A 144,179-nucleotide genomic window follows, 5' to 3' on the forward strand; every position below is an offset into this window, starting at 1 on the left:
GGTAAAGATGGTAGAAGAATCTGAATCAGAGCTTATGGCAGCATATGTCAATCTGCGGTCGTTTACGACACCTTCCCAGGATATTGTAAGGAATATGGACACGTACTGCAGTCACTAAAGATTTAGCAAAGCTCATGAGAGAACTAACTATGATGAAGGTAAAGCAAGAAGTAGAATGAACAAGCTTTTTATGAGAGACTATGCTAGGTCTTTAAGACTTGCTGTTCTGGAACCTACTGTATTTTTGGGAGACGTATTGAAGTTCATAGAATGGAAGGCAGGTTTTGAGATGATCATTGAGCATCATTGCTTCAGTCCAGTTGACAAGTTATTCTACCTTCAGAGATATGTTGGTGGAGAAGCCAAGGAAGTTCTTGAAGGTAACTTCTATAGAAAAGATGAAGAAGCGTACAAGCAAGTTTGGGAAAAATTGAATGCAAGATATGGTCCTTTCTTAGTACAAAAAGCCTTTAGAGAGAAACTGAATAACTGGCCTAGAATAGGTCCTAAAGAACACTTCAAACTCCAAAAGTATGGTGACTTCCTGCAAGCATGCAGCAATGCCATCCCACATGTATGAGAACTAGAAGTACTGAACGATCTAGGAAACCACAGGATGCTAAGTAAGCTACCTGAAGAAGTGGTTTCTAGATGGAATCGCTATGTCACTGAACAGTTAGATCTAGGTGAGGACTTCCCAAGTTTTAAAGAGTTCTCTGAGTTCATCAATAAGGAAGCACGGATAGCATGTAATCCAGCAACATCATCTTATATCTTAAAATCCTTAGAAGAAAGGCCTGCAAGAGAGATAAGACGTGCAAGAGCAACTAGCTTTGCAACCAACACAGCAGCTAAAGGTCCAGATACCTACGAGAGCAAGTTCAAAGTCACTACTGGGATCAGTAGAGAGACAGAACCATCAAATCAGACTACCTTCAAATGTATGTTCTGTGGGGAAAACCACTCCATACACAAGTGCCAACAATTGAAGGAGAAGTCCCCAGATGAAAAGAAAAGGTTTGTACTTGAGAACCAACTGTGTTTCAGATGTCTAAGAAAAGGCCATGTTACTAAGGAGTATAAGAAAAAGGCCACATGCAGCATTTGCAAAGGACGCCATCCTACACCACTACATGAAGAACATCCAAAAAAAGATAAATCCTTAATACCTAAAGATACTGAGGAAGGAAAGAAAGTATCGGTATTCTCTTGCAGAGTGAGGGAAGGAGAAAGCAACGGCACATCAATGGTTGTACCAGTGTGGATTTCAAATCCTAAAAGGAGTAACAAGAAGGTATACGCCTATGCGCTACTGGATGTCCAGAGTGACGTCACCTTCATTGATCAAGAAATCTGCAAGAAATTACAGAACCAGTAAAGCTCAAACTCACCACGATAACGGGAAGAGACACATTAGTGAACAGTCAAAGGACAGAGTTAGAGGACTTCATTCAAACTTCACATTAGATCTACCTCCAGCTTATACAAAAGACGACATACCTCTAGATCGAGATCGCATAACTACCTGTGAAACAGCCAATAAATGGGAGCACCTATCTGTCATATCTCATGAAATGTCCCCGCTGAAGGAGTTTGGTGTTGGACTGTTGATAGGTTATGATTGTCCCGAAGCCTTGGTACCACGAAAAGTAATCACAGAAGGAAAGGGTGTACCCTACGCTGTTGAAACTGATCTAGGATGGGGTGTTGTTGGAGGAAAATAGCAGATCGCAAACTCAAAACAGGTGACAGGATTGTGTCATCGAATAGCTGTCCAAGAGTTATCAACTGTAAGTCCAGCAAAAGTAATCAAGATCCTTGAATCCAACTTTGCAGACATAAGTTCTAAAGAAAAGAGTGTATCCCAAGAAGACATAAAGTTCGTACAGCAGAATCAACAAGGTCATTTTAAAATGCCCTTACCTTTTAGAGAATGACCTAGTCTGCCAAATAACAGAAATCTTGCCCTAGCAAGATTGAAATGTTTGAAGAAAAGGATGGGAAAAGATCCCAAACTCAAAAATGATTATTTGAAATTCATGGAAGGTATCCTCGAAGAAGGACATGCAGAGAAAGTTAATAACCAACCTAAAGAAGGAGAAGTGTGGTACATCCCACATCAAGGTGTTTACCACTCAAAGAAACCAGATAAGATTAGAGTAGTATTCGATTGCTCAGCAAAGTACAATGGTGTTGCATTGAATGATCATCTACTAAAAGCACCAGACCTAACAAACTCTGCCTGGAGTACTCTGTAGATTCAGAAAGTATCCCATAGCAGTCCTGTGTGACGTTGAAAAGATGTTCCACCAGTTTTATGTGAAGAATGAAGAGACTTCCGGAGGTTTCTATGGTGGGAGAACAGAGATATAGAAACAGAGCCAGCAGAATACAGAATGAAAGTACACTTGTTTGGAGCAGTATCGTCTTCAGGTTGCGCCAATTATGGTATGAAGTACCTGGCCAATCAGAATGAAAAGGATTGCCCATCAGCAGCAATTTTTCTGAAGAAAAACTTTTATGTAGATGATGGTCTCATAAGTCTAGATTCCACAGAATCTGCAATCAAACTAGTGAAAGAAAGCCAAGAGTTATGCGCAAGAGGAAACCTACACCTTCATAAATTTATCTCAAACAACAGAGATGTACTGGAATCCATCAGTTACTCTGAATGTGCATCAACAATAAAGAATGTAGATCTTAATTATGATCATCTTCCAGTCCAGAACATACTTGGATTGGGATGGAATGTAGAGAATGACAAGTTCTTCTTTGAAGTATCTATTGAAGAGAAAATTGCAACTAGACGTACCATTCTTTCCACAGTGGCTTCTATATTTGATCCATTAGGATCCTTGGCCCCAGTGATCTTCAAAGCGGGAGAAACACTGCAAGAATTATGCAGACAGAAGTTAGGATGGAATGAACCCATACCTGAAAATTTGAGGCCAAGGTGGTAGAGACAAATAGGAGACTCGAAACTTGACAAAAAAGGAAAACGTCTCACTACTACACTTAAGTTGGAACGTCCTTTACAGAAGTTAATTGTTCTACTTAAGAGTGATAAAAGATACTTGAGAGTTAAGAATATGATGGAAAATTCCTCAAATTCATGTTTAAGTCCTACTACTGAGAACATAGAATTATAGGTAATTTTGGTGGGAGTGTAACTGGCCAACTAAGACCTAGGTTGCTAATATAGCTTATAAGTTTATACAGCTAGACCTGCCAATAACCTTAATACAGTTCCTATGTTTATGTGTTAAAGACAAAAGCAGAGTTATTTACAGTGACTTCATGTTTGGATATCATATAATAGTTATATTTTGTGTCCACAGAAGCAGAAAAAGATAATGTGCCTTTAAGATTAATTATCTAATGTAAGGTGAGCTCAATGACACAGCAAACACAACAGAAAGCATAGAGTTAAACTGTTGTTGCTTAGCAGGAGTCTTGACCAATCCTAGCTAGCCTCACACAGCCCAGGAGCTTTGACCAATTACAGCCAGCCTCACACACTGCTAACTGCAAATTGTGACCAAATGCAGCAAGTAGAACTATTAGTTAAACCTCAGATATACCTCTCAGAGAGATCATAAAGTGCTTAAATAACTTAAAGTGAGAGTACAGATACTGAAGAGAGAAATATATCCACCATTTTATGTTGAATGACAAGATTGAACAGTTGAACCACCATCTTATCCATACCGCCATTTTATGAATCTTTATGCAACACGTGTTTTGTACATGGACTGTCTGCTGCAGAGGCGACAATGTTATATGAAGAAAAGTTGACGTTAATAAAGAAGTTATTTCAAGAATTTGGTGTGCTCTTTAAACCTACTGTTACGCTAGAGGAATTACAGCGTAACAGACAGTCAGAGATATCAGAATTCTTCTAATGCCACAGCGCTTCATAGTGCTGCGCCTGTCACACACCCTGGCCGTGCTGCGGGCCGCAATGCACAAACACCCACCGTGGGGCAGCTGTAGCAGATCACGGACCCATTCACTTTAATGGGTCCACGATCCGCCTGTTCCACAAAAAGATAGCACTTGTTCTATCTTATTGTGGAACGGAAGTATGGGACGAAACCCGACGGAAGCACTCCGTAGTGCTTCCTTAGGGTTCCGTGCTTCCGTTCTGCACCATTCCGCATTTCCATATTTGTGGACCCATTGAAGTGAATTGGTCCGCATCTATAATGCGAAATGCCCACGGAATGGCGCCCGTGTATTGCGGATCCACAAATGCGGTCCGCAATACGGCCACGGAGCGCACAAGTTTGTGTGAAAGAGGCCTTAGGATAGTGTTTCCTGGCTGATTTCACTTCATACTGCAAAGCAGCTTAGCTGTTGACCCAGACAGGAGGGGTGGAAGGATGCAGATACTGCAGAGAGGAGAGGAAAATAGGAGATGAGTTTCAGTCCTGTCCTGTCCTTACTCCTCTACTGCTGTTCTGGGCACTGTTCACTCTACAGGGAAGGTAGGTAGTGTGTAATGAGTGTGTATATGTGTATAAATATGCATGTGCAATATATGTTTACATGTGTATGTAATATACATGCACATAAATGTGTGCAATGTATATGTGTATAAATATACAGGTGTAATATGCATGTATTGTATATGTGTATGTGTGTGGGCAATTTGACTTATCATTTATCTAGAAAGACTTGAATTCCTTTTTTTTTTTTAAACGGAGGACAATTTTTTCTATATTTCGTGGGATATCACCACAGTCTGTGTATTTTGGTTAAGACTATTGGAACATGATTAATTTTGTGTATTTTTCACCATTAGCACTGTCACGGGGAACAGCGGGATTGAAGATGTGTGCCATGCAGGGCGTATGGGTCAGCCCTTTCTGACGCAGCGCAGACAAAATGTTCTTCCCGTTATCAGTAACCATGTTTTCTATCTGCAGTTGGTGAGGAGACAGCCAGTATTGTATTTCTTTATTGATGATGTGGAGCAGTTCCTCCCCGTTGTGGGTCTGTTCTCCATGACGGATGAGGTGCAGAACCACGTGACAATGCCTAGCTTTGTATAGGTGATATGATAGAGTACCACTGTGAACTGTGCCTAGAAGGGAGGGTGAGAACAAGGTGGAGGAGGCAGAGGATTACATTGATGCAGAAATCCCATGATTACAACACAGAGGCAGCATTGCCTTCACCTGGTCAAGTTGCTGGTGTGCGTGAACGACATATATTGTCCTTGACCATAGTTACAACTCTATATGTCAGCACTGGCATGAACTCTACCAGACACAGAGAGGCCCAAGGACTGGCCCACCTTCTGCTCAACATATGTGTGCAGGGCAGGTACACCTTTTTTGGATAAGTAATATCTGCTTGGGACTCTCCACCTTAGGTGGGCCCAAGGCATCAATTCTCTGAAATGTGCAGAGTACACTACATGGAAAGGGAGGGACTGGAGTACCAGCAACTTGGCCAGGTGCACGTTCAGCTTTCTGCGCCACTGGATGAGTGCATTTATACTGTTGTCTTTTTGCTATTGCCTTGGTGATAGATTGTTGGTAAAATAAGTGACGAAGAGAAGGAGCATGAGGAGCAATAGATGACATTGAAGTCGATGGAAAGGAACGACAGCTTCCTTTTGCTGACATTGTCGAGCACGGACTGCTGGACATGGGGTGCGGGCTGGTGGGAGTGCAGTGGTTGCTGCATCAGGCTGTAACTCTAAATGAGTGGCACAGTTTTCCCACTGAACTTTACAGTGACGCTCCATGTGTTGATGCAGGGCCGTCGTGCCAACATTAGCAGTCTGGCTGAGCCTCACCTTCTGCCCACAGATCCTGCATACCGCCACGCTAACGTCCCCTATTGACTTTGTGAAAAATTTCCACACTGATGAATATGACGTTTGCTCTCCATCACTGCGTGATGTGTGTCGCTGCTTTTATGAACCTGTGCACTGTCAGTGTGTTCCTCACAGGTAGTCTCCTGAGTAGCCTGTAATACTGAGGAACATTAGCTGTATCATAACAGAATGGAGTAACTATGAATGTTGGTGCACTTGACAGTAAAGCACACAGCAATATATTATGCCTGCCTTTTATACTGAAGTACAATAACCGTATCACTAACAGAACAGATTAACTATGAATGTTGGTGCACTAAACAGTGATGTACACAGCGATATATTACACCTGACTTTAATACTGAGGCACGGTAACTATCACTATCAGAACGGATTTGGGGGGTACTATCTTCTCTGAAATTCTGTAAAGAAAGGGATATAAATGAGCTCTTAACAAGCTCTGCCTCTAATGCCACCAAATGTAAGTCAGAACGGATTAGCTATGAATGTTGGCGCACTTGACAGTCATGCACATGGCGATATACAGATGTAGCAGGGTTAACACTCAAACTCTTAACTCAAATTTCTTAACTCATCGTGTTATCTTGAAACAAAAGCCATTGAAAAGCATTTGAAGGTGTTTGCTTAATGCATTTAGTTTAGATAACACGTCTCATAAAGCATGAGTGTTAACTCTACTACACCTGCCTTAAATACTGAGGCACAGTAACTTTATCACGAACAGAATGGATTAACTATGAATGTCGGTGCACCGCACAGTGATGCACACAGCGATACACTCTTCCTCTTCAATACTGTTCTTTAAAACAGTTTGTAGCAACACTGTCCCTAGTGCATACCAAGTCTCTTAGTCGACATTCACACGAGCGTATGTGTTTTGCAGTCCGCCAAACACTGATCCACAAAAAGTACGGATGATGTCCTTTTGGCATCCGTATTGTATTATTTTTTTTTTTGCGGATCCATTGTAACAATGCCTATCCTTGTCCACAAAACAGACAAGAATAGGACATTTTCTATTTTTTGGCGGGGCTACGGAACGGCCATAAGGATGCAGATAGCACGTAGTGTGCGCATTTTTTGCGGACCCATTGAAATGAATGGGTCTGCATCCTATCCGGAAAAAAATTTGAACGGTCACGGAAACAAAATACAGTCAAGTCCATAAATATTGGGACATCGACACAATTCTAACATTTTTGGCTCTATACACCACCACAATGGATGTTAAATGAAATGAACAAGATGTGCTTTAACTGCAGACTGTCAGCTTTAATTTGAGGGTATTTACATCCAAATCAGGTGAACGGTGTAGGAATTACAACAGTTTGCATATGTGCCTCCCACTTGTTAAGGGACCAAAAGTAATGGGACAGAATAATAATCATGAATCAAACTTTCCATTTTTAATGCTTGGTTGCAAATCCTTTGCAGTCAATTACAGCCTGAAGTCTGGAACGCATAGACATCACCAGATGCTGGGTTTCATCCCTGGTGATGCTCTGCCAGGCCTCTACTGCAACTATCTTCAGTTCCTGCTTGTTCTTGGGCATTTTCCCTTCAGTTTTGTCTTCAGCAAGTGAAATGCATGCTCAATCGGATTCAGGTCAGGTGATTGACTTGGCCATTGCATAACATTCCACTTCTTTCCCTTAAAAAAAACTCTTTGGTTGCTTTTGCAGTATGCTTTGGGTCATTGTCCATCTGCACTGTGAAGCGCCATCCAATGAGTTCTGAAGCATTTGGCTAAATATGAGCAGATAATATTGCCCGAAACACTTCAGAATTCATCCTGCTGCTTTTGTCAACAGTCACATAATCAATAAATACAAGAGAACCAGTTCCATTGGCAGCCATACATGCCCACGCCATGACACTACCACCACCATGCTTCACTGATGAGGTGGTATGCTTAGGATCATGAGCAGTTCCTTTCCTTCTCCATACTCTTCTCTTCCCATCACTCTGGTACAAGTTGATCTTGGTCTCATCTGTCCATAGGATGTTGTTCCAGAACTGTGAAGGCTTTTTTAGATGTAGTTTGGCAAACTCTAATCTGGCCTTCCTGTTTTTGAGGCTCACCAATGGTTTACAGCTTGTGGTGAACCCTCTGTATTCACTCTGGTGAAGTCTTCTCTTGATTGTTGACTTTGACACACATACACCTAGCTCCTGGAGAGTGTTCTTGATCTGGCGAACTGTCGTGAAGGGTGTTTTCTTCAACAGGGAAATAATTCTTTGGTCATCCACCACAGTTGTTTTCCTTGGTCTTCCGGGTCTTTTGGTGTTGCTGAGCTCACCAATGCCTTCCTTCTTTTTAAGAATGTTCAAAACAAATGTTTAATGTTTTTGCTATCTCTCTGATGTGTTTGTTTTGTTTTTTTTCAGCCTAATGATGGCTTGCTTCACTGATAGTGACATCTCTTTGGATCTCATCTTGAGAGTTGACAGCAACAGATTCCAAATGCAAATAGCACGCTTGAAATTAACTCTGGACCTTTTACCTGCTCATTGTAATTGGGATAATGAGGGAATAACACACACCTGGCCATGGAACAGCTGAGAAGCCAATTGTCCCATTACTTTTTGTCCCTTAACAAGTGGGAGGCACATATGCAAACTGTTGTAATTCCTACACCGTTCACCTGATTTGGATGTAAATACCCTCAAATTAAAGCTGACAGTCTGCAGTTAAAGCACATCTTGTTCATTTCATTTCAAATCCATTGTGGTTGTGTATAGAGACAAAAATGTTAGAATTGTGATGATGTCTGATTATTTATGGACCTGACTGTACATTTGACCGTATGTAGCCTTATGGAGGAGGGTTTTATAGGGCTGTGACATCACAGGGATGGCTACCTGCGGATTGGCTGGCTGCATGGCATTATGGATGATGTTGCGTTCCCTGGCTTGTCTCCTCTATACTTTTACTTTGTAACACGTGCAGCCACCATTCTAGTTAAACATGAAGCGTGAGGAAATTCGGATTTGTTTAGACTTTGAACCAAATTCTCCTTCAAATGCTTCACTTCACTCAAGACTAGTGACTACCTGACTGTGCTTTCTGTGAAAATTTCCCAGCTGTTCCCTTTGAAAACAGTGTAATCCATGTGAATTTTTTTGCTTGTGAATATGCCCTGAGGTATCCTGTTGTATGGGGGAATAGGGAGGCATAATTTCATTGTTCACATCAGGCAGCAGTGAGAATAGGTGCACCCCTAGTCTGAAATGCTATTATCACCATGCACAAGTGGTCTAAAGGGTGTAAGACTGTTTCCAAAGACCTTGACGTCCTGGCTTCAACAGTTTGAAATTTTATCAAGCAGTTTGCTACTCCTGAAACAATCAAGAACCTTACAGTACATGGTGAAAAGAGGAACACTGATGGCAGAATCCTATGAAATACAAGTAGTTAATGTGGCGCACAGGAGTAACTAATAACCAGTACAGGTGCACTCAGTAAAGCGGACTCACCCTGTCCCCTCCGAAATAGAAACTGAGTATATAAAAAAGGAACTGGGCACTCACAGGATATCTGAACCATACGGAAATGTATTAACACATATTAAAATAGTACAATGGCGCAATAAATAAATCAATAACAATTAATCATTAAATAGTGGCATATATACAACCTAAGATGTAAAATGGCGCACCTAATGTATAGACTAATAGTTGTACCGTGAAGCAGTAATCAATCAAATAAATACAATAATCAGCATAAAATGGACTAATGTACGTAAAATAATAAATTAAAGGTCGATAACACAGTCTGTTGGACTGGCATCAATTATAGTGGATCATGTTAATAAATTCCAATGTGAAATAGTTTCGAAGATAAACAGTAGCAGCAATATTGGCAATGTCTAGAAATATGCCCAATACAATATATTGGTAAATATAAAATCGAATGTTCCTATGTCCCACAATAATATAGTATGCACCAGCAAGAAGTAGCAGCGTCCCGCTATATACAAATACCAGCGACGTCCCACTGGAATATTTTCCACTGCAAGTTTTATGAAAATTCTGCCGGAAAAAGTTTGAATGGTCTTACCGCATCACTTTTTCGCATCACAAAGTCGCTCTGCAAGGTGGTCCTGTGTGTGTGTGTAGAGACCAATATTCTACGAGTGGTGTTCGTCCTGACTTCCCACGCTGGCAAATGTTTGGCACGTGCAGCCAGACCTTCACTACGATTTCAGGTCTTGCACAGTATTTTTCAAAACTACCATTCGCGCGGCGGACGATATCTCTGTGTGAATCCGGCAAGATATTCAAGCTTCTCAAGTGGTCACAGACTTGGGGGTTCTGTCCTAGCTAGACGCGTTTCGGGGTATCCGGTCACTCCTTCCTCAGTAGCGAGATATATATTGCGCCATTTTACTTTATATTTTAATATGTGTTAATAAATGTCCGTATGGTTCAGATATCCTGAGAGTGCCCAGTTCCTTTTTGATATACTCAGAATCCTATGAAAGTTGGTTCGAAATGCACCAAAGAAACCACATGCAACACCCAAAACAATTTGAGCAGAGCTGGAGACGTCTGGAGTGATGGTTCCAACCCATACCATATGCTGCACACATGCTGAGCAAAATAGGACTCTATGGTTGAAGACAGAGGACCCCACTGCTTGAAGAAAGGCATAAAAAGAGTGATTGAACCTTAGCAAATGTTGCATAGACAAAACACAATTCTGGGAAAATGTTGGATGGACAGATGAAACCAATCTAGAGCTCTTTGGCTATGTAGTCCAGTGTTATGTTTATAGATGACAAAATAAAACCTATAAAGAAAAGTATACCCTACATACAGTGAAATATGGTAGAGGATCCATAATGTTATGGGACTGCTTTGCTGCCTCTAGGACTGGTGGGCTGTTACAGGAACAATGAAATCAAAGGATTATCAAAATTAAAGTGAATGTGCTCCCAAGTGTAAGAAAACTAGGTTTGAGTCAAAATAAGTCTTAGGGTACTTTCACACTAGCGTTTTTCTTTTCCGGCATAGAGTTCCGTCACATGGGCTCTATACCGGAAAAGAACTGATCAGGCATATCCCCATGCATTCTGAACGGAGAGTAATCCATTCAGGATGTCTTCAGTTCAGTCGTTTTGACTGATCAGGCAAAAGATAAAACTGTAGCATGCTACGGTTTTATCTCTGGTCAAAAAAACTGAAGACTTGCCTGAATGCTGGATCCGGCATTTTTCCCCATAGGAATGTATTAGATCCAGAATACCGGATCCGTCCTTCCGGCCTGCGCATGCGCAGACCGGTAAAGATGTGAAAAAAATACAAGACGGTGGATGGATCTGTTCTTGCAATGCAATTGTGAGATGGATCCGCATCTGGATCCGTCTCACAAATGCTTTCAGTCACATCCAAATCAGTGGATCCGGCGGGCAGTTCCGATGACGGAACTGCCTGCCGGATCACACTGCCGCAAGTGTGAAAGTAGCCTTACAGAAGGGTAATGATGCAAAGCAGACATCCAAAAATACACAAGAATGATTAAGAAGATAAAGTGGACTGTTATATACTGACCAGGAATGACTCCTAAAAATCTTTGGATCTGAAATATGCTGGATAAGAAACCAAGTCAGATACCATGTTTATGCTTTATTTCTTTTTAATGACTGCATGTATGTTGACAGGTCAACTTTTTGTTAAATGTATTTTGAGATACTATTAAAATATTTTAATGATACAAAATTAGTACATTCTGAATTATTATTTCTGAAGATATTGGTGCCAATAATGTTGACCACAACTGAGTATCAAGTGATTACTTACTACAATGACAAACATGTGGACAACATAAGACAGTGTTCCTCAACTCCAGTCCTCAGGGACCACCTGCCGGTCATTTTTTTAGGATTTCCTTATCAATGAGCAGGTGATATAATTAGTGTCCATGCATCAGGCCTTACCACAGGTAGTTATTCTATGGGATATTCTCAAATCATGACCGGTGGATGGGCCCTGAGGACTGGAGTTGAGGAACACTGACATAATATATATCTACAGAAGATAAAGAAATAAAGTAATTCCCTGAATAGGGTCAGTTACTGATTGTTAAAGGTGTTGTCTCACCACAGGCAACCCCTGTAAGTGGGACAGGTTTGTGCTAGACATTTTCCTGTAGTGGCCACTTTCCGCTCTCCAGCACAAGAGCTGCTGATATTAGCAGCTCTCTGCTCTGGTTCACATGGGTGAGAGGGGCCCAAGCATGATCTACCATATGGACAGTGGATACCTTCATGAGACGTACCGGCCCCTCTTTCCCTTGTCCAATCTATGAAACCCATTTTCATATATTATGTTAAGGAATTCTGAGTTAATGGGAGTGGTTCACTGTTCAGGATCCATATCTCTTGCCCAGAGTTGAGTTTGGTTACAAAGAGCACTTCTTTCTGTGAAGGCCTGTCATGTCCTACATTACCTAGACAGTCCATTGATTTAAGTGGTTGCTATGTAATGCTTCCTTTCTCCTGTGGTGGCACTGCAGGGAAGTTGAACACTGACTCCCCACAGATTACAGCTGACTGCTGGGGGATACAATATATGTGATCAGTTTAAAGCCAAAAGGCCCTTCTAACAAGTAGGGATTATTTAGAGCAAATAACTTCTTTAAAGGGGGTGACCTGAATAGGCACACAAGTCCATGCTGTGCCACAGTAATCAGTCATACTTTTCAACTCACATGAGCTGCTTGTCACAATGTGATTAATTCATGTGATTAATCATTTTCCATGGATGCACCAGGTGTGATGAGCAGCTGTAGGGCTTGTGATAAGCAGCTTGTTACATCGGCAGCTCCTGCACTCTGCTGCCCTGCTATTTCAGGTGGGCATGGACACCACTCCACTAACCCTGTCTCTTCATTGAATCTCACCTCACGTCAGCAATGCTGCAAGGGTAAATCCCCTCCTTGGCTCTGTGTGTTGATGTTATACTGTTACCAATATGCTAATAACCTCCTGATTGTATGATATATATGTTGTGCTGCTTTTCAGACTCCTTGTCGGAGCAATTAGGTTTCTAGTAGGCTGGTTCCTTGCTAAGATCCTCTGCTGCCTGACTCAACCTGTGCCTGTTTACTGTTGTGATTCTTCTGCCAGCCCTGACCTCGGACCTGTTCCACGTTTTCACATGATTTCTGCCTGTCTTAATCTCGGGTTGTTATTGACTACAAGTTTTGCCTGATCCTTCAGTGCTCCTCACTGGTGTCTCTGGTCCCCATGGGTCAGCTGTCAAGCACACTGGCACTACTTGGGTGGTTCCCCTGCATATAAGTCCTGTTCCCTGTACTGGGATTAGAGCGAAAACCAGGGAGCTGCCAGGATAACACCCTTAGGTTCAGCCCAAAGTCAAACCGGTTGGTTGACACAGTAGTTTCACACCCACTGCCATAACACAGCTCATGTACATGGACTTGCATGGCCATTCAGCCTGGATTCTTTTAAAGTGGCAACCCCTTGAAATTACATACAATAGGGCAGGGATCATCAACCTTTGGCACTCTAGCTGCTGTGAAACTACAACTTCCAGCATGCATACTTACTCAGCTATTCTTGTAACTCCCCTAGAAGTGAAAGGAGGATTCTGGGAGATGTAGTTTCAGAACAACTGAAGTGCTGGAGATTACCTGCAATAGGCCATTAAGTACTAAGTCTCCTTGTGGAGAGTGTCTAGAAGGTATAAGGAGGGAGATTGATCAAAACTGGTGTAAAGGAAAACTGGCTTAGTTGCACAAAGCAACCAATCAGATTCCATCTTTCTAGGTGAACTCTGGTTGCTATAGGCAATGAAACCAGTTTTCCTTTACACCAGTTTTCATAAATCCCCCCAAGAAGTCTTATAGGCCATGCAGTGCTCTCTGGGGAGAAAAGTGCTCAAATTAGCTTGCGGATTTCCAAAAAGAAAGCTGAACCTCTGATGTCACCAGATGGAAGATAACTATCCTATGAGTCAGTGTTCGACTTGTAAGACAGCTACTGTACCTTCTGGTGGCATCAGATTTCTTCTCTTTTTGGAAAGCAACAAACTAATTTACATACAGTAGGTCAATAATGTCAGTTATATAAGGTTGTTTTTGTATGCGACAGACAGAACAAGCGGGTACAGAAAATCATCATACATTTGGCAAGGTTATTGTAAAACTATACTGAAAAATTTAATATTTTAAATCTTATAAAATCATTAATCCTAGAAAAAAAATTACTAAATCCATTGTGCTACAAGTGTGAAGAGAATGGAGATCACTGGGATTGAGTCCAGGATACCAGGATGTGCTCCACTTCTTAACATGCATTCCACCCTGGACCATGATCCATTGTTAGGCTGGGGCTCCATACCAAGAACGTTGCACATTATGTTGTAAACGTCGACTGATCGGATTGGTGCAGCTCTGAAGTTCTCTTTAAAATCTAAAAGAAAGATTAAATGGTTAACCACTTTAGTAATGTCTAATGTAATAGGCCCACGTCTCCCACATGTCTAACATGTGTTTTCACCTACCAAGTATACACTAAAGATTAATGAACTTGTATAATGAACATATGATCTCTGCTTGCAGTCATTTGAATGTGAAACAAAAGAAAAATCATTGTGTTTGAAGGCGGAAACCCTGCCCTAAAATGTTCACAGGTGCAAGTATTGCAAATCTCAGTTGAATTGACTTGGATGAAGTCCCAGTGCCTTAGACATGGCTTTGTAGTCCTTTATACAGTGATATATTTTGACATGTACTCAAATCTCTCTCTGTGGTATTATTACTAATGCCATGCTCAGGACAAATTTCTGGCAAACAGATCATGAATCATTTCTTTTTCCACACCCAGATCTACAATTGAGATAATACAGGTTATATTTAGCACCCAACTGTAATTAGCTACCTGGCAGGATCACAGGAAGTTTCCTAATTCATGTGTGGGCAACATTTGGTATGGGTCATGGCCTCTGAGCTTATATGCAGGGGTGTAACGATCGCGGTCGCAGAGGGTGCGGGTGTGACTGTGATTGCGACTGGGCCTGGCAGGGGAAGGGGTCCCGCTGCACTTCCATGTAATGGGAGCGCACTGACGGGTCCCGGCATGAAGTACAGTGAGAATGCCGGGCCCCGTCAGAGCGCTCTTCAAACATGAGGGGGTGCAGGAGGCAGGGGGAGCGCAGAGGCAAGGAAGGGGGGGGCGCACTCACCCAGCAGTTCTTGTCACTGTCGGCCTGTTCGTTTTCAGAGTGAATCAGGGAGACCTCTCCGCTCCCTGCTTCACTGTTCTTCTGAGCTCAGGTGCTCCCCCTGCTGGCCGCACATCCGCACATCGTGCTGCTAGCTGTAGGAGGAGAGCTGAAAGCCCAGGAATCAGCCTTCAGCACAGCCAGCAGCCCAATGTGAGTGTGGGAGCGCGTCATCAGGGAAGAGGGTAAGTATTGTTTTGTTTTTTTTCCATTTTTTCCAAGCTGCAGACTGGAGGCAAAAGGGGGGCAACAACTAGAGTGAGGGGGCACAAAAGTGTGCTTTTTTACTGAGGGGGCAGCCTAATCTGGAATAACTACTGTAAGGGGGCACATATGTGGGCATAACTACTGTGAGGGGGGCACATTTGTGGGCATAACTACTGTAAGGGGGCACATATCTGGCATACTGTGAGGGGGCACATATCTGGCATAACTACTGTGAGGGGAACATATCCGGCATAACTACTGTGAGGGGGCACATCTCTGGCATAACTACTGTGAGGGAGGCATATAGCTGGCCATAACCACTGTGAGGGGGCACATATCTGGCATAACCACTGTGAGGGGCGCATATCTGGCATAACCACTGTGAGGGACGCATATCCGGCATTACTGCTGTGAGGGGGAACATATCCGGCATAACTACTGTGAGGGGGCACATGTCTGGCATAACTACTGTGAGGGAGGCATATAGCTGGCCATAACCACTGTGAGGGGGCACATTTCTGGCATAACCACTGTGAGGGGCGCATATCTGGCATAACCACTGTGAGGGGCGCATATCTGGCATAACTGCTGTGAGGGGGCGCATATCTGGCATAACTGCTGTGAGGAGGCACATATCTGGCATAACTGCTGTGAGGGGACACATATCTGGCATAACTGCTGTGAGGGGACACATATCTGTCATAACTACTGTAAGGGGGCACATATCTGGCCATAACCACTGTGAGGGGACACATATATGGCATAACTACTGTAAGGGGGCACATATCTGGCTATAACCACTGTGAGGGGGCACATAAGTGGCATAAATACTGTGAGGGGGCACATATATGGCTATAACTACTGTGAGGGGCACATAATCTGGCATAACTACTGTGAGGAGGTACATATCTGGGCATAACTACAGTGAGAGGGCACAAAAGTAGGCATAACTACTGTGACAGGAACAAAGGTGGGCATAACTGCTGTGAGGGGCCACAAGGAGGACATAACTATTTTGAAGGGACCACAAAGTGGGCTTAATTACTGTGAGGGGCCACAAGGTGGGCATTAGTACTGTGTAGTGGCACTTATGGGAAATGTCCTAGATTACCCTGCTATACATTGGCATGGCTCAGTCTTACAGGCCAGCACAGAGCCCCCTGCTGGTGATTTCACAGGGGCAGTCACCATCCCTTCCTTATCTGATTATTCTTTTTTTCTCTATGACCACAGGGACCTTGTTCTGGATCCAGTGGACATCACGCCGACGCCAGCGACACCCTGGATGAGGTAGGGCCAGATTTTATTAGGACTGGGTGAGTGTAGCCATGCATTGGGCTTAGGGTTCTTCAACATGAGCGTATCCTGTGCGGGTAATCCGCTGCATGAAAGAGTGTCAAGTCCTGTTCCGGACAGCAGAGAAGCGGAGTATTAACATGATAGATAATGGTCTTTGCCTCTCTGTGATCTTTTTACTACAAAATCACGGTGACAACTTTATCTCACTGTGATTTTGTAGTAAAAAGATCACAGAGAGGCAAAGACCATTATCAATCATGTTAATGCTCCGTCTCTCAGCTGTCCGGAACGGAGCTTGGCTCTCTTTCACGCAGCGGATTACCTGCCCGGCATCCGCTAGTGTGAAAGAGCCCTTAGTGTAAAGAAAATCTGCCACCTCTTTGTAAAAATTGGTGGGGGGGTCCTGATCAAAGTTTGCACTGGGGCCCATAACACTCTAGTTACACCACTGCTTGTATGCCCACATTTCCTCCATTCATTTCTACAGCTCTGTTCTTGAAATTGATGACAAACAGTTATTTAGCATTAGCCACTGTGAAACACGCAAAGGCTCCACTAGAATGGTAAGTAGGCTTTCTTTCACTAGGGGTAAGGATTTAGTTTGCTGCACCAGTCTGATATCTAAATACCCGCACCAAGGCTCTGTGTCTTGTTGGTATCCCCTGCAACCCAACACCCAGGGCATACAGTATGGTTGTCCAGCCCTCACCCCAAGCTACATCTCTGGCCCACTTCAACCCTAATGACAGGCTGCTGAATGAAGAAGAAGTGCTTAAAGGGGTTGGCCAATGAAAAACCTTTATCATCAAGCCACAGAACAGGTGATAACTCTACAATTGCTGGATTCCAAGCTGATTATGGGAGCTGAAAATGGGGCCCCGTGTTCTTGTTGCCACATGTGCGCCGTGCCACTCTATTCAAGTCTATAAGACTGACAGAGATAACCAAGAACTTTATTTGGCTATCTTTGTCATTCCCATAGACTTTGAAGACTTTAAAGGTGCAATCAGCACTGAATTTAAACAGGGGGACAAGGGACCCCATTTCCATGATCTATGGTGGCCTACGGTGTATCCCATGGTACAGTAATGTTTTTTGTGGGACTGCAATAAATTCATAAAATTCAAAAAAGGTATTTATCAAAATGTAAAGCAAAAGAAAAAAAATGTGGCACTATTGAAAGAGAGCTATGCAAAAGTACCATCTGTAGATTTCCATGTGTACAACACATTTATGTTGTGTAATCAGATAATTGGAAGTATCATCATAAAAAAATATCATCTATTTAATTTTTACTGTACCTGGGCCAGATGCCAAAAAGAATCCCCTCATGTCCATCAACTCATTGTCATATCCATGCCACCCATGCTGCCAACCTTGATTAGGCACGGAGCCGTTATTCCAAAAGGGAAGTTTCTCTTTACTCTAAATAAACCAAAACTGGTTAGTACCTACAAAACATACCACTGAAAACTCGAATCGCATGATACATGCCTACCTGAGCTATGAACCAGCCCTGTTCAGCTACCAGAGTTAGCGGAGGCACAAATTTTCCATTCTTGTAATGAAATCGATCTGGAATTTGGTCCTTCTCATAGACAGTCATATGTTGTACATCTTTCAACTGGTTGTACACCTGTCAAACGTCACAAGAGATTGGTGGAAGACACTGCATCGTGTCATATGAAATAATTGGGCAATATAACAAACTACAAACAGTTAAATCTGGGGGGGTTGCCCTACTTTAGAATCAATAATGTAAAGGGATTGTCCCAATAAGACACTTATCCTCTATGCACAAAGTAGGGGATACGTGTATTATTGAAAGAGGTCCCCACTGATCATATGTGTTATTGGCGGAGGTCCCCACTGATTACATGTGTTATTGGCGGAGGTCCCCACTGATTACTTGTGTTATTGGAAGAGGTCCCCACTGATCATATGTGTTATTGGCAGAGGTCCCCACTGATTACATGTGTTATTGGCGGAGGTCCCCACTGATCATATGTGTTATTGGCAGAGGTCCCCACTGATTACATGTGTTATTGGCGGAGGTCCCCACTGATCATATGTGTTATTGGCAGAGGTCCCCACTGATTACATGTGTTATTGGCGGAGGTCCCCACTGATCATATGTGTTATTGGCAGAGGTCCCCACTGATCATATGTGTTATTGGCGGAGGTCCCCACTGATTACTTGTGTTATTGGAAGAGGTCCCCACTGATCATATGTGTTATTGGCAGAGGTCCCCACTGATTACATGTGTTATTGGCGGAGGTCCCCACTGATCATATGTGTTATTGGCAGAGGTCCCCACTGATTACTTGTGTTATTGGAAGAGGTCCCCACTGATCATATGTGTTATTGGCAGAGGTCCCCACTGATTACATGTGTTATTGGCGGAGGTCCCCACTGATCATATGTGTTATTGGCAGAGGTCCCCACTGATCATATGTGTTATTGGCGGAGGTCCCCACTGATTACTTGTGTTATTGGAAGAGGTCCCCACTGATCATATGTGTTATTGGCAGAGGTCCCCACTGATTACATGTGTTATTGGCGGAGGTCCCCACTGATCATATGTGTTATTGGCAGAGGTCCCCACTGATTACATGTGTTATTGGCGGAGGTCCCCACCGATCATATGTGTTATTGGCAGAGGTCCCCACTGATTACATGTGTTATTGGCGGAGGTCCCCACTGATCATATGTGTTATTGGCAGAGGTCCCCACTGATCATATGTGTTATTGGCGGAGGTCCCCACTGATCATATGTGTTATTGGCAGAGGTCCCCACTGATTACATGTGTTATTGGCAGAGGTCCCCACTGATTACATGTGTTATTGGCAGAGGTGCCCACTGATTACATGTGTTATTGGCGGAGGTCCCCACTGATTACATGTGTTATTGGCAGAGGTGCCCACTGATTACATGGGTTATTGGCGGAGGTCCCCACTGATCACATGTGTTATTGGCAGATGTCCCCACTGATTACATGTGTTATTGGCGGAGGTCCCCACTGATTACATGTGTTATTGGCGGAGGTCCCCACTGATTACATGTGTTATTGGCGGAGGTCCCCACTGATCATATGTGTTATTGGCAGAGGTCCCCACTGATTACATGTGTTATTGGCGGAGGTCCCCACTGATTACATGTGTTATTGGCGGAGGTCCCCACTGATCATATGTGTTATTGGCAGAGGTCCCCACTGATTACATGTGTTATTGGCAGAGGTCCCCACTGATTACATGTGTTATTGGCAGAGGTGCCCACTGATTACATGTGTTATTGGCGGAGGTCCCCACTGATTACATGTGTTATTGGCAGAGGTGCCCACTGATTACATGGGTTATTGGCGGAGGTCCCCACTGATTACATGTGTTATTGGCAGAGGTGCCCACTGATTACATGGGTTATTGGCGGAGGTCCCCACTGATCACATGTGTTATTGGCAGATGTCCCCACTGATTACATGTGTTATTGGCGGAGGTCCCCACTGATTACATGTGTTATTGGCGGAGGTCCCCACTGATCATATGTGTTATTGGCAGAGGTCCCCACTGATCATATGTGTTATTGGCAGAGGTGCCCACTGATCACATGCGTGATTAGCGGATGCTCCTACTGATCACGGGCCTGTGCTCGCTAACTTGAATGGAGCGACAGTCATGCATACGTGCTGCTACATTCAGCTCTATGGGGCTACCGGAAATAGCCAAGCGCCTGTGTTCGGCTATACCTAAAATGAGGAAAACTGGCTTCTACCTCATGGGGTCTTCTGCCTCTGGATCAACTTTGCATGATAATATGGTGAACTGGATGGACATACTGGTCATTTATCTAACTGGTGTAAAGTAGAACTGGCTTAGTAGCCCATAGAAACCAATCAGATACCACCTATCATTTTCCAAAGGAGCTGTCCAAAATAAAAGATGGAATCTGATTGGTTGCTATGGGCTACTAAGGCAGTTCTACTTTACACCAGCTTGATAAATGACCCCATATGTTACTATGCTACTTATCGCCTATTCCAGTGATTGCTAACGTTGGCACTCCAGCTGCGGTGAAACTACGACTCCCAGCATGCTCCATTTATTTCTACAGAGTTCTGAGAGTAGCCAAGCAAGGGGGGCATCTTGGGAATTGTAGTTCTACCACAGCTGGAGTGCCAAGGCTAGCCATCACTGGCCTATTCTATGGAGTCCAAAACATGTTGGGTGCTGTTTGCTTTTGTACAAGATGTATAATCATAACTGAAGAAACAAGATATGTTTTATGGAAATGCTGGAGAAGTGGAAGTATTTTTCTACAAGTCCATGGATTACACGGATAACCCATCGCGTTCATCAGGAAGTATGCAATGCATCATGTCACCTCTTGTTGCCAGGCTCCCAGACAAGTTCTAGATGATTGATATGGATCCCTGCAGCGGCACCCCCTGTGACCAGCTTAATGTTGGGGAACTTTCTGACAAAAAGGAATTGACTAAAGCCAACAATCACTTTAACTAGTTATTTGCACAAACAGGCTTCTGCTGTGCTTGATATATGTGGTGATTTTATTTGTAGAATCCAATAAAAAGGAGGTTTTTTTTCTATCAAGCGACAAATGGGCCAATGAAATAAACGGATACAATAAAATATATTGGGCCTCTGCTTGTCTTTATTTGGTTTGTGGTTATAGATTCTATTACACCTTATCTCCGAGATACAGTGGCGTCTCTAGCTTTCAAATTTTGGGGGGGGCATACTGGGGGCCAGGACAAAAGTAGGGGGGGCAGCTATAACAACGATACATTTCACACTTGCGTTGTCCGGATCCGGCATAGAGTTCCGTCGTCGGGGCTCTATGCCGGAAGAATCCTGATCAGTTTTATCCTAATGCATTCTGAATGGAGTGAAATCCGTTCAGGATGCATCAGGATGTCTTCAGTTCCGGAACGGAACGTTTTTTTGGCCGGAGAAAATACCGCAGCATGCTGTACTTTTTGCTCCGGCCAAAAATCCTGAACACTTGCCGCAAGGCCGGATCCGGAATTAATGCCCATTGAAAGGCATTGATCCGGATCCGGCCTTAAGCTAAACGTCATTTCGGCGCATTACCGGATACGACGTTTAGCTTTTTCTCAATGGTTACCATGGCTGCCGGGACGCTAAAGTCCTGGCAGCCATGGTAAAGTGTAGCGGGGAGCGGGGGAGCGGCATACTTACCGTCCGTGCGGCTCCCGGGGCACTCCAGAGTGACGTCAGGGCGCCCCAGGCGCATGGATGACGTGATCGCATGTACACGTCATCCATGCGCCTGGGGCGCTCTGACGTCACTCTGGAGCGCCCCGGGAGCCGCACGGACGGTAAGTATACTGCTCCCCCGCTCCCCACTACTACTATGGCAACCAGGACTTTAATAGCGTCCTGGGTGCCATAGTAACACTGAAAGCATTTTGAAGACGGATCCGTCTTCAAATGCTTTCAGTACACTTGCGTTTTTCCGGATCCGGCGTGTACCTCCGGCAAGTGGAGTACACGCCGGATCCGGACAATGCAAGTGTGAAAGGGCCCTTAGTTATATAGCTACTGAATGAGATGCCTTTAACATATATATCTCCTGAGAAGCCAATTTGATTCTAAGGGGTTAATTTAATTCAACCTGTAATCTAAACTCTTGTGTCATCTGTCACTTCTCCTATCTGTTGCAACAAAAGCAGCCTCAGCCTCAGTGTAATGTAACCTGCTCTACAGCCTGACTCACGGCTCTTTTAACTCAATGAATCGAATGAGTCACAAACTAAGTCGGATCTTTAGATTCTTTTAACTTGTGACTCATTCGATTCATTTCTATTCTTAAAGGGACTCTGTCACCAGTTTCTAACCCCCCCTTTTAAAACTATTGTTCTCTCCATGGTGCCCTTGTCATTACAAAGCTGTTGTTATAAGATAAATCTGCCGTCTAGTTTTGATAAAAATCGCTTTTATCTAACCTGTCAATCTTCTGGATAAGGTGCCCAGGGCGTTTCTGAGGGTCTGAATCTGCCGCTCTCCGCCGCCGCCGTTGGTGCCCAGCTCCTCCCATGATCCTTTCAGCGCCACATCGATGTAATGAAATCCGCCTCCGGCTCTCCTCAGTGCCCCCTCCTCCTTTTCAAAGATCCCGCGCGTGCGCACAGGCCTGTGCCTGCTGCGCCCGTGCGGACTTTTAGATTCTGCCTCGTGGAGCGAAGTGCGCATTCGCGCGCGTTCGCGCATGTTCGCGCGCGTGCGCGCGCATGCGCACTTCGCTCAACGAGGCAGAATCTAAAAGTCCGCACGGGCGCATCAGGCACAGGCCTGTGCGCACGCGCGGGATCTTTGAAAAAGGAGGAGGGGGCACTGAGGAGAGCCGGAGGCGGATTTCATTACATCGAGGTGGCGCTGAAAGGATCATGGGAGGAGCTGGGCACCAACGGCGGCGGCGGAGAGCGGCAGATTCAGACCCTCAGAAACGCCCTGGGCACCTTATCCAGAAGATTGACAGGTTAGATAAAAGCGATTTTTATCAAAACTACACGGCGGATTTATCTTATAACAACAGCTTTGTAATGACAAGGGCACCATGGAGAGAACAATAGTTTTAAAAGGGGGGGTTAGAAACTGGTGACAGAGTCCCTTTAAACTCCCTGCACTTGTGTGACTGGAGTCAGAGCTGCTGGTGTGCTGTGCTTGCCTTGTCCCCTCAGCTCTGGTCAGTGATTGGTTGGTGGGCGGGGAGGGGAGGGGCTGGCAGAAGCCAGCTTCCACTCTGAGATCATATTACGCTCCTCCCCGTCCCTCCCTCAGGCTCCGGCTCCCTGAGTCCCTGCTGCCAGCAGCGTGAGGTGAGAGACTCTCTGTGACTGAGCTGAGCTGAACTCGGATCAGTCAAGTGAATGCCGCTGGCACAGGCAGTAGTAAGGAGATGAGCGCAATGGAAGCGCTCATCTCCCTGTGCCTGGGGGCGCATTTTAGTTTGGGGGGGCACATGGGGGGGCCCAGCATGATGTAGGGGGGGGCCGTGGCTCCCTCTGGCCCCCCCCCTGGCGACGCCACTGCCGAGATATCTAGAACGTCCCTGCAGCAGAATATGAATAAGGCCATGGTAATGTAAAGTATAGAACGGCATATACCTTGGTGTGCTGACCCACCGCCGGCCACAGACTCACAACAGGACCTCTGTCTTTCATTTGTAAAATGTCATTAAAGTTTATATATTTTTCAAGCTCTATCACTTTGTCCATCCAGTATATATCGGTCATTCCGTGGTCCGAGAAGAGAACAACATTCACTTTGTCCTTTAGTCCGCTTTCCTAAATTAAAAAAACAAACAAAAACAAAACGCAAGCATTACTGGGCAATGAATAATATAAAGGTAATGTCCACCCTTGAATATGACTTTTTTGCGTCAATTCATTTTTTAAATTTATTTTTATTGATGGTCAGTTTTTCTGATACAGAGCACCAAGTCAACAGCAACAGCATAAAATTAAAGGGAATGTATTATCGAAAATGTTTTCAAGAGTTAAAACCAAACAACACATATTTCTTCTTTTAATCAGTTTTTATTTTCAGAATACAGATTTTTTTTAAATTCTATTTCCTGAACATGATAATAGGGATGGCCATCTTGCCTGAGCTGTTCTTAACGGCATTTAGAAATATGCTTTACAGTAGCCACCATAGACACAATACACAGAAGGGGACTTCTTTTGTAGGCATGCTCTATGATCTGTTCAGAGGTCAGGAGGGAGTAGATAAGCTGTGATATCAGTTATTGTGAACAGTGGATCCTGTGTTATCTATATATATAGGTGATAGCTGGGATTCTAATACAGCCTGTAATAATGAGATAAGTGCAGTAAAGTGATCTGTACAGACCAAGAAGTTGCACCTAATATTAGGCATAGTGGCCAGTGCTAAAACTGCAGGATTTATTTTTATTTACACATATATATATTTATGGTCAGGGCTAGGAAGACGTCGGCGTACGCAGAGACTCCTGCCCTGAGCAAGGTGGCTGAATTATGCCGGGAGCCACGACGAGGGTACACCAAGAAAAGGGGGCAAAAGCAACCATTAGTAACAACAATTTATTACATGATTTACAAAGCCAATGAACAAAAGGCACGAGAGATCTCTAATTGAGGATCAGGAATATACCTGGTGTAGCAAGAGGACCGCCACCGCCCCATGCTCCGAATGACGTGAGCAGGCACCTGATGTCGTGAAGCGGCTGAAGCTGCCCCTATGCGGAAGGAATGCCCTGATATAACTTTGGGGTCGTATCCTAAGCCTTGGGCAAGAGCACGGATGCATGAAATGAACCGTGTGGCGGTAAGGGGTTTGCCGGCGTGCGGCAGGAGAGGACTGTCTGGCAAACCGACCCGGGTGTGTAATAATAATTGGTGCAGCACCTGAACTGGGCACCATATGTTGGAGGACGGATAAAACCTGATAGCGGTAGGGGGACCCGTCTGACTGGTTTTGGTAGAGGGTAGGAGGAGAGTGTAGCAACCTCGGCCCCAAGACAGATGCTGTTTCAACGGGTGACCCTGACGGTTCGGCCCGGCTAAAACTTCCCCAGGCCTAAGGAACCCATAAAAAATGAGGTACATGGCTGCTTTCAAGACCAAACTAGTGGAGGGCCCAAAAGGACAACTGTCCAAAGACGAGGAGAGAGCCCTAAACAACTCGCTAGACACGGGTTGCCTACGGCAACGGGACCCCTTACCCTCCTTCTGAATACCCCGAAGGGTGGCCTTAATGACCTGAACCGAGAAAAAGGACCCGCGGTGTGGATCAACCAGCATGAAGTGGTGTTGAAGCCCGGCTAAATAGAGTTTAATGGTATTGTGTGACCGCCCCAGTTGGTAGTGACAATGGGCTAAAAAGGCCATGATGTGAGCAGTTTCGGTATGATGACCCCTTGGATGAGTTCTGGAGAAGTCATCATACGCCCTCAAACCGGCCTGGTAGTTCCTCGCCGTATTACGTGACAGAGACTTTCTGACCAGACCCTTGGCTTCGTCAATGAGGACATCTAGCCCAGGGTGAGGGTGCTGAAATGGGGCACGGGCGCTCCTGACCGATCCGCGTCGGGCACTTCCTGAAAAAAAACCGGAAAATTAAAGCGGGAAAGAGCGTCCGCGGCCTTATTCTGCTCGCCTGATATGTGTATACACCGGAAATGAAAATTGTGGCGGAGGGACAGCCAGACTAGCTTGCGCAAAAATGCCATGATCTTGAACGACTGGGCCCTGCCTTTGTTAACGATGTCCACCAAGGTCTGACTATCCGTAACAAAGGACACGGAAGAATTAGACCAAAGGTGGCCCCAAACCTGGGCTGCCGCCACGATGGGATATAGCTCCAGGAGGGGAGAGGATTTAAGAGCAGCTGGATCTGAGGCCAATTCTGGCGGCCATCCGGCGGCCAACCAATGGGACCTGAAAATGGCAGCGAACCCGAACGACCCCGCGGCATCAGAAAAGACGAGAGGGGAAGCTGAACCCCACTGTGGCACGAACAGCGAAATGCCATTCCAATTGGACAGGAAACTGTCCCACATGCACAGGTCCGCGATGGCATGACCGTCGAGATGGACGACAGAATCCTGCTCTGGAGCAGAGGGCAACAGGCATAATAATCTGGCGAGAAAGGTCCTGCCTTGGGGCATGATTCTGGTGGCGAAATTAAGCATCCCCAGCAAGGATTGCAACTCGACCTTGGTCAAAGAGTGGGACCGGACCGCTTGAGAGATGGCTGAACGAATCCGGTGCAATTTCTCGCTGGGGAGGCTGGCCTCCATCTTAACTGTATCCAGAATTATGCCCAAAAAGGTGACCCTGGTGGCCGGACCCTCCGTCTTGGCGGCAGCGACAGGGACCTGAAGACGGGCAAAAATATCCAAAAGAGTGTGAGGAATGGATGGGACCTGACTAGGACTTTCTACCATAAGGAAGTCATCCAGGTAGTGCACGACCATGGATAACCCGCCATGATGGATGAGGATCCAGTGAAGTGCTTTGGCCAGTTGGTCGAAAAGCCACGGGCTACTTTTAGACCCGAACGTGAGGCGGTTGGCGAAATAGTAATTATCTGCCCACTTGAAGCCGTAATACTTCCAAAGCTGTGGATGGATAGGAAGTTGCTTGAAAGCATCAGCTATATCTACTTTAGCCAACCAAGCCCCGGCCCCTGCCAGCAAAATGTACTGAATAGCCTCGTCGACCGAGGAATATTGCATTGAATATTCCTCGGATGGGATGAGAGAATTGAGACTCGGGATGGCCGACATATGAGGCGCAGAGAGGTCGTAAATGAGACGCTTTTTATTAGATGAAAGTTTAGTCACAAGACCAATGGGACTGATGCGCCAAGACTGGAAAGGAATGTCTGAGAAGGGACCGATGACAAACCCCTTGTCGACCTCCAGTTGGATGAGAGAGGAGACTGCCTCAGGATCGCTGGCCGCGGATAACAGGTTAGGGCCCGTCCAACAGCCCTGCGGGAGAGTAATGAGGCCCGTATGGAAACCCTCTCGGAACCCATCCAACAAGAAGGAGACAAAAAGCCGATCAGGGTGGTCCCGCAGAAGAGCAGCCAGTAACCCCAAATTAATGTCGGCTAGTCATGAATCCTTGGCTGCCCTCCTGGGACAGGAGGAGCGAGGATGGGCCCGAAAACAAAGGGAACAAATATGGAGCGCCCGGCAGGAATTGAAGGCACATCCCTTGGCGTTAAAGTTATTGCAAACCTGGTTGCCCCCGAGGAACACGATGGGTCTGCCCAGCTTATCAAAGACGGGGAAGACCTAGATGACCCAGAAGGACCTGCCGAGGGGGCTGACTGTGGGGCTTGCACCGGATTGGGACACCAGTCGGTAGAATGAAAAATGGACTGGCAGGTAGCACAGAGGGGGGCCTTGAGACCCGCAAAATGCCGGCAAAACAATTCCATATCCAGCTCCGCCCAGCTAGACACGAACTGAAACTGACTCAGAGCGGCCGCGGCTTTAGCTGAAAAAGAACGATGATAATCGTAAAATGCTGTGCCACCGTATTTGTGCCCCAAGTCCGTAATCCGGTACAAGTAAGTGTCCAGCTCTTCCCTGCGATCTGGCTGAGCAGAACACACCACGTCCCTGTAAAGGCTGAAAGCCAGGACAAACTCGGAAATAGAAAGTTTTCTATTAAGCCGAGCATCCTTAGCTCTCAACACCACAGAAACCTCTCCGCAGTTGACGACCCGATTCTCAGAAATATCCTGGGAGGCAATAAGGATGGATGCGAGGTTCACATCCTTGCCCGCCAGGATATCCTTTTTAATATGCTCGGGAACAAAGTGGGAAGGGGCGATCTGAGGTGTGACAGAAGGCCTACCTGCAACGTCCAGCGGAATGGCAGGGGTGACTGCCGACCCTGGAAATTGCGGTGAAACCGTGGGCCTGGATTCCAAAACCGCTACCCTAGCCTGAATGTCCGAAACTGAGCCGGCCAGCCCAGTGATGGACGACTGAATCTGAGCTAGGGCCAGCTGTATAGCATCCAGGTTGGAAGGGCCCGCCATCGGGGCCGGGGCCGTCATCAGCAGGCGATACAATTCGGCCTTGCGGGCCGACGCCGGATGCCGTATCCCCCTGCGGTTGAGTTCGGCGACCAATCTAGGCACCGTCCAGCTTCTTAAAGATGCACCGCTGTCGCGCCCAGAGACGGGAGTTCCAGGCATGGAGACGTTATCGTCCATATCGGAGGAGACGTGGGACATGTTTGACCTGAGAAAAAAGACGAGTAAAGTACACCTAGAAAAAGCAACGAAACAGACGTATGCGAAGAGGCCGGACGGAAGAATTGTGAGAAACAATAAAAGTGAAAAATGCCCATCGGACGAACCACCTACCTGGTAGGACACGAATGAATTTGGAAGCACGGCTCCAAAACCCCAAATGCTAAAGATGGAGCAGAGAGCGCTCCGGAATTGCCTGGCCGAAAACGTAGAACGCGTACAACTAAAGTCCGAACTAAAGGGAGGAACAATACAACGACAGAATTAAAAAACATATACAAACCCCCTGAATAAACCGGAGACACAGACAGCCTGGGCGATCCAGGGACATTGACAACCTGGGCGATCCAGGGACATTGACAACCTGGGCGATCCAGGGACATTGACAACCTGGGCGATCCAGGGACATTGACAACCTGGGCGATCCAGGGACATTGACAACCTGGGCGATCCAGGGACATTGACAACCTGGGCGATCCAGGGACATTGACAACCTGGGCGATCCAGGGACATTGACAACCTGGGCGATCCAGGGACATTGACAACCTGGGCGATCCAGGGACATTGACAACCTGGGCGATCCAGGGACATTGACAACCTGGGCGATCCAGGGACATTGACAACCTGGGCGATCCAGGGACATTGACAACCTGGGCGATCCAGGGACATTGACAACCTGGGCGATCCAGGGACATTGACAACCTGGGCGATCCAGGGACATTGACAACCTGGGCGATCCAGGGACATTGACAACCTGGGCGATCCAGGGACATTGACAACCTGGGCGATCCAGGGACATTGACAACCTGGGCGATCCAGGGACACTGACGACCTGGGCGATCCAGGGACACTGACGACCTGGGCGATCCAGGGACATTGACAACCTGGGCGATCCAGGGACATTGACAACCTGGGCGATCCCAGGACCCCGCAAAAAGGGGGAACCGGGAGCCAGCAGCCAAATACAACAGAAAATGCTGAGTTAAAACAATAACGTGAAAAACCCCCTCGACTAGACCGCAAATTCTGGCACTATGATGCTGAAGGATTTTAACCCTGAAATATAAGCGTAAATTTATCATTATTGTATTTTTTTTTTTTTTTCCTTTTTTTTTTTTTTTTTACAACACCCCCCCTTTTTTTTTTTTTTTTTTATACCAGCCAGCATTGCTGCTCTGAAAATGGGCCCACAAATAGTATAATAAACCCGCTGGTGACCTGCTGGAGGGGTTTAGGAGGCATGAATGTAGCGAAGCCCCCCTGGACACAGGAGTACCCCTGCAACATAACCTCAGAATTTGTGAATACTTTCAGTGCTGACAGCGTAGTTTCAAAAGCATACAAACATAGCCTCGCCTTGACACAGGAGTACCCCTGCACCATGACAACAGAATTTTGTGAATAGTTTCAGTGCAGACAGCGCTGTTACAAAGGCAAACAAACAAAGCCTGGCCGTGACTCTGCCACTGGCCCTTTAACACTTTTATGAACCTTATGCAGAGCGGCATAAAACGGAAGCGTGCTAAACTAGGACACCGCTCCCCCGACCCAGCCGCCTGTGCCTGCGTGGGCGGAACATGCTGGGGGAGAGCGGCATCCCCACCGGGCAACCCCCCCAACGCCAGGGACCAGACCGAACGTAAACTGGCTGGAGCGGGGACGCTACACCCCGATTACCTGGCAGGCTGGCGGCGGAGCTGGCGACAGAGGCACGTGACCGCGATACCCGGAAGTGACGACACTGAAGGAGGGAGCGTAGCCGCAGTGATGCGTGAAGCTCGGGCGCCTGGCTGGACGGAAGCGAGAGGTATATATGGCCAGACGCCCCTCCCACAAATACAGGCTGGAACCAGCCTTACCTATATATATATATATATATTAACATGGAAACTTAAAAGTAGCATCACCAAAGTTCGACATAAAACATCATTTAAACATTTTCTGATGACACATTCCCTTTACAAGGATTGTCCAATTAGGACAACCCCTGACTACACGCCATTTTAGGACATATGTATGCCATAGCAAGGGGATCAGCTCTCAGGAACCCCCTCTATGAGCCAGAGAGCCACTATCAAAAGTAGTACATCTTACTCTAGCAGACCTGGACCATCCAGCATTAGATGGACTTGGAGTTAATCTGAATGGCCACCAAGGTATACTACATTTCTCCTGCAATGGCTGCTGCTGAAATTTTGTTCACGCATTTGGACGTAACTGTATGTCCAAATTGCAAGTAACAATCGGACCGCTTCAGTGACAAAATGACGGTTTCAGGCTGTAATCTACATGCTGGAGATGACAGCCCGAAATCAGGCAAGACCACCTGCGTGCCCCCGTGTCACTGATAATTTCACTGCCCCCCCCCCCCCATATGCTGCCATTGTCCCCCATCAACCCCAGATGCCCCCTGCAGCTTGATCATCTGTGCCGGCTCTGATGGCTGTGCCGCCGCCATCAGCAGAGAATGTCAGCGGTAACTTACAGCTGACACTCTACTGCTATAGCCGAAATTGGTTCTGGCACCGATCTTGGCCGTTTAACCACATAGATGCCGCGGTCAGTAGCCTCCAGCGGCATCCATAGGGATGAGAGAGAGGCAGGGAGCTTTTGCCGTGTGCCCATGCAGCAAGTTACGACCACATATGGGGTGTTTCTGTAAACTTCAGAATCAGGGTAGTAAATATTGAGAAAACCAAATAATGAAAACCACTACACAAGTAAAAATATATGGATATTTGAGTCTCCCACCAATCAATACCACAAAACCTCCAGGGGACTTGGACCTAATTATAAAACACAACTTTTACTAATTTAGAATAAACGTAAACAAAGTAATCATGCCATGCTCAAATCATATGGTGAGAAAAATATATTAAAATATGCAACAAACTCACTTGTACACCTGAATAGTAGCTGCCTGGAAAATAATTGGAAAAGTCTTACCCAACCCGGGAATTAGGTTCTGCAGGTGCCCATCTCTCAGTTTGATGACGGTAGAGTCTAGGTAGCCGGAGCTTGTGATGTTGCTGGCAAAATAAGGACAAAAACTAGCAGACCCTAATACTATAGCTCTACTTGCAAAGGGGGCATGGGGCTAGCGGTCCCTGACTAACATACACAGAGCACCCGCCCTGATAGGGGCGACTCCGTCAGGAACCTGTCCCCGCTTGGGGCCTATTCCCTAAAAATGTCCTTCACTTAAATCCCTACATGCCATGTTTCAACCCAGTACAGGGGTTACTGTAGAAAGCTAGAAGTGATAGGAGCAAGAAATAAAAAAAAAAACCAGATCTCTTTTAGGGTATATACAGTTAGGTCCATATATATTTGGACACTGACACAAATATAGTTTTTATTACCTGTTTACTAAAACATATTCAAGTTATAGTTATATCATGGACATGAAGTCCAGACTTTTAGCTTCCATTTGAGGGTATCCATATTCAAATTGGATGAAGGGTTTAGGAATTTCAGCTCCTTTACATGTGGCACCCTGTTTTAAAGGGACTAAAAGTAATTGGACAATTGGCTCAAAGGCTGTTTTGTGGGCAATTTCTTCATTATTTCATTCTTAATTAAGCACATAAAAGGCCTGGAGTTAATTTGAGGTGTGGTGCTTGCATTTTGAAGATTTTGCCAAGAAGTAAACATGCGGTCAAAGGAGCTCTCCATGCAGGTGAAACAAGCCATCTTTCATCTGCGAAAAAACAGAAAAAAAACATCCGAGAAATTGCTACACTATTAGGAGTGAAAAAATCTATAGTTTGCTACATCCTAAGAAAGAAAGAAAGCACTGGTGACCTCAACAATGCAAAAAGACCTGGACGCCCACGGAAGAAAACAGTGGTGGATGATCACAGAATAATTACCATGGTGAAGACAAACCACTTCACAACGGCCACTCTCCAGGATATAGGCATATCAATATCCAAATCTACCATAAAGAGAAGACTGCATGAAAGTAAATACAGAGGGTTCACTGCATGGTGCAAGCCACCCAAAGGCCTCAAGAATAAGAAGGGTAGATTGGACTTTGCTAAAAAAAAAAAAAAAAAAATATCTTAAAAACCAGCACACTTCTAGAAGAACATTCTTTGGACAGATGAAACCAAGATCAACCTCTACCAGGATGATGGAAAGAAAAAAGTATGGTGAAGGCATAAACTGCAAAGAAAAAAGCGGGTCAGTCAGCACATCCCAATGCACAGGGGCACGTTGCTATGGCTGAAAACACAACAATGTAGAATGAAACATGCAATGGAACAGCTCTCTGAAAACCAAATAAAGTACAAAAATTCATAATAATTGCTAATGCTATGCCTATAAATTAGAGATGCTATACTTATAAATTAAAGCAGGCCCAGCATGCATGTGGAACCCACACTAGAATTTAGGGTTAGGTTCCAGTCTTACAGAGATCGCCTTGACGTGCGGCAGACGGGCTCAAATAATTTTGTACAAAATGTATTTGCTGAGCATCTCTAATTTATAAGCACAGCATTAGCAATTATTATGCATTTTTGTACTTTATTTGGTTTGCAGAGAGCTGTTGCATTGCATGTTTCGTTCTACATTATGGTGAAGGCATGGTACAGCTCATGATCCAAAGCATTCCACATCATCTGTAAAACACGGCGGAGGCAGTGTGATGGCATGGGCATGCATGGCTGCCAGTGGCACTTGGTCCCTAGTATTCATTGATGATGTGACACAGATCAGAAGCAGCCGGATGAATTCTGGGGTTTTCAGAGACATAGTGTCTGCTCAAATCCAGCCAGATGCAGCCAAACTGATTGGTCGGCTTTTCATAATACAGATTGACAATGACCCAAAACATAAAGCCAAAGTAACCCAGGAGTTTATTAAAGCAAAGAAGTGTAATATTCTTGAATGGCCGAGTCAGTCACCTGATCTGAACCCAATAGAGCATTTCACTTGTTAAAGACTAAACTTCAGACAGAAAGGCCACAAACAGACAGCAACAGAAAACCGCCGCAGTAAAGGCCTGGCAGAGCATTAACTAGGAGGATACACAGCATCCGGTGATGTCCATGAGTTCAAGACTTCAGGCAGTCATTGCCAACAAAGGGTTTTCAACCAAGTATTAGAAATTAACATTTTATTTACAATTATTTAATTTGTCCAATTACTTTTGAGCCCCTGAAATGAAGGGATTGAGTTTAAAAAATGCTTTAGGTCCTCACATTTTTATGCAATCATTTTGTTCAACCCACTGAATTAAAGCTGAAAGTCTGAACTTCACCTGCATCTGAATTGTTTTGTTCAAAATCCATTGTGATAATGTACAAAACAAAAATTAGAAAAATGTTGTCTCTGTCCAAATATATATGGACCTAACTGTATATAAGGCACGAGCTGGACAGTGGTCCGTGCCAGATTGAGCATAGGGAAGTGTCCCCACCGAGCCCTTGTTTCACCGCCGTTAATTATATCAAGGGAGGTACCGTGGCCACCTTGAGTTAAGATACCGTGCAAAATCTTGGTTAGAGTGATGAATTCATCACGTCACCACACATTTTTATTTTACCGGATTAACCCCTGAAAGCCCTCAATGTTAATCTCACATGCCGCAATCAGCGCTAAACGCAGCATCTGAGGGGTTCAATGATGGGGGTGGCACGATCACTGTTTCCTGTCATTGTGCCCACTTTTCTTCTGCCAGTTAAGTAGGAAAATTACTTTACGGCAGCCCCATAGTCCATAGACACAATGGTCAGGAGCAGACTTTATTGACTTCTATGAGAGAGTTTTCTGGGCATGCTCTGTAATCTGTGCAGAGGTCTTTGTACAAGGAAAGTAGAGATAAGCTTTGACAATCAGCTATTGTGAATGGTGGATCCTGTCTTATCTGTCATTCTAATCCTGCTTGTAATGATATCACCTGTGTATAGATAAGCAGGTAGCTGCAGTAACGTGATCTGTACAGACCAAGAAGTGGCTCCCATTATTAGGCTTAGTGGCCAGTAAGAAAACAGCAGGATTTTATGGTTTTTGATGGCAGGTTTCCATTAAATGAGCACAATACCTTGCTCTCTGAAGCCTGCATAGTTTTGTGAGTTTTAGACCTTAGAGGTAATTTAAAAGTAGGGTTACTTCCACAGCAGTTGTAGGCTCAAAGATTAGTTGTTTTTTTAACTTGGACCTAGTTGCGCAGGAGTTTCACTCCAGATTTATCATTGCGACATTTTTTTAATCGCAAATAAGTGGCAGTGTCACTCCAGGAGGAGGCTGGAGTAGGAAAAGTGGAGGAGCTTCTCTAGGCAAAAGTGTGTTAAGGGAGGCTTACGTATGAGACAAATTTATCAAACAACCTGTGACACCTGAGAAAAGTGGCACAAAGTACTCCAACACAGACTCCGGCAAAACTTAGTTCACATATTCTCTTCATGATAAATTCCCCCCTAGGTGTTTTGTTAATCGTGGAATGTGCTTTGAATGCATTTTACTCTCAAAATATTTAACAGACATGTAAAGGGTGTTAGGCTAAATGCACACGATCAGGATTGCGTGCGGATTTGCCGCACGGATTTACATGCGGAAAATCCGCACCGTAGGTCATGTACATTGCATTCTATGAGAATTTGAAATTCTCAATGCACACAATGCAGATTTTTTCCGAGCAGATTTTGACCTGCATGTCAATTTATTTTATTTTTCCTGACCGGATTTTCTTCAGTCATTTAGTAAAATCTGCACCAAATCCGCATGCAAATCCAAACCAATTGATGCGGATTGACTGCACAGATTTGCCTGCGAACACCTGCGGATTTCAGTGCGGTTCCTCCGCACATGAATCCAGAACGTGTGCATGTACCCATACAGGTTAATTTCTAGCAAGACACAAAACTTTGACAAAAGATGGTTTGTATTTGGTTCTTTGGTAATTTAGGAAAATTTAAGATCAATTTGAAAAAAGAATCTTACAAAAATTAAGCATCTTGAATTATTTTGCAAAGGGGATATAAAGGGGGTTTTCAGGTTGAAAGTTAATGAAAGCCAGTGACTGGCCTCAGCAGTGACATGCTCTTGGCTGCGAAGTGGGTACACTTGTATCCAATCTAGCTAAGGCTAATTCTACACCTGCTGTAAAGCTATCCATCTGTTCTGGCAGTTTTCATCTGGCTGAAACCTGATGCTCATGTAGGAAACCGGATGGATCCCATTATAGTAAATAAGGTCTGACGTAAACGGCAGTATCCGGCTAGGCCAAATACAGTGAACTCCGGCAGGCTGTTCCTCTGCCAGAGGGCTCTACCATGGGTTTGAAAATAGCCTAAGGGGTGATCTTTTGAAGAGGATTCAGCAGGAGGTGTACAGTCGTGGCCAAAAGTTTTGAGAATTACATAAATATTGGAAATTGGAAAAGTTGCTGCTTAAGTTTTTATAATAGCAATTTGCATATACTCCAGAATGTTATGAAGAGTGATCAGATGAATTGCATAGTCCTTCTTTGCCATGAAAATTAACTTGGTGACCTGCAAAGAAACGCGTGCAGCCAGCATTGCGTTGCATAAAAATGGCTTCACAGGCAAGGATATTGTGGCTACTAAGATTGCACCTCAATCAACAATTTATAGGATCATCAAGAACTTCAAGGAAAGAGGTTCAAGTCTTGTTAAGAAGGCTTCAGGGCGTCCAAGAAAGTCCAGCAAGCGCCAGGATTGTCTCCTAAAGAGGATTCAGCTGCGGGATCGGAGTGCCACCAGTGCAGAGCTTGCTCAGGAATGGCAGCAGGCAGGTGTGAGCGCATCTGCACACACAGTGAGGTGAAGACTTTTGGAAGATGGCCTGGTGTCAAGAAGTCAGCAAAGAAGCCACTTCTCTCCAAAAAAAACATCAGGGACAGATTGATCTTCTGCAGAAAATGTGGTGAATGGACTGCTGAGGACTGGGGCAAAGTCATAGTCTCCGATGAAGCCTCTTTCTGATTGTTTGGGGCATCAGGAAAAAGGCTTGTCTGGAGAAGAAAAGGTGAGCGCTACCATCAGTCCTGTGTCATGCCAACAGTAAGGCATCCTGAGACCATTCATGTGTGGGGTTGCTTCTTATCCAAGGGAGTGGGCTCACTCACAATTTTGCCCAAAAACACAGCCATGAATAAAGAATGGTACCAAAACACCCTCCAACAGCAACTTCTTCCAACAATCCAACAACAGTTTGGTGAAGAACAATGCATTTTACAGCACGATGGAGCACCGTGCCATAAGGCAAAAGTGATAACTAAGTGGCTCGGGGACCAAAACATTGACATTTTGGGTCCATGGCCTGGAAACTCCCCAGATCTTAATCCCATTGAGAACTTGTGGTCAATCCTCAAGAGGCGGGTAGACAAACAAAAATCCACTAATTCTGACAAACTCCAAGAAGTGATTATGAAAGAATGGGAGAGGTCCTGAAAAAGAAGGGCCAACACTGCAAATACTGACTCTTTGCATAAATGTCATGTAATTGTCGATAAAAGCCTTTGAAACCTATGAAGTGCGTGTAATTATATTTCACTACATCACAGAAACAACTGAAACAAAGATCTAAAAGCAGTTTAGCAGCAAACTTTGTGAAAACTAATATTTGTGTCATTCTCAAAACTTTTGGCCACGACTGTACATGTCTCTCTGGTATATTGCTTCCAGTTTTATTCTGCAGGTCAGGAAGTTTAGGCTGGGTTCTCACCAGCATTGTTGTTTCAGTTTTTCTGCTCTGCTGTAGGAGTAGAACAATAGAAATACCTGCAGTGCTGAATCCTTCACATAACTAACACGAACATCACCTGACAGAGACCACTGTTTCTAATGGAGTCTGTCAGGTTTCTACAGAAAATCTGACATTTTACTGTACAAAATACCGCGGCATGCTCCACTATTTGGGCAAGTATTTTTTTGGGGGGAATCTGCAAAGGAGGTCCCTAACAGAGCTTTTAATGCATTTTCTAGGTGCAATTGTATCTACTTCCCAGCCCACTGCAGGACTAGATATAGACAAGTTTGCTACTTCTGAATGTACAGCCTCTGATAGTAAACTAATATCTCCTCAAAAAGATAATAAATTATATTAGAATGTTTTAGATTTTTTCATTTAAATCATTATTTATAGTATATAAAACAAACAAAAAAAAAACACTTTAAAATAAAGCAATATTATTTACTCTTAGGACACTGGTAAGTTCTTACTTATTCTCTGAAAGTGGCTGTTATTATAAATTGAAAGCCCTGATCAAAATGTAATATTGTACATACAGTCGTTAAATCAGGAAGCAATTAACAAAATCAGAAAGATAAATCTGTGGAACAATTGTGAATAGTAAATAACTTAAAGGTGTATCCCAAGGTGAATATCGGGATAAATTGTAATATACCGTATTTTTCGCCCTATAAGACGCACCGGCCCATAAGACGCACCTAGGTTTTTGGGGAGGAAAATAAGAAAAAATATATTTTTAACCAAAAGGTGTGCTTTTGGTGGGTTTGTAACTAATGGTGGTCTGTGGATGACGGACACTGTTATGGGGGATCTGTGGATGACGGACACTGTTATGGGGGCATTCTGTGGATGACGGACACTGTTATGGGGGATCTGTGGATGACGGACACTGTTATGGGGGGATCTGTGGATGACGGACACTTATGGGGGGATCTGTGGATGACGGACACTGTTATGGGGGGATCTGTGGATGACGGACACTGTTATGGGGGGATCTGTGGATGACGGACACTTATGGGGGGATCTGTGGATGACGGACACTGTTATGGGGGGATCTGTGGATGACGGACACTGTTATGGGGGGATCTGTGGATGACGGACACTGTTACAGGGGGGATCTGTGGCTGGCACTGTTACAGGGGGGGATCTGTGGATGGTACTGTTATATATGTGCCATCCACAGACCCCCCACCCCATAACCATGCCATCCACAGACCCCCTAGCCCATAACAGTGCCATCCACAGACACCCCCCCACCCCTTAACTGTGCCATCCACGAAAATACGGTACTTGCTGTACCAAAGCTCCCTTAATTCAGCATCTCAGCCTGCTTCTAACTCACGTTCAGTACTTTGTTTACAGTTTCTTTTAGTGATGTAAAAGTAAATTCCCCATTAAATGTGACCTGACTGACTGTCACGGAAGGTGTACAGGAAACAAGACAACACAAAATGAATATATGACTCACTGGATCCAAAACTAAGGAACAAAAAGAGAGATCCCTGCATCAGACCTGGCACTCTCCCTGACTGCTCAGCCTATGCAAAAATCCCAATGGTAGATGATCGCATATCCTCGTACCTCGACTGTATAACACCTGAACACCCTATAATAGTGAGGGGACATGACCACCGGCTCCCTACACTAGACACGGAGGGGGTCAGGGTCACCTGGGATCCAGCAAACAGAAAATCACAAATGAATGTACAACACTTATCTTGTAGAAGACTGGGAAATAGGATCAGCATGCACACACACTCCAGGAAGTTGTATAAACCGCACACTAATGCATTATGGGGAGGAATTTAAAGGGATGCAATCAGTCCAACTACATGACAGCTGAGAGAGGCTAACGAGATGAGGAACTGAAAACCAAAACAAAGGAAGCTCAAGGAGGAGGTTCTGAAAGGCATCTGTCAGAGCTTTTCAGATGTCTGGTGGTGACACTGACCCAGGAAGAAGTGCAAAGGCGTCTTAAAAAGATTAAAATAGACAAATAACCGGGTCCAGATGACATACACCGCTGTATCCTAATAGAATTAAGTAATATCATAGCCAGACCCTTATTTCTGATATTTAAGGACTCTATATTGACAGGAAGTGTTCCACAGGATTGGTGCTTAGTAAATAGTGCCAATATTCCAAAAGGGGTCAAAAACAGAGCCTAAGAACTCTAGACCTGTAAGTCTAACATATGTTGTGGGTAAACGGTTCGAAAGTTTTCTAAAAGATGTTATACTGGAGTATCTCAATGAAAATAAGCAAATAAAGCCGTTTTAGCATGGCTTCATGAGGGATCATTCATGTCAAACTAATATAATCTGTTTTTATGAGGAGTTAAGTTCTAGACTGGACCAGGGTGAGTAAATGGATGTCATATATCTTGACTTCTCCAAAGCATTTGATACTATACCACATAAAAGGATAGTATATAAAATGCTGTGAAAGGGCTGTGTACTAGCTTGTACACACTGTGATACCTTTTGGCGCAAAACCACAATAGCGAATGTTGTCTTTTTGGAAATATTTATTAAATAAATAAATAAATATTTCTAAAAAGACGACATTCGCTATTGTGGTTTTGCGCCAAAAGGTATCACAGTGTGTACAAGCTAGTACACAGCCTTTCACAGCATTCTACATCACTCCTCTGGAGTACTGGCGACTCCAAGGATTGAGAAAGATACCGGCAGCAAACCTCATCTGGATCGAATTTTTACTCCCCCCGCCTTACACAAGCACAAACACCAGAAGGTGAGTGCAATTACTGATACAGTACTCTATCTAACACTATCTACCAAAAATTACTACCCTATGAGCACCTTGTTTCCCGTTTATCAAATTTGCAGTATATAAAATGAGAATGCTTGGACTGGGGCAAAAATGTCTATGGGTAAGTAACTGGCTCAGGGTGGTAATTAATGGTACACACTCAGATTGGGTCACCATCACTAGTGGGGTACCAAATAGGTCAGTATTGGGCCCTATTCTCTTCAATATTTTTATTAATGATCTTGTAGAAGGCTTAAAACAGTAAAATATCAATTTCTGCAGATGACACTAAACTGTGTAAAGTAATTAACCGATATTATCGGCCGATATTCAGGATTTTGACCGTTATCGGTATCGGCATCTATTTTGCCAATATTCCGATAACGTATGGGGAACACAGATCGCTGCTGCTCTCAGCTCTCTCCATGTTCCCTCAGCAGCACAGGGGAGAAGGAAGCAGTGTCTCCCTCCCCCCTGTGCTGCTGCTGCCGCTGCCGCCAATGAGAGGAGGGGGGACAAGAGGAGGGGAGGGGCTGTGGCCGCTGCGCCACCAATGATGTTAACTTACTCATTCATTCAAATTGAACAGGAGGCGGGAGCTGGCTGCACAATCACATAGCCGGCTCCCGACCTCTATGAGCGGTAGCTGCGATCCGCAGTAGTTAACCCCTCAGGTGCCGCGGATCGCAGCTACAGCTCACAGAGGTCAGGAGCCGGCTATGTGATTCTGCAGCCAGCTCCCGCCTCCTGTATATGAATAAATGAGAGATTTATCTTCATTGGTGGTGCTGTCCCCCCCCCAAGCCCCCCAGTATTAATCATTGGTGGCGCAGTGCACCCCCCACCCCCACCCCCGTATTAAAAACATTGGTGGTGCAGTGCGCCCCCCACCCCCAACCCAGTATAAAAATATTAGTGGCGCAGTCTGTCCCCCCACCCAAGCCCCCCCAGTATTAATCATTGGTGGCAGTGGCAACAGGGTCCCCTCGCCCCTCCTCCTCCGATCAGAGCCCCAGCAGGGTAAGCCTGTGGCTCTGATCAGTTACCATGGCAGCCAGGACGCTATTGAAGCCCTGGCTGCCATGGCAAGAGCACAGAGCAGCAGGGACAGTGTAAGGTCCTATTCACCCTGATAGAGCTCTATCAGGGTCAATAGGACAAGGGTTCTAGTCCCTAAGTTAGTTAGAAAAAACAAAACACCAAAATGTTAAGTATAAATGAAAATGAAAAATTTACAAAAAAAAATACACATTAACAATAAACATATTCATTTTGAGCAGATTTGTGTAGGATTATTTTTTTCAAAAATGAAAATTCAGAGAATATCGGTATAAATTATCGGCTATCGGCCTGAAAGTTCACAAATTATCGGTATCGATATCGGCCCTAAAAAATCTATATCGGTCGATCCCTAATTAACACAGAAGAGGACAGTATACTGCTACAGAGGGATCTAGATAGATTGGAGGCTTGGGCAGATATGTGGCAGATGAGGTTCAACACTGAAAAATGTAAGGTTATGCACATGGGAAGGAATAATGCAAGTCACCCGTACATACTAAATGATAAGACACTGGGTAACACTGACATGGAAAAGGACTCAGGAATTTTAGTGGACAGCAAACTTAAAGGGGTTTTCCCATCTCAGACATTGGGGGCATATCATGTGCCTCTTCTTTGCTTAGGATTTTTACTTTATGCAGTGGCATAACTATAAGGAATGCAAAAGTTACACCTGGGCCCTGGTGTCTTATGGGGCCCAATTACTTCTCCACCACTCCATGAGAGGACACCCGCACGGCCACTGACATATCATAGTTTGCAGCCCCATTACAGATATTCCACTGGGTATCTGAAAAGGTTTTGTCCTAGTTAATTATAAATTCGGCTTTTATGTCATGTAATGCTGTAAAATAAAAGATGATTATATACTCACCTCCTTCTCCTGCAATTCTCTACGCCATAGCTCTGATCCTCCTGCTGCTGTTTGTATACAAGACTGCAGCAATAATAGCATAGGTCTGCTGTAGCAATTCAGTATTCTTAGAAAAAAGAGGGGGCGGTCAGCACACCTATTTTGATGGGCGGTGGGGGCACGTCACCAGGGAAAAGTGGTAAGCTGTTTGCATAATCCACATATAAAAGAAGAACGACGGAGACAGCACGTACTTTTGTAGGAATTTATTCCGGATGCAACGTTTCATAAAGAAAACCTTTATCAACAATGCATATACCAAGTGATTAGGGGTTTAAATACCCCAGTAGTGACTGTAATATACTGTCACTACTGGGGTATTTAAACCCCTAATCACTGGGTGAATGCATGCTTGACAAAGGTTTTCTTGCCGAAACGTTGCATCCGGAATAAATTCCAGCAAAAGGCAATGCTGTCTCCATCTTTCTTCTTATATATTCACTATTCTTAGGTGGTATATAGTTTGAGAAGCAGGAGAAGGACCGCACTGGTGGTGCAGAAAACAGTGCAGGAGAACGAGGTGAGTATATAATATTTTTTACAGCATTAGGTGGCATAGGCCAAATTTATATTTAATTTAGACAAGTCCTTTAAAGGCTACGGACAACTTTGAGGCAATTTTTTTATTATTGCATTCTAGTTATTGTATCTGTTGCCAAAAATAATTACTATTGCTGAAAACAATTTTTCAGTTTGTCTTCTACAGCCTCCACTTTGACTGCATTTGCAGGCCGTTTCTTCTCCTTCTTAGTGAATTTGACAAAGAGCTATTCTGACAGTGCGATCTATAGCCCTTGTCTCTTTACTCCTGACAGGTAAGTTTATATGAGTGTTTATGAGATGTCAGGATTGAAGAGATTAAGCACTAGGAAGAAGCTGCACTCTGCATATGGAATGAAACTGAAAACTGTAGTAGACAAACATTTTAATAAAGACAAATTGGAAAAAAAAGAATTGGGCCCAAGATCAGTAAAATGTAATAATAATAAATGCCATCAAATGTGTCAATAGCCTTTAGTTGCTTTATCTCTGTATATATAAAACTTCTCTCTCTCTCTCTCTCTCTATATATATATATATATATATATGAATTTCTGTCTGTCTGTCTTTCTATTTTTTATGCACAGCCACATGACTGGACCAATTTGCACCAAATTTGGCACAAAGGTACATCAAGCGTCCGGGAAGGTTTTAGACCGGGCTCTCTATGATGTACCATTCCTGAGATATTCCCAAAAATGCAAACATGGCACCATCACATGACCTGCATTAGCCAATAGAAGCCCACAGGTCTTTCACTCATATGCTAACTGCCATACATACTGTCACAAGACCCTTATCGGTCAATAGAAGCTAAAAGTCCTCCATTCTCGACATACACACAGTTTTACACCATGTTTCCATAAGAACCCAGCCATTTTTCTTCACTGCTGTAGGTCGCCTTTAAAGGGGCAGGGCGCTGTGGATGACACTATTAAGGCCTCTTGCACACGACCGTATGCCCTCCGTGACATACAGTCCGTGAGCGGGCCATATGTTCCGGAGTGGCATTGATCGTGCGCACGGGAGCGCACAGCATCATAGATTACAAAGAGTGCGGGACAATAGCCCCGCTGGCGGCCCGAAGTGCGCAGCATCATTATAATCTATGATGCTCCCGTGTACACGATCAATGCCGCTCCGGAACATATGGCCAGCTCACGGACCATATGTCACGGAGGAAATACGGTTATGTGCAAGAGGCCTAAAGGAGCAGAGTGCTGTGGAGGTAACAGTTAAGGGGGGAGGCTGCTGTGGAGGTCACAGTTAAGGGGACGGTCAGCTATGGAGGTCAGTGTTAAGAGGCGGGGTGCAGTAGAGGTCACTGTTATGGGGAACACTGTGGATATATTTTAACCTCACACACAAACATTAAATGAGATAGTGGAAATATACCTGTGCGAATCCGGGTCATCCTGCTAGTGCCTTATAAGAAGCATAGTAAAATAAGCGTCTTTCAGCATCTTTTCTTACATAAAACATTGCATGCTCTCAGAATTCTGAGCGGAATTACAGATTTTCAATAAATATGTAAATAAATAATTACTTTAATTTGTTGGTCAAGATTTTGTAGCATTTGATCTACTACTCTGGTAGCATTTTTCCTTTGCTCAGACCAAGGTCCAAAGTGATGACCTTCTATATCAATGCGTTCATAGTAAACAGCAACCATTTCAGCATCGCCATTCCTGTAATATAATTAAAAAATTACATGATCTTTACAAGATTAAGAAAACGTATTAATACATTATACAAAAATGGCTTCTAGGCAATATTCAGTATGCACATAGTTCTTAAAATAAATATTTTTGGTCTCGTTGGCAACATAATGGTAATAATTAATGGTATACAATTTATATAATTTATATACAGCACATACATTTGAACTGCTCCCTATAAAATCATATATCATGTCCCATATTTGAGCCAACTGGTGCATAAAAGGTATATCGCAGGGAATTTATTAATTCTGGCATTTCTTAAACCAGTCTTAATTTTAAAAATATGCTGGCATACGATTCACCAATGCACAGCCTTCTTAATAATTTTGGTGTATCTAAGGGAGGTCCATGCACCAGAAATCTAAATCTGCAGCAGTAAAGATTTTCTGGTGTAATGTGTGCCAGTTTTGTGGTGCACATGTTGGCAGAAGTGTTGAGGCTGCTTATGGTCATCTCTCTCCCATCCATTATTTATTTTTTACTGCAAAATGGGACTTGCGCCAAACGTTGCTAATTTTCTACACGCGAAAACTGCCTTAGAACTGTCATCAACAGCAACTGTAATAAACCAAGGCCATGTCCAAATATGGTTTTATCACCTGAACCCAACTCTTTATATATTTTAAAATTCCATTCTGTTGTGCAGAATTTTGACTCTCTTAATATATGCAAATTAGATGTTTCCTGCACCGAGGTCACTACACGGCCTCTGAAGTTTGATTGACAGGAACAGACAGGGGCTCATCACTAATTAGGCAATGTGTACTAGGAGAGCAGCGGACAGCAATTTAGCCTCCAGCCCTGCAGACATCTTTGTGACTGTGTATTTGGGGAATATTGTGAATCGTGGTTTTACTGTGTTTTTTGCCACAATTCATGGCCCAAAAATTTTTACCACTAGGCATAGATCAACCCAACAGAGTATAAAGGACCTTTGATGACGTTATCATGTTAGGGTACTTTCACACTTGCGTTGTTTGATTCCGGCAGGCAGTTCCGTTGCCTGAACTGCCTGCCTGATCAGGCAAACTGTAAGCAAAGTCTGAAAAATGCCTGATCAGTCAGAAAAATGCATTGCAATACCGGATCCGTTTTTCTGGTGTTATCAGGCAAAACGGATCCAGTATTTATTTTTTTCTCATTTTTAAAGGTCTGCACATGCGCAGACCGGAAGGACGGATCCGGCATTCCGGTATTTTGAATGCCAGATCCGGCACTAATACATTCCTATGGAAAAAAATGCCGGAACCGGCATTCAGCCAAGTCTTCAGTTTTCTTCGCCGGAGATAAAACCGTAGCATGCTGCGGTTTTCTCTTTTGCCTGATCAGTCAAAATGACTGAACTGAAGACATCCTGATGCATCCTGAACGGATTACTCTCCATTCAGAATGCATGGGAATATGACGGATCAGTTCTTTTCCGGTATAAAGCCCCTAGGACGGACCTCTATGCCGGAAAAGAAAAACGCTAATGTTAATATACCCTTACATGATGACAAGTTTTTTATCTATATCAGTATCTCCGTATTAGTGTCCTAAATATCTGAATATGAATAGTACTGCTCTTATTCTCTAGAATAGATAGAATCGCACATACACACTACTACTCATAATAGGACACTGGTACTATCTCCTATATACAGAAAAGGCAGATGTTGACACAGATACACACACACATACACAGACACACTCACAGATAAACACAGGCCTACAGGGGGGGGGGGGGGAGAGTATTTTTACAACCCTGGGGGCATAATAAGTGGGGGACTACAAGGAGGAGAGCATTATATATAAAATCCCTAGGGGTGCATTTTATTACAAGAGGTACAGTATACCACAGAGGAACTACAGGGCACATTATACTACAGGGGTGCATTATATTACAAGGAGCATTATACTACAGTAGTGCATTATATTGCAGAGGGGCATTACACTACAGGGGGATTATACTACATGGGGCATTATTCTACATTATTCTACAGAGGGCACTGGCGGGGGTATGGTGAGAGCATTATACATATTAGCACTATGAAGGGTATTACATTACGGGGCAGGTTGAAAGCACTATACATACTAGCACTACAGGGGGCATTTTAATAATGGAGGCACTACAGGGTAGAAAATTATACATACTGGCATTAAACAGAGACATTATAATACAGGGGGAGCACCACATGGGGCATTATAATACAGGGGGCACTGCAGCAGTGCTTTATAAATACTGGGGCTGCTAAAGGTGACCTTATTACTACTGGGAGCTCTTTAGGGGGATTTTTTAATTAGCTTTATTACTACTGTGGGCTGTAAAGGGGTGCCTTATGGAGGGGACTTTTTACTATAGGAGCACTATATGTGGACCTTATTTCTATTGGGGGCACTATGGGGGCATTATTACTACTAGGATTACTGTGTGGGCATTTTTATTATAGGGCACAATATTGAGGGCATTACTACTAAAGGGGGCAGCATTCTTACTATTGGGGTACTAATTGGGGCACTATTACTAATGAGGGCACTTTGGGAGAAACTGACTACCATTGGTGGGACAGTCAGAAAAATGCGGGTACTATCTGTATGGCAATATTTTTGAAATATAGTATTTGGGGGCATTGGGGAGCACAGTGGGCACAGTATTCTTGTTAGCAGCAGGATAACAGCTTTGGGGCACAAGGAGGGGGAGGATGAAAGAAAAGTGATGAATCTAAGATGTCTGTGTGGTAAACTCTGCAAATACGAGATGTCGGTAAAAGACGGCGTCAAGGTGGTCTGGTCCAAAGGGAGGAGAAGAGAACATCAGAGGAGACATTACTGAATGTATAACAGTAGGGGGGGGGGGGGGGGGTAGAAGTTGAATTAAGAATTTAACACAGGTGGGGCACCATTTTAGTTTTCACCTTAGACAGCAGAAAGGCTAGGTGCAGCCCCTGCTTACAGGCATCAACTACATCATCTTGCCTGGCCCTGTCTGCGCAGTAGAGCCTGGAGTCTCTGCCGATGTCTAGTCACACGGCACTTGTGAGAGAAGATTGGCAAGATGATGCCTGCCTTGTCAATCAAACTTCACAGGGAGTGGCTGGGAGGCTGAAGGAGGGGATCATTCATACACTGAGGCCAGTAGTAATGCCCTCAGGGTAGGGAGCAGTTAATTTGCATATTTTAAGAAAATCAAAGTTCAGCATAACAGAAACAAGGAATTTGAAGGTTTTATTCAGGTGAGCAAAAGCCTATTTCAACATGGCATTGCTTTATTACAGTTGTTGCTGATGAGAGACTCCCTTTAAATTCCCCCATAATCTCGATATTAATGTGTCCATTTTTAATAACCAGTTTATGATATATTTAACTATAACTATACAAAATGCTTGAACATTAAATGCTTGAGCACCTCCTGTTGAAAATAAATCGTATGTTATACGGTACCTCAGAGTTTGAACAGCGTCATTGACTGCCTTTGTAAAATTAGCATCTGACGGGAAATTGTAATATTCACGGCAATAATTGGCTCTAACACCAAGAATTTCAACTTCACAGCCTGTAAAAGGATTAAATAGTAGGTCTTTTTCAACTAACATTGTAATATAAAGGTTATAGAACTATACATAAATAAAAAAATGACACATGGATGGGGAGATATAAAATATAATAATAGAAGAATGTATTATAATATTAATATTATGCTTCTACGCCCTTTTTAAGGTGGGACAAATCTTCTTTAAGGTCTGCTCACAATCACTGCTCACAACTGGTATAAAAGTTACAAGAGTTCTCTTTAATAAATCACTCATTTTCTATGCATCTATAACAAGAGTTGGTCTGGGACTGACATTTTAAAACAGATAGGTCCACTTATTGTGTGGTTAATGTTAAATATATTTGTGCTAACTGTCCCCCGACTACGGCTCCCTCCGTCCAACTGTCCCTGCCCCAGTGCTAATGGAAAATTTGGATGGACATTATGTTCAGCACTACCAAAGAAACAGGAGTATACAACATACAACACTACATATCTTTCCTCTTCTTCTCCATTGGGGACAGACCACCATGATGACATCTTTTCAGCCACGTGTCATTTGCAGAGTTTGCCACACAGACATCTGAGATTCCTCACTTTTCTATTATCTTCCTCCTTCTGATGTCCCAAAAATGTTATCCCGCTGCTACCCCCAGTACTGTGCCTTTTGTGCCTCTCAATTCCTCAAATACTATTCTGAAGAAGTAACAGTACCATACAGATAGTCCACCACATACTAAAATTGTTCCCAAAAGTAAAGGAACGGCACAGCATTGAATTGTAAGAGCAGATGCTTCAGAACTGTTATTACATGGTGAAGGCAGATAGTTACTAAAAGAGTCATTTCAGGAGAGGTTACAGGTCTTCTTTAAAATGCCCACTCGTTTTATCAGCTTAGATATTGTTTAAAAGGAAAGGAACAGTGTGCTTATGGGATCCTGAAATAACCACAGGATAAAAGAGGGAATTGCTGAGGGCACAATCAGCTCCAGATTCTCTATGGCATGCACTGCAAGCTTGCTTGATAACAAAACGTATCTAAGCTTAGAGCATTATCTACATAAGAGGGCACAAGGTGAGTCGCGGCCTTTCAGTTAAATGGAGGTAACAAAAACTGTAATACTGTTACTGGCTTTTGTATCAGCAATTTAAAACCATGTGAGAAGTGGACAGCTCATTTTTACAAGTTTGGCTGAACAATTTGCTTTCCTTTTTCTTCTAGTCTAGACAGACAACTGCAGGAGACTTTGCAAGATCCTTTGTTCGAGTTACAATGTATCAACACAAATTTAACGTAATATTTAGAAAAACAAGACCACAGAAAAGTAAAATCTTGGTCAGTGCTCTGGGCAAAAAGTGAAATAGTTCCACCAAAAAAATGATAATATGAACATGCACCAATAGACTGTATAACTGTCAAAATTCTGCCCCCAGCGGCCAGGCAAATTTGCTATTCAGGAATGTATGTGTAACTACAGAGGTAGCAGTCACACCTGGGCCCTGCTGCACGAGAGGGCCCCTCTGCCACATGTTGTGCAAATTTTATTAGGATGTGTTTTTAATATATTAGATATTGTCATCATGTCTCTCAGTGTCAGGGTAAGCCATTGGAGTGGATATCTTCCTGTGGATGTGGAGATGCAGCCACCGGGCGCAGAGGTCTCCGATGGCGAACGGTCCATGTGCTATCTGCTGGGCTGTGGGCCAGGGGAGACTGATGTGTGGCGGAGCAGTGTTTTTTTGGCGAATGTATGGACGCCGGCTAGGGCCCCCGCGCAAGACGTGGATTTATTGGTTTGGCGTGGATGCATTTGTTAAGAGAACAATATATGAAAGGAACGTTCATTTGTTGTCTCTAGTGCGCCTGATCAACCACTGGAGATAATGACGTTGTCCCTGTGAATAAGCACGCATGAAAATCATTGATCACTGAGCAAGGCTGGATAAAGTTCCCTCCAGTGGTAATGGGAGATTATTGTATACATGTGTTTTGTTAGCTGGCTATGTTATTTTATTGTATTGAAGAAGTGATGGTGGTTTCTCATCTTCCAGTATATCATCACTTCCAGGATGTTTGTTACTGTACATGAAGGAAGTGGTTGGGTGACCGGCCTGCCCCACTTCTATTGTTACCCCTTGTGTGGCTATAAAAGAGACTGGGCAGGGGAAGTGCTCAACAGAAGCTCTACGACGAAACACCATGTCTGACTCTGGATGAGTGTTACCTTTCCTTACACAAAAGAGCTTGATACACGTGCTTGTAAGCACGGTAGAAATTCTTTGTGGTTAGAGTACTTTGGCGCACTTTTAGCGCAGCTTGGATATATGCGTCTGACGAAAGCGAATTTCTACAACAAAGTGGTGAGCCAGGTAGGAGAGAAAGTAAACAGTAATTTTGTCTGCTGAGTCAGAGGAAATTTCTGCTTGGTAAAAGAACGTTTTTACTCTCTTTGTGTAAGGACGAGGTAAATGCTTTTCCGTTGTGTAGTTTTTGGTGGATCTGAGTTGATTGTACAGAGATTGTATGGTGAAATTGTGATGTGTGTGCTGACCAATACAGAGCATCGTGTTTTTCTTGTAACTTCTCTGTTTTTGTGTAACTTTTATGTTACTGTGATTTTGTAAGCAGTGATTTTGGTTTGTAGAGGCAGCATTTTGTTTTAGTGTTTGTACATTCGAGACAGCATTTAGAGAGGATTTTTATACTGTTAGCCTGTAAATCACCCCCAGAGTGGAGGTTTGCTCTGGTTTCGGGGGTGGAGCACGGGGAATAGGGAAACTGTTTTGTTTAATTTGGTTTTTCTATTGCTGGATTTTGGAGACACCATGTTGTCTTCTTTTGTGTGTCAAGCCATGTGGTTTTGTCGACCATCTTTCAGTTCCTTTGTGTGAAGATCATGTGGCTTTGGCAGACATCTTGGTTAGTTTGGTGCTGCAGATTTTAACAAGGAATTCATTTTAGCTTGAGCTGGTTCACTTTTAGCTTTTAGTTTTGGTGTCTATGGAAAGCGATTTGTTTGTTTTTGCCTCAAATGTCAGTTTTGTCCAGAATAGTTATCTTGTCTTTTTGTAACCTTTCTATGTACAGTTTGATTTGTTTTGATAAGTTTTGTGCTGAATATCGGTTGAGTGTTCGGTTATGGTATAGCCAGTGGCGTAGGGATAGCCATAGCAACCATAGCAGTGGCTATGGGGCCCTACGCCACTGGGGGCCCATCCCGGACTGCATTCATTTTTTTTTTTTTTTTTTACACAGCCGGGCAGCCAGGCGGGCGGGGCTTGGGCGGGCCGCGGCTGTAGTGGGCGGGGCTTGGGCGGTCCGCGGCTCGGGCCTGGCTGGGGGGGAAGCCAAGGAAGCAGAGGAGTAGTCAGGTCAGGACTGGAGTAGGCGGGCCCGAGGCGCACTGCTGCACGAGCAGAAGATGAGGTAGGCCAGTGAAGGGGGGATCTGTGGAGGACACTGGGGGGGGATCTGTGGAGGACACTGAAAGGGGGGGGATCTGTGGAGGACACTGAAAGGGGGGATCTGTGGAGGACACTGGGGGGGGATCTGTGGAGGACACTGAAAGGGGGGGGATCTGTGGAGGACACTGAAGGAGGGATCTGTGGAGGACACTGAAGGGGGGGGATCTGTGGAGGACACTGAAGGGGGGATCTGTGGAGGACACTGAAGGAGGGATCTGTGGAGGACACTGAAGGGGGGATCTGTGGAGGACACTAAAGGGGGGATCTGTGGACGACACTAAAGGGGGATCTGTGGACGACACTAAAGGGGGGATCTGTGGACGACACTAAAGGGGGGATCTGTGGACGACACTAAAGGGGGGATCTGTGGACGACACTAAAGGGGGGATCTGTGGACGACACTAAAGGGGGGATCTGTGGACGACACTAAAGGGGGGATCTGTGGACCACACTAAAGGGGGGATCTGTGGACGACACTAAAGGGGGGATCTGTGGACGACACTAAAGGGGGGATCTGTGGACCACACTAAAGGGGGGATCTGTGGACGACACTAAAGGGGGGATCTGTGGACGACACTAAAGGGGGGGGAATCTGTGGACGACACTAAAGGGGGGGGAATCTGTGGACGACACTGAAGGGGGGGGGAATCTGTGGACGACACTTAAGGTGGGGATCTGTGGACGACACTTGGGGGGGATGTTGGGGTGGGAGGTCCTGGAGGGGTGTTTGGGTGGGAGCTCTGGAAGGGGTGGGAGGTCCAATAGGTATGTGGGGGTGGGAGATCCGGGAGGGGGGGCCCATAATTTTTTTTGCTATGGGGCCCAGTCATTTCTAGCTACGCCCCTGGGTATAGCGCAGTGACCAGTCTGATACAGGAATCATTGTGTGAACATTAGTGGCAGTTTAGAGGTGAAATCGTCCTATAGTTGATGATTCTGCTTAATGTTTGTATATCTGTGGCTGTTACACTGAATTGTAGAATTGCTTGGCATAGTTAATACGGGCACTACAGTGTAGAAAGGAGGTGCTTGTAGTTCTGTGCCAAAAGTATTGGGACAACTCCTAGAGATCAATAGCAGTGTCTTTTTTTTTTGTAGCAACCATTGTGGTGTTTGTATTCCTGTACAATGGAAAGCATTTTTAAAGAAGTTGCAAAGTTGAAGGACACGGCGGCCATTCTTCAAGCTATGCAGGGATCTACTGATCCATGGCTGCAGGCTCAGAATTGTGTAGCAAACCTGATCGGTACCAGAAAATGTCGCAAATGGAAAGGCAAGTATGCTCTGATTTTTGCTGCTGGGTGGATAGCGGATAAATATCAGGAGTCTTGTAGGCTGAAGCTGAGTTTGGAAGGAGAAGTTGAAGATTTAAAAGTGGAAATTGGTAAATTGAGAACTCTTGTCCAGCAGGCAGCTGAAGCTAGCACTGAGTATGAATGTACTGTGAGGTGTAATACTGAGCTGAGCAAGGAGAATGAATGGTTGTCTGAAAGCCTGACGCACGCACAGTGTGCTGTAAGGAAATAGTCTGCTCTCTACAGGACAGAAGTCATTGAAACAACCGTTATGTGTAATGTGTCTGGGGTTAGAGGCAATGTATGGTCTGTAAGTATGGAGAAGTCTGAGGACTTTGGGTCAGATACTAAAACCGACTCAGGGATGGAGATGGACAATTTGTCTGACCCTGGAGTTGAAAGTATTAATACAATGGCAGAAGATTCCTCAGATGAGTCCGTGATAAGAGGACTCAATACAGATGGTAGTGTGGGATCTAGTCATGCTAGGATGGTTAATGTGCAGCAAGGCAGATCACCATGTGCCCAGAGAAGGTTTTGTGCAGGGAGACAAGCTATTATGTTGAATGACAAGATTGAACAGTTGAACCACCATCTTATGCATACCGCCATTTTATGATACTTTATTCAACACGTGTTTTGTACATGGACTATCTGCTGCGGAGGCGGCATTGTTATATATCAAGAAAAGTTGACGTTAATAAAGAAGTTATTTCAACCATTTGGTGTGCTTTTTAAACCTAATGCTTCCATAGAACGGCACTAGAGGAATTACAGAGTAATAGACAGTCTGGTTAGACTAAAAGCGCAAAGGGCACTTCCTAGTGCTGAGCCTGCCACACTTAGCTATCCACTCCAGCACACCATATCCTTGTCAGTATCTTAAAAAATGTAGTGGTGGGTATAAAGCTTGGCTGCCACATGCGCATATGTTGTAGCATTGCACCACATAGGTGGGTCCAGGTCAAAATTAAGATGCTCTATAGCGCCTCAGGTCAGTGTGCTGCTGAGCCAAGGTGTACCTGGTGCTAGTTAGTTAACAGTGAGGATGGGTTTTGGGGTTGAGCACGTTGAGAGAGGAAGAGAACTGGAGATCCCACACAGTGTTTACGGATCACTGTCTATGCCATAGTTCTTCTCGGGACTGTTGTCACCAATTGAGCCACTGGAGTGAGCTTTTCTACAATAATATATCAGGACATTTAACTCTGCAAACATTGATTTACACTATTTAACACTTTTCAGTGCCCCACTGGGGTTCTGCAATATGTCATGTCTCTTTTTTCTTACACAATGTGGATTTCAAATCTTCAGCTTTAAAGTAGGCACTGTATGACTTATGGCATATTTCCCAATGTCTGTGAAGCTATTTCATGTGCATTTTGGCATATGTGTGTACTTCATGCCAAAATACGTCATGTGAGCATACCCTAAGATCATTTCCTCTAACAATAAAAATACCTAGTAAATCTATGGTATGTCTATAATATATCCATAAAAAGACAATTACCTGGCCAGTAGTACATAAAAACGTTCCGTTTAGCTTTTTCCATGGTGACCCAGAGAGGCTCTGATCCATTCCACCACATTGGCAGAAGACTGTCTTCATTAGTACCGATATCAAATGACTTGTTAGTCTTCTGATCCCACATATAGTTTCCAGTCATCTGATGCACCTCACAGTGCCGCCCTGCAAGAACACAATTTGTAGTGCAGTTAATCATGCAGTAATTCATTATTGTCCCCTACATATATTCATATTCATTATACAGCACACAACAGATCCAGTCTTATAACACACAAAAGTCTTCATTACTGGTTTATTTTAGATAAATGTGAAGGAAATATGTGCTTTTAAATAAAAGTAAATAGTTTTACCTTTAGCATATTAGTTAGGTATCTCACTGATGTCTTCAGTGACTACTATATAAACTATAAAACAAGATAAAGTAGTCAGCTCACCCTTCACTGCTCAGGGATTGGCGGGCTTGGAACTCCTGGAGTAAAGTAGTATTGAGTTGCAACAAACTTCCGGCACCGGCCACCATTCAGTTAAAAGCTTTCTTTTATTGCCATTTTTTTTTAAACATTCACATGTATAGCCACACGTCTGATAAGCAGTGCAGTAAATTCAGTTTACGTGTTTGGCTGAGTATCTTTAATGGGTTCTCCAGGAATTAAGAAAATGAAAATACTTAAATATTATTTTAGTATAAATATATTCCCAAATACCTTTCATTAGCTATAATGGTTCATTTTGTCTAGGGAGCAATCATTAGGAGAAATAAAATGGCTGCTGTCCTATTAGTACACACAAAACCTGTCCTGATCACAGCAGGACAAGTTACTTTACAACACTGAGCTGAAGAGCTGCCTCATCCTCCTCTCTGCTCTACGTGTCAAGGGTTATAACCCGGAATATAGCTGATAAGATCTTCAGCTGAATCTCTGCAGGAATGGAGTTCATGAGGAGACATGAAGTATAGAGAGGACGGACAGGACAGACCGTGGTAATGGAGACTGCATGTAAGTGTTGCTGCTCATTATCTACACCCCTACTATCCTCTCTGAACTTCATGTCTCCTAATGAACTCCATTCCTACAGAGATTCATCTGAAGATCATATTAAACTGTATTAAGGATCATAATCCCTGACAAGTAAGAGAGGAAGATGGCGTAGCTCTTTAACTTTCCTCCTGTGTAATTAGGACAGGTTTTGTGTGTGCTAGTAGGATGGCGGCAATTTTATTTTACCTAATAATTGCTCCCCGGACAAAACGAGCTATTATAACTAATGAAAGGTATTTGGTAATATATTTATAATGAGGTAATATTTAAGTATTTTCATTTTCTTAATTCCCAGAGAACCCATTTAATCATAACTTGACAGGATTCCTAGCTATAACTCTAGTTTAAATCACCTAACTCCTTAATGCATCCCTTGATTTAAAAAAAAAAAAAAAACATACAAAATCAAAAGCAGAATCAGTTAAAGGGATTGTCTGGGTTCAGAGCTGAATCTGGACATATCCCTGTTTTCACCCAGGCAACCCCCCTGGTATGAGCATTGGGGTATTTCATGCTCCGAGGTTCTCCTCTCTTGCCCTGTGTTGAATCGCACAGGGCAAAGGCTTTTTTTTGGAGATCCGGTGACGTACAAGGCTCTCCATGGGGAAATCTTGGTGGAGGCTGCCTGGGTGAAAATGGGGATATGTTCGGGTTCAGCTCTGATAGACTACAGGCACAAGGCAGCATACAGCATGGGACAAGGACCACAAGAGGCCTGCATCACATTACTGAAAGCACCATGGAGGTGTTAGTGTTTATTATTTTTAATTTGGGGGAGAGGAGCACTATGGGGGCAGTATTTAGGGCATTTTAAAATGGTACATTTTATGGGGGCATTATGGGGAAGGTGGTAAGAGGAGCACTATGGGGGCATCTACTTGGGGCACTACAGGGGCATTTTATACTGGCACAATTCATGGGAGACACTATGAGGAAGAAAGTCAGAGGAGCACTATGGGGGCACTGTATAGGGATATTTTATACTGGCATACATTATGGAGACACTAGCTTAATTACAGGCACTAAAAGGGGGTATTTTTTGTGCTGGCACACATTATAAAGGGGTATGTTTTGTACTAGTGCACATTATAAGGGGGCATTTTTTGTACTGGCACACATTAGGTGGCATTTTTCTACTGTCACACATTATAAGCAGAATTATTACTACTGGGGGACATTAAGATGAGCCATATTGCTTTATTACTAATGGGGACTATGGGGAACATGATTACTAGTATAGGCACTATGGGAGTCTCATTACTTGTGGGGCACAGTGGGTACATTATTATTGTTGGGGGCAGTGTAGGAGCACTATTACTAATAAGGGCAGATCATTATTTCTATCAGTGGGACTTTGGGGAGCACTATTAATGTGGGGGTGGGGCACCCTGGCACAGAGTCAGCTTACTACAATTATTTTTGGGGTAATTATGTTTACACTACTGTATTAGTGTTGTTGATGAGGTCATGATATTGATGTGAAGCTATTTTGAGGATGTAATTATATTAATGTGAAGCCACTACAATATGGCGCTGGCACCTAGATGTTTACATAGTTTATATACCAAAGTTTGTAAAAAGAAAAAGGAAAAAGGCTGGTAACCGTGTTAGCCAATAGAAAACTAGTTTAGTGTTCTCATTAAGACAAACAAAATAAGAGTTTTGCAGGTTTGATACTTTTTAATGGCTAACAAAAATAGAAGTAATGATGTTACATAGCGAGCTTTCGAGACATCCCAAGTCCCTTCATCAGGCGTACTACAAGAATATGTGAAGAAACAGCAATATATATACAATAAGAACAGAGACATGGGGGAATGAATGGACATTTCATAAACAACAGAACAACATAATATCAAAGATCTTAATCAAGATCTTTGATATTCTGTTGTTCTGTTGTTTTTCAAATGTCCATTAATTCCCCCATGTCTCTGTTCTATTTCTGGTCCAGAAAAGAATAGAACATTGTAAATATTATGAAGAACAATGCAAGCATCAGCATGAAAATAATTAAGTATAAAGAGCAGGGTTGGACAGAAATATATGATGAACAGACAGGTAATTATTTTTACATGCCACCGATACTACCCCCCAAGATGGCACTGAGCGACCCTACCATGCCCCTAGTAGCCAGTTTAACGGAAGCAACTTCCTCACCAGCGGACATCTTAACTCCTGCAACTTCTGGCCTGGCTGACATCTTAACTCCTGCAACTTCCGGCCGGCCTGGTAGCCATCTTAACTGAGGGAACTTCCTGCCCAGCAGCAATCTCAGTTACTAGTATTTTTTCCTGATTCGGCTACAAGCACGAAACAATATGCATAGATCTAAGTAGCACCACATAGAGTACTCAACTCAGTAAGTGAAGGATCCTATAATTTAGTTATTACTTGTAGTATTGTTTTATTAGGTGATATGCCTTAATGTCTATGTTTTTCCTTTGCTAGGATTAAATCAGCACTTAGAGGCAACTTCATCTCGATTCATAACAGGATGTTGTGATTGGTGCAGATGTTCAGGATTCCAGGTCAAGGGGAATCGGGTGAAGATGTTAGGTTAAGTCCTGCATTTGATACAAGGTCAAGTGAAGTACTCGGCCCTGGGGGTCCTGCCCATCTGCTAAAGGAGGGGATTGTGGATGGAAATGGTCTCAACTGTGGTAAACTGTAACTTTAAGGCCAGACAGATTCTATTATTTCTGTCTTTCATATGATGTTGCTGAAGAATGCTAATCTTGAGATAAGATGCTGCAGAAGTAGTAAGGAAGAAAGAATGTAGACAGGCAGTGAAGAACATCGGCAAGCTAATAAAAAGGTGCAGACATGTCTGTGTTGACCGTGCCCGGACCACTGCCCCCACAAACACCCATGTTTTTAGGGATGGCTGGGGAGGCAGCGAGGACGACACAAAGACAGGCGAGGATGAAAAGTTAGACCAGTGATGGCGAACCTTTTAGAGACCGAGTGCTCAAACTGCAACCCTACAACCCACTTTTTTATTGCAAAGTGCCAACACGGCAATTTACCCTGAATACCAATATAGTATATCTTCCATGTACTTTACCATTTAGCTATAATAGCCTGCCTACATTCAATGCGTCACCTGTGCCGTTCATGGTGCATCCTGTGCTGGTGAATGTCAGGAAAAATCTTAGGCATATTGGTACACCATAGACTTTTTCCAGGCCGCGGGTGCCCACAGAGAGGGCTCTGAATGCTGCCTCTGGCACCTGTGCCATAGGTTCGCCACCACTGAGTTAGACCAAGATTAGTTGTGTATAGTAAAAACAGGCACTCACCAACTGGCATAGATGATGTAATATGCTATTTATTGGGTAATATAATTATATGGAATATTATTTAAAATGTTATGTTAGAATATTAGTAAATACACAGAATATTGTATAAATAGATATAACCCCTAACTGATACTCGTAATAAGAAAAAAATATATTCAGCCCTATTACTAACATCCATCTATGTTTTACAAAGTATACCTTTGAACTTAAATACAAGTGGCATTGTCTACCCTAGTATTGATACCTCTGACATTACGCTTTTGATACCAGTTTCTGACTACACGCTTTGGGACATTTTTTCTCTTCCAGGGATATTTCTTGGGACTATTTATTTGAACCACATTTTTGAGGTTCATTTGATTGTACTATAGTCTTTGGAGCAATATATATTCCTTGGAGCTCAACACCTTTTTTTTTTTTGGAACACTATTATATGTGTTTTATCAAGACTTTCTTACTTCACTGCATTGTTGTATCAATTTATATTTCACAGTTTTTGATATATTTATTTATTTATTGACTGGCATCTGTTAAGCATATCTAGAAGCTGTTTTCATTACCAGGATAATTTATCATATATATCACACACAAGATCAATTGCCCTTTTATATGATCACTACTAGCTAGGGGTCTATAAGGTACCTTGGTTTTAATCTAAATATATTTTTTTCTTATTGCGAGTATCAGTTAGGGGTTATATCTATTTATACAATATTCTGTGTATTTACTAATATTCTAAAATAATATTTTAAATAATATTCCGTATAATTATATTACTCAATAAATAGCATATTACATCATCTATGCCAGTTGGTGAGTGCCTGTTTTTACTATACACAACTATCTGTTCATTTCTGATGATAAGGTGAATCATCAAAAAACAGAGCACCTTGATCACAGACTGGATTTGGGTGAGCCACGATATTCTTGCTATTTTAGACCAAGATTAGGAAACAGGCAATCCAGTATCGGCTGTGCCCTTAAACATTTTAGCAGATTCAACTTCTGACCCAATGATATCCGTCACTTTGGGTGATAAAGAAGTAGCGCCGTTTTTGATTGATACTGGAGCAGCCAAGACAGTTGTTATCACGATCGGCGTGACTATCACATACGTGACACAGAGGGAGGGAAAGAGGAAGGCCCTGCCCAAGTGAGAGGGAAGGTGGTGACCCCTGACTCACCTTGCGGCTGGCACCTGGCTGCCCTGACGTCCCTAGACGGGTTCCTCACCCGTACGCCGATCACGTGCCTAAAACCCTGGCTTTCCCTAAGATGAGCCCTAGATAGTGAACAGGGCGGTGGGAACACTAGTCCGCACCACTAGCTCTAAAGGAAAACACCAAGGGAAGGACAGACAATACAGACTCAACATATAATCCCAGGTGGGCGACAACAGGAGACAACAAAAAGCCCAACAGGGATCCGGAGGGTAGCACTCTGGAACAACAACCAGGATTCACAGCTCCAGTGGGTCAGTATAGAAGTCCAGGCAGGAAGCTCTATAACTGGCAACTAGAGAAGTGTGAGAGGAGAATATAAGGAGGTTGGGAGTGGCAGACAAGAAACAGCTGAGGAGGAGAAGCTACGGATCCCTGAGTGAGACAAAAAGGATTGCAAGGCAAACACAGAAAACAATCACTAAGAAACAACGTGATCTTTAGACATAGAGCGCGCAGCCACCCGCTGCGACTTCCTGACCCCGGGTATAACGGAGTCAGACGTGGCTCTTGACACCCTCGTGACAGTTGTGCACAGAAACATGTCCTCCCCTGACTTAATCTCCACTGACACCCGTGCTTGTGTAGGAGTGGATGGGAAAGTAGCACACTCCCCTTTTAACTGAACCCATCCATGTTAGATTTGCCCTTAACCAAGAAGTGCTTGCCCGGTTGCTGGTCAGTGACAACCCCCCATTGCCTCCTGGGTGCAGAATTTCTTGCAAAAGTATGTGCCAGCATCTCATACCAGCAGGATGGTACTGTGAAACTAACAGGTGCCCTCAATGACCAGGAACATTGTTTAGTGATAAAACACCCTGGTCTATGTTTGTGTCAGTACTCTCAGAAGATGAGAAGGAAGCCTTGCTTGCAGGACTGTTGGACCACGGATGTTGGCAAGCTCCCGGTCCCTCCTGTGAAAGTGGAGCTGAAACCTGGCGCCACACTTCCCAGAAAGATGCAGCATCCCTTGAGTATAGCACAGTCAGATGCCATATCTCAAACAGTCTGAGACTTTTTGAAAAAGGGGGTTATCAAGGAGATAGAAGTAAATACAAACCCTCTTTTGTACCCTGTGAAAAAGAAAAGTGAGAAGGGCAAATCCACCCAGTACCGGATGGTACATGACCTACGTGCTGTCAATGAAGCTGTCAATAACACCCCCATTGTGCCCAATACACACACCTTGCTGGCTCAGGTTGCCACTACCTTTACCCACTTTACTGTGATTGATTTGGCAAATGTTTTATTTTCAGTACCACTACACCCAGACAGTTGGCATTTGTTTGCCTTTACACATAAGGGTAAACAGTATACCTGGATGGTACTGCCACAGGGGGTCCAGAACTAGCCCAGTATGTATACTGCAGCTCCTGTCCTTTTCAGTTGATCATGACTGCAAAGTAGGACAAAAAAATAACAACTTCAGTTTTGCTGCATTACTGTTACCCTGGGGTGAAACATCTCATCCCTGAAAGTAAGAAGGCTGTGGAGGACATCCCTTTGCCCAGAAACATGAATTCATTGAGGACAATTTTGGGCCTTGTTTCTTATTGCAGACCTTGGATACGCTCGTTTGATGCAGCCTCTTTATGATTGTTTGTCTTTTAGTCCTTTCCCCCTTACAGATGTGCAACACGCCACACCTGCAGGGTATAGCGAACTGAGGTCACGGTTATGGGCAATCGAGGGTTACTCACTGTATTGGAGAACCCTGGGCAGGCGCGTGGCAGTGAAGGAGAGGTAGACACGGTTCCTCTGGGGCACACTCTGTATATAGGGACCAGGCCTGATGGTGGATGAGGTGCCCTGGATGTTACAGGTATTTTGAGTGCCTGGGGCAAGGTCCCTGTTGGATTCGTGACGCCAGTGCCTTTGGACGGTGGCACGCCGGTTAGTAGTTGGAATGATGTAGGTACACAGGTAGAATAGTGAACCAAACGTACTTTTACTGAACAGTTCAACTTTGTACAGCAGGTGGTCACACAGTCTTTCAATCACAGTTCCACAAGTAGGCTTATTCACAAAACGGCAGGCAATATTTATGCAAGATACGCAGAGGGTAAATTCACAAGCACTCAGCAGCAGGTTGTACCTTTCCTCAGAATCAATGTACACTGTCCTTTCTAGAACTCCTGCTCTGGCTTTATCTCCCAAGGCCTGGATGCCTAAAGGGTGGCTTAAATCCTTGGTTATTCTATCTTCCTCCGGTATTAATTAAATCCTTGCTTTCCTTTCTATTTGCATCTGCCCATCAGGGTTACTTAGCTTACCCTGGAGTTTCCTAACTTGCCTGTGGATTGACTGTGGGTTTCTCCCAGGAGGTTGGGTCCTGCAACTGGGGTGTCTTCAGAGCTAATCCTAGCCTCAGGAGCTTCAGGTGGACGAAGTAACTCCTCTAGTCCCCTGGAATGAACTAACTCTCTCCTGTCTGGGCCTTCCTATATGTATCTAGGGCTCTCTAGCTCCCTCTAACGTCTGGGAGGTTAAATTACACCCTGACAGGCCTGACACCCAGATAATACAGGGAAAACAAACGCATGACATTTAATGCAATGAAACACATTAACCTGTGCAGTGCCCACCTTTACCTAGTGGGACACTACAGATGAGGTGGTAGATGCCTTTTATGCCCCAAAGCTGGCAATGTTGTGCTCCCCTGCAGTGGGCCTATCAGATTATTACATTTAGATTGTATTGTACAGAAGTGAATGGCCATGCCTCACTGTCCTCACCTAACTGCATGGCCAGCAACAATGCCCTGTGGCATATTATTCAGCCAGACTTGACTCCATGGCTAGAGGTGCCCCTTTCTGCGTCAGAGCTGTAACAGTTGTACAAGCCATGCTTCATAAAAGCTCTGAGATAGTCCTGAACCACAAAGTGACAGTGCTAGCTCATGATTAGGGATGACCGAATCGACTTCAGATAAAAACATTCGAAGTCGATTCGCATAAAACTTTGTTAGAATAATGTACGGAGCGAGCGCTCTGTACAGTATTAGAATGTATTGGCTCCATTGAGCCGAAGTTATTACTTCGCGAAGTCTCGCGAGACTTCGGGTAATAAATATAAAAAATGTATTTCTACTGTAAAAACCCTTTTACCAAACTCTGGTTCGGTTCCAAGCGGTACCTTGGAACAGTATTCTAACAAAGTTTTATGCAAATCGACTTCGGATGTTTCATCCAAAGTCAATTCACTCATCCCTACTCATGATATTACATTTATGCTCAGGCCAGTACAACCCAAAAATATTTTTTTTGTCCGCCATTTGAGAATGTAGTGTTCCATTTTGTTGCCTGACAATGTTACTGTCCAAAAGTGTAATATTTTGAACCCAGCCACCCTGTTGCCTCTGGAGCAAGGAGGGGGGAAGATTTAGGGCTGTTTCACACGAGCGGATGCCGTGCGTGACATCCGCTCCGTGAATAACAGCCAAGACCCGATGCGGACTGAAGAAGCACGGAGCATTAACATGATTCATAATGCTCCGTGCCTCTCCGTGATCTCTTTACTACGAAATCACAGTGAGATAAAGTTGTCACTGTGATTTCGTAGTAAAAAGAGCACAGAGAGGCACGGAGCATTATCAATCATGTTAATGCTCCGTGCTTCTGCTGTCTGCATCGGGTCTTGGCTGTCATTCATGGAGAGGATGTCACGCACGGCATCCGCTCGTGTGAAACAGCCCTTAGGGAAATGGCACTTAAAAACTTTTCTTCCAGATCCAGAGGAAGAAGCTCATGACTGTTTGCAGATGATGTCACAAGAGACAGTGGGATTTGACCATGTGATAGATCAGCCATTAGATAATCAGATCATGTGTTCTTTGTGGATGGATTGAGGTATGGCCAAGATGGCAGGTACTACACAGGTTGGGCAGTGGTGACTAAACATGGCACTCTAAAAGCAGAGTCCTTACCACCACACATGTCTACCCAAGAAGTGGAGCTAAAGACTCTGAAGATGGCTTGCAGATATGCAGAGGGAAAAACAGCCAACATTTACACTGATTCCAGTTATGCCTTTGGGATAGCCCATGACTAGGTGCCCATTTGGAAAACCAGATACTTCCTGACTGCTTCAGGTAAATCCATCAAAAATGGGGAAGCGGTGAGTTCTCTGATGGAAGCCCTCATGTTGCCAACTTGAATGGTGGTAATAAAAACAAAAGGCCAGAGGAGACTCAGAGGAGGCAAAGAGAAAAGCCAGGGCAGATCAGGCGGCAAAAATAGCTGCCAAATTGCCTAGGTAGACCCCTGCCTTAGTGGCCACAGCTCAGGTCCCTGAAATAACTCCTGCTGTCTCCCTGGTAGTTCTTAAGACCTTACAGAACCAGGTGGGAAAGGAGGAAAGTGGATGTCAAAAGGAGTGAATGCAAATGAGAAAGGCCTAATAAAGTTCCAAGGGAAACTTTGCCTTCCCAGGTCCCTCTACTCCACGATGGCACAGGCAACCCATGAAGTGACGCACCAGTCAAAACCCCAGGGTTCAGCACTGTAGCAGCCAGGATGTATGATTTGTACCCCAGAAACACACGCCTCGCCCCTTGTATCCGTTTCACCTATTGCATACTACATTTAACTACCTAAGGTGGGCATGTACAAGTATGTATTGGTGTGTGATGACTTGTTTTCAGGATGGCCAGAAGCATACCTGGTAGCTAAAGCCACAGCCTAGACCACAGCAAAGAAGATTATGGCCGAATTTGTATGCAAGTATGGGGTACCCGAGACCATTGAAAGTGACAGAGGTGTTCACTTCACAGGTGAAGTGATGCAGGAGAGGATGAAGGCTTTGGGTGTAGAACAGGCCTTACATGCTTCATACCATCCACAAAGCAAAAAACTGAATGCGACACTAAAGTTAAATATTCAAAAAGCCATGGCAGAGACTGGTAAGCCATGGACAGAGTGCCTGCCAATAGCCCTCTTTTCAGTAAGTTATATCACTAACCTTAAGACAGGCCTTAATCCCTATGAGGTCCTTTTTGGCTCAGCACCTAGGACAGGATTGTATTTCCAACAGCAGCTCCAGAATCAACATGGTTGTCTGACAGATTATGTGATCAGTTTGCACAAGCATTTGACTAAAATACATTTTAGAGTTTTTGCTTCACTTCTAGATCCTGATAAAGTAACAGGAACCCACCTACTTGTGTCTGGAGAATGGGTGGTGGTAAAAAGACACGTTAGAAAAGGATTTGATGGTCCATTCCAAGTGTTGTTGACCACAAACACATCAGTAAAGCTCAAAGAAAAGCCAAATTTGATCTACACTAGTCATTGCAAGAAAGTGTTGAGTCCGGAGACTGGAAAGGGGGGTGTTTCTTTGTTCCCCCTTGTGTGACTGCTAATCCTGACTCAAATAATATGTATTCTAAATGAGATAGTAAAAATAGATTTCTGGGCCGTGAAAAAGCTGTGTAAAAGGAAGAACAAAGCTGTTACAGTCCAATACTTCGAGCCCAGTGATCCATAGATAGTATTGCCCAAAGACTGTCAGTATTAATATTTTTTATCAGTGGTATAAGAAAAAAGGTAGCGGCACTCACCATTAAATCTTTCAGCAGCTTTATTGAAGATAAAAGAAGGGGTCAGATACAGGCACTGCACAAAAGGTCAGGCTACAGCCGTTTCATGCTCTCTGCGCTTTGTCAAGCCTTCAATGATTCGGTGGGGGTGTGAAGATATATCTGCACACCCTCAACTCCGGTCACATGACCACAAACAGGTGAACAGCAAGTGGAAAAATTAGAAAACGTGACATGCATCATCTAATACATACAGTCCTGATCAAAAGTTTAAGACCACTTCAAAAATGGCAAAAAATCATATTTTACATTGTTGGATCTTAACAAGGTTCCAAGTAGAGCTTCAACATGCAACAAGAAGAAATGAGAGTGAGACAAAACATTTTTTGAGCATTCAATTATTTGAAAATAACTATTAAACTGAAACAGGCTGTTTTTCAGCTGATCCAAATTTTAGGACCACATGCCTTTAAAAGGCCAAATCTGTGCAAAGATGTGGATTCATTGTTATTTTCTGTCAGGTAGTCACACGTTGTGATGGCAAAGGCAAAAAACTCTCCCTTTTTGAACGTGGTCGGGTTGTTGAACTGCATAAGCAGGGTCTCTCACAGCGCGCCATCGCTGCTGAGGTGGGACACAGTAGGACAGTCATTTGGAATTTCTTAAGTGATCCTGAGGGTTATGGAACAAAAAAGTCAAGTGGAAGACCCAAAAAAAATTCAGCAGCACTGAGCCGGAGTATCCAATTGGCTGTCCGTCAAGAAACTGGACGATCCTCAACCCAAATTAAGGCCCTTACTGGTGCTGACTGCAGCCCCATAACCATGAGACGGCATCTGAGACTGAAGGGCTTCAAAAACAAAAAAACTTCTTCAAAGACCTCGTCTCCTTGAACGCCACAGAACTGCTCGTTTGGACTTTGCAAGAGAGTACCAAACATGGAACATTCAAAGGTGGAAGAAAGTTTTATTCTATGATGAGAATTTTTTTTACCTTGATGGTCCTGATGGTTTCCAACGTTACTGGCATGACAAGCAGATCCCACCTGAGATGTTTTCTATGCGCCACAGTGGAGGGGGCACCATAATGGTCTGGAACAATGGAGCTTCAGGAAGTGCAGGGGCGTCAAACGGCCGCTGGCTATGTCCAGATGTTGCAGAGAGCATTCTTCATGACTGAGGGCTCTCCTCTGTGTGGTAAAAACTGGGTTTTTCAACAGGACAACACTACAGTGCACAATGCCCGCAGGACAAGAGACTTCTTCCAGCAGAATAACATCACTCTTTTGGCCCATCCTGCGTGTTCCCCTGATCTAAATCCAATTGAGAACCTTTGGGTATGGATGGCAAGGGAAGTTTACAAAAATGGACAACAGTAGATGGCCTTCGTGCGGCCATCTTCACCACTTGGAGAAATGTTCCCACTTACCTCATGGAAACGCTTGCATCAAGCATGTCAATTTTTTTTTGGAAGTGATAAACAATAACAGCGGAGCTACTCATTACTGAGTTCATGTTTGGAAGTTGAATTGTTTTTGGGGGGGGGGGGGGGGGTTTGGAGGTGTGGTCCTAAACTTTTGATCAGCTGAAAAACAGCCTGTTTCAGTTTATTCGTTGTTTTCATTAAACTGAATGCTCAAATAATGTTTTGTCTCACTCCCATTTCTTCTTGTTGCATGTTGAAGCTCTACTTGGAACATTGTTAAAATCCAGCCATGCTAAATATGATTTTTTGGTCTTAAACTTTTGATCAGGACTGTATATATACAACCAATAACATAATTCACCTATAAAACTACATTAGACAAAGACAGCAAGGTCATTTTTATCATTGAGTCCTAGGTGTGCTTGTCACTTCCATGTTTCTCATGTATATGGTTAATCAAGCGTATGGCTCACACTGCTGTGTCAATGGATTTTTTTGTGCTCCTTGAACCTGACATATTTGTGCTCCTTGAACCTGACATATAGGGGTCTTAATGTTTTGCCAATGTAGAACTTAGCACACGGACAAAAAAATAGCATACACCACATATTGTGTTTTACATGATATAAAGCTCTTAATAGAGTGTTGCACCCCCCAGACAGGACAAGCAGGATAGTACATGCGCCATATTCACGTTTGACTACATTCCCATGGCACCCCTGATTAAAAAAGCTATTTTGAATAACTGGCATATGCTGGTGAAAGATGAGTCTCTTAAAGGGATTCTGTCACCTCCCCTCAGCCAAAAAACGATTTAAAAGCAGCCATGCAGCACAGCTTACCTGGATTAAGCTGTGCTGTTTAATCTTGAAATCCGTCCAGCAGTTACTTTAAAAAACGACTTTGATCAATAAGGAAATGCGTCCTGAAGGTGCCCAGAGGGGCGTTTTTTTCTTCCTAGTGAGCCCAGTACCGCCCCTCTTTCAGTGCCCAGCCCGCCTTCCTTGTATTTTCTAACTGCCGCCCCCAGCCTGCCACAGCCTCCCCTCCCTCTCCTCCCCCTCCCTCACGCCGAACAAAGTCTCGCACAGGCGCAGTACCCACTGAGGGCTGCGCCTGTGCGATCATCAGGAGACTGAGGGCGGCAGCTTCATCTTCGTCACTGGGCATGCGCCGAGCCCAGTGACGTCCGATGCTCTCTCTTCCCTGCTGACTGAGGGAAGAGCGAGCATCGGACGTCACTGGGCTCGGCGCATGCCCAGTGACGAAGATGAAGCTGCCGCCCTCAGTCTCCTGCTGATCGCACAGGCGCAGCCCTCAGTGGGTACTGCGCCTGTGCGAGACTTCGTTCGGCGTGAGGGAGGGGGAGGAGAGGCAGGAGAGGCTGTGGCAGGCTGGGGGCGGCAGTTAGAAAATACAAGGAAGGCGGGCTGGGCACTGAAAGAGGGGCGGTACTGGGCTCACTAGGAAGAAAAAAACGCCCCTCTGGGCACCTTCAGGACGCATTTCCTTATTGATCAAAGTCGTTTTTTAAAGTAACTGCTGGACGGATTTCAAGATTAAACAGCACAGCTTAATCCAGGTAAGCTGTGCTGCATGGCTGCTTTTAAATCGTTTTTTGGCTGAGGGGAGGTGACAGAATCCCTTTAAGGCTAAAACTATGATGTATCCCATCATTAGCTTTAGAAGAAGTGGAAAAAAAGTTAGCGCCATTGTCAGAAGTAACCTACAGATGAATTATACTAATTGGCAGTGAAAATGTGTCCCCAATGGTAATTTTTGCTTGCGGCACTTCCTCTATGTGTAGATACATGTATAAGTCCAAGCACCTGACTATAGGGGGGTGCAACACTCTATTAAGAGCTTTATATCATGTAAAATGCAATATGTGGTGTATGCTATTTTTTGTCCGTGTGGTAAGTTCTACATCAGCAAAACATTCAGACCCCTATATGTCAGGTTCAGGGAGCACAAAAAATCCATTGACACAGGAGTGGGAGCCACACACTTGATTAACCATATACATGAGAAACATGGCGGTGACAAGCACACCTTGAAGTGTGCGGGACTAGAAGTAGTCCGCATAACGGTGAGAGGACAGGATAGAAAACGCCTCCTCCTGCAAAAGGAAGCAACCTGGATTAACAAAACTAATGCGATGGGTCCGTTAGGACTCAATGATAAAAATGACCTTGCTGTCTTTGTCTAATGTGGTTTTATGGGTGAATTATGTTATTGGTTGTACATATATATATATATATATATATATACACACTACGTGCAGAATTATTAGGCAAATGAGTATTTTGACCACATCATCCTCTTTATGCATGTTGTCTTACTCCAAGCTGTATAGGCTTGAAAGCCTACTACCAATTAAGCATATTAGGTGATGTGCATCTCTGTAATGAGAAGGGGTGTGGTCTAATGACATCAACACCCTATATCAGGTGTGCATAATTATTAGGCAACTTCCTTTCCTTTGGCAAAATGGGTCAAAAGAAGGACTTGACAGGCTCAGAAAAGTCAAAAATAGTGAGATATCTTGCAGAGGGATGCAGCACTCTTAAAATTGCAAAGCTTCTGAAGCGTGATCATCGAACAATCAAGCGTTTCATTCAAAATAGTCAACAGGGTCGCAAGAAGCGTGTGGAAAAACCAAGGCGCAAAATAACTGCCCATGAACTGAGAAAAGTCAAGCGTGCAGCTGCCAAGATGCCACTTGCCACCAGTTTGGCCATATTTCAGAGCTGCAACATCACTGGAGTGCCCAAAAGCACAAGGTGTGCAATACTCAGAGACATGGCCAAGGTAAGAAAGGCTGAAAGACGACCACCACTGAACAAGACACACAAGCTGAAATGTCAAGACTGGGCCAAGAAATATCTCAAGACTGATTTTTCTAAGGTTTTATGGACTGATGAAATGAGAGTGAGTCTTGATGGGCCAGATGGCTGGATTGGTAAAGGGCAGAGAGCTCCAGTCCGACTCAGACGCCAGCAAGGTGGAGGTGGAGTACTGGTTTGGGCTGGTATCATCAAAGATGAGCTTGTGGGGCCTTTTTGGGTTGAGGATGGAGTCTATTACCAGTTTCTGGAAGACACCTTCTTCAAGCAGTGGTACAGGAAGAAGTCTGCAAGGTAAGAAAAACATGATTTTCATACAGGACAATGCTCCATCACACGCGTCCAAGTACTCCACAACGTGGCTGGCAAGAAAGGGTATAAAAGAAGAAAATCTAATGACATGGCCTCCTTGTTCACCTGATCTGAACCCCATTAAGAACCTGTGGTCCATCATCAAATGTGAGATTTACAAGGAGGGAAAACAGTACACCTCTCTGAACAGTGTCTGGGAGGCTGTGGTTGCTGCTGCACGCAATGTTGATGGTGAACAGATCAAAACACTGACAGAATCCATGGATGGCAGGCTTTTGAGTGTCCTTGCAAAGAAAGGTGGCTATATTGGTCACTGATTTGTTTTTGTTTTGTTTTTGAATGTCAGAAATGTATATTTGTGAATGTTGAGATGTTGTATTGGTTTCACTGGTAAAAATAAATAATTGAAATGGGTATATATTTGTTTTTTGTTAAGTTGCCTAATAATTATGTACAGTAATAGTCAGGGCCGTCTTTAATATTGATTGGACCATGGGCAAAAATTTACTCGGGCCCCCTGGATCCCGCCTTCCCACACCTTAGCAGGCAATCACGCCCTCCACCACAACACACACACAAAAAATCCACACATCTGGTAGAGTCCAGTGAATGACTGTAAATACTTCCAGTTCTGAAGACTCCAGCGGCTCAGGATCAGTGCTCTGGGCAGCTGGGCTCAGGCTGGAAGTGGGCACCGCTGTGCAGGAAGGAGACCAGGGCTCGGCTCACCCTAGCGTTACAGTGCACCCCAGCACCCCACAGTATGCAGTATAGCACCCTATAGTATACAGCACCACACAGTATGCAGTATAGCACCCCACACTATACAGTACCCCACAGTATATAGTAGAGCAGTATAGCAGCCCATAGTATACAGCACCCCACAGTATACAACACCTCACTGTATACAGCACCCCAAACTATACACGATACAGCCCCCCACACTATACAGTACAGCAGTATAGCACTCCACACTATACCGCACCCACAGTATACAGCCCCCCACACTATACAGTACAGCAGTATAGCACTCCCCCCCACTATACAGGCCCCCACAGTATACAGCCCACCACACAGTATACAGCCCACCACACAGTATACAGGCCCCCACACAGTATACAGGCCACCCCCCCCCCCAGTATACAGCCCACCACACAATATACAGCCCATTACACAATATATAGCCCACCACACAATATACAGCCCACCACACAGTATACAGCCCACCACACAGTATACAGCACCCCACTATACAGTAGTTTACAGTATATTAACATAACAGCCCCTGTCACCTTTTTCTGATGTAATCTTTACACAAAAAAGCTCCACAGTTAACTTCTGCAACACTCCACAGGACCTGTGATGACCTCATAGCCATGTGACCAGTAATTGCTAGGTTACTGGTCACATGGTAATGATGTCATTAAGGTCCTAGATCAAAACTCATTAAGGTCCTAGAATTAAGATCATTAACACAGTACGATCATGATGCCTGTGTAGCCGACAGCCTGACACCCGGGGCAGTAGCTAGCAGGGCTCAAGAGGCAGCTGCCTTGGGCCCCCCAGGAGCAACTGGGCCCAGGGCAGCTGCCCCTTTTGCCCATTGGTAAAGACGGCCCTGGTAATAGTCACCTGTACACACAGATATCCCCCTAAAATAGCTAAAACTAAAAACAAACTAAAAACTACTTCCAAAAATATTCAGCTTTGATATTAATGAGTTTTTTGGGTTCATTGAGAACATGGTTGTTGTTCAATAATAAAATTAATCCTCAAAAATACAACTTGCCTAATAATTCTGCACTCCCTGTATATGTGTGTGTATTAGATGATGTAAGTCACCTTTTCTAATTGTTCCACTTGCCGTTCACCTGTTTGTGGTCATGTGACCGGAGTTGAAGGCGTGCAGATATATCTTCACACCCCCACCGCTTCATTGAAGGCATGACAAAGCGCAGAGAGCGCAAAACGGCTGTAGCCTGACCTTTTGTGCAGTGCCTGCATCCGACTCCCGCTTTTATCTTCAATAAAGCTGCTAAAAGATTTAATGGTGAGTGCCGCTACCTTTTTTCTTATACCACTGGTTTCCACTTGTTGACTATGTTTAGCAGAGCTCCACCTATCTTCGCCATTTGCTCTGTGCGTTGGAGGGTTGTCTTGGACGGTATACACATGTAGCAGTGCTGGCCGCGTTTTTCTTGATGTACTTTTAATATTTTTTTATGTTCACAATAATAGAGACGTTGAAGACTGAAATCCAACTAAGCATCCACCACTCAACATCGTCCCCATATATTCTGTGTTAGGGATAGGTGAGAATCTGACTTCCCATTGTATAAGTCCATTACGAGGGAGCCTATCCAATAGGGATAGGTTATCTCTAGGGATGAGCGAACTCGAACTGTATAGTTCGGGTTCGTACCGAATTTTGGGGTGTCCGTGACACGGACCCGAACCCGGACATTTTCGTAAAAGTCTGGGTTCGGGTTCGGTGTTCGTCGCTTTCTTGGCGCTTTTGTGACGCTTTCTTGGCGCTTTTTGAAAGGCTGCAAAGCAGCCAATCAACAAGCGTCATACTACTTGCCCCAAGAGGCCGTCACAGCCATGCCTACTATTGGCATGGCTGTGATTGGCCAGAGCACCATGTGACCCAGCCTCTATTTAAGCTGGAGTCACATAGCGCCGCCCGTCACTCTGCTCTGATTAGCGTAGGGAGAGGTTGCGGATGCGACAGTAGGGCGAGATTAGGCAGATTAACTCCTCCAAAGGACTTCACTTGATTAATCGATCGATCTGCAGCTGTGCATCATTGAGCTGCTGAAATTCAAATGCTCACTCACTGTTTTTAGGCTGCCCAGACCGTTTGTCAGTCACTTTTTTCTGGGGTGATCGGCGGCCATTTTGTGTCTTGTGCGGTGCTGCGACCAAGTGCATCCAAGCTGCGACCAAGTGCATTTAACCCTCAATGGTGTGGTTGTTTTTTGGCTAAAGCCTACATCAGGGTGAAGCTGTCACACCAAGTGCATTTAACCAGCAACAGTCTGTTCATTTTTTGGCCATATACTAAATCAGGGGCAAGCTGCGCCTGTCACCAAGTGCATTTAACCCTCAATGGTGTGGTTGTTTTTTGGCTAAAGCCTACATCAGGGTGAAGCTGTCACACCAAGTGCATTTAACCAGCAATAGTCTGTTCATTTTTTGGCCATATACTAAATCAGGGGCAAGCTGCGCCTGTCACCAAGTGCATTTAACCCTCAATGGTGTGGTTGTTTTTTGGCTAAAGCCTACATCAGGGTGAAGCTGTCACACCAAGTGCATTTAACCAGCAATAGTCTGTTCATTTTTTGGCCATATACTAAATCAGGGGCAAGCTGCGCCCGTCACCAAGTGCATTTAACCCTCAATGGTGTGGTTGTTTTTTGGCTAAAGCCTACATCAGGGTGAAGCTGTCACACCAAGTGCATTTAACCAGCAATAGTCTGTTTATTTTTTGGCCATATACTACATCAGGGGCAAGCTGCGCCCGTCACCAAGTGCATTTAACCCTCAGTAGTGTGGTTGGTCAAGCTGTGACACCAAGTGCATTTAACCAGCAATAGTCTGTTCATTTTTTGGCCATATACTACATCAGGGGCAAGCTGCGCCCGTCACCAAGTGCATTTAACCAGCAATAGTGTGGTTATTTTTTGGCCATATCCCAGTCTAATTCTGTCACTAAATCCATACCGGTCACCCAGCGCCTAAATACTAGGCCTCAAATTTATATCCCGCTAAATCTCTCGTTACCGCTGTCCTGTTGTGGCTGGGAAAGTTATTTAGTGTCCGTCAAAGCACATTTTTTGTTCTGGGTTGAAATACAATTCCCAATTTAGCAATTTCATAATTTAGTGGTTTCTGCTATATCAGAACTATTTGAAATCTATCCCTAAAAGGGTATATAATATTCAAGGTGCACATTGGGTCATTCAGAATAACTTCACACACACCTGCTACTGTGTATTTCCAAGTCTAATTCTGTCACTAAACCCATACCTGTCACCCAGCGCCTAAATACTAGGCCTCAAATTTATATCCTGCTAAATCTCTCGTTACCGCTGTCCTGTTGTGGCTGGGAAAGTTATTTAGTGTCCGTCAAAGCACATTTTTTGTTCTGGGTTGAAATACAATTCCCAATTTAGCAATTTCATAATTTAGTGGTTTCTGCTATATCAGAGCTATTTGAAATCTATCCCTAAAAGGGTATATAATATTCAAGGTGCACATTGGGTCATTCAGAATAACTTCACACACACCCGCTACTGTGTATTTCCAAGTCTAATTCTGTCACTAAACCCATACCTGTCACCCAGCGCCTAAATACTAGGCCTCAAATTTATATCCTGCTAAATCTCTCGTTACCGCTGTCCTGTTGTGGCTGGGAAAGTTATTTAGTGTCCGTCAAAGCACATTTTTTGTTCTGGGTTGAAATACAATTCCCAATTTAGCAATTTCATAATTTAGTGGTTTCTGCTATATCAGAGCTATTTGAAATCTATCCCTAAAAGGGTATATAATATTCAAGGTGCACATTGGGTCATTCAGAATAACTTCACACACACCCGCTACTGTGTATTTCCAAGTCTAATTCTGTCACTAAACCCATACCTGTCACCCAGCGCCTAAATACTAGGCCTCAAATTTATATCCTGCTAAATCTCTCGTTACCGCTGTCCTGTTGTGGCTGGGAAAGTTATTTAGTGTCCGTCAAAGCACATTTTTTGTTCTGGGTTGAAATACAATTCCCAATTTAGCAATTTCATAATTTAGTGGTTTCTGCTATATCAGAGCTATTTGAAATCTATCCCTAAAAGGGTATATAATATTCAAGGTGCACATTGGGTCATTCAGAATAACTTCACACACACCCGCTACTGTGTATTTCCAAGTCTAATTCTGTCACTAAACCCATACCTGTCACCCAGCGCCTAAATACTAGGCCTCAAATTTATATCCTGCTAAATCTCTCGTTACCGCTGTCCTGTTGTGGCTGGGAAAGTTATTTAGTGTCCGTCAAAGCACATTTTTTCTTCTGGGTTGAAATACAATTCCCAATTTAGCAATTTCATAATTTAGTGGTTTCTGCTATATCAGAGCTATTTGAAATCTATCCCTAAAAGGGTATATAATATTCAAGGTGCACATTGGGTCATTCAGAATAACTTCACACACACCCGCTACTGTGTATTTCCAAGTCTAATTCTGTCACTAAACCCATACCTGTCACCCAGCGCCTAAATACTAGGCCTCAAATTTATATCCTGCTAAATCTCTCGTTACCGCTGTCCTGTTGTGGCTGGGAAAGTTATTTAGTGTCCGTCAAAGCACATTTTTTCTTCTGGGTTGAAATACAATTCCCAATTTAGCAATTTCATAATTTAGTGGTTTCTGCTATATCAGAGCTATTTGAAATCTATCCCTAAAAGGGTATATAATATTCAAGGTGCACATTGGGTCATTCAGAATAACTTCACACACACCCGCTACTGTGTATTTCCAAGTCTAATTCTGTCACTAAACCCATACCTGTCACCCAGCGCCTAAATACTAGGCCTCAAATTTATATCCTGCTAAATCTCTCGTTACCGCTGTCCTGTTGTGGCTGGGAAAGTTATTTAGTGTCCGTCAAAGCACATTTTTTGTTCTGGGTTGAAATACAATTCCCAATTTAGCAATTTCATAATTTAGTGGTTTCTGCTATATCAGAGCTATTTGAAATCTATCCCTAAAAGGGTATATAATATTCAAGGTGCACATTGGGTCATTCAGAATAACTTCACACACACCCGCTACTGTGTATTTCCAAGTCTAATTCTGTCACTAAACCCATACCTGTCACCCAGCGCCTAAATACTAGGCCTCAAATTTATATCCTGCTAAATCTCTCGTTACCGCTGTCCTGTTGTGGCTGGGAAAGTTATTTAGTGTCCGTCAAAGCACATTTTTTGTTCTGGGTTGAAATACAATTCCCAATTTAGCAATTTCATAATTTAGTGGTTTCTGCTGTATCAGAGCTATTTGAAATCTATCCCTAAAAGGGTATATAATATTCAAGGTGCACATAGGGTCATTCAGAATAACTTCACACACACGCTACTGTGCATTTCCAAGTCTAATTCTGTTAGTAAATCCATACCGGTCACCCAGCGCCTAAATACTAGGCCTCAAATTTATATCCCGCTGAATTTGAATACAATACATTGGGCCAAATAATATTTTTGTTGTTGTGGTGAACCATAACAATGAGAAAAACATCTAGTAAGGGACGCGGACGTGGACATGGTCGTGGTGGTGTTAGTGGACCCTCTGGTGCTGGGAGAGGACGTGGCCGTTCTGCCACATCCACACGTCCTAGTGTACCAACTACCTCAGGTCCCAGTAGCCGCCAGAATTTACAGCGATATATGGTGGGGCCCAATGCCGTTCTAAGGATGGTAAGGCCTGAGCAGGTACAGGCATTAGTCAATTGGGTGGCCGACAGTGGATCCAGCACGTTCACATTATCTCCCACCCAGTCTTCTGCAGAAAGCGCACAGATGGCGCCTGAAAACCAACCCCATCAGTCTGTCACATCACCCCCATGCATACCAGGGAAACTGTCTCAGCCTCAAGTTATGCAGCAGTCTCTTATGCTGTTTGAAGACTCCGCTGGCAGGGTTTCCCAAGGGCATCCACCTAGCCCTTCCCCAGCGGTGAAAGATATAGAATGCACTGACGCACAACCACTTATGTTTCCTGATGATGAGGACATGGGAATACCACCTCAGCATGTCTCTGATGATGACGAAACACAGGTGCCAACTGCTGCGTCTTTCTGCAGTGTGCAGACTGAACAGGAGGTCAGGGATCAAGACTGGGTGGAAGACGATGCAGGGGATGATGAGGTCCTAGACCCCACATGGAATGAAGGTCGTGCCACTGACTTTCACAGTTCGGAGGAAGAGGCAGTGGTGAGACCGAGCCAACAGCGTAGCAAAAGAGGGAGCAGTGGGCAAAAGCAGAACACCCGCCGCCAAGAGACTCCGCCTGCTACTGCCCGCCACCATCTGGGACCGAGCACCCCAAAGGCAGCTTCAAGGAGTTCCCTGGCATGGCACTTCTTCAAACAATGTGCTGACGACAAGACCCGAGTGGTTTGCACGCTGTGCCATCAGAGCCTTAAGCGAGGCATTAACGTTCTGAACCTGAGCACAACCTGCATGACCAGGCACCTGCATGCAAAGCATGAACTGCAGTGGAGTAAACACCTTAAAACCAAGGAAGTCACTCAGGCTCCCCCTGCTACCTCTTCTGCTGCTGCCGCCTCGGCCTCTTCTGCTGCTGCCGCCTCGGCCTCTTCCTCCGCCTCTGGAGGAACGTTGGCACCTGCCGCCCAGCAAACAGGGGATGTACCACCAACACCACCACCACCACCTCCGTCACCAAGCGTCTCAACCATGTCACACGGCAGCGTTCAGCTCTCCATCTCACAAACATTTGAGAGAAAGCGTAAATTCCCACCTAGCCACCCTCGATCCCTGGCCCTGAATGCCAGCATTTCTAAACTACTGGCCTATGAAATGCTGTCATTTAGGCTGGTGGACACAGACAGCTTCAAACAGCTCATGTCGCTTGCTGTCCCACAGTATGTTGTTCCCAGCCGCCACTACTTCTCCAAGAGAGCCGTGCCTTCCCTGCACAACCAAGTATCCGATAAAATCAAGTGTGCACTGCGCAACGCCATCTGTGGCAAGGTCCACCTAACCACAGATACGTGGACCAGTAAGCACGGCCAGGGACGCTATATCTCCCTAACTGCACACTGGGTAAATGTAGTGGCAGCTGGGCCCCAGGCGGAGAGCTGTTTGGCGCACGTCCTTCCGCCGCCAAGGATCGCAGGGCAACATTCTTTGCCTCCTGTTGCCACCTCCTCCTTCTCGGCTTCCTCCTCCTCTTCTTCCACCTGCTCATCCAGTCAGCCACACACCTTCACCACCAACTTCAGCACAGCCCGGGGTAAACGTCAGCAGGCCATTCTGAAACTCATATGTTTGGGGGACAGGCCCCACACCGCACAGGAGTTGTGGCGGGGTATAGAACAACAGACCGACGAGTGGTTGCTGCCGGTGAGCCTCAAGCCCGGCCTGGTGGTGTGCGATAATGGGCGAAATCTCGTTGCAGCTCTGGGACTAGCCAATTTGACGCACATCCCTTGCTTGGCGCATGTGCTGAATTTGGTGGTGCAGAAGTTCATTCACAACTACCCCGACATGTCAGAGCTGCTGCATAAAGTGCGGGCCGTCTGTTCGCGCTTCCGGCGTTCACATCCTGCTGCTGCTCGCCTGTCTGCGCTACAGCGTAACTTCGGCCTTCCCGCTCACCGCCTCATATGCGACGTGCCCACCAGGTGGAACTCCACCTTGCACATGCTGGACAGACTGTGCGAGCAGCAGCAGGCCATAGTGGAGTTTCAGCTGCAGCACGCACGGGTCAGTCGCACTACAGAACAGCACCACTTCACCACCAATGACTGGGCCTCCATGCGAGACCTGTGTGCCCTGTTGCGCTGTTTCGAGTACTCCACCAACATGGCCAGTGGCGATGACGCCGTTATCAGCGTTACAATACCACTTCTATGTCTCCTTGAGAAAACACTTAGGGCGATGATGCAAGAGGAGGTGGCCCAGGAGGAGGAGGAGGAGGAGGAAGAGGGGTCATTTTTAGCACTTTCAGGCCAGTCTCTTCGAAGTGACTCAGAGGGAGGTTTTTGGCAACAGCAGAGGCCAGGTACAAATGTGGCCAGACAGGGCCCACTACTGGAGGACGAGGAGGACGAGGATGAGGAGGAGGTGGAGGAGGATGAGGATGAAGCATGGTCACAGCGGGGTGGCACCCAACGCAGCTCGGGTCCATCACTGGTGCGTGGCTGGGGGGAAAGGCAGGACGATGACGATACGCCTCCCACAGAGGACAGCTTGTCCTTACCCCTGGGCAGCCTGGCACACATGAGCGACTACATGCTGCAGTGCCTGCGCAACGACAGCAGAGTTGCCCACATTTTAACCTGTGCGGACTACTGGGTTGCCACCCTGCTGGATCCACGCTACAAAGACAATGTGCCCACCTTACTTCCTGCACTGGAGCGTGATAGGAAGATGCGCGAGTACAAGCGCACGTTGGTAGACGCGCTACTGAGAGCATTCCCAAATGTCACAGGGGAACAAGTGGAAGCCCAAGGCCAAGGCAGAGGAGGAGCAAGAGGTCGCCAAGGCAGCTGTGTCAATGCCAGCTCCTTTGAGGGCAGGGTTAGCATGGCAGAGATGTGGAAAACTTTTGTCAACACGCCACAGCTAACTGCACCACCACCTGATACGCAACGTGTTAGCAGGAGGCAACATTTCACTAACATGGTGGAACAGTACGTGTGCACACCCCTCCACGTACTGACTGATGGTTCGGCCCCATTCAACTTCTGGGTCTCTAAATTGTCCACGTGGCCAGAGCTAGCCTTTTATGCCTTGGAGGTGCTGGCCTGCCCGGCGGCCAGCGTTTTGTCTGAACGTGTATTCAGCACGGCAGGGGGCGTCATTACAGACAAACGCAGCCGCCTGTCTACAGCCAATGTGGACAAGCTGACGTTCATAAAAATGAACCAGGCATGGATCCCACAGGATCTGTCCGTCCCTTGTCCAGATTAGACATTAACTACCTCCCCTTAACCATATATTATTGGACTCCAGGGCACTTCCTCATTCAATCCTATTTTTATTTTCATTTTACCATTATATTGCGAGGCTACCCAAAGTTGAATGAACCTCTCCTGTGTCTGGGTGCCGGGGCCTAAATATATGCCAATGGACTGTTCCAATGTTGGGTGACGTGAAGCCTGATTCTCTGCTATGACATGCAGAATGATTCTCTGCTGACATGAAGCCAGATTGTCTGTTACGGGACCTCTCTCCTCTGCCTGTGTGCTGGGCCTAAATATATGCCAATGGACTGTTGCAGTGGTGGCTGACGTGAAGCCTCATTCTCTGCTATGACATGCAGACTAATTCTCTGCTGACATGAAGACAGATTCTCTGTTACGAGACCTCCCTCCTCTGCCTGGGTGCTGGGCCTAAATATATGCCAATGGACTGTTGCAGTGGTGGCTGACGTGAAGCCTCATTCTCTGCTATGACATGCAGACTGATTCTCTGCTGACATGAAGCCAGATTCTCTGTTACGGGACCTCTCTCCTCTGCCTGTGTGTGTGCTGGGCCTAAATATATGCCAATGGACTGTTGCAGTGGTGGCTGACGTGAAGCCTCATTCTCTGCTATGACATGCAGACTGATTCTCTGCTGACATGAAGACAGATTCTCTGTTACGGGACCTCCCTCCTCTGCCTGGGTGCTGGGCCTAAATATATGCCAATGGACTGTTGCAGTGGTGGCTGACGTGAAGCCTCATTCTCTGCTATGACATGCAGACTAATTCTCTGCTGACATGAAGACAGATTCTCTGTTACGGGACCTCTCTCCTCTGCCTGTGTGTGTGCTGGGCCTAAATATATGCCAATGGACTGTTGCAGTGGTGGCTGACGTGAAGCCTCATTCTCTGCTATGACATGCAGACTGATTCTCTGCTGACATGAAGACAGATTCTCTGTTACGGGACCTCCCTCCTCTGCCTGGGTGCTGGGCCTAAATATATGCCAATGGACTGTTGCAGTGGTGGCTGACGTGAAGCCTCATTCTCTGCTATGACATGCAGACTGATTCTCTGCTGACATGAAGCCAGATTCTCTGTTACGGGACCTCTCTCCTCTGCCTGTGTGTGTGCTGGGCCTAAATATATGCCAATGGACTGTTGCAGTGGTGGCTGACGTGAAGCCTCATTCTCTGCTATGACATGCAGACTAATTCTCTGCTGACATGAAGACAGATTCTCTGTTACGGGACCTCTCTCCTCTGCCTGTGTGTGTGCTGGGCCTAAATATATGCCAATGGACTGTTGCAGTGGTGGCTGACGTGAAGCCTCATTCTCTGCTATGACATGCAGACTGATTCTCTGCTGACATGAAGCCAGATTCTCTGTTACGGGACCTCCCTCCTCTGCCTGGGTGCTGGGCCTAAATATATGCCAATGGACTGTTGCAGTGGTGGCTGACGTGAAGCCTCATTCTCTGCTATGACATGCAGACTGATTCTCTGCTGACATGAAGCCAGATTCTCTGTTACGGGACCTCCCTCCTCTGCCTGGGTGCTGGGCCTAAATATATGCCAATGGACTGTTGCAGTGGTGGCTGACGTGAAGCCTCATTCTCTGCTATGACATGCAGACTAATTCTCTGCTGACATGAAGCCAGATTCTCTGTTACGGGACCTCTCTCCTCTGCCTGGGTGCTGGGCCTAAATTTATGAAAATGGACTCTTACAGTGGTGGGTGACGTGAAGCCAGATTCTCTGCTATGGGACCTCTCTCCAATTGATTTTGGTTAATTTTTATTTATTTAATTTTTATTTTTATTCATTTCCCTATCCACATTTGTTTGCAGGGGATTTACCTACATGTTGCTGCCTTTTGCAGCCCTCTAGCTGTTTCCTGGGCTGTTTTACAGCCTTTTTAGTGCCGAAAAGTTCGGGTCCCCATTGACTTCAATGGGGTTCGGGTTCGGGACGAAGTTCGGATCGGGTTCGGATCCCGAACCCGAACATTTCCGGGATGTTCGGCCGAACTTCTCGAACCCGAACATCCAGGTGTTCGCTCAACTCTAGTTATCTCCAAAGTGGTGAAACAACCAATAGGTACAATGGGACAGATTGTAGAACCTACTTAGATTTGGGACAGCGTCCGGCCAGTTGAAATGGATTCAAAAGAGGGGACTGTTGAGGATGTTATGATATTACTGTAAAACCATTTTGAGGATGTCTTGATATTATTGTGAAACCATTACAATATGGTGCTGGCACCTAGATGTTTTCTGTTAACATACCAAAGTTTGTAAAATAATGCACAATGCGCAGATGCCAAGTGTTATCTCTTTTCTTGTTTTTGTATTTTAGCCAATGAAACAATGGCATGCGCCTCAGTAGAGGAACCCCCTCTCTGATGATATAAAAATTGCTTAACTTCCGGTAATAAACAAGTTCTGCTTTGATACTGCAAAGTGTCAGTGTGGTTTTTCCGTGCACAATAAACTAACAGCTTGTAATTTGGAGCAGACAGTCAATAAGACAGCACAGCTTAGGCCTCGTTCACATCACAGTTTCTCCTTTCCGTTCTCAGGCTCCATTGAGGAGCAGGAGAAAGGAAAGGACAGATTTAGCAGATAACTGAGACCTATCTGAGCGTAACGGAGCCTAAAGACCCCATAGACTATAATGGGGTCCGTTCGGTGTCCGCTCAGAACATGATTTTTGAGCGGAGACGAAAGTCCTGCATGGATATCTTATCCAGATATGTGTTGGAGATGTGGAGCACCAGGTGGTGATTACTTTCACATGTGGTGGTCCTGTCTGATTGGTCAACCCTTCTGGAAAAAGGTCCTTTATGCCACAAACTCTATGTGCAAATTATTGCTCTCATTTGAGGCAAGCCAGTCGGCCCTTCTTTTTCCTCCTTCTCTTCCCCTAGAGAAAGTGACCTTGGCTAAACATTTAATAGCAGCTGCCCATCTCCTCATCTCCATACATTGGCATCAATGTGATACCATACCATACATGGGTTCAAAGGGTGGATCAGATATATAGGCTGGAAGAATTGGCACATTGGGAACCTGGGGAAGTTTCATAAACTATGGCTCCCTTGGGCCTCTTGTAGAGGCTTCAAATTATTTTCTTCCCTACCTGAAATGCACATGTTACTCATTTGACTCTCTTGTGAGCTCTATACTCTTTTATTTCCTTCTTTTGAAAATGTCCCCCCTTCCCCTCTCCTCTTTCCTCCCCATACCACCCTTTGTTTGTTCCTGTTCATGTTCTTTTTATTTAATTTGTGTTACTATTCATGGCTCAGCAGGCTTCTTTTTCAAACATGGCTAGTGGATCTTTCAACTAGTCTGGATATTGTTTGATTTTCAGTCATTCACAGTTATTTAGATTCTAGGGTTCTCGCACTGAACTAGTTTTATTACATGTATGATGACTGCTTAAGTTTATTTATGTGTTTTTCCTGCTGTATCTCTTTACTGATTTACTTACAGTTGTTATTGAGCTCTTTACTGATAATTAATAAACAGAGTTTGAAAAGAAAAGAAATATCCCCCTTCAATGTTACACACTTTCAGTGAAGAGAGAGCTTTTTTTCTTTTGTAACCCTGCTTTAGTCATTTATCTAAATGCCATGTTAAAACCAGAGTTATATGTGCCATCATTTCAATAATCAGCTGTGGAACTGTAGTGGCCCGGTTGTTCACTGCTAAATGGGTTAAATTGTCTTCCTTGCATTCTTGTATCCCATGAGGTGTGTATGAGGAGTATAGGGTTAATTTACTAGCCCCTTAGAGTTTTTGGGTGTAGGCTGGTCCCACCCCTTGGGGCTGTGTTGAGTATCTATCTTGTGGTGTGCAGTCAGCAGCCGAGTTGTGAGCAGCAAATATGTGAAGCTGGTGGTACAAAGAAAATCAGCTGACATGGATACTTCAACCCTACAAGCCAACAGCAGCTTTAGGAGCAATCCTAACACAGGTAAACATCTGAAAGAGGGATGCAGAGAAGTTTACAGAAGGTTTAGGGCCATTTCAAGAGACAATGCATGGATAAAGAGTCAGTGTAGGTTACGCTTAAATGTAGGCTGTGGAGTTGACTGCATTTGGTTGGGAAGAAGCTTTTAGTATCCTGCCATACCTCTGAGATGAAGTGTCCATCTGTTAAACACTACACACGGCCGTTGGCCAATGTAGTGCCATGTTGAGAGTAGAGTATTTATTGTAAGAGAGACTTTGCCCCCTTGACCAAATTGGAAAGATTGCTCAGATTAACAATAGAGCCTCAGAGAGGTACTAATTGTATGGCCAGCTGGAAAGTCTGAATTTATTTTTGCACATCTCTGTGTGTCATCTGCCTCAAATACTTCAACAAAGTACAGTAGACTTCTTACCCAAACATCGGCCTCTTTATTGCCTGGCATGACCTAACCTTGCCTGTACCACAAGGGAGCCCCACCTTTCACCTCAAAACCTACTGATGCCAAGGACACCTACCACCAAGCAGAAGGCCTCCAACACAGGATGTGCCCCGAGGGGAAGAAAGGTTACATCCCTCTCTTCACTGCATGGCCCCAGGTGAGGTCTACTACTGTGATGACTACTAACACTATCCTTACCACCACTCCTGTCCTCTCCCTTCCCAGGCTTGCTGCAGAACCTGTGCTGCCTCGCTTTTCCCCAGGCTGCTGAACCTGCTCACTATGTAGTTCTAGAACAACTACCATAGATTTCCACACAAGTTACCCACTGGCAAGAAATAACTCCTTGAGGCACTTATTCTGTGTCTTCTGCATCTCTACATCATAACAGGACTACGCAGGACCACACGTTGACAGCCTCTAGTAACATGGCACCCAGGGCCACAAGTCTCTGTCACAATGTTGCGTCTATCACTGGAGAACAATACTTTCTACCGCTGAACACAACTGCCAAGATAATGTCATAAGTGTGTGTGCAACAATTTAAAGTACTGTATTGAAGAATACTGCAGCACTCCAAGTCTTGAATCTGTGTTAATGAAGTTTTTTTTTTACCAAAGCATGTGCAACGTTTCAACTACAACCACAAGCAGTATTCTTCAATACAGTACTTGCTGGGGCACATTGGCTAAAGCCTAACACTTCATGCACTGCCACAGCATGGAACTCATCACAGGGTTCACTGACCGGTAGTGCTGCTTTTATTTTAATGTGATTTGTAACAATTTAAAGGCAAGGCAACTGGACAAACTCCACATGTCTTGTATACATATATACAGGGAAACAAACCAAGGGTGTTAGAGAGCTCAAAGTATATACCACTTGCATACAGTAAAGTTTTGCAGTCCTTTGCAGGGGCTTAACACGTCCCTTCCTTGTAAACCCGTCCAAAAAAGGCACATGCAGGAAACTATACATTTCTGAACTGAAACAAGTCATAGAAACAAAAAATAAGGACTAGACCCAATCAGTTAACATAGAAGGCGCCCTATACACACCTCAAAAGGCTATATTTTATTAATTATGGCCACAAGACCTGGACTCACCGGAGTTCCTTGTGACGATACTGCAGCCCCCCCTTGACGTTACACTACGTCGGGATCACGTGGTACAGTTTCGTCACTGGTTACCAAGACTTGACGTTACGCCCTACCTGGGAGTACGTAAGGTCGGCTTGGCACAGTTTACACAGACACCTCCTGTCCGCACAGGCACAGGGAAGAACGGGAAATGAGAGAGGGTGGTCCACGCTACCTTCGGCGTGACTCCACACTTGCTCACAACCCTAACAAGCTGAGAGGGTCCTTTCACTGCCCCAGTGGAACAGAGCCCTGCCAGCCTGGTAGATTGCGACCAATTCCTCATTAGATATAAGCCCGGTCAGATAATGGGACGTGGGAATTTGTGATTTAGATACGGAACAGCACAAGATTATTTTTATATATTAAATTGCCTTAAGGGCACATTAGACACGACACTATGTACACACAAATATATACAATGGTCAGATGTGCAAATACAGAAGATATGGTGCAAACAGAGTTAACAGATAAAAGAGTCAGTTGCCAGGTAGATGAGTAATCCTTTGATTATGATGATGAATGCTATAGCCATATGGGGGCAGTGATGTCAGCAGGTTTTTCACAGTCCCTCCAAACACATTGCACAATGTGACCCCCTTCAGAGCAAGACCATGGCCTCTGCCCTGCACAGGCATTTAACCTGGTCACGCCCCTCACTTCCCCAGGGAGGATTCCACTCCTCCTGCCCTTTTGCTGGCAGCAACGAATCCAATAACACATTATGGATCACAGCTCTTCACCGAAAGGTCCTAGGGAGATGGTTTTGGGACCAACGGATCCACCTGGGTTTCAGCTACAATCGGAGACCAAACATGGTGCAGTTATTTGGTTCCTACTAGGAGTTCTCCCCTTCCTTGCATCCTACCTGCAAATAACGACCAGGAGAATGTCCGTCTCGGTCTCAGAGTCGCAGAGACGTAAACGTTTTATTCCTGTGCTGTACGGGGAGTTCATAATTTCTTATGAACTCCTGGTTCCACAATTTTTTAGGTAGTTCTTTTGTTCTGTTGACCAACTCAGCCCCCCACTGGCATTCATCCTGCAAGAGAAGTTGAGTTGCCAGTGTGGCTGAGTAGGGTGTGAAAGTTAAACACTTGGTCTGTTTTGAAGCAGGGCCACCTGTGGAGCCTGAATTCCTCTGCTCAACTACCCCCTTCCTGAGCAGATGGTAGAGATTAAATTATGACTCCACATATTCCTAACATTCCTCTAACCTTAAATCACCATAGTACTCCATACACAAGATATAATTAGTTCAGAAGAACTGCAGTGGTTCCGAGTCCATGTTCCATCTGCTAAAAATTGACAATTTTCTATCCGTGTGGAATCAGTATTGTCTCTGATGCATTACGTTTGTCCATTTTTTCTGTTTGTATCACATCAATAGTTTATCTGTTTTGACATACATCTCCTAGCCACCCTAGTGAAAAATGGACTGCACACAGGTGGCATCCGTGTGTGGTCTGTTTATATCCCTGGACCCATTTACTTGAATGGACAAGTTTAGTGCAAGAATAGAGCCAATGTAGTGCAATTTTCTTTTTACTACCAATGGTCCATTTGGAAAATCAGACATGTGGCCCATTGACTATAAAGGGTCATTGTTCAGTCCATGTGCACACCAACCTGAACAACACTTGTGTGAATAGGCCCTTACAGCTCTAAAATACAGATCTGAGCTCCTGTACAGGGCTGGCGTATGCAACTTTGCTGTGTCCAAGAGGATGATTTCATGCTAAATTTTAAAATGTGGCAAAACCGGATTTGTTTCATTGACGCCTAACATCCTTATGTACAACCAGTGCCAAGAATAACAGGATTAGTTTTTCCTTATTTGAATAATGAAGATATCTCTCTGTAGTTCAGATTAATAGAAAAAAACACGTGAAGGCCTGGATCATGATTATAATGTTATTCAACAGGGTTGAGCATGTGATGCCTTTTGGATCTGCTTTCCTCATTTCGTCTGCAGCGACTTAGGGAGAAAGGAGCATTAAACTGCACTGCCTGAAAGTAATGGACCCCTATGGTAATGCACAGATGATGGGGCAGGTCCTCCAGTGGCTCTGCGCTCAGACTCATGGAAATTACTCAAATATATGCTTCTGTTCTTAGATATTGCTGCTACAGGCTTGTTATTCTGGTGTTCTTTTGATTCCATTTCCCACCTTATGTGTGGGATATATTCATATAGATATATGCTGGTTATAAAAAGCTTCTTCTGATATGCAGATTTTTATTGGATGGCCTGCACCAGTAGCATCAGTCTCTCCACTCACCAAGTAGCACAGGAGGTGCAACTAAGCCACTAAGCATGTGTGACAACCAGTGCTAGAACCATGATGACGTTCTGAGAAGGAATCAAAAGAACACCAGGGGGTGAAATAACAAGCATGTAAAAGCAATATCTAGAGACAGGATTTTTTAAATAAATTATTTAAACTTAAAGGGTTTCTGTCATCAGAAAAATCGTTATGTATCTGGCTGACATTAGCGATGTGTTAATTTCAGCAGAACATAACTGTATAATTTTTAACTCCCTGCCTCCTGCTGTTCCCCCAAAATATAGACTTTTATAATATGCTAATGAGTCTCTAGGTGCTACTGGGGCGTTGCTGCAGCACCTAGAGGCTCCGTCTGCTCACCCGTTGGCACGCCCATGTCCAGTTGATTGATGTCCTAGTTCTCCTCTGTACACGTAAAATCCAGCGCCTGCGCTGTCCTGTTTAGTATTCAGCACATGTGCAGTGAGTGAAGCCGTCAGCAGGAGATCCAGAAGTTTTGAACACCCTGAAACCCACCAGCAGGGCCATGCTTGCACACTATAGGAAAAGGCGCCGGCCTCTCTTTTGGCTGGGACCATGGGAGCTTTTTCCTATGGTCTACAAGAACGACCACAGCTGCCGGATGGCAGGGTGGTCGTAACCCCTGGATAAGAGTAGTGTATAATGTGAAAAATAAATGAAGACAGCAAATAGCAACATGCAGTAAAACAGTGTGCTTCTTTACTGGAGGAACTGAAGTGCAAAACAATACAGACGCTGAGCTGGCTTCTCCAGACTCCTCCTGGGCAGAAGAAGGGTTCATTGTGACGAAAGGCCTGAGCTAGTTGTCCCTCTCTCCCTCAATAGGTTGGTACCCTGACTAAAGGCCGGTGGCCCAGTGTCTGTGTCTCAGTCAGCCATCTGGCTTCCTGGTCAATGGGCTGATAACCCGGTGTTCAGCATCCCAGTCTCAGCGTCTTCTTCTAGTCACTCATGCAGTCTGGCAGAGTACCTCCTACTAAGCACTGGTCCCTATCTGCAGACAACTAGGGGCTCTGACTGCTCTCCTTATATACAGTTTCTAGCTAGACTAGAACCTTCTAGAGAGAGGGATGGAGTGGAGAAGCACAGCCTAAAAAGAAGTAATGTTACAATTTCAGTCTGTCATAGACCTGTATAAAGTTTAAATGCAAGCATATGGGAGTGAATAAGCAGTTTTTCCCAACATAAACAAGGCTTCAGATATAAACTTAGCCAAACCAGACAATCAGAAAGTCAGTGTGTCTGGTTTTTGCCCCAACTTTGCATCGGCAGCCTTTTCTAGTTAAGCCCCTGCTAGTAAATTATTAATGCAAAACCATAAATTTGCTTAATTTTGCATTTAGGAAGCAAATAATGAAAGAAAATCTATACAAAGGTGTCCATATCCTTTGGCCTTTTTACTTGGGAGATAGTGAAGGTACATAGTCAACTATGTTTCATGTACAGAAGAATATGCAAGAGGAGATGACACATTTCTGAGCAGGTGGAATTCATGGAAGGACATGTGTTACTGATTGTCAATAACCAGACCTGCTAAAAAGGCTTCCAATTAGGAAAAAAAGCAATGGAAAGGGAAATAGAAGGGAAATTCAACCCTGCAGTCTTTTTCTCTGACTGGTTTGGCAACTTGGGGGGGTCAAAACTCCAACCCTATTCACTTTTACTAGATACAATGTAGCATCATGAATTTGTGCAATTTGGCCACATGGTATGGTAGGCCAAAGTTACCATGTAGCCCCAAACCAAAAGCAATGTCTCTCCCACTCTGCAATCATGAGACAATTAGAGGCTTACGAGTATATTTAGATGCAGCAGACATTTCCATAACTGAGTAATGAGACACAAATACTCCTGCATCAAATCTACTGCGTTAGAGCTAGTGTTAGGGGGATGCAGAGAATTGTAATCTGGTTGTATTGGGTCCATTAAGGAGTCAACATGGGTCACTGGGCAAGAATACACAATGCTGTTCAAGGAATTCAGTTCAGATAGTAGAGGCCAGGCAGCTGTACGTGTGCTGTTATTAAACAACAGTGCCGCTCTCTATCACATAAGAGGCAACATTTCCTCCGAAATCAGTGAACACAATGGGGGAGATTTGTCACAATGGGCATTTTTAATGTCAGTTTTGCAGGAGGCTGCATTTCCGTAATATGTGTCAAAATTATCAAATGATTTGATTTATTTGATGCATCTTTATGTTTCATATTCAATACTAAAATCTGTGGCAAAACAGCCCACCTAAAGCATCAAATGAAGGCTAGGGTGCAATAGTTAATTAGAGGTATGTCTGATTAAAGGGGGTTATCCGGGTTCAGAGCTGAACCCGGACATACCCTTATTTTCACCCAGGCAGCCCCCCTGAGGCTAGCATCTGAGCATCTCATGTTCCGATGCACTCCCTTGCCCTGCGCTAGATGGCGCAGGGCACAGGCTTTTTTGTTTATCATAACACACTGCCGGCGGGAAGCTTCCCCCCCGGCAGTGTGTTTAGTGACGTCCCCGTCTCTGATGGGCGGGCTTTAGCGCTGCCCTAGCTGTTTTACTGGCAAGGGCAGCGCTAAATCCCGCCCATCAGTGCGTCACCAGGGTTTCTGTCAGCCCCATGGAGAGCCCCGGTACGTCACCGGAACTCATAAAAATGCCTTTGCCCTGCGCAATTTAGCGCAGGGCAAAAGGGAGCATCGGAGCATGAACTGCTCCGATGCTCATGTCAGGGGGGCTGCCTGGGTGAAAATGGGGATATGTCCACCTTAACTATTGCACCCCAGCCTGCATTTGACGCTTTAGGTGGGCTGTTTTGTCACAGATTTTAGTATTGAATCCGCAATAAAGTTAGTTTTCGTTTTATTTTAACATTCTTTACCAGGATGAGAATTATTGACAATTGTGAAGTCTACTTTTTAGAGTGATTTAACCTGTTGGTGCATCTTTATGTTTAACACGTCTGTCTAGAGATATTACACCACTTTCTACCCCATCCCTTTTACTGGAGTAAGAGTGCGACAATTTTTGCAACTTTTTAAAATTTGCCTTAAATCAGCTGGACAGTCTAGCCATGCCTACTTCCCCACCTACTTTTCCAAACTAGAGTGGTGTAAAAATGTTAACATTTTGCAACATTTTTGTGCAAATAACCCCAAAAGATTACTAAGGCCTCTTTCACACTTGCGTTGTCTGGATCCGGCGTGTACTCCATTTGCCGGAATTACACGCCGGATCCGGAAAAACGCAAGTAAACTGAAAGCATTTGAAGACGGAGCAGTCTTCAAAATGCGTTCAGTGTTGCTATGGCAGCCAGGACGCTATTAAAGGCCTGGTTGCCACAGTAGTAGTGGGGAGCGGGGGAGCAGTATACTTACAGTCCGTGTGGCTCCCGGGGGGCTCCAGAATGACGTCAAAGCGCCCCATGCGATCACGTCATCCATGCGCTTGGGGCGCCCTGACGTCACTCTGAAGCGCCCCGGGAGCCGCACGGACGGTAAGTATACTGCTCCCCCGCTCCCCACTACACTTTACCATGGCTGCCAGGACTTTAGCGTCCTGGCAGCCATGGTAACCATTCAGAAAAAGCTAAACGTCGGATCCGGCAATGCGCCGAAACGACGTTTAGCTTAAGTCCGGATCCGGATCAATGCCTTTCAATGGGCATTAATTCCGGATCCGGCCTTGCGGCAAGTCTTCAGGATTTTTGGCCGGAGCAAAAAGCGCAACATGCTGCGGTATTTTCTCCGGCCAAAAAACGTTCCGTTCCGGAACTGAAGACATCCTGTTGCATCCTGAACGGATTTCTCTCCATTCAGAATGCATTAGGATAAAACTGATCAGGATTCTTCCGGCATAGAGCCCCGACGACGGAACTCTATGCCGGATCCGGACAACGCAAGTGTGAAAGAGCCCTAAGTCTTATACTGCAGCTTCTTGAAGCAAACATTCTGGAGTACAGGACTTGATAAATTCCTGCCAATGTCTCATACTTAGTAGCACAATCTGTATACGCCTGTGGTTTCCAAGCTGTGAGAATGACTTGTTCGTCCTTGTAGAGTGCAGACATCCTGCAACAAATAAACCTTGAATGGATCAGGTGACAACCTCTTCTGAATAAATGAATTGTACTTTCACATCTGGAGAGTCACAAGTCAGAGACCATTGAGCTTCCCCAAGGATTACTCCTCCATAACACCCAGACTCTGAATTCCTGTGATTTCCTGTACAATGAAGAATTACATTACTCCTTCATCTTATAAAAAAAAAAAAAAAAATGTCCAGTGTTTGATCACGCCAAATCTCAGGGAGAGTACAGGGATTAGGATTAGTATATACAGTATATATGCTTGTTATCATACACATCAGGTGTGTCAATGGCAGAATTTATTCCACTGACGGAGCTGTATCAATACTATTGCAAAGTAACGGTGGGGTAACTGTCAACAGCAACCAATCAGACTCTTAACTGGAAAATAGAAGCCACAACTTGATTTGTTACCATGGACAACCAACAGTACCAGTTTTTATAAATACCCTCACCTCATAGGTCAGTGCCGTCCAGTTTTTGGCTGGCAGGGAAAATCTCAAATGGGCTACTACCAACCAATGGGCAAGAATGATTTAAAATGGAATTTGACAGAGTTCAATCTATTTGATATGAATTGTCAACTACTTGAATGACATTCTAGTGGATTATACTATCCTGTGATATTTAGGGTATGTTGGCATTATTTGACAGATTAACGTCAGGAAAAAATGAAAACATGTCCTATACATCTGAACAGGGTTGTGTGTACAGCATCTGCATGACTTCTGCAAACTCTATTCTGATGTATGCGATTTCTGCAATGTGAGAATATACCCTTATTAGATTTTTTTTACCATCTTTAGAAACACATTAAAGGCCGTAGAAAAAAAAGGCAGTTTTAGGCTAGTTTCACATGAGTGTATTCAGTCCATGAAATATGCTCTGTGCGACTGCAGTATTTCCCGGACTGAATGCTATTCCTGTGATATAAACTCACAGCATTATCATAATTTATAATGCTGTGTATTCCTGCCCAACTGCGGTTGTACTGAATTGTACTGATAGCATTATGTCAGTACATTTCAGTACAGCCATGGTCAGGCAGGAACACACAGCACTATAAATCAATATACTGTAATGTCAGTTTGGGTCACAGGAGCAGTGGTCAGTCCGGGAAATACTGTTGTCACACAGAGTGTATTTCACAGACTAAGGCCCCATGCACACGGCCGTGTTCCAGTAATACACTGGTATGATCTATACCAGTGTATTACTGTACTGTGCCGGCAGCAGGGAGCGCACGGCGTCATAGCAACCAGTGACGCCGTGCGCTCCTGCTCTCAGGAGGGATCCAGGCCGCGGTTCCACGGCCCGCACACGGCTGTGAAACACGGCCGTGTGCATGGGGCCTAAGGCCTCTTTTCGTTTGCGGGCAGTTTTTTGCGTTCCGTATACGGAACCATTCATTTCAATGGTTCCGCAAAAAAAAAAAATTTACTCCGTATGCATTCTGTTTCCATTTTTCCGTTCCGTTGAAAGATAGAACATGTCCTATTATTGCCCGCAAATCAAGTTCCGTTGCTCCATTCAAGTCATTGTGTCCGCAAAAAAAAAGGAACACATACGGAAATGCATCCGTATGTCTTCCGTATCCGTTCTGTTTTTGCGCAACCATCTATTGAAAATGTTATGCCCAGCCCAATTTTTTCTATGTAATTACTGTATACTGTATATGCCATACAGAAAAACGGAACAGAAACGGAAACACAACGGAAACAAAAAACGGAACAACGGATCTGTAAAAAATGGACCACAAAACACTGAAAAAGCCATACGGTCGTGTGAAAGAGGGCTAAGGGGGTCATTTACTAATCTGAAATACACTTAAATTAGGCGTATTTCAGGCACAGGTGGGGGCGGGGAAGGGGCCGGGTCAGTAGGCCCGTCTCATTCATCATTTTCTACCCCTCTTTTAGGCGTAGAAAATGGTCTAAATGTAAGACCGTTTGGACGCTGTCTTACATTTACAACTGGTTCCTGGATGCACCGAAATTATGGAGGCCGGTGCCTCTTCATAACTTCGGAGAATCCTCCGCCAGATATAGGGCTTTATTAAGACCAGCGTCTAAAACGCCAGTCTTAATAAATGTGCCCCTAAATACTTGAGTGCAAAATTAGCCATACCCTTACTATAAATACACAACCATAAATACATACCTAGTACATAATACACAGGGCTACTGATCAGCTATTTCTAGCTGTTCCTTGTATTCAGAACTCTCAATGGAGATTTTTAACCAATGCGGAAAATAATACAAGAAACATTTGTCACAAAACATTGATTAGGGTCTATTCAAATGTCGCAGTCATGTTGTGTTTTTGCTGTGATTTTTGCAGAATTGCGAAAAAAATTTACGATAGTTTTTGAAACTTTTTAAATGCCTGTGCAATAATACGGTACTTTGTCACACAGGCATCTTTGGCACTTGGGAATGTTGGAGGCTGGAACATCAGCAAATTTACTAAGGCTGAGTTCACACTTCAGTAATTTCATCAGTTATTTCCATTAGTTATGCTTTATTCACACGTTAGTGTTTTGGTCAGTGATTTCCATTGGCGATCAGTGATGGCCAGTTCGCAGTGTTCGCCAGCGAACACATGCGGGCTGCCATCTTGACTCACAAGTCCGGCGATGCACAGGTAAGCCCTTACCTGTGCTTGTGCCAGGAGCCGGTCTGAAACAAATGCGGTCACCGGGAGCCGGCAGTTCCGAGAACAGCCCGATGAAGGCCCCCGGCGGCTGTTCTCGGAACTGCCTGCTCCCAGTGACCGCATTTGTTTCAGACCGTCTCGCGGCACAGGCACATCACAGTTGGCGATTGTGACCAAAACCAGGTGCAGATCTTTCCTTTATACCTCATGTCTGTGGAGGCTCCAATCCTGGTTTTTGCTCACAATCACCGATCACTGACATGTCAGCTAAAGCCAGGTGTGGGTCAAAACCAAAGAACAGGTGCAGATCTTTCCCTTATACCTGATCTCGGACTATGCTTTTGGCTCACAATAACTGATGGATATAACTGACCAAAAACTGAAGTGTGAACATGCACACGACCATATATATTTTCCGGTCCAGAAAGCACGTATCCTCAAAAAATACGGATGTGGCCGTGTGACATCCATATTGCATTAGTTTTTTTGCGGATCCATTGTAACAATTCCTATCCTTATCTGCAAAATGGACAAGAATAGGATATGTTCTGTCTTTTTGCGGAATGGACATACGGAAACGGAATGCACACTGAGTAGTGTTGAGCGAACTTGTGGTTGTGGTCCGTGGTAGCAGAATCCATAACTGAATTTTTAGATAACCCGAACCAGAACTTTGTACAACGAACCACAAGTCCCACAAAGTTTCTTAACATCTGTGGCAGAAAGGGTGCCATGTGAATAAGGGTACTTTCATATTAGCGTTATTCTTTTCCAGCATTGAGTTCCATCCTAGGGGCTCAATACCGTTAAAGAACTGATCAGTTTTATCCCCATGCATTCTGAATGGAGAGCAATCCGTTCAGGATGCATCAGGATGTCTTCAGTTCAGTCTTTTTGCCTTTTCCGGACGGAGATAATACCGCAGCATTTCAATGCATTTGTCAGACGGATCTGTATACGTTTTGCCGGCATCCTCTGCTGCAGGTGTGAAAGTACCCTTACTCCTTATCATAAACTCTGCTTCTCCTATTCTCTACAAAACTGCAGATTAGAAATTAAAAGAAAATCTCCCATTATCCTAAATTAGGATTCCTAACACTCTTGGATAGTGACGAATAATGACCAACCCCTATAGATAGATAGATATCGGTTCCATTATAGATAATATTAGCTCTGTAGACTACACTATTCTTGTAGACAAAAATATCAGAAGGCTTGACAGAAACGCTTATGGGCTGCATGAATGCTAGCGTGAGCCCTATTTCTAATATATATTATCATGTGTACGGATAGCGCTAGGATAACCTCCCAGATGGAGCACACAGACAGTGGCGGCACTCACCTGTCATGAGAGTGTAGTAGTTAGGGTAGGAGAGGCTGGGGAAGTCTGGGGTCATATAATCCACCTTGACCCCACTCTGTACAAACTTCTTAAAGCCAGGAAGGACTTCCAGTTCTTTCTCATTGATATAATCAGGTCTAAAGCCATCAATCAGAAACAGCAGAAGCCTGTTGCTTGCTAGGCAGGGGGCGGCCAGGTTGAGGGTGAGGAGCAGGACAGAGAAGGTTCTGTATGGTACCATGGCTTTAGCTGGATGTTTCCCCACTGACTATGCTGCCAGTCACTGAATCAGAGCTGAGCGCTCCAGCTTGCTCTGCATAAAGGGATGGGCTTGCAGTTTGGCTCAGCAGAAGTCCTCACAGATGGCCTGCTTCTACAATGTGTAACCCTTTGTGACACAGGTGACTGCTGACAGTGTTAATGACACAATACAGTTTCAGGGAATTGTCCGCCTTATCACAATAGACGGTGGCGCTGTGCGGACAAAGTCCAGAGACAGATTACAGAAGATTCATAACTGATGTCACTGCTCTGTAGGACACAAAAGAATCACATCTATAGGAGGAATTTATCACGAGGGGAGTTTTTGACATCACTTTTTGTATTGTTGTAATTTGTGCATGTTTGATAAATTTGGTGCATTCTTAAAGGTCACTGGGGGGGTCATTTACTAGGAGATTTTCTGCACTTAACTGGCATAATTTGCAACTTTTCCATCAGACTCCTAGCACAATAGCCTACATTTACTTAATGCTGTCTAAGGGTCCATTCACACATCCGTATGTGTTTTGCGGATCCATGGATCCGCGGAGCCACAAAACACGGACACCGGCAATGTGTGTTCCGCATTTTGCAGACCGCACATCGCCGGCACTATAATAGAAAATGCCTAATCTTGTCCGCAATTGCAGACAAGAATAGGACATGTTTTATTTTTTTCAGGAACGGAATTGCGACATTTCCAGAGTCGGGCCACACATCGTGTGGCCCCATAGAAATGAATGGGTCTGCAATTCCGTTCCGCAAAATGCGGAACAGAATTGCAGACGTGTAAATGGAGCTTAAGGCTACCTGCACACTTCACAGATTAGGTTTGCTTTTTCCGGCCGTGTGCGGTATGGAACTGAAGCACAGAACGGAATCCTACGGAAGCACTACGGAGTGCTTCTGTGGGTTCCGTTCTACGCCACCGCACCGCAAAAAGATACAACTTGCTCTACCTTTTTGCGGAATGGACAAGGTCGTGTTCCGTATGCAGCAGTCCCACAGCCGGTGCCTGTGCATTGCGGACCGCAATTTGGGGTCCACAACACACATAAGCACAGAGGGGCAACGGTCGTATGAACAAGCCCTAATACGGTACCAAAAAAGTGTATGAGATTAGATAAACCTCATGTACACTTGCTTTTTTCTTCCGTGTGGAAATTGACCAACATCTGTACTAAAAAACACAAGTAACAAATGCGGTTTTTGTTGCAGGACTGGTGCTGAAATGCATTGAAATCTGCACATAAATATTTGCAGATTTTCTGTTTGTAAACCTGCACCCATGTGAGGGTAGCCTAATCATTAGTGTAAACTTAGACCAGGCAGTCGCAAGATGCGCTAATTTACTACTTCTATACATGGCATCAGGGCCAGACTTAGGGGGGTGTAACCTGTGCGACGGCACAGGGCACATCACCCTTTGTTTTTGAGGGGGCACTAGATGGTCCCCTCTTCTGCGCACCTGGTCACTGGATCAATTTGTAGTGTCCCACTACGTAAAGGTGGGCATGGCACTACTAAGGGTCATGTTGCCCCCACCTCCTGTGGGAGATTGGTATTGCATTATAATGTATATTGTCATGTTATCTCCTGTGTACCAGGCCTGATAGGGGTGTAGTTTCTCCTCCCAAGCTGTAGAGGGAGCTAGGGAACCCCCCTAGTACATATAGTTAGGCCCAGACAGGAAAGAGTCAGTCCAGTCTAGTCCAGGAGGCTAAGTAGTGCAGTCTAGCCTACCTGAAGTTCTGAGCAAGTGAAGCTCAGAAGTTAATCCAGGAGAAGAAGTTTCCTCCTGAAGATATCTAGCATCTTGCCAAGTACAGAGCAGAGCCAATTTTATCCAGCCAAGTAGAAAGCTGAAGGGCAGAAGGATATTTACAGCAAGAGGATTTATACCAGAGGAAGGTTTCCCTACCCAAGGATAAAGCCAGCTATAGGGCATACGGCCTTGGAGAAAGCCAGACAGGATCTGAAGAAAGTACAGCCTGATCTGTGAGTGTTATTCCCCCTGAGTATCTTGCAAGAACTTTGCCTGCCATTTATGTGAAGCCTGCCTGTTACCAAGTCCCTGCATATGGAACTAACTGAAGCCTGTATATAGTTGAACTGTTCAGTAAAAAATAAGTTCTGGTTCACTTCAACTGTGTGTACCTCAATTATTCCTACAATAAATCGGTGTGCCACCGTTACCGACACTGGCGTCACGAACTATAAGGGATCTTGCCACCGGCACACTAAACCTACAACACCCAGGGCACCTCACCTACCACCAGGCCTGGTCCCTATACCCAGAGAGTGCCCCAGAGGATCTATGTGACAGCCTCTCCATCACTGCTGTACGCCTACCCAGGGTATATTAAAAACTGTGAATAGGTAAATAGGTATCAGCTGTGTTATATTATTTACTTATATGTGTGCAGCTACATGGGGGGTATAAAGAGGGAGCCATGACCACATTCTCATTAACCTCCTGACTAAGCTGAGGCGAAATGCGCGTCGGAGTTCCAGCCTGCCCTGTGTCCGGTGTCTCTGCCCTCCATCATGTCTGTGGGTATGTCTGTTTTTCCAGCGGGTACCTGTGTGAGAGCTTTTTTTCTATAGCCTGTTATTGATGGCCTGGTGTATAGGGGCGTATCTGCCCGAATATTTCAGATAGATATTGTGCGATTATTTGCTCTATACTATATACTATTTAGGGCCCCATTACTATATATTGACTCTCCTCAGGGTTATGCAGTGAAGTGAATATCACAGTTACTTGTAGCTGTTATGTACCAGATATTATCTACTTGTAAATCACCTCACTGCATATCGTACATACATCTTACATGTATTCCAACTGTTTGGCGGGATATTGAGACACCGACGGGGGGGACTACGGCATCCAGGTTGTTTTGCTGACTGTTCTCCAAATTAATTCTGTGAAAATGTCTTATGAATTTTTGATCAATTGATGACATAATAAAGCATTTATATTTTTAATTGGGCATTCTATGGTTGTTTTTTAGCAACACTTTTAGGTTTACTATATTCTAGGACTGGCTTTTAAGCATGTTGGATGACATTTTGGGGCTTTGGAACAGATTAATCAACTTACGATGGTTTCAACATACAATGGTTCTCCTGGAACCAATTAATATTGTATCTTGAGGGACCACTCTACTATTTTTTTTATAAACTCACTCTTGTTTCTCATTTATTACACCCAACTTAAAGAATCAGAACCAGTAAGAGGGTATATTATATTTGGTATATATTTATATATAATAATTGCTTATACTCACACTCAATTGTATCTGTGTTTACGGGATGCATGGCCTGAAGAGACCTGAACTGCATTTCTGATAACTTTGTGGGATCTGGTAAAAGGTGAGTATAGGATAGCACAGAGCATGAGGGCACAGTACATGGAGACACAGAGCAAGGGGGCACAGTACATGGTGCTGTATTTATGTAATGAGCTTGGTTCTGGTAGTGTATTTATGTAATGTGCTTGGTTCTTGTGCTGTAATCATGTCATAGGCTGGGTTCTGGTGTTGTATTTATGTACTATTCTTGGTTCAGCTGCTGTATTTATGTAACAAGCTTGGTTCTGGTGCTGTATTAATGTACTATGCTTAGTCCTGGTGCTGTATTTATGTACTGAGCTTGGTTCTGGTAGTGTATTAATGTAATAGGCTTGGTTCTTGTGTTGTATTCATGTAATGGGCTTAGTTCTGGTTCTGTATTTATGTAATGAGTTTGGTTCTGAGCCAGTACTGATGTAATGAGTTTGGTTCTGGTAGTGTATTTATGTAATGGGCTAAGTCCTGGTGCTGTATTTATGCAATTTTGGTTCTTTTGCTGTATTTGTGTACTGTACATGGTTCTGGGCTGTATTTATGTAATAGGCTTGGTTTTTGTGTTGTATTCATGAAATGTTCAGACAAGAGACTAATTATATATTTTATTTTCCATTTTCTTGGACATTTACCTGCATTCAACCAAATCGCATTATGTACCCATATCTATCAACGAAATTCAAGCACTTACCAGTCAAAAGACACATCCACTAACGCTAGTTGAACTACCATAACCTATTCCCAACTTTAATTTTTACAATCCTTTTAATCATTTAAAAGGATAGGCCTATTCTATATTTTGAAGATACTACCATATAAACGACTTATTTTCTATCTACTAATAAATATAAATTCTGTAATAACCAGATATAGAGTGCCTGCCTAATATTTATTCATACAGTATTCATGAAATGGGCTTACTGTAGTTCTGGTGCTGTATTCATGTACTGTGCATGGTTCTGGAGCTTGGTTCTGTATTTATGTAAAGAGCTTGGTGTGGCACCGCCATTACTGTATCTTAAATAGCACACTGCACATGCACCGCGCCATCTCCATTTACTGCTGTGGGAATTTAGAAGATCGCTGAGCCAGCCCCTGACAAATTTCAGAATTAACATGGTGGTGAGGGCAGGGGTGGCCGCATGTGTAGCTTGCACTCCATTCACTTTGGGACCCCATTCTTGAGATTGGAGAGGGCCCCCAGAGATGGAACCCAGACCTGAACCTGTCAGACATTTATGGCATATCATAAATGTCCCATATGGCGATACTTCTTTAAGCATTGGCTGTGTATTCTTTTCTAAATAAAATTTAAGTTGTCTCACTTCAGCAAATGACATTTGTCATGTAGATAAAGTTAAAGGGATTCTGTCACCCCACTAAACTCTTTTTTTTGGGGGGCACTTATAATCCCTATCCTGCGATATATCTATACATTATGTTATTAATCATTTTCGTTCTGTAGATAAGGCAAAAAACGTACTTTTATAATATGCTAATTACCTGTCTACCAGCAAGTAGGGCGGCTACTTGCTGGTAACAGCCACAAAAAAACGCCCCCTCCTACTGTTGATTGACAGGGCCAGCCGCGATCTCCTCCTCCGGCTGGCCCTGTCTGCATTTCAAAAATCGCGCGCCTGTCTGGATTCGGCGCAGGCGCTCTGAGAGAAGGAGGCTCGCCTCCTCAGCACTTCCTCAGTGCGCCTGCGCCGATGACGTCACCGAAAGAGAAGACGTCATCGGTGCAGGCGCACTGAGGGAGTGCTGAGGAGGCGAGCCTCCGTCTCTCAGAGCGCCTGTGCCGAATCAAGACAGGCGCACGATTTTATGTTGGAGAGACATTAGTACAATCAGTCTCCGCTTTCTTGAATGGTACTCCTCCTGTCTCTCCAACATACCAGTCTATATCTAGCATCCAGGACTAATACTGGTTCATATCAGGAGATGCAGGAGAGACGATCTAGTACTATATTTTACATAGAGCAGTGCCCCGGATCTCACTGCACTTACTATTATCCCTGGGCGCCGCTCCGTTCGCCCGCTGGGTCCTCCGGTATCTTCACTGAATTGGTTAGACTAGGCGGAGTCTGCCCTGTTTCACTCTGGGCGTTCCTTCTTCCTTTTGTCCAATCACAGCACAGAGCTCACAGCCTGGGAGGTTTTTTTTCTCCTAGGCTGTGAGCTCTGAGCTGCGATTGGACAGCGCTACAGCCTAGGAGAAGGAACGCCCAGGGTGAAACAGGGCAGACTCCGCCTAGTCGAACCAATTCAGTGAACATACCGGATGAACGGAACGGCGCCCAGGGATAATAGTAAGTGCAGTGAGATCCCTGGGCGCCGCTCTATGTAGCCTGATAATTATCTTGCAATGTTTGGACCGATGAATGGTCCTCTTTAAAGGGGTTGTCCAGGTTCAGAGCTGAACCCGGACATCCCTCCATTTTCACCCAGGCAGCCCCCCTGACAGGCGCATCGGAGCAGTTCATGCTCCGATGCTCTCCTTTGCCCTGCGCTAAATCGCGCAGGGCAAAGGCATTTTCAGGAGTTCCGGTGACGTACCGGGGCTCTCCATGGGGCTGACAGGAACCCCAGTGACGTCACCAGCACTGATGGGCGGGATTTGGCTCTGCCCATGCCAGTAAAACGGCTAGGGCAAAGCTAAAGCCTGCCCCTCAGAGCCGGTGACGTCACCGAACACACCGCTGGGCGGAAGTTACCGCCCGGCAGTGTGTTATTGAAAACACAAGAGCCCGTGCCCTGCGCGGTTTAGCGCAGGGCACGGGAGCGCATCGGAGCATGAGATGCTCCGATGCTAGGCTCAGGGGGGCTGCTGGGGTGAAAATAAGGGTATGTCCGGGTTCAGCTCTGAACCCGGACAACCCCTTTAATACAAGCTACTAGGAATCTGCATAACTTGCAACAGTTTTTTGCAACTTTTAAAAAACATTTTCTATGATAAATCTAGACAAAAACATCTGGCTGCCCCCTTAGTAAATGCAAACTGACAGACATGGTGCTAACCACTCGATAAACGGCACAAATACATAAAAAATTTGGCAAAAATGTCCAGCTCCTGAGTCTGCGCCATCACCATGATATAATATTATGGCACTGAGCATTAACTCACTGCTATCAGTGATTTATAGTACATCAGTAAGGGCTGAGTGCAGCATGCAGAACAAGATGTAATAATTAATCAGTGAAAGAGTGCAATAAGTAATGTGGGTAAAAAAATATCCAAGCAAGCCAAGTAATAATTACCCACCAGACACCATAATGTTCTGTTCCTCACCGTCCAGCACTCCAACACACGTGTCAGACAATTCCATCGTCAGCAATGTCTGTTGTAAATGTCACTACAAGAAACATTTACATTTACAAATCATATCTCTGATCATGGGAATTTTTTCACCAGCAGTACAAAAGTGTCATCACTTTCCATTTATTTTTGCTCTATTCACACTAGCTTGTTATGGTTACAATTAATTGGAAATTAGAAATGTGTGATTACAATTGACTAGTTTAAGTGAAAAATCAGGTTGTCCAGGATTTTGATATTGATGGTCTATCCTCAGGATAGGCCATCAATATCAGATTGACAGAGGTACGACACCTCACAAGTCACAACCCATCAATCAGCTGTTCTGCAGTAGTGTAGTAGTGACAGGGGTCAGGCTCCCAATGAAGGGTTGTGACTAAATTCTATACTCCGTAAGGACCTGGTTCTTACCATTGATAGTAAATAGCCGACTCAGGGTGAGCTGTCTATTTCCTATCACCGGTAAGGACCTTTTTGCCCCCTAGTGGTCAGGTCCTGAACTGAAATAGTATATAGCCGGTTCACAGGGAGTTGGCTAAATCCTACACTCCATAAGGACCTAGTCCTTACCAGTGATAGGAAACAAATCTGCTCCACCTAATGAAAGGTGTGAGCAGTCTTACCAGACCCTTGTAGACATTGGGATCAGTCAGGGAGGGTATTCATGAAGCAATGGGTGTACACCACACGGGAAGTTGCGATCTTGCTTGGTTTCTGTATAGTAGATGCAGAACTTGCCCTGTATAGCCCTGCCAGTTGGGAAGGGGGCTATTTTACTTCTGCCTACCTATACAGAGCACCCGCCCCGAAAGGGGCGACCCCGTCCGGATACCTGCCCCTATCTTGGACCTAATCCCTGAGTCTAAAAAATTGCCAGTGAAAAAATGCTTCCAATGACCTTCCCAACTGGCAGGGCTATACAGGGCAAGTTTGGCATCTACTATACAGAAACCAAGCAAGATCGCAACTTCCCGTGTGGTGTACACCCATTGCTTCATGAATACCCTCCCTGACTGATCCCATTGTCTACAAGGGTCTGGTAAGACTGCTCACACCTTTCATTAGGTGGAGCAGATTTGTTTCCTCTACCAGCAACCAGGGTACCATACTTTGGTCCCTCAATGTATGTATGTTTGTGTATTATAGTGAGTCATATTATTCTTTCATTTCTAGACCACATTAAAAGTTATGTTTTAATATAATTACGCTCCCCCCCCCCCCTTTGGGGCCCCTTCTTTGCCTATTTATCATTGGAGTGCTAGTAAAGCCTAAACAGATTTAGAGCTTCGATTCATATTTCTGTTACTTACCAGTGATAGGAAATAACCGACTCTACGGGAGCTGTCTATTTCCCATCATTTGTAGGGACCTCTTCTGCCTCGTTGATCTGGTTACTGAACTGTGTTAGGATTTAGTTGCTTCTCGATGACTTGGCTAAATCCACTTGTCTATTAGGACCTGGTCATTAACTGTCAAGCAGCACATCTTCTACATGGATGCAGTGTTATAGTACACAATAAAGTTAAATAGGTGACTATTGCAGAATAAGCCTCTTTTATGTTTATTTTTATTTCTGAAAAATATTTACAATAAAAAAAAACTATCATGTGACTTCTGAGCACTTGTCCGGTCCTGGGATATTCATGGTAAAGCGCTCCGCAGAAACATCTGATCATGTGATCTCTGTACTTTCCTAGAAGTTAAAGGGTTATACGATATCGAAAATATCCCCGCTAATGCATGGGCCCCTTGTATGGATCATACTTACCTCCTCAGTGGCACCTGCTTCACTCCGGATCCCTGCATGGCCGCTGCTGCATCTCCCCGTTCCTCGTATTAAAACATCCAGTAATGGGGGCATCTCGTGATGGGGGAAGCAGCCAATAGCAGTCCGCAACGGAGACCAGACCCAAGGGAACTCGTCCCAGTCTCGGCCTGCGATTGCCTGCTCTCCCCGTCGCCAGATATTTTGATCTGAGTGTTGGGGAGATGCAGCGGTGGCAATGCAGTGATCCGGAGCAACGCGGGTGCCCTGAGCACGTAAGTATAATCCATACAAGGGGCCTGGGTATTGGCGGGGATATTTTCGATATCAAATAACCCCTTTAACATTATTTGTTTAAAAAACAAATTAGACATTTCCTATATTCTCAAAAAGACCTTTTCCCTCTATTATGGAGTATGGAGGATTCATACTGCTGAGGTCCTTTTCAAGGATAGGATTTAGCCAACTCACACTGAAGTGACTATTACCCGTACCCCAAAAGGACCTTTTCCATCTATTATGTACTAGTAAGCTGTTATTTTATAAAAAATATTGTGGTGGTGATCATTATTGTGGTTCAGAAATGAAGAAGCGGCTTTTCTTTTATAGGGCCTTCCAAATTGTGTTCCTTTAGAATGGGCAAATCCTGGATGAGCGGGCACATTGCAGGTGGATGGGGCAGTGAAGGCAGAATAGAAAGGCCAGTATGCAAATAGCCAACTTTGTAGGAAGGGGCAAAATATGAGGGTGACGTCACTGTCAGAGGTAACATCATGCGGCTGTGAGATGATGCTTTCCACATTTTCATCTCCTTCCTCTATAATGACGGTCGGCCAACAGCAGGTGGAGTCACTGGTTGATACAGGCTGGTGCCGAGTCTGGCAGTGCTGCCGCCGCTGCAGCCGCTGGCATTACTGGTAGATGAAGTGGTTTTTCCTCATTTATCCTGTCCTTTGTCATTTTCTGCTGCCGAACATATTCTAGTCAAATGTACCTCTGTTTCCTACTAAACCGCAATTTTCAGTCTATGATGCAAGAAACTAATTTCCTGTACTACAAGCAATATTCCAGTGTACGGGGATTATTTTACATATACACATACAAATGCAATATTGAAATGAAAGTTTTCTCAAATACACACCAAAATGGCATGTGATGATTACCTGCTGTATAAAATGCAGTTTTTTCTCAAAGAAAAAAAAAAGCCAATTTTGGCTGGTTCTGCAGTAAATACAGCATGCACAGTCACTACTACAGTGTCAGTTTTCTTTTCCACAGATAGATGGGGTGAGAATTTGTGCCTGTGATGCGGTCCAGTCAGTGACACACACAGCCTGTGTAAATGGATGCTGTGACCCTGCCTGGCACACTGTGCAGAAACTGCAGGGGTGACAGTGGAAATGTCTCGTGTGTCTCTCCTGGTATTGACTTTGCTGTAAGGCCTCATGCGCACGACAGTGCCGTATTTTGCGGTCCTCAAACCGCAAAAAACGGAAGCCGCCCGTGTGCCTTCCACAATTTGTGGAATGGAACGGGGCGGCCAATTGTAGAAATGCCTATTCTTGTCCGCAAAACGGACAAGTATAGGACATGCTATATTTTTTTTGGGGGGCCACAGAACAGTGCAATGGATGCAGATAGCACACGGAGTGAATGGGTCCGCACCCGAGCCACAAAAAATGCGGCTCGAATGAGGACCACAAAAACGGTCGTGTGCATGAGGCCTAATATGGTTCTTGATTTGTGTCTGCTGGTTCCATGTGTTTTTATCTGTCCGGGCTCGTCTGTTTCCGCTTTCTTTTTACCTTCTTTTGGCCGATCAATTTGACCCCACTGTACCTTCCCCGTATAGGCCCCAGCACTTTAAGGAGGGACTGTGGACTAGGAAGGATCGTTATAGTAGGGAAGCATTAGAATTGGCCTTTGGCTGGGTTCACACGGGCGTCACATTTTTGCTCAGGATGCGTCCCGGGTGCATTGCGGCAAACCCGCGCGTGTAGGTACGCAATTTCAGTTAGTTTTGACTGCGATTGCGTTCCGTTGTTCAGTTTTTATTGCGCGGGTGCAATGCGTTTTGCACGCGCGTGATAAAAAACAGAATGTGGTACCCAGACCCGAACTTCTTCACTGAAGTTCAGGTTTGGGTTCAAGGTTGTGTAGATTGTATTATTTCCCCTTATAACATGGTTATAAGGTAAAATAATAGCATTCTGAATACAGAATGCTTAGTAAAATAGCGCTGGAGGGGTTAAAATAAATAAATAAATAATGTAACTCACCTTAATCCACTTGTTCGTGGAGCCCGGCTTCTCTTCTTTTTTCTTCTTTGCTGTGCAGGAGGAAAAGGACCTGTGGTGACGCCACTGCGCTCATCACATGGTCGGTCACATGATCCATCACCGTGATGATGGATCATGTGATGGACCATGTGATAAATGCAGTGACGTCACCACAGGTCCTTTACCCAGGTCCTGAAGAAAGAAGAGAAGCCGGGCTGCGCGAACAAGTGGATTAAGTTGAGTAAACATTTTTTTTTTTAACCCCTCCAGCCCTATTTTACTAAGCATTCTGTATTAAAAAATGCCATTATTTTCCCTTATAACCATGTTATAAGGGAAAATAATAATGATCGGGTCCCCATCCCGATCATCTCCTAGCAACCATGCGTGAAAATCGCACCGCATTCGCACTTGCTTGCGGATGCTTGCGAATTTCACGCAGCCCCATTCACTTCAATGGGGCCTGCGTTGCGTGAAAAACGCACAAAATAGAGCATGCTGTGATTTTCACGCAACGCACAAGTGATGCTTGAAAATCACCGCTCATGTGCACAGCCCCATAGAAATGAATGGGTCCGGATTCAGTGCGGGTGCAATTCGTTCACCTCACGCATTGCACCCGCGCGGAAATCTCGCCCATGTGAAAGAGGCCTTTCTGTTACACATGCTTGAAGCATTGTACAATGCAGAGACTCCCCTCGTAGCAGTAGATTCTGCTCGCTAGTAGTAAGGGTCACCAAGGCTGTTCAATGTGTATGTCTGTTACATCATACATAAGCCCTGATTTATCAGAACTCCAGAATTCTGGCATCAAAAAGTAAAAAAATTTTACTTTTTGAATTTTTACACCACTCACTCCAGTTTTGTAATCTGGGTGGAAAAGTGGGTGTGGCTAGCTATGTTAAAGAGTTTCACTCCAGATTTATCATTGCAACTTTTTTTTTAAATCGCAATCTCACTCCAGGAGGAAGGTGGAGTAGGAAAACTGGAGGAGCTTCTCTAGACAGAAGTGCCACATTTATCTGACAACCTGTGACATGAAATAAATGTGGAATAAGGTACAGCACAGACTCATTCTCCTCATCATACGTTCCCCCCATAGCGTGCCATCAGAGACATGCACGGCTACCGGTCCCAAAGTATATAGTTTATTTAAAAAATAAATAAATAAGGCCTCATGCACACGAATGTATTTTTTTTCCGTGTCCGTTCCGTAGCCCCGCAAAAAAAAATAGAACATGTTCTATTCTTGTCCGTTTTAGGCATTGTTACAATGGATCCACAAAAAAAAACAACGGATGACATATGGATGTCATCCTTTTTTCTTTTGCGGATCCGCAATTTGCGGACCGCAAAACACATACGGTCTTTTTTTTGCGGATCCATTGTAACAATGCCTAAAACGGACAAGAATAGGACATGTTCTATTTTTTTTTGCGAGGCTACGGAATGGACATACTGATGCGGACAGCACACGGTGAGCTGTCTGTATTTTTTGCGGACCCATTGAAATTAATCCTATCGGCAAAAAAAAACGGAACGGACCGTCTTGAAAAAAAGCACACGGCTCTCCGGTTTCCGATCCAAGTGATCTGGGAGAGCCACGTGATGTTGTGACGTCAGTAGGTCCTTGCCGAGTATTTAGCCATTACCCTCAATGAAGTGAATAGGAGCAGCACTGCATTTACCGGCAGAATCCATTGTGTAGTTTCGGTACTGACTTCCTTTGCAAGAGCAACAAGCAGGGCCGGCGTTGGGGGGAAGGCAAACTGGGCAATTGCCCAGGGCCCCCATTGTCTAAGGGGTCCCCTGCTTCAGTGCTGCTGTTCAGCTGAATGTCAGAGGAAGCAAACTGGTAGACAGCTGAACAGCTTCATTTTACAATGCAGTGTAAGGGTACTTTCACAATAGCGTTTTTCTTTTCCAGCATAGTTCCATCCTAGGGGCTCTATACCAGAAAAGAACTGATCAGTTTATCCCCATGCATTCTGAATGGAGAGCATTCCGTTCAGGATGCATCAGGATGTCTTCAGTTCAGTCTTCAGTCTTGCTGTTCAGGAGGGAGATAATACCGCAGCATGCTGCGGTTTTATCTCCGGCCAAAAATCCGGAACACTTGCCGGAATGCCGGATTTTTTACATTCTTTTTACATAGGAATGAATTAGTGCCGTATCCAGCATTTAAAATACCGCAATGCTAGATCCGTCCTTCGGCATGCGCAGACCGAAAAAAAAATGTGAAAAAAATAAATGCCTGATCAGTTTTTCCGGATGACACGGGAAAGACGGATCCAGCATTTCAATGCACTTGTAAGATGGATCAGGATCCTGATCCGTCTTACAAATGCCATCAGTTGGCATACGTTTTGATGGATCTGGCAGGCAGTTCCGGCGACGGAACTGCCTGCCGGATTCCTCTGCGGCAAGTGTGAAAGTACCCTAAGGTCCAGTGGCGTAGCTAGGAATGACTGGGCCCCACAACAAATTTTTTAATTGGGCCCCCCTCCCCTTTCATGCCGGCCCCATTCCTGTGGCTAGTAAAGATTGCTCTCTCTCAGACACTGTATATAATTTCATTGTGTAATACTGTTGAGAGGGCCCTGACAAAATCTTTTAGTCCTCCTCCACCTGCATGGGCCCCTTCTGGGTCAGGGCCCCAAAGCAGCTGCTTCCCCTGCTTCCGCTATAGCTACGCCCCTGCTATGGTCCCCTCCCTCACTTATAAGAGAAATCATTACCACAGTGCTGACAAGACCTGCGATGCAGGAGGGGGAGCTCAGCAGAGAAGAGAGGATGAAGGACCTGCGATGACCTCACCATCATGTGACCAGAACAGGAGGTGGAGCTCAGCAGTGCAGTAAAGTAATGAAGAAGAAGAAGAAGAAGACCAGTGATGCATGTGAAGTATGGATTCAATATAAGTGCAAGGGAAATGCTGGGAGTTGTAGTTCTCTCCTCTTATACCTTCTGTTATGTAATATCAGAGTACATTACAAGAGGGGGTATGAGGAGAGGAATACAACTCCCAGCATGTCCAGCTTGTTATATAATATCAGGGTACATTATAAGAGGAGAGGACCACAACTCTCAGCATGTCCAGGCCATTATTATATAATATCAGGGTACATTACAACACCCTGAATACGCTGGGTGGTGTATACCTCCTCATATAATGTAGTCTGATATTACATAATAACTGCTTGGACATGCTGTGAGTTGTAGTCTTCTCTTATACCTCCTCTTGTAATGTACTCTGATATTACATAATAACGGCTTGGATATGCTGGGAGTGATAGTCCCATCCTCTTATACACCCCCCTGTAATGTGCTCTGATATTAAATAATAATGGCTTAGACATGCTGGGAGTTATAGTCCTCTCCTGTTATACCTCTTGCAGTATTGTGCTCTGAATTAGGGCCGGACGATGGATAGAGTAGGGTATTCATCCGCCTAGGGCGCCACTTCGCCCCATAAAGGGGCGCGCACTCATGACCATTCAACTTCACAAGCCTCGGGCCGCTAGGCCTCAAGCCTGTGAGGTATTAGAACAGAGCAAGAAGCCGCAATTACATCACTGCAACCTCCTGCTCTGGGTCTCACATGATGACGTCATCATGTGAGACCTGGAGCAGGAGTGGTGATGTCATTGGGACCTCATGTACCAGGACGCAGCAACACAAGCTACAGATAAAACTGTGGTCTGCATCGCAGACAGCAGCGGGGGGGATGGGAGGGAGGCGTTTTTTTTTTTTTTGTTTGTTTTTAATGCTAAATGTGCACACTGCTGGGGGCACCAGGGAAGGGGGAAAGGAGATCATGATATATACTTGGCACTACTGGGGAGAAATAGAGGAGCATTATATACATACTGGCACTACGGTGGAACATTATATATATATTGGCACTATTGGGGGAAACATTATATGTTGGAGCTAGTGGGGGGCACTACAGGGGGATATTAGAGCCACTGGGAGCATTATGATTATATTATTACTACTAGGGTACTTTAGGTGCGTTCTTATTATTTGACGCAATATGGAGGGCATTGCTACTAATGGGGGCTATCTTGGGGAGCATTATCACTATTGGGGGCATCATAACTAATGAGGGCAGTCTGGGTGTATAGTATAGTGTTTGTGGACATGGGGGGAGCACAACAGGTACAGTATTGAATGTAGCTTCAAGAGGTTCTCCGTTTTTTTTTATATTGATGACCTATCCTTAGAATAGTTCCTCAATATTAGATCGGCGGGGGTCTGACACCCGGAAGTTCCGATGATCAGCTGTTTGAGAAGATGGCGTGCAGCAGCAGTGAACAGCACCGCCGTCTACTCAAACAGCTGATCGGCGGGGATGTTGGACTGTGTTTTTAGTACATTATTACAAGATGTGGGCAACCCTTTTTTGATTTTGCCCAGAGGCACATTTTGTCTAAAACCAGCCCTGGCAACAAGTTAACAGCTGCACACCACTGAAGGTAAAAGAGTTGAAAACAGTCTTGCCTCTACAGAGAAAAAAACTATCCTTTGCCTAAACCTCTGTTGCTATAGGTTTACGGTTGACCCAGTTGCAATGGCAATCCCACCTAGGTTGAACTGTTATTTCTGAAGACATATGGAAGTGCAGGCACAGCACGGCAGTCAGAATATGGATTCAGCTTGGACAGCGAGTTGGGTGTATGCTGCTGCTGGAGATAGAGCCAGCAATACTCCTGTGTATCAGTAAGCTAGCAAGTGGAGATGTGAGGCACTAGTCAAGAAGTGCACAACCTCAGGGCATAGATAGGGCCACATAACAGCTTAATACCACAGTGGAGGAGGGCAGTCTGGACTATGGGTAGCCAACTTTCACTTCCTAGTTTCCGCATCCTGTTAGCAGCTGCAAACTTGTAAAGAAGCAAGATTGTGACCAAAAAGACCAGTCAGCTTGACACATTGTAAGCCACAACTGTCTGTGTGTTGCGAGGATAACTGTTTGTATTCTGTGGCTGTGTGCCATGAAAATAGACTTCAGTGGCCTATAAAGTAGCTACAGCCATGTTCCTTGCTACCAAGCTGAGGAGACTCCATCTAGAGTGATGATGCCTAGGGACAATAGGGGCAATACAGGCTAAGGGAAAGTAAGTGTTTGCATTCAACCTGTTACCTCAAACTAAGACTGTGACCTTAGTGAGAGACCATAACTGTTTCTTACCTGACATGAAACTGTAAACATTAAGGGGAACCTGTCATCAACTTTATGCTACCCATACTAACGGCAGCATAAATTAGAGACAGGTGAGTTGATTTTAGGGGTTTGTCATTTAAAAGTTAAAAGTAAGTGGTTGCCGAGAACCAACATCACAATCATTGCAGACTGGGCCTGGAAAAGAGTGCAGGCCTCCTGAGAAGAGTCTTGGTTATTCATGAATTCCTGCTCTCCCTGCCCTTCTACCTAGTTTTCTCTCTTTCTCTCTAGGAGAGAACTGCCAATCATCAGCAGATTGACGGGGAGAGCAGGAGATTATGTATAACCATGATTATTCTTGGCTAGATTTGACTCTTTTCCAGGCCTGGGCTGCAATGATTATGATGCTGGTTCTCAGCAACCACTTACTTTTAGCTCATGAGTGACACACCGCTGACATCAGCATTTCTGTCACTATTTTATGCTGCCCTCAGTGAGATCAGCATAACATTGATGACAGGTTCCCTTTAAGCTTAATGCCTCATGTTTCCCCACATATGTAGTTGAAGTGTAGTATGTGTGGCCGGCAGTTGTTTGCAAGATCACAGATTGCGCCTTCAAAAGTAAATCAGAAATGTCCCATATTAAACCTGTCACAATTTTATCAAGAGGGATTGAAAGTACGGTACTCAACACATGTTGCTGTAAAAAAAAAACTACCAGAAAAGGCCTATCTAGCCTGCTTGGGATTAAAAGGGGCTTTCCAAGTTCCTGATATTGATGGCCTATCCTCAGGATAGTTAATTCAAATCCATGCAATGAAGGTTCAGCACTCCATACAACCACCGATCAGCTGTTCCCTGCAGCCTCTGGTGCTGGACCTGTAACTTTGAGTGGAACAGAATGCATAGCTCCATTCAAAGTGTAGTGGCATTGCTGCGTTACTAAAGCTCAGTTGTGATTCACTTCAATAGGAGTTGAGCTGCAGTAACCCAGCACAGGCACTACACTTTGAATGGAGCTGTGCTTCCTGTTTCATGCATTTGAATGGAGCTGTGCTTCCATGTATTTGGATGTCTTAATCAATAATAGACCTGAAGAAAATAATAGTTTAAAAGAGGGGGTCGGCACTCCAACTCCAACAGTTAATTGATAAAAACGTAGTATATAAAACATAGTAAAATATAGACTAAACGAGTACAATTAAAATCAATAATGGATCACCAATATGCCATATATAGTATTATCATCCAATGGTAAAACAATATTGAAGGCAGAACAATGCTGTTTGCATAACTTCATGCAATTTACATCATGACCATATTGTATTTTATGCAGCACGGACAGAGGTTCCACACCGTACACCCCTGCTGCAATACAAATGACCTATTGTCACCTATTGTCATAATTGTCCAGTATATATATTAGTTACTAAAAGGACATAGTTGCTGAAGAGTGATGTATTCCTTATATATTATCTGTTGCAACAATATCCTATTTCCATGGAGTTTAAGAGTCACTTGTAGTGTTTTACAGGCATCCTTCCATGTATGATCCCATTTATATTTTTCTACAAACCGGATTCCAAAAAAGTTGGGACACTAAACAAATTGTGAATAAAAACTGAATGCAATGATGTGGAGATGGCAAATGTCAATAATTTATTTGTAATAGAACGTAGATGACAGATCAAACGTTTAATCCGAGTAAATGTATAATTTTAAAGGAAAAATACGTTGATTCAAATTTTCACAGTGTCAACAAATCCCCAGAAAGTTGGGACAAGTAGCAATAAGAGGCTGGAAAAAGTAAATTTGAGCATAACGAAGAGCTGGAAGACCAATTAACACTAATTAGGTCAATTGGCAACATGATTGGGTATAAAAAGAGCTTCTCAGAGTGGCAGTGTCTCTCAGAAGCCAAGATAGGTAGAGGATCACCAATTCCCACAATGTTGCGTAGAAAGATAGTGAAGCAATATCAGAAAGGTGTTACCCAGCGAAAAATTGCAAAGACTTTGCATCTATCATCATCAACTTTGCATAACATCATCCGAAGATTCAGAGAATCTGGAACAATCTCTGTGCGTAAGGGTCAAGGCCGTAAAACCATACTGGATGCCCGTGATCTACGGGCCCTTAAACGACACTGCACCACAAACAGGAATGCTACTGTAAAGGAAATCACAGAATGGGCTCAGGAATACTTCCAGAAACCATTGTCAGTGAACACAATCCACCGTGCCATCCGCCGTTGCCAGCTGAAACTCTACAGTGCAAAGAAGAAGCCATTTCTAAGCAAGATCCACAAGCTCCGGCGTTTTCACTGGGCCAGGGATCATTTAAAATGGAGTGTGGCAAAATGGAAGACTGTTCTGTGGTCAGACGAGTCACGATTCGAAGTTCTTTTTGGAAATCTGGGACGCCATGTCATCCGGACCAAAGAGGACAAGGACAACCTAAGTTGTTATCAACGCTCAGTTCAGAAGCCTGCATCTCTGATGGTATGGGGTTGCATGAGTGCGTGTGGCATGGGCAGCTTGCATGTCTGGAAAGGCACCATCAATGCAGAAAAATATATTCAGGTTCTAGAACAACATATGCTCCCATCCAGATGTCATCTCTTTCAGGGAAGACCCTGCATTTTTCAACAAGATAATGCCAGACCACATTCTGCATCAATCACAACATCATGGCTGCGTAGGAGAAGGATCCGGGTACTGAAATGGCCAGTCTGCAGTCCAGATCTTTCACCTATAGAGAACATTTGGCGCATCATAAAGAGGAAGGTGCAACAAAAAAGGCCCAAGACGATTGAACAGTTAGAGGCCTGTATTAGACAAGAATGGGAGAGCATTCCTATTTCTAAACTTGAGAAACTGGTCTCCTCCATCCCCAGACGTCTGTTGAGTGTTGTAAGCAGAAGGGGAGATGCCACACAGTGGTGAAAATGGCCTTGTCCCAACTTTTTTGGGATTTGTTGACACCATGAAATTCTAATTCAACATATTTTTCCCTTAAAATGGTACATTTTCTCAGTTTAAACTTTTGTTCCGTGATTTATGTTCTATTCTGAATAAAATATTAGAAGTTGGCACCTCCACATCATTGCATTCAGTTTTTATTCACGATTTGTATAGTGTCCCAACTTTTTGGGAATCCGGTTTGTAAAATGTCCACCGAAAAAAAGGATAAAAAATGTTGCATTTGTTTGAGGTTGCTTATACCCAGCTGTGTTGGTCGGTTGTTAGTACCTCCACACATTCATATCTGAGTTAGTTTGGTCAGCTTACTCACGGTTCTGTAGTAAGAGAGTCAGGGTTTCGGTGCCTGGCGTGGCGTCCCACACAGTTATCGGCACTCCTGTCTTTACCTCCGATACTTTCTCCCGCTTACGAATCTCTCTGCTCCGGCGCCGCTTTTGTGTACGGATAGCTTGTTGGTTTAATCGACAATTTTTTTTCACTTTAGTTGGGTATAATCCTGGAGCACTCCTTTTGAAAAATTACAGCTGGTGGTCCATTTTAGTGTACATGTATAGGGGGTAGTAGTACAACAGACGCGTTTCGGAACATATACACTACCTTCCTCAGTGGTTAAATAAACAGTGTATATGTTCTGAAATGTGTCTGGTGTACCGCCATTTTATGATATCTTTTCAACACGTATTTTGTACATGGACTATCTGCTGCGGAGGCGGCAGTATTATACTGTATATGAAGAAAAGTTGAAGTTAATAAAGAAGTTATTTGAAGCATTTGGTGTGCTCTTTAAACCTACTGTTTCCATAGAACGGGGCTAGAGGAATTACAGAGTAATAGACAGTCTGGTTAGACTAAAAGTCAGAGATATCAAAATTCTTCTAATGCCACAGCGCAAAAAGCACTTCATAGTGCTGCGCCTGCCACAGTGGAACTATTGCCCTCAGAGGGCAAACTGATAGCGTTCCTCAACTTGCACAGTAAAGAGCGCATTAGAGCAGTGGAGTGCCAGCATATACCGCTGCGCAGCAACTGTTCACTGAGTGAGCAAGCAAAGACATCTCAGTGGAGCTACCATAAAGGCCATAGAACGTGTGCATTAGTCAAACTGCAGCCGACTCTTAAAGTGGCAGAATGGCAAAGGCAAAATAATCAGAGAAAGAGCGCCAACCCTCCTGCGATTCCTAGAGAGAGAAAGAGACTCATGGTGGGAGGCCAAAGTCCAGAGCTAGAGTGCCTGCAATGCTATCCACGGAGAGACCACGTACTGCAGCCAGCTAGTTTTCCGCCACTAGGCCCAAAGCCTGCAGCAGCGTATCCAAGCCAGCGCATCGCAAGTCAGCACAAAGCATTGAAAGTCTGCACAGAGCATCGCAAGTCATCACCGAGCATAGCAATCAGCGCAGAGCATTGCATCACATCAAGTAAAGACAAGTCTCCTTTAAGACAGACATTTGTTCCAGCAACCTTCAGATCACAGTATCCTGCTCTTCAGAATAAGGTCCGAGCTTTCTTTTTATTACTTATCATTGCATATAGGCTTTGGCATAAAGAGACATTTTTTGTGTTCAGAAATAAGAGACTTTAAATAAAAACAAAGGACAGTTAGTAGTACAGTTAGTAGTTCATTTAAAGTGAAAGTCATTTATTGCCTGCATTTGTCGCTGTTGTATTTAAAGTGACAGTTACTTATTTCTGCATTTGTCAGTATTGCATTTAAAGTGAAAGGACTCTTAATATTCGTATTGATTGTCAGTATTGCATTAAAAGTAAAATGTCTGAGCCTAGTATTACCATGCCACTGTTAGAGGATGCAAAGATAGATAGATGGATAGATAGAATTTAAGTTGAAGAGCAAGGGAACCTGTCTGAGGTAGAAGAGTCTAATATAGCATTAGTCTTGCCTCAAGCAAATATAGCCCAAGTGAATGAACTAAGACGTTCATCACATGCCAGAAAACCGACCCCAAAGATGCTGGAAATTTTGTAGAGAGAAGCAGCACTGAAAGGAAAAAAGTTTGCCAGAATGTTTGATAAGTGGAAATTATACATTAAAGACATTCGTAAAAAGCTAAAACAAGAAAGTATAAAAGGGAACTTGAGTGATATGGTAGAGACGGTAGAAGAATCTGAATCAGAGCTTATGGCAGCATATGTCAACCTTCGGTCATTTATGACACCTTCCCAGGATATTGTAAGGAACATGGACACGTACTGCGGTCACTAAAGATTTGGTAAAGCTCATGAGAGAACTATCATCTGCAGAAAACTATGATGAAGTTAAAGCAAGAAGTAGAATTAATGAGTTTGTATGAGAGACTATTCTAGGTCCTTAGGGGGAACCACAATCTCAAGTGTGACTTCCTTCGCTAGCAGAAGTGCCACCCATATATCAGAGTCCTCAAATACTTCAGCCAATACTAAGTGAAGAAGCAAACTCCTACTTTCCTACATACTCCCAGGAGAATGGAAGGAAATATCCAGCACTTAGTGAGGAAATAAGTCATTATCCTTCCATCCCTGCTCAGAAAGACAAAGAGAGGCCTAGTCCAGTGTTAGGAAAAAGGTGTGTAGATTTACCCTCTATCTCTCCTGGAAAAGATGAAGAAAAGGACTCACCTAATTCAGAAGTAAGTGAGAAAATAGAACCGGATGATTCTATTCCTAGATGCCATGGCAATGCTCAGGAGAATGTTACAACCATTGTCCCAGCAAGACCACAGAGAACAGTCTTAGCTAGACTTCCCGTTCCGGAACCTACTGTATTTTCAGGAGACATACTGAAGTTCATAGAGTGGAAGGCAAGTTTTGAGATGATCATTGAGCATCATTGCTTCAGTCCAGTTGACAAGTTATTCTACCTTCAGAGATGTTGGTGGAGAAGCCAAGGAAGTTCTTGAAGGTAACTTCTATAGAAAAGACAAAGAAGCCTACAAACAAGCTTGGGAAAAATTAATGGAAGATATGGTCATCCTTTCTTAGTACAAAGAGCCTTTAGAAAGAAACTGAATAACTGGCCTAAAATAGGTGCTAAAGAACCCTTCAAACTTTAAATGTATGGTGACTTCCTGCAAGCATGCAGCAATGCCATCCCACATGTACGATGACAAGTACTGAACGATTATCTAGAAAACCACAGGATGCTAACTAAGCTACCTGAAGAAGTGGTTTCTAGATGGAATCGCTATGTGACTGAACAGTTAGATCTAGGTAAGGACTTCCCAAGTTTTAAAGAGTTCTCAGAGTTCATCAATAAGGAAGCCCGGATAGCATGTAATCCAGTAACAACATCTTACGTCTTAAAATCCTTAGAAGAAAGGCCTGTGAAAGATATAAGACACGCAAGAGCAACTAGCTTTGCAACCAACACAGCAGCTAAAGGTCCAGAGTGGCCCAAAGTCACTACTGGGATCAGTAAAGAGACAGAACCGAGAAATCTTCAGACTACCTTCAAGTGTATGTTCTGTAGAGAGAACCACTCCATACACAAGTGCAAACAATCGAAGGAGAAGTCCCCAGAAGAAAAGAATACATTTGTACTTGATAACTAACTGTGTTTTGGATCTCTAAGAAAAGGCCATGTTACTAAGGAGTGTAAGAAAAAGGCCACATGCAGCGTTTGCAAAGGATGCCATCCTACACCACTACATGAAGATCGTCCAAAAAAAAGATAAATCCTCAATACCTAAAGATACTGAGGAAGGAAAGAAAGTATAAGTATTCTCTTGCAGAGTGAGGGAAGGAGAAAGCAATGGCACATCAATGGTTGTACCAGTGTGCATATTAAATCCTAAAAAGAGGAACAAGAAGGTATACGCCTATGCGCTACTGGATACCCAGAGTGATGTCAGCTTCTTTGATCAAGAAATCAGCAAGAAATTACAAGTGGCTTCAGAACCAGTGACGCTCAAACTCACCACAATGATGAGGAGAGACACATTAGTGAACAGTCAAAGGGTCAAAGGACTGAGAGTTAGAGGACTTCATTCAAACTGCACATTAGATCGAGATCGCATACCTACCTGTAAAACAGCCAATGAATGGGAGGACCTATCTGTCATCAGTGATGGCCAGTTCGCAGTGTTTGCCGACGAACAAATGCGATCTGTCATCTTTATTCCCAAGTCCGGCAATGCAGAGGTAAGTCTTTACCTCTGCCTGCGCCGCAAGCCGCTCTGAAACACATGCGGTCACCGGGAGCAGGCAGTTCCGAGAACAGGGTAGTATTTAGTGTTAGGACCCGTCTTACAGAGATCGCGCCTTGATGTTTTGTACAAAATGTATTTGCCAAGCATCTCTCATTTATAAGTATAGCATTAGCAATTATTTAGCATTTTTGTACTTTATTTGGTTTGCAGAGAGCTGTTGCATTGCATGTTTTGGTTTACAGGACTGTTGATAGGTTACGATTGTCCCAAAGCCTTGGTACCACAAAAGGTAATAACAGGAGGAAAGGGTGATCCCTATGCTGTTCAAACTGATCTAGGATGGGGTGTTGTTGGAGGAAAACAGCAGATCGCAAACTCAAAACAGGTGACAGGATTGTGTCATCGAATATCTGTCCAAGAGTTACCAACTGTAAGTCCAGCAAAAGTAATCAAGATCCTTGAGTCCGACTTTGCAGATGTAAGTTCTAAAGAAAAGAGTGTATCTCAAGAAGACATAAAGTTCGTACACACTCTAGAAGAAAATATTCAGCAGAATCAACAAGGTCATCTTGAAATGCCCTAACCTTTTAGAGAAAGACCTCGTCTGCCAAATAACAGAAATCTTGCCCTAGCAAGATTGAAATGTTTGAAGAAAAAGATGGGAAGAGATCCCAATTTCAAGCAAGATTATTTGAAATAAATTCAAGGAAGGCATCCTCGAAGAAGGACATGCAGAGAAAGTTAATAGCAAACCTAATGAAGGATAGGTGTGTTACATCCCATATCAAGGTGTTTACCACTCAAAGAAACCAGATAAGATTAGAGTAGTATTTGATTGCTCAGCAAAGTACAATGGTGTTGCATTGAGTGATCATCTACTAAAAGGACCAGATCTTACAAACACTCTGTCTGGAGCACTCTGTAGATTTATAAAGTATCCCGCAGCGATCATGTGTGACGTTGAAAAGATGTTCCACCAGTTTCATGTGAAAAATGAAGATATAGACTTCCTCGGCATGCAGCATGAGGTAGGACGTGCTGCGGGCCCCCGCCCCTCCGCTACTCCGGGCTGCCCTGCCTCCTCCCTCCCCGTGCTCACAGCTGATTGACCGCATGACTGTGATTCGGAGGTCCTGTGAAATGAAGAGTGCTCTGTACCGGCCGGTGCGATATCCCTGCTGACGTCTGGATCGGATCCGGTAGCTGGGAGCTTCATCGTATGCCGGTAGCGAAGTGAGGGGTGAGAGGACAGTGTTACCCCCTTGTCTGGTGTATGAACTGCCACTGAAACCAAGGCAGGGGTGCAGCATGGCAGTGAGAGGGCTCCGTAGGCGGCCGGTGCGGCGCATGACTCCCTAAGGGAGCTTTAACCTGCTTTGTAGGAGAAGTGCCGCTGAGCCACCGTTCCACCTATACGAGGCCTGGTTGTGATTATAGAAGCTGCGGGGGTCGTGCTGCTGTGAAACTCCGTCCCTGGTCTCTGGTCCCTGGTCTCTACATTGGAATCTCAAGCCATCAGGGAGCAGCTTATGGAGACGTCGGTGGAAGGGGTTTAAATCAACTTTCCGGGACCTTGAGTCGCGTTGAAGCTCCTGACCCATCGATCGCCTGAATCAAGGATGGGCAAGTTTGGTGAAAAACCACCTGTTTAATTGTCTAACTGTGATAATAACATCTAAATAATTGAATGTGTGGCTGAAAAGCGGGGGCATATTGGCCTGTATACTAAAAACACTAACAAATGGTACAGTTGAATACTTTGTGGGCCCTGGCAGAAGGCTTTACTAATCCATATTTGAAGGGCCAGTTTGAAGGTCCACTGAAACTGGGGGGGTCCCTTTTTTTAAACTTTTTATTTTAGCAGAGTTGTAATACTATCCAAACTGATCTCGGACTCTGGAACTTAAGCCTAAGTGATAGTCCCCAAAAAAAAAAAAAAAAAAAGGGGCCGCTGCCTTAACAGTGATTTTATAGTATCGGGCTGTCTTGATAGTGACTTAGCAGTACTCCGTGCTGCACAGTGACCTCACAGCATTGCTGCCTTGGCAGTGACTTCACAGTGCCCTGCTGGCCTGGCAGCGGTTTCACAGCATCTTGCCGCCTTGGTAGTGACCGCATAGTATTCTGCTGCCCTGGCAGTGACTTACACAGTGTCGCGTAGGGATTTCTACGGTACTCTGCTGACCTTGCAGTATCCTGCTGCCTCGGCGGTGACCTCATAGTACCCTGCCGCCTTAATAGTGACCTCACAGTATTCTGCTGCCTTTACAGTGACCTCACAGTGTCCTACTGTCTCAATAGTTATTTTACAGTACCCCGCTGTTTCTGAACATGGCCCCTAAAGCACAAAATAGGAAATCTTTGGGTACCTCGGCCCCTGAAGGCACAGGAGGTAAAAGCTCTAAATCCAACATCGAGAGGTATTTAAGATCCTCCCCTACTAAAACAAGAGGTACAATAAAACCCCTTGCCCGCCCAGAGGAGAGAGAGGAGATCCGAAATGCCGTATCGCTTCCTGAAAACAGTGAAAAAGAGACTATGGACAACCAAACATATAAACGTTTGGAAACAATCGAGCAAGAATTGGGGGACATTCTGGAGGCTTTAGAAATTACCAACCAAACCCTGGGCACATTGACAACCACTGCGTCCTCAATGCAATCTGATATTTCTCTTATCAGGGACGATATGGATAAAATACGCTCCAGAGTTAAAGAAACAGAATTATTCTTAATCACTACTAAAAATAAAGTATCCTTAATGGGGAAAAAAAGTCAAAGGATTGAATTAGAACACAAGGCCCTTAAGGAGAAACTAACAGATTTGGAGGATAGGGCACGTAGAGGAAATATCAGATTGATCGGCTTTCCTGAAGGATCGGAAGGGGACGACCCAGGGGGGTTCATTCAGAAATGGCTGATGGACTCTCTGGGCCGAGAATCTTTCTCATCAGTATTTATGGTCGAACGGGCACACAGGGTCCCTAATAAAAAATCACCTGTTGGGAGCCCCCCACGTAGCCTCCTCGCCAAAATCCTCTGTACCGGTGATCGCGATAAAATACTGAAGCAAAAGAGAGAACTTGGCGACTTGATCTATAACGGGAATAAAATCTCGATCTACCCAGATTATTCTTTCTCTACTAAACTCAAGAGGAAGGAATTTGGGGAGATCTTGTTAATGCCAATATTAAATATTCGATGTTGTTCCCGGCCAAATTAAGAATAGTATATAAGGAATCTGTTTTTTTTTTTCTTATTACTAAGGAAGCTTCCGCCTGGCTGGATCTCAAGGGGGTATGAGAATCCTAACTGGAGGGTCTCATCACTTTTTTTTTTGTTGTTGTTACTCGGTCTACTTTTATTTTTTTCTTCGTGTGTAATTAAGAGTTATCTCTTTTAGTGCATTTTAGTTATATAGGTGTTGGTGATTTACTGCACTGTATATAACACACAAAGGAAATTGTTTGGAGTGCTGGGGAGATGGAGGGGGGGGCAGGGAGGGGTGTGGGGGGAGGCCTAGGCGATGTGTAAGAGGAGCATGGGACTTCATTGTCTTGTGCACCATGGGGTGGGGGGGGAGGGGGGTATTTTTCACTGCTGCGGGACCCGTTGTAGAATTGGGGAAGGGTGCGGAAAAGCTTGGCCACCCGTTGTTACTTGGTGAATGTCACGTATACTAACATGGAACGTCCGCGGACTGGCGGACAAACTTAAACGGAGGGTGGTGTACGATACCATCTCTAGACATTTACCTGCTATCGTAGGGCTAATTGAGACACATTTTACTGTTGAAAAATTGAAATATATGCGTAAACCTTGGACGCAGTACGAGTACCACTCTCACTTCTCGGCCTACTCGCGAGGAGTTAGTGTCTACATACAAAGGAATGTGGATTATGAGCCATATGATCAATGGATTGATAAGGAGGGAAGATTTGTATTCCTATATGGCCGGTGGATGGGACTGATATGCGTACTTGCGTTTGTATATATTCCTCCCCCCTTCTCCTCGGAAGTATTGAGGAAACTTGCAGAGTATGTATGTAAGTGGGATCCATGCCCTATATTGGTGTCAGGAGACTTTAATTCTATCATGGATAACAGGGACTGGGTATCTGAGTATAGTGGAAGGGGGAATATCAATGAGAAACCCACGACCCTTTGCAGGATCTGCCAAGAGATGGGCCTTATAGATGTGTGGCAGTTTCTTTATGGTAAAAAAATGGCCTTCTCCTGTTTTAGCAGATCTTGCAGGGCCATGTCTAGGATAGATCTATTTCTAGCAAGTCCAGAATTCCTGGAATTGATTCAAAAAATGAAGTACGAACCACATGGTATATCTGATTATACTCCAATGTTACTCTTGAGGGCTGACTATTTATCCTTAGTGGGGAGAAAATCTTTTAGGTTAAACCCACACTGGATACAGGTGGTCGGTGACATAATAAGAGGGATATATAATATGAGGATTAAGCAGAAAAGGGCGGAATATGCTAACACTGAAAATAAATTGGTAGAGAGGGTTGGGGCCCTTGAGGCGGATCTGGCCAAACAAAATCAGGATAATACTTGAATATTACTAATGGAGGCAAAGAGGAAATACCAGACTTTTCTTTATGAAAAGGAGCAGCACAGACGTTTTTTTTTTGCTGGACAGCAAGATTTCTTTGAGAAAGGCAAAACAGGTAGAATGCTGGCATCTGTAATTGCAAATCAAAAGACCCAAATCCCAATAAAGCAAATAAAACTGTCAACTGGTGTATTAACCAATGACTGTATTAAAATTAAAACTGCCTTTGTAGAACATTTCACCAAAGTGTATCGGTCGGATCTTGGGGTGAATGACGGAACCCAGACCCTTTTTTTTTAAAGTATGGTACTCCCTCACCTCTCCGATCAAGACAGCGCCAAATTTAATGTGCCATTTACTCTCGACGAGGTGGAGAAAGCCGTCGACAGTATAAAGGGCAATACGGCTCCGGGCAGGGACGGCATACCCTATGAATTCTATAGAGCATATCGTAAAATGGTATTGCCTCTTCTTCTTCAGATGTATAATGAATCTTGAAGGAGTGGTTCACTTCCCCCCTCTTTGAGGGAGGCTACCATTTCCCTAATTCTGAAGAAAGATAAAGATAAAACAGAGGTGGGGGCTTATCGCCCAATTTCATTACTTAATACCGACTACAAGATATTAGCGAAAGTGCTTGCAAACAGGTTAAGGGGGGTTGTTCACCGCCTGATCCACCCGGATCAGACGGGTTTTATCCCAAAACGAGATATACAATCTAATATCCGTAGGGCCTTCCTTAATGTATATGATGGAGAGGGGGAGGACCGCTCCGTCCTGTCTCTGGATGCCGAGAAGGCTTTTGACAGGGTGGAGTGGCCCTTCCTGTGGGTAACTTTGGATAGAATGAATTTGGGAGAACATTTTATTAAATGGATACAATTGCTTTATTCTGATTCTATGGCCAGGGTTAAGATAAACGGGATTGACTTGGAACAGCTTCCCCTTCAGCGAGGTACACGGCAGGGTTGTCCCCTTTCACCTTTGATATTCGCCCTGGCTTTGGAACCTCTTGCCTGTAAAATTCGTCAATCTAATCAGATTGTAGGCTTTGGAGGGAGAGAAGAGGAAGACAAGATCAGTTTGTACGCGGACGACATTCTTGTATTCCTGAGGCAGGGATGGAAAGCTGTTACACCTGTTATGAATATCCTGAGAGAATATGGGGTGCTGTCAGAGTATAAAGTAAACTGGGATAAATCTGAACTTCTCCCCCTTGTCCGAGCACCCCCTGACAGGCCCTTAGGTATTAAGGTACTTGGACCAAATGACTCCATTCGATATTTGGGTATCAGCATAAGTGCGGATCTGTCAAGATATAATCCCCTAAACATAATTCCTATGATTAATAAGATCAGGGAGAAGATTCGGACTTGGCACAAGCTGCCCCTATCACAGGAGGAAAGGATCACACTGGCCAGAATGGTGGTCCTCCCGATTGCATTATACCCTCTGACAGCATGCCCGATATGGATTGATGATTCCTTTTTTGGGTTATTGGAAATATTGTTGAATGAGTCGATCTGGGGGAGGGGAAGGGTCAGGATTAAGGGGATAAAATGTACTAATCTGTGTAATAAAATTTTTGATGACTTGTACTGTTTGATACGGAAATTTGTATATTTGTTTCAGAAAACAATAAAGGACAAAAAAAATAAAAAATATAGAGACTTCCTGAGGTTTCTATGGTGGGAGGATGGAGATTCAGATACAGAGCCAGCAGAATACAGAATAAAAGTACACTTGTTTGGAGCAGGATCGTCTCCAGGTTGCGGCAGTTATGGTATGAAGTACCTAACTAATCAGAATGAAAAGGATTGCCCATCAACAACAAATTTTCTGAAGAAAAACTTTTATATAGATGATGGTCTCATAAGTCTAGCGTCTACAGAATCTGCAATCAAACTAGTGAAAGAAAGCTAAGAGTTATGCGCAAGAGGAAACCTGCTGTCACGGCCATGGTCATGGTCGTGACTCCTGTGTCCGCATGCTGTTGCCTGCGGTTTGGGTGTTGTTGTTCAGCCACAGGTGAGGGCCGCTAGTTTGTTGCCTCACTTGTGGTTGCCGCTGGCAACATGTGATTGTACTTGGCAGTTTAGTAGACGGAGCTGGTGCTAGGTAGCTTACTGTCAAGTGCATGCGGTTACACCTGAGTGGTGTGTGTGTATGTTATGCACTTTTGTATGTCTGGTGTGCACTTGGTGTTATGTTTGCAGTGCACTGTGACATTTTCCCTTCACTGTAGCTGCCCGTGGCAACGTTTGGTTTGAAGTACATGTGGTGGCAGTGTCTCGGCCTTTTGGCCGGCTTCCAGGACACGTCTGCCACACATGTCGTTGTCAACGGTAACAGCTGCAGTGAGTATTTGTGTCTATTTTCCTTTATGTGGTCTCGCTACACTTCCTGGTGTTGGAAGGGTTAATTCCCTTCTGTGTGTGTGAACACTGGGTGTGTCTGTGTGGGTGTGACTACTTAGGCCTATAAAGCCTCAGTGTTTATCTCCAGTCTGAGGGGTACTTCAGCCATGACTAGCTGGAGTAGCCTCCTGTGTTATATCACCTGCCAGTGGGGGCCACCCTTGTGGTCATAAGTTTTATACTAATGTTCACCTGATGTTTTCCTTTCTTATCTGTTATTGCAACTATGGATGTCCTGGTTACCTGTGTGATATGTGTGCTGTGTCCCTGAGTGTTTTGTGGACATTAGTAGTCATGCATGGGTTCAAGTCAGCGTGGCTGTGACAGGTACGTTTGGAACTACTGTAGTTCGCCTGTCATATCTATATGTTGTAGTTGTTCCCCATTTCTTGCAGCTTGGCCAGTGAGACTCCTGTTCCTCCGCGTCCAGAAGGAACAGGTCGTCTTACCCTCACTCCTATTTCAGGGACCGGTCGGAGGGTGAGTAGGGATCCGAGGTTCCTGAGCATGGGCCCTCCTACCTTCAAGGTTGGCCCATGCAGCTAGGAGTTAGGGACGGATTAGGGATGCGTTAGGAAGTAACCTGCTCCCTAATTCTCTCGTCCTGGCCGAGCAGAGGTTAACATCTTCTGGCATCCTCAGCCGTGACACCTGCGCCTTCACAAATTCATCTTAAACAACAGAGAGGTACTGGAATCCATCAGTGACTCTGAAAGTGCAGCAACACTGAAGAATGTAGATCTCAATTATGATCATCTTCCAGTTCAGAACGTACTTGGATTAGGATAGAATGTAGAGACTGACAAGTTCTTCTTTGAATTATCTATTGAAGAGAAAGTTGCAACCATTCTTTCCGCAGTGGCTTCTATATTTGATAGAAGTAATCCTCAGAGCAAAAGAAATACTACAAGAATTATGCTGACAGAAGTTGGGATGGGACGAGCCCATATCTGAAAATTTGAGGCCAATGTGGGAGAGTTGGATAAGAGACTTGCAAAACTTGAGAGAAGTTTTGATACCCAGATGTTTTGTACCTCATGATTTAGAAAATATAACTTCATCACTTTTCAGATGCCAGTAGTTATAGTTATGGTCAGCGCTCCTACAGTAATAGGAAAATAAAAGATACACTGTGTCCTGGTTATGGGGAAGGCCAAAGTTGCACCTACCAGTATTCAGATAATACAAGTCTTGATCTGACAGCAGCTGTTGTTTCAGCATCAGTAAGCAAGTTTCTGGGAGAAGAATTGTAATTGAAAATAGATTAAGAATATTTTTGGACAGACTCACAAGTTGTCCTAGGATACATAAACAACGAAGCTCAAAGATTCCATATCTTTGTCGCCAACAGAGTTGAGAAAATTTGGGAAATAACAAATCTGGAACATTGACATCACATTGACACAAAGCATAACCCAGCAGATCATGCTTCAAGAGGCCTGAATGTAACAGAATTGAAAAATTCTAACTGGTTCACTGGTCCAGAGTTCCTTTGGGAAAAGGAAATCATGCCCAGTAAAGGTTACACAGAATTGTCTATGGGTGATCCAGAAGTAAAAGTTGTACAAACATTGAGCACTGCTGCCGAGTGTCAAGATGACATACTTGAAAGATTAGCCAGATGTTCAAAATGGATTACAGTCATAAACATAGTAGCTCGAATTCAATGTTTGGCAAAGTGAATCAGAAAGAAGGAATCATTAAATGTAGAAGATAGACTGATGGCTGAAGAAACAGTCATTAGACTCATTCAACAGAGATTCTACAATGAAGAGTTGAAGAGACTTAGTCAAGAACTGAAAAGGCTTCCAAAAACCACCCATTGTACAAGCTTAATCTTTTTCTGCAGGATGGTATACTGAAGGTGGGAGGGAGACTGGAAAATGCATCATTACCTAGCAGAGTGAAGCATCCAGCAATTCTACCCAAAATATCTACCTTCACAAGATTGATTATTGATCACTACCACAACAAATCCTTGCATCAAGGAAGAAGCTTTACCCAAAGCTGTTTGAGAGAAGGTGGTTACTGGATTGTGAAAGGAAGCAAAGTCATAGCAAAGTATATAAATAAATGTCTATGGGTGATCCAGAAGTAAAAGTTGTACAAACATTGAGCACTGCTGCCGAGTGTCAAGATGACATACTTGAAAGATTAGCCAGATGTTCAAAATGGATTACAGTCATAAACATAGTAGCTCGAATTCAATGTTTGGCAAAGTGAATCAGAAAGAAGGAATCATTAAATGTAGAAGATAGACTGATGCAAGGCAGAAGCTTTACCCAAAGCTGTTTGAGAGAAGGTGGTTACTGGATTGTGAAAGGAAGCAAAGTCATAGCAAAGTATATAAATAAATGTGTAGTCTACAGAAAGGCACGTAGACCTACAGAAGAACAAAGAATGGCAGATTTACCGGCAGATTGTGTAAACCCATCACCACCATTTCTTTATATCGGAATGGATTTCTTTGGCCCATTCATCACCAAGCAAAACTGCAAGGAGTACAAGAGATATGGACTAATATTTACATGTCTGAGTTACAGACCAATTCACCTGGAAATGTTAGAGGATATGTCAACTGATGCATTCATTAACGCCTTAAGATGTTTCATAGCCATTAGAGGTACTGTCAGAGAGCTTAGATCTGACCAAGGATCTAATTTTTTCGGCGCAAAGAATGAATTGAGGGGACTTCCGGTTCCAGCGCTGGGATGCTAGCAGCGGAGTGAAAGAGCTCCGACACCCGCTCGTCTAAAAATCGATCGCCCACTGTTACCAAGACGTGGGACGAATAATACAGGGTGGGCCATTTATATGGATACACCTTAATAAAATGGGAATGGTTGGTGATATTAACTTTCTGTCTGTGGCACATTAGTATATGTGAGGGGGGAAACTGTTCAAGATAGGTGGTGACCATGGCGGCTATTTTGAAGTTGGCCATTTTGAATCCAACTTTTGTTTTTTCAATGGGAAGAGGGTCATGTGACACATCATGACCACTTATAAAATGTGTTCAATGTGCTGCCCATTGTGTTGGATTGTCAATGCAACCCTCTTCTCCCACTCTTCACACACTGATAGCAACACCACAGGGGAAATGCTAGCACAGGCTTCCAGTATCCGTAGTTTCAGGTGCTGCACATCTCGTATCTTCGCAGCATAGACAAATGCCTTCAGATGACCCCAAAGATAAAATTCTAAGGGGGTCAGATCGGGAGACCTTGGGGGCCATTCAACTGGCCCACGACGTCGCCAGACATCAACACAATTTCAATCCGCTTCGCACGTGTTAACCCCGTCGACATGTCAATGGCTGTAAACAAAGAGAAACTTGTAAATAACTCATGAAAGAATAAAGTTACGTTAAAACCAAGCACACCATTGTTTTTCTTGTGAAATTCCCAATAAGTTTGATGTGTCACATTACCCTCTTCCTATTGAAAAAACAAAAGTTGGATTCAAAATGGCCAATTTCAAAATGGCCGCCATGGTCAGCACCCATCTTGAAAAGTTTCCCCCCTCACATATACTAATGTGCCACAAACAGGAAGTTAATATCACCAACCATTCCCATTTTATTAAGGTGTATCCAGATAAATGGCCCACCCTGTAGAATAGTGCCTAAGGCCTGCCACTGAATACTGGGCTCAGTACATGGAGCGGTACCTCTTGCGGAGCGGCAGCACTAAACCCACCAAGGCGGTCAGCGCGGGAGACTCACGAGACAAGATGGCGGAGAAACACACTCCCGTACCAGAACCCGCAGTTGAATTGCAGGAAGCACATGAAAGGGGTGAGTCACCTACAATACACCCGGTGGTGATGATGGCGCAAGGCATTGACTACAAGTCCCTGGCAATCGAGGTGGCTACCTATTTGGCTCCTGATATCAGGGACACGCTGTTGAAAACGTTGTCGGCGTCCCTGCAGCACATACATGAGGCAATTCATCAACATGATGCCAAGCTAGAAGAACTAGAGCAGAGGGCTCAGTTGCTTGAAAGTGAGAACGCTAGCCAAGCACGCACCCTGAGTGAACTGTCCAAACAGAACATGATTTTATTTGACAGGGTGGAAGACTTGGAAAATAGGTCGAGACGGAGCAATCTCCGCTTGATCGGTTTGCCAGAATCGGTAAAACCAATGGAATTAAAGGAACTTTCTGAATTCGATTTGCCGAGAGCCCTGGGTCTGGATGGCCATCATAAAATTGAAAGGGCACATAGAATTGGCCCCCAGGAGGATTTGGCATTGAAAAGAGCGGGAGGGTCGCATAATGCAACTGTAAAGCCACGCCAAGTGATCATGAAATATTTGGACTACTGTGATAAGGAGGCCATATTGAGAGCTTTCAGGAACAGGAAAAGTCCTCTTAAACTACAGGGAGGTACTATACTATTGTTTGCGGATTACTCGGCGGCAGTGGCCAAGAAAAGGAAAGAGTTCAGCCATGTTTGCTCTCTGCTACACCAGAGGAATATCAGATTCCAACTAATGTACCCGGCGAAACTGCGGGTCACACATGCTGATGGATCCACGATTATATTTCATGAATCGTCGGCGGCAGAGGAAATGATGGACACCCTGCAGAATAGACGACAGGAGAGAGAAGTAGATCGCAGTCGGAGAGCTACATCACCGCGTCAGGACGGGATTGAAGGGGAGAGGCGAAGGATGGACTCTCAAGATCCTGACCGGGAACGACGAGACAGAGAGGGTCGATCAGGGATGGCTAACAACCGTGCTTCTAAGAGAGAAGTGCAGTCATACCCGAGAAGGTGACTTTTCATGTGATAGCTAGGCATTGTAACACAGCGCATGTACTAGCCATATATATGGGACTCAAAAGTTAACAGGGAGAGTTCTCCTTTATGTCACACGGAAAAGGAGGGATGAAGTGGGGCAGTGTGATGGATGTTATCAGTTTATGTTCAGTAGATAATGTTAATTACTGATCCCTGACATATGCGGCTTTAGGTTCATGAAGCCATTGGTTAGGAAGGTGAGCGGGTGTCGCAACCCAGAAAAAAGGAAGTCTAGACAGAATAACTAAAGTTAGAGGCTGCTCTAACGATTAGGGATAGGGAATTAAGGGGTTGTGAGAGACTCCTTTTTAAGGAGTTATTGTGTTTTATCTAATTTGCAATTTTTGTCTGGTCTAAACATCTATCTTTACCGGCTACAAGGACAGTATCTAGCAATACAGTGAGATGAAAGTCATTTCTTGGAACATAAAGGGTTTGAGGTCACCCCACAAAAGATGGATGGTCCTTAGACACTTAAAGAAACTTAAGCCTGATGTTGTTCTCCTTCAGGAAACCCACCTGGAGGAGAAAGATTTTAATAGGATGAAAAAAATTATGGGTAGGTTCAGTGTTTGGTGCCCCGACATATAACAGGAAAGCGGGAGTTATAACAATGATAAACAAGCAACTTAACTGTACAGTGATAGGACACTCTCCAGATGCACAGGGCAGGTGGGTACAAGTTCTTATTCAGGTTCAGGACACTCAATACAGCATATATAATGTTTATGGCCCTAATACAAATAATGGAGCGTTCTTTTGCGAGTTAGAGACTAGGGTGTTAGGAGACGCGAATCAATACAAGATTGTTGGGGGGGATTTCAATTGCGTGGTTAGAGGGGTGGAGGACAGAAGACGAGTAGGAGACAGGACCGGGATTGATGGGCCCCAAGATAACGTGATGCAATCTCTTATGGGGGGTGCTGATCTGGTAGACCCATGGCGCCAGTTACATCCCGATGACCGGAGCTTTACGTTTTATTCAAATTCACAATCCTCGTGGTCGCGGATCGATTACATACTTCTTTCCCACTCATTGTCGCTTAGGGTGGAGGAGGCGGAGATTGGTGCCATTGTTATATCAGATCATGCCCCTATATCGCTAGACCTTGCTGAGACATTTCCAAGGGGAGTAGATTATATCTGGCGCTTTCCTTCATATCTGTGTACAAGTGAGGAGTTTGTGGAAAAGTTGTCCATATGGTGGGAGGAGTTTAAGTCTGATAACGAGGGGCATCTGGGAGACCCACAGCTATTTTGGAATACTGCAAAGGCAGTGTTAAGAGGAAGGATTATAGGCCACGTGAGCAGTTTTAAGAAAAAGGCTCATCTTTCCTTTCAAGAAGCAAGTCAGAAAGTCAGAGAGGCTTATTCCAAATTCTTGAGTATTCTGTCAGAGGTTAACAAACAGAAGTGGGTTACTGAGCGCCAAATTTTTTAGAAATGTGTGAAGGAACGGGAGTCCCTGAGACAGTCAGAAATGGAAGCAAGATTATATAAATTTGGTAATAAATCAGGGAGGTTACTGGCTAATTTAGCTAAAGGGATGAGAAGCCCCCAGTATATAGCGTGTTTGAAGGACAAAGATGGTAAATTGAGCCATGACCCGGCTACAATTAGCGATATAGTAGGTTCATACTACGAAACATTATATAGGGAAGAGGGGGCGGGCGACTTGTCTGACACTATATTAGATAAGGTACAGCTACCAAAATTGTCTGAAGAACAGCTCCTTGTTTTGAACGCAGACATAACTTTGCAAGAATTGCAGGAAGCCATGAAACACTTGGGTAATTCCAAAGCCCCTGGTCCGGATGGATTTACAGGGGAGTTCTTTAAAGCTCTGATACCCCAGGTATCCCCGGTTCTCCTAGAATTATTTAATGGAGTATTACAGGGTAGTATGAAATTAGACAATGAAAACATGTCATATATCAAGCTGCTCCCCAAGCCAGGGAAAGATCCCTTGTCCCCGGGTTCTTATAGGCCCATCTCTCTAAAAAATGTGGACGCGAAATTGCTAGGCCAAAATTGTAGCAGATCGTTTAGCTACATTTCTTCCCAAGTAATAGGAAGGGAACAGGTGGGATACGTGAAAGGTAGGTCAGCAGTAACAAACATAAGGACTGTCTTGACGGTTCTAGACAGGGTCCAGAATCTTCCTGTTGAAGGCGAGTTTCCAGCCATGCTAACCCTGGACGCGGAAAAGGCATTTGATAATGTAAGGTGGGCATGGCTGGGAGCAGTATTGGATAGGATGGGATTCCAAGGGGCTTTCAGGACTTATGTGTCCCAAATGTACCATAACCCGAGGGTGAGGGTATACACTCAAGGCTTTCTATCTAAGCCCTTTCAGCTTCAAAAGGGCACTCGACAGGGATGTCCACTATCCCCACTCCTGTTTAATTTAGCGTTAGAACCGCTAGCCAGGGGATTGTGTGATTCTAATGTCTTTGAAGGTATTAAGGTTGGGGGATGTCAGGCAAAAGCGGCCTTGTTCGCTGATGACATAATTCTATTCCTGGCCCGCCCGAAACAACATATAGGGAGGGTGATGGATATGCTTAGTGAATTTGGGAAATACTCGGGATACGCAGTAAATAGGATTAAATGTGAAGTGCTTCCCTTGGCACAAGGAGATGATGGGAGAGATATTGACACAGGGAAATTTGGTATAGCCAAACCGTCGACCCAAATTACTTATCTCGGGATCAAAATAGGTAAGTTACCGCATTCCTTATATAGGTTGAATTATCCACCCTTGTTTGCAAAAATTAAAAAGGATTTAGATAGGTGGAATAATTTGCCCTTGTCTTTAATGGGCAGGTGCCAATTGATAAAGATGATGGGGGCTTCGAAACTAATGTATCCTCTACAAACGATTCCTGTCCTTTTACGTCATGCTGATGTAGGGGAACTTGAGAAGAAGTTTGCTCAATTCCTGTGGAGAGGTAAGAAGGCAAGAATCGCGTTAAAAAAGATAAAACTCAAAAAGGAACAGGGTGGCCTTAACTTTCCAGACCTGCAAGGGTATAATCTGGCGTGTCTTAGTAGACACATACTAGACTGGGTCAACAAGACTTCATTTTACTCCAACATACGGGTTGAGAGCCAGTTAGCATCACCGTGGAACTTGACAGCACTCCTTCATACCAAAATATCGAAACTCCCACGTGTAGCAAGGAAGTCTCTTATTCTCAGGGACACAATTATTACGTGGAAAAATGTGAGGAAACTGTTTGGCCTACCTTACTTGTTTTCTAAACATCTCCCCTTGCAGGGTAATCCCAACTTCTCTCCGGGATATAATGAGAAACCTTTCCTAGAGTGGGCGAATAAAGGAGTAACTAAGGCAGGGGATCTGATCCATGAGAGGGAAGCCAAATGGGTATCACTTGGTGAGTTAATAGAGAGGTGGAATTTGCAGAAACCGGCACAGTTTCAATATATACAGGTTCTCAGCTATCTAAAGAGCATCATTAGCGATTTATCCAAGGAGGGGCAGAGGAACAAATTTGATTCCTTTCTAGGGCATAAGTGTAGAATGTCTATTTCAGACATTTACATGACATTGAGGACAACCTGGGAAGATAAGTTGGCGGTTACCTTGTTCAAAAAATGGGAAAATCAACTAGGGGTGATGGATTTAGAGTCAATTGCGCGGACAGGTATTCAGGCGCTCTATAAAGCAGTACCCAATGAACAGATGAGAGAAACTCATTTCAAGATTATTCATAGGGCGATTTATGGATTTAATCTACCACATTCCCTAGCCAAGCCTGATAGGATAACTTCTTGCCCAAAGTGCAACACGCCAGGGACAGATCTGTTCCACGGTATTTGGACTTGCCCTAATTTGACGAGTTTCTGGTCTCAAGTGCTTACCATTATGAGAAGGCTAGGTAGTAATCGCTCAGAAATATCACCCCTTTTGGTTATATTCCAGGCCGAACAAAAACAATCATCTGATGATGAAAGAGGTAGTGAGAGGATGGGCCTGAATACTCTTGAGCATAGGATAATGTTGGAGGCAAAGAGATGCATATTAACGCAGTGGCTATTGGCAGACATTCCTAGTGCGGAAATGTTGTTGAATCGAGTTAAACGCTTATTTCATCTCGAATGGCGTGAGGCTATCACTAGGAAAGAAAGGTTGGGGAAGAAGTGGTGCAAAATATGGATGAGGTTCATATTACAGTTTATTCCCAATTCAGATTATTCCTTATTGATGGAACCCTTCAAACTTACAGTGTGGTACCTACAGGAGGATCTGAAGGACCAGTTGGGGGATTTGAAATTTGATGGAGTGACAGAAATGGTAAAGCCAGTGAGATGCTCAAAGTAGCCGAGATGTTCAGAAAAGACAAAAAGGGGATAGGGAGGGGGGTACAGATGAGAGGTATGGGGGAGGGGGGAGGGAGTCAGGGGGGAAGAAATAGGGTAATATTACAACAAGTTCATATGTTTTTGATTTATTGAGACAATGGTTTATTTTCAGTCAGTGGTGCGGCAGGTATTTAACCTGCGGGAATCGCTGTTTACAAAATTAGCGTGCTAAGAATTAGCTTTATTAAAGCAGATTATATTGGTTATCAGGGGGAGGTGGGAGGGAAAGGGAGAATGAGATAAAGGAAAAAAATGGGAAATATTTTTGCTTGTTTGTCAAATTGCTATGATGTTTTTGTATTGCATTGACTTAAGCCATCTGACATTGAATGGCCGTATGTACAGCACTTATGTTTTGTACTTTCCCAGAATAAAATTATATTTAAAAGAATGAATTCAAGAATGAATTCAAGAAAGCTCTAAAAGGGATCGATAAAGAAAAAGTAACTGAGTATTTGTTAGAGAAACAGTGTTATTGTCATATGAATGCTCCACATGCAAGCCATACAGGAGGAGTTTGGGAAAGACAAATCAGAACTGTGAGAAATGTGTTAAGTTCAGTATTGAAAAAGAACGCCGGAAGAATAGATGATGCTTCACTTAGGACCCTATTCTATGAAGTCCACTTACAGTTCATAATATTAACGATCCAACAAGTTTGGACCCTTTAACTCCCAACCATCTACTTCACCTTAAGTCGGATTACATACAGCCACGCCTGGCAAGTTCACCAAAGAGGATTTATATGCCAGAATGAGATGGTAAAGAGTTCAATATCTATCAGAACAGTTTTGGAATAGATGTCGGAAAGAGTACTTAGCCAATTTATGCTAAGAAGTAAATGGCAAACACCCAGAAGAAATGTCCAAGTTAGTGACATAGTGTTTTACCTAGAAGTCAATGGAAATTGGCCAAAGTTCTAGAAGTTCAAAAGGATGAAGACAAACTAGTAAGAAGAATGTTATTACAAATAGGAGACTCAAAACTTGACAAAAAAGGAAAATGTCTCACTACTCCATTCAAGTTGGAACGTCCTATACAGAAATTAGTTGTTCTACTTGAGAGTGATAAAAGACACTTGGAAGTTGAAAACCTGATGGAAAATTCCTCAAATTCATGTTCAAGTTCTACCATTAAGAACATAGAATTATAGGTAATTTTGGTGGGAGTGTAGCTAGCCAGCTAAGACCTGTCCTAGGTTGCTAGTATAGCTTATATGTGTATACAGCTAAACCTGCTAATAACCTTAGTACTGTTCCTATGTTTATGTGTTAAAGACAAGAGTTATTTACTGTGACATCATGTTTTGGATGTCATATAACTGTTATATTTTATGTTCATCATGTTTTGGATGTCATATAACTGTTATATTTTATGTTCAGAGAAGCAGAAAAAGATACAATGCCTTTAAGATTAATTTTATAATGTAAGGTAAGCTCAGTGACACAGCAGAAACAGAAAGCATAGTGTTAATCTGTTGTTGCTGGGCAGAAGTCTAGACCAATCACAGCCAGCTTCTCACATAGCAAGGGTTTTCACCAATCACAGCTAGCCTCGCACACAGCCTGTCCGGGAATTCCCCTAGCAGGAGCTGCTGGAATCATTATGCATCAGAGACAGGAGCTGAAGAGACATTCACTCCATGGGAACAAGAGGCCAAAATAGGTATTTAGAACAGTTATATAATGTTCATATTGTTAGTATTGTGATTAAAACTGTATACTGAACCAGTTATATACTGTATGTGTTTACTTAAAGTTCCACCAAATACAAATTGCAAATACAAAATGCAAGCATACAATTGCAAATTGCAAGCTACAAAGTTCACAATCCAAATTCAAATTCCATAATACAATCCAAATTGCATACAACCGTACCAGATCATACTCAACCAATCTGCAAATAGTTACTGCAAACTGCAAACCCAGTTTAGCCAGTAGAACTGTTAAATCTCAGATATACCTCTCAGAGAGATCATAAAGTGCTTAAATAACTTAAAGTGACAGTACAAATACTGAAGAGAGAAATATATCCACCATTTTATGTTGAATGACAAGATTGAACAGTTAAACCACCATCTTATGCATATGGCCATTTTGTGATATCTTTTCAACACGTGTTTTGTTCATGGACTATCTGCTGTGGAGGCGGCAGTGTTATATATGAAGAAAAGTTGAAGTTAATTTGAAGCATTTGGTGTGCTTTTTAAACCTACTGTTTCCATAGAACGGCGCTAGAGGAATTACAGAGTAATAGACATTCTGGTTAGACTAAAATTCTTCTAATGCCACAGCGCAAAAAGCACTTCATAGTGCTGTGTCTGCCATACTTCTCACTGTAGTGGGAAATATGGATTCCTGTTATGGTCGGCAAGAAAGTTTGTTATAGTTTGGGTGATGTCAGCAGCACATACCTATTCAAGCAACCAATAGGAAAGTTGCCTACTCCTTACTATATAAGAACCTCCCCAGCAGCCCTTGTATGCAGGATTTTGCAGATCTGAGAGAGACAGCAGTCTTATTGCTGTGCTCTCTGCTTTCCTGTGTCATTACATTAGATAGTTAGTTAGATAGCTTATATATGTATATAATGCAGATAGTTAGTGGGAGATAGTCAGTATATGTTAGATAGTGATATAGTGTAGCTGATAAGTTCTGCTGTCCATACATACATGCTACATACATAGTGCTGTATGTATGCTACATACATACATAGTGCTGTGATGTCACAACTTCACAACAATACTTAGTGCACCAATCACTAATAAGCAGTCAGACCTGTTAAAACGTAAAGTTGCATGTATTGCGCCAAAATATTCGCATCATTAGTGCCGATTTCGCAATCGGGAATATATTGTCACCGCTGGCTCTGGGAGAGATCTTAGAAGTTCAGATAGACGGAAGACTCAGGAGTCGATCTGACAGATCTCTATTGTTTTCATTGTTGCTGACAGGTTTCCACCCCTTCGCAGTTGTTGCCTGGTTTCCCTGCGGCTAATAGTTCTTCTGAGGAGTGCTCTGCTTGTGTGGTGATTCTCCTGTTCCAGTTGCTTCTCAAGCTAAGTCCTTTCCCTTTTCTTGTTGTGTCTGTCCTGACTAGGCCTCAGGGAGACAATGGCTCCTTCAGGTTGGAAGGAGCTGGTTGCCTCTTTCCCTGTTCCCTAAGCTGAGGGTTTGATGTAGTGTGTCAGCAGTCTTGTTATGGAATATAATGGACACTTGCTTGTCACATACAAAATGGAATCTGTCCGAGAGACAACCCCCAGTATGCATTCTATGATTGAAACTATTTGCAGCAAAAACTTGAAACTGTCAGGAATTCCTGTCTATCATACATATGCCTTAAACTTATTTCCTGTTTACATTCCTTCTTGCTAAAAGACCAATACTGTGAGCACACTCCTCCCACTTATATAGAGGGTATATAATGTGAAGCCCCCACCTAATAAATTAGAGTTATGCTTTGACCTTATCTAGTGTCAGTGTTATTTCTCTGCATGCACGTATCTATCTATCTAATTTGGAGCAGTGTATCAACCTACCTGACCATTGATCAGAACATTTTGGCGTCCAACGTGGGGCTCGAAGGTTGGACCCCCCTGTTCCCGTACCCCCAGAGATCAGACATAGGAGGGGCGCACCAATGAACACCGGGATCGCTACGATTGATATGACGTAAGAAAACTGGATAATCTTGCCTATACTGTGTCCCCTGGTGTAGCCTCTTGTCATCTGTCTGAGGAAGGGGTGCGGAAGCAGTTGGGGCGCCTTTGAGGGCACGTAAGTAAGAACCCCACAGTAATTGATGAGATTTTGATATACTGTGTTTTATGTGTTGTGTTGTTCTGATGTCGTTATGACCTTGAGCACCTGTGTATAAACTACTGAGTTACAAGGAAGCCTACCTCATTAGTCTACATCGGGGTACAGCCAGAGGCGTCTGTCTGGATAGTAGAAGGGGAGGAGGCGGTCAGAACCGGTCTAAAGGTGTACTACATGTCTGACTCAAAGAAGAACTCAGGTAGTTCAGGAACACAGGGTGCAAGCACAGGTCACGGACTAGACTGCTCCAGGAGATATTACATTATGGGAAATGTTGAAAGTGTCCCGAAGGGATGCTGGTCACTGGAGCAGTACTCGGTGGACAAGAGAGGGAAACGCTTCGTAAAGTGTTTACCCAGGTTGGAGAAACATTATGAGATGTGTAAAGGTGCCACTCTTTGTGTTGATACATGGAGACCACTGTTAAATGGAAAAAAAAGGCAAGCTTGCTGATCAAAAGATAGTAGATGCAGTCGAAGTGTGGCTTGACTGCAGCAAGGAATTTGAACGGGCAGGGGGAGAACAGAAATATAAGGAAAAGATAGGAAGATATTACTGTATGCCTGGGCAGCAGCCACCTTATAATAATGGTGTCATCAAGAAGAAGGGGGGGGGGTGGACCTGTGCCATATGTGGGCAACAGAATCCTCCCTCCAGTGTTACATGCCTCGTATGTGGTTCTTCACGCCCACATATCCACATTCCTGTAGCTCCCCGGCACCTCCTACCCACAGCTCTTCATGAGACACCGTCATATTCCCAGCAGACGCCCCGGTAACCCAGATCCCTCCGTCCTGCCTGTAAGCCCACAAGTTCAAGCACTCTATCCCATGATAAATCCTGATGTCACATTCAGTCTGCCACAGCAGGTTGTTCAAGTGATGGTTGGGAAGAAGGAGGAGGAGGATAGTGGGGATAAGAACCCAGCAGAACCACCCCCATGCATACAACTTTCCCCTCTCCTGCAGATATTAGCACTCCAAAACGGCAGCCAGACCTGACCGAGGAGGAGCAGCGGTTACAGTATGAGTGACATGAGATAAAAGAACAGATGAAGAATGTGGCAGGAGAACAGTCTGAATTTTTGAGATATGCAAATTAGACCATTTTATCCAAAGCAATATCCAGGGGGCCAACTAGATATGTGTCATTCACACCAAATCAGCTCTATTCAATTGTCGGACCCCGAGACTTACCCCATGCTGTTTTCCTGTAAATTAGATCAAATATGCAAAACATATGGGTGTACATGGTCAGATCTACAAAGTATAGTAGAGAACAAAACTGGAGAATACTCAGCCCACATTCTGGATAAACTCAAAAAGCCAGAAGGCGGATATGATGACCGTACCTCGGGATCGGGGTATGACTTCATAACATGAATGGAAAAATGGGCGAAGGACAAGTTAGCTGACCAGTCATCCACGCTGCAAGACATGACTCAGGACAGGATGGAATCAGTGGAAAAATTTGTGCAGAGAGTGAAACAAAATTATAGGGACATGGGGTTCAGCATGAACAAGCTCGTACACATTAGGCTTCTATCACGTTCCTTTGTTGAGGGTCTGAGACCGAACATCAACAAAGCACTAACCACATGTCGCCCCGAGTGGAAGGCTTTACCCATAGACATACTTGAACAAGTTGCAAGGACTTGAAGGGAACAACAAAAGAACCAGGGCGGCTGTAATTGCTGTCATGTCAGGGGAGGAGAGTGTGGACCGCCCCCCCCCCCCCCCCACATACCTGTACCTTCTATGGGTGTGGAAAACCGGGGCATATAAAAAGGAACTGTCGCAGTCTTACACAGCTCTGGCCCTCCTATCAGCAATGGCGGCAGCAACAGCAGTAGCAGGGAAGCATGCCACCGCCCCCCACCCAACAACCAATAGGACACTGGCAAGGTGGCCAATAGGACACCGGGAGGAAATAACACCTACATGGAGCTTCACACCCCTCCTGCTGGTCCCGCCCCTCGAGTGACACTGGATGTAGCGAGAGAAAGATTGTCCTTTCTTGTAGACACTGGTGCAGCCCGCAGCGTCCCCTGTGAAACCGCCGCCCTCCCATCCTGGCTCACGAACATTCAACTACCGTGTTCGGGGTTAGAGGGGATTGTGCAACACAACCCGATCACAAAATCCCTTTCCATCACCTCACCACAGCTACGCTTACCCAGCGGCATCATGACCCAATTCGTTGTTAGCCCGACTTGTCCCTTTAATCTTCTGGGGGCGGATTTCCTTAAAGAATTAAGGGCCAACATACAATTTCAGCAAGATGGAACAGTACTCCTAGGGACAACCCTGTGCCTCCTAATGACCCTCAGAATAGTCAGTGACGGCATTGTAACTCCACCAAACAAAGATGTGTTGAACACCCTATTACCACATATCCCAGAATGCATTTTGGCTAAGGGGCCCCAAGACATAAGACACCTGAATGTCCCTCCCGTCTCGGTGCTCCTAAAAGACCGTAGCGTGCTGCCTTACAAGGCCCAATACCCGCTGTCAATGCAACAGCAGGATGCCATTACGGAGCAGGTACGTGCCCTGTTGCAAAATGGAGCATTAGTGGAGACCACCTCTCCGTGTAACATGCCCTTGTACCCGGTACGGAAAAAGCCAGAGAGAGGTAAATCCTCGACATACAGGATGGTACAAGACTTAAGAACAGTCAATGAAGCAACTGTATTAGAAACCCCTGTTGCACCTAATCCACACACCCTGCTGTCTGGAATTCCACCGGTTGCCAATACCTTCACTGTGATTGATCTGGCTTACGCTTTCTTCTCTGTTCCTCTAAAAGAAGATTGTCAATATCTCTTCGCATTCACACATGCAGGCAAGCAATACACTTGGACTGTGATGCCTCAGGGAGCACAGAATAGCCCCTCATGCTTTAGCAAAGCCATGTCCTCTGTGCTCTAACCATGGCAGGCAGACAACCCGGAGGTCGAACTCCTACAATACATGGATGACCTCCTCTTTGTAACATAGTACATAACATAGTACATAAGGCCGAAAAAAAGACATTTGTCCATCCAGTTCGGCCTGTTATCCTACAAGTTGATCCAGAGGAAGGCAAAAAAAAAAACTGTGAGGTAGAAGCCAATTTTCCACACTTTAGGGGAATAAAAAATTCCTTCCTGACTCCAATCAGGCAATCAGACTAACTCCCTGGCTCAACGACCCCTCTCTAGTAGCTATATCCTGTAATATTATTACACCCCAGAAATACATCCAGGCCCCTCTTGAATTCTTTTATTGTACTCACCATCAGCACCTCCTCAGGCAGAGAGCTCCATAGTCTCACTGCTCTTACCGTAAAGAATCCTTTTCTATGTTTGTGTACAAAACTTCTTTTTTCCAGACACAGACGATGTCCCCTCCTCACAGTCACAGTCCTGGGGATAAATAGATGATGGGATAGATCTCTGTACTGACCTGATATATTTATACATATTAATTAGATCTCCCCTCAGTCGTCTTTTTTCTAAAGTGAATAACCCTAATTTTGATAATCTTTCAGGGTACTGTAGTTGCCCCATTCCAGTTATTACTTTAGTTGTATATAATATATAGTGGGCACTCAATAATTGGCGCTACACATCAGGTCCATCTAGTTATAATCACAGTACATTTATTCAACAATAATTACAATACAGTAAATATGGTAAATATTACGGTCTATCAATAGATTCCAGATATGCGAATGTGTATGATAAAAATCCTGTAAAACTGTTCATTAAAATTCACATGTATAAATATAGGCGCTGAACTTAGCGCTTCAGAGAGTCTCAATCGTATAGCTCACTGCTAGGGAGTATAGTCCTCAGTCTCACTGAGTGTCGAAGATAAGTTATTACTCACTCTTTGATGTCCGGCTGGCTTGTCTCTGCCTGTGGCGGCATCCCACCGCAGGTCAGTGCACTCACCTGACTTCCTTGCTGTATTATGGAGTGTCCTCCAATATTGAGTTTCCACGATACCGCTGCGGTAGTTGGCCACCTCCTCGTAGCTTACAGCTGTATGTCCCCACGTGTTGCTGGCGTCCTGCGTATTACCAGCGTTCCACGTGATCAGGACGTCAAGGTATCCTTGTTCATTAATTGGTTTAGGGTTCCTGTAGAGAATCGGGGGTGGTGTCAAACAGCCGTCTATGCGGTTTTGTCCGTAGCTGATCAGCTGATGTTTCCGATATAGTGAGGTGTCTTTTCAATATAAGGATCTCATCCGCTATACGCGTTTCAAGCTCTCAGACCTCTTCCTCACTAGCTACTGAGGAAGAGGTCTGAGACCTTGAAACGCGTATAGCGGATGAGATCCTTATATTGAAAAGACACCTCACTATATCGGAAACATCAGCTGATCAGCTACGGACAAAACCGCATAGACGGCTGTTTGACACCACCCCTGATTCTCTACAGGAACCCTAAACCAATTAATGAACAAGGATACCTTGACGTTGTTAAAGATGTGTGAATTTTATTCTATATTTTGTATATCTAGGACTGTAATGAGTTAACTTTTTCTACTTCCAAGTGCCCACCCACCCCCCTCTTTGTTTCAAGACTGGAGAGGAGAGAGAGGGGGGCAAAGAGCTGTGCTGTGGGAAGTGTCTGATTTCTCATCTTTCTACAGGTGTCCCATAGAGTGTGGTGGAATGCGTAAGCCAATCATATGGCTTGATGATATGTATATATTATTCACTGCCTATAGAGAAGCACCTCTTTGAAGTGTCACATATGACGTAGGCAGTATTCTTGTTAGAATAAACTCCATTACAAAATGGCGATGGTAACTAGATGTTTACATTAGTTCACATTCCAAAGTAGGACCCAGTGCGCAGAAGCCAGGGTGCTATCTCCTCTCTCTTATCTCTTCTTCCTTTTTGACCAATGAAACAATGTTTTAGCCTCAGTGATGACTGCCCTCTTCTGAAAATGTATATAAGCTTACCCCATGTAATTAAAGTTAGAGATTGCTTTGACCAACTTCTGTGTCAGTGTCCAGTCTCTCAGCCACGCGTGGATATTAACCCCCTGGGGGTACATTGATTTGGAACACCAGAGTGTATCTTAAATGCCCTAATTTAGGGCGGTTTTATCAAAATGGCGACCACGAAGGGACTCCTGAGCGAATGTAGCATCAGACAGCTGACAAGACGGGCCCCTGAGCTTGACGAACGGCAGAGGAGAGAGGATTGCAACCTCAAAGAAAGGTGAGAAAACTTTTTATCTCATCTGCCTTTCTGCTAGTTACTTCGTCATGCTCAGATAGCTCAGTCTGCTGTGAGGTGGTACCCATGTAAGTATAGTAGTCGGCTGTAATGCTGAAAGCTTGGAGTCTATAGAACCAATAGTCTGAAATGATAGATCACTCTGGTGTGTATATGTTTTGTGTGTGTCTGTGATTTATGTGAGGAGTGAGTTGAGCACAGACGGTAAGACCACAGACAAAGGGAGGGGACAGTAACCTACTGGTTGGGAAGGGGGCGCTGTAGCGCCGAGGTGTGGGACAAAGTAAACTCCGGCTGACCTGGCAGGGAGACGCGTGGAGCCGTATGATCCTTAGATCCTTGAGATAAGGGAAGACTGCGGTGATATTCTCCACCTGACCTGACCTTAGGAAGACGCGTGGAGCCGTATGATCCTTAG

General features: G+C 44.3%; 1 protein-coding gene across 1 annotated transcript; it reads right to left on the bottom strand.

Annotated features, from left to right (window-relative positions):
- Positions 1–11,463: 11,463 nt before the first annotated feature.
- ENPP6 (ectonucleotide pyrophosphatase/phosphodiesterase 6) lies at positions 11,464–95,582 on the bottom strand. The gene is made up of 8 exons (XM_044297442.1): positions 95,251–95,582; positions 53,911–54,090; positions 47,550–47,661; positions 43,955–44,096; positions 23,747–23,926; positions 18,102–18,239; positions 17,905–18,028; positions 11,464–14,286 (listed from the first exon to the last, which is right to left on the bottom strand). Exons 1-8 carry the CDS (start codon positions 95,489–95,491, stop codon positions 14,081–14,083), a joined length of 1,323 nt encoding a protein of 440 aa, XP_044153377.1. The 5' UTR covers positions 95,492–95,582; the 3' UTR covers positions 11,464–14,080.
- Between the last annotated feature and the right edge of the window lie 48,597 nt (positions 95,583–144,179).

This window comes from Bufo gargarizans, chromosome 1 (genome assembly GCF_014858855.1).
Source record: "Bufo gargarizans isolate SCDJY-AF-19 chromosome 1, ASM1485885v1, whole genome shotgun sequence".
NCBI classification, from domain to species: domain Eukaryota; kingdom Metazoa; phylum Chordata; class Amphibia; order Anura; family Bufonidae; genus Bufo; species Bufo gargarizans.

What these genes read in the sequence shown, in the direction of transcription:
- ENPP6 (XM_044297442.1), bottom strand. Translation starts at nt 95,491, where the DNA reads ATGGTACCATACAGAACCTTCTCTGTCCTGCTCCTCACCCTCAACCTG. An exon ending in TTTTATGTACTACTGGCCAG is followed by an intron (nt 47,662 to 53,910) that starts GTAATTGTCTTT and finishes ATCCTTTTACAG; the next exon opens with GCTGTGAAGTTGAAATTCTT. An exon ending in AGGGCTGGTTCATAGCTCAG is followed by an intron (nt 18,029 to 18,101) that starts GTAGGCATGTAT and finishes TGGTTTATTTAG; the next exon opens with AGTAAAGAGAAACTTCCCTT.